The sequence below is a fragment of the Doryrhamphus excisus genome, chromosome 12, assembly GCF_030265055.1.
Source record: "Doryrhamphus excisus isolate RoL2022-K1 chromosome 12, RoL_Dexc_1.0, whole genome shotgun sequence".
NCBI classification, from domain to species: Eukaryota; Metazoa; Chordata; class Actinopteri; order Syngnathiformes; family Syngnathidae; genus Doryrhamphus; species Doryrhamphus excisus.
Genome location: NC_080477.1, coordinates 4,495,240 through 4,639,418, shown reverse-complemented (window position 1 = coordinate 4,639,418; position 144,179 = coordinate 4,495,240). Strand labels below are relative to the sequence as shown.

Sequence of the window (144,179 nt, the reverse complement as noted above, 5' to 3'; positions counted from 1 at the left end):
CATTTCAAAGCTTCATTTTAGCATGCTTTATCCATAACCCTAACCTGCTCTAAAAACCAATTGTGTCCAAGTTTCAGCACCTTATTACTGTTTTATTAAAAGTACTCTTGTTATTTAATGGTTAATTAAATATTAGAATATAATGACAAAATAAAAATATCATATTCTGGATGAATAAATGTTTAAATATATCATGAAGGGCCAAAAAAGAACAAAACATTCAAACCCGTGATAAGTGTATGTAAACTTCTAACTGTATTTTTCAGTAGTTTTTCATAATGTGAAAAAGACTGTATCTTAAGTCCTGCAGGGGCTTCTGCTACACCCAATTAAACATGAAATATTTGTGTTTGTAAATTTATGCCCACTGGAGCAGGCGTTTAGCAGCTCTACCTGGATGATGATCCCTTTGCTCTTGTATTCAGCTTCCAGTCCTCGCGAGAAGAAGTCCACAAATGCCTAAAAAACATCAGAATAAAAGTCATGCATAGAGTATAGCTTGCAGTTTTCCTCTATACTCAGAAAAAATATTTGCGGTACGATGATGGCAAGACAGACATTGTTTGGATAATCTTGGCTGCTTGGCCATGTTTACATGGACAGCAATCGACATGTGATCATCTTTTCGTGACCATAGTTTACTGTGTTTCCAGGCATTGCTTATGGATCGTTCTATTTGTCTTCTTTATTTTTGCTCACGTTCTTCCCCTTCCCGTCTAACTCATTCTCTCCTCGATCTAGAAGTGTGTTTTCTTTTTTCTCATCTTATCTAGGCTGGGAATAAGAGAAGAGATTCTGTCAATAAATGAATGCTGTGCACGCTGCTGTATTATAGCAAAATGATGTGTTCACTTGTTATCGTATGGTAATGCTATCTCTGATCTCTGATTCCCTGCTATTGTTTGGTCACGTTATTGCAACAATGAAGACTTATTACCACATTGGGACCTAATGCTGACAACGTCATAGCACATCTATTATAAGACTTAAAAGCACCATAATGTTTACATTTGTCATGAGGTGTGTGTATGTAGGGTCAGAAGCTCTAAAGTTAAACCAAGATTCACTGGAATTGACCCAGATTGTGCATATCTTGTATATCCCTTAATTGGGTAATACAGTATGTAGACAAAGATGCAGTGATGTTGAGCCTGCATTTCCTTATCAACCATTCTCTGTGGTGCCCGATCAGCATTCAACATTTGGATGTAAAGGTAATAACCTCTTCACCTTGGTTGCAGAATAGACTGTAAGCAGAGGAACAGGGTACATTGCACTGGCAGAGGAGATGTTGAGGATGGCACCCTTCTTCCTGAAATGACACAATGTTATTTCATCTTTTTAACATCTATTTAACCTCATAAAGCAAACAATACAAGAAGCAAAACCAAAACGAGGTGCTCACTGAGGAAGTCAAAACTCACCTTTCCACCATTTGAGGCAAAACAAGGCGCGTCATCTGGCAAAAAAAAAAAAAAGATAAAACACGGAGTCAAACAACCTGAAAACTCCAAATCTCCAATTTCGTTGTATATCTTGTATAATGACAATAAAGGCCATTCCAAAACCCCATCAAATTGTGTGGGCTGTGGACAGCTTTTGGGCCATTTGTAAGTGTGTGTGGGTGGACTGAGAGAGGTAAGAAAAGAGACGAAAGCGGCAATTATAGCTGATGGATCAGTTAGAAGATTCACTGAATTCACTGACATGAATTGTGTTAGTGTTAAGTGATGAGAGAGTGTGTGGGCAACTGTTGCTCTGAGAGCAGCCAAAGATGGAGAAGAGGAACAAGAAGCAAGCTCTCGTAGAACTTCTAGTGTAACAACGTTAAGCTTCGGGTCAGTTACTCCGGTTTTCACAAAACTCACCTGACACACTGATGTTATGTTGACATTCACCATGGTGTCAATGAACTGAAACAAGGACAGCAAGGGGGGCATAACATAAAATGGGTCCATTTGTACACAACTGATAAATTGTGCGAATGTGTACATGCATGAATAATTAAGCGGCTGCTCAAAAATAAATACACCAGACTTGAACTTACAGTATCAAGATTGGGAATGCTGAGGAAGAATTCTGGGTATGAATAGGATACCCCAACATTGTTCACTGTAGCCATGCAAAAAAAGAAAAGTCATTCTCTAGTACAACCTACAGAGGGCAGCAAAGGACTAAAAACAAAAACAAGTATATGTTTGCCTGTGAGTCGACTTATTTAAATGAATCCATAATGTGTGAATACAATGTGATGGGACGGGGGCTTGGCCATACCTAATACACCAATCTCCAGTCCTGCAAGTCCATCTCCAATCTTTGCATAAATATCTGTTGAACTAAAGTCTGCTGCAATGGTCTTTGTCTTCACTCTGCATTTGCTTTCTGAAATAAATACAAGGGATACATTCACACAGGCAGATTATGAATATATATATATACATATGGAAATCAAAGCAAGATACCAGGCATCAGCAGTACCGAGACTACTCACTTCCAAAGTGAACCTATTATAGTCTTTAGACTAAGACAACAGCAAACATTTCCTGGATTATATCCCATTCCATGAATAGTCAGTAGTACACTGTATGAAATATGTCATCTATTTAATTCCTCATTATTCTTAACTGGATGGAATGCAACACCACAGCTACATTTAAGAGCCAGGATAAATGGCACTCACAGGTAGACCGGAAAGCTCTAATGGAAGCCAAAAGCCATTTAAAACATTTCACTCTAATATGTGTTTCTAACCACTGGCAACTACAACAATCATGCACATGTTCAATTAAAACATTCCTGACAGTGCAAATGTTGTCTCTCATTTGGAAATCAAGGTCCTAGAGTCTGGAGGAAGACTGGAGAGGCACAGGACTGAAGCTGCCTGAAGACCGGATTGAAGTTTCCTTAAGTCTGTGGTGATTTGGGGCGCCATATCATCTGCTGTTTTACCAAGTGCAGAGTCAATGCATCTTTTGGAGATGCTGACTTCATATTCCAACATGACCTGGCCCCTGCCCACGGTGCCAAAACCACTAGTACCTGGTTTACTGACAATGGTATGACTGTGCTGGACTGGCCTTCAAATTCACCTGACCTATTGTTGAGGAGGAAGATGAGTAACATCAGACCCAACAACAGAGATGATCCGAAGGCCACTATCAAAGCATCCTGGGCCTCAGTAATAACTCAACAGTTCCACAGTCTGATTGCCTCAATGCCAGACCGAATTAAAGATTTGATTTGTGCAAAAGGCGCTGTATTAAAGTATTAAATATAGTAATTAAACATAGTTTTCAGTGGATTTAAATTTCTGCATGACAGATCCCATTTTTTTTAATTGTCTGTGAAATAGTCAAATTTTGTTGACACATGGATTTATGGTTTTGATGAATTAAATGCTATAAACCAATATAAAAAAATAAATAAAAGGCTTGAAACAATCAAGTTGATGTTTAATAAATCTAGGATATATGAAGTGATTTTTTAAATATTTCTACGTAAGAAAATGAAATTTTAGACAATATTCACATTGTTTGACATGGCTCTGTATTAGGGATGCAACAATACGTGTCGCTGTTCAATACATGGGCCACAGTTCGGTACGCATGTGTATCAAACAATACGTAACACAGCGGCACACTTCGGGTTGCTCCCTTGGCGCAGCCGGGTGCTTGTGCCATTCCTCCTCCTTTGCTGCAGCTGGCTGCTTGCTGCACATCACCATGACTGGCTGTTATATATTTTTTAATAAGTATTTGATCCCGTAGCAAAATGGGATTTGGTGGAGAAACCAGGGTGCCAGGAAAAGCAGGGGTCAGTTTCTTGTGGTTGGTTACCAGGGTACAAGGCTGCCGCTGAGCAACTCGGAAGTTTTACCTCCCTCCACAGATTTTCTAGGAGATTAAGGTCTGAAATGTGGCTCGGCCACTCGAATGTGAATGTGCTTCTTTTTGAGCTACCCCTTTGTTACTTTGGCTGTATGTTTTGGGTCATTGTTATAATAGAAGCACAATCTACGACCCATCCTCAGAGTTCAGACTGAGGCCAGAAGGGTCTCATCCAGGATATCTATGGTACATGACCCCATTTATCAGCATCTCAATGTGGCGACGTCTTCCTGTAGCCTCAGCAGAGAAAAAGCCCCAAAACATATCTCCAAAGTCGAGAGCGGGCACTGCAGGATTGCAATCCATTACAGCAGAGTGTCTTAATAGGTATGGGCCAGTTCCCAGTTTCAAGGTATACAGGTTTCCATCATACCGTTCCTGCAGTATGACAGAAGGTGGAGGTCAGGCATATTAAATTATATGTTTTTTCCCCTCTTCTTTTCAATAAACATTTAAAAATAACACATTTTAGAGTTGTAATTATAATACCATGAAACCAATATTTCTTGCCCAACATTATCATACTGTCAGAATCTCATACAATTCCATGAAATCCTTTACAACCTCCTCCCATGCATTTCTGATATGATCCTTCCCCTTTCTCACAATCACCTTTACCCGCATCGCATGAGGTGAAATGTTGTATAGAGCTGTAGAGTGAGGGTGACGGACAGTTAACTTGTCTTTCTTCCATTTCTGATCCATTCCAACAATAGTCTCTTCCTCACAGAGTTTCTTGCTGGTGGTCTTTGATTACATTCCAGTCAGGTCATTCCTAACCCTAATTTTTGTGCTTGATAGGCACATAAAAAACAGAATAACAGACATTTTGCAGGCTGGCAGAGGATGAAAATACAAATGTATAGCATGACCTAGTAACCTCTAGTTTCACTTTCATTTCTTTTTTTCCCCTTCTGTAACTGTCATTATGTCACTCTTTTACTATGAACCTACCGTAACAATTTTGGACTGTTATATCTTTGTAAGGGGGTAAAAAAGGAAAACAGCAGGTGATCAAATACTTATTTCCCCCGCTATAGGCAGAATGATTGAAAAATATTGAAAAATTGATCAATTACTTACGTATTGTATTTTTTCCTCAGTATCTTCTTTTAATACCAATTATCATTATCAGAATTTGCAAAGCATGTTTCAGATCAGCATCGCCAATACCAGCCTGAAATGTATTCAGTATCAGATAGGAAACAAAATCGTTGCACATCACTACTGTTTACGACCCATTTAGTCATTGACATGACAACCTGCAAGGACGGAATTTGTGCAAGTGTCAGGTGGCTTTAGTCAGCATTCTGGCCAGAGTTAATTTTAAATAACGATAGATGATAGTGATGATAGTTCAATGAATACATAAATTATACCAATACATGGCATTTGCACACAGAGTGTACCAAGGCTATGAAACATATATTAATATAAATCCAAACAGCCACAACTTTCGTCAACTTTGAAACTTTTGCACTTTGAATGAATGTGTATTACTTACCAATTGCTTTGGACACTTCATCCAGCTTTTCTTGAGAACGACTAATGAGCACAATGTCAAAGCCCCTGCATGCCAGCTACAAAGATAAAATTGCAGAATAATTAGGCTTATGTTAATGAAATTCACAGTTTGGAAGTGACACTATAAGTGACACGGTACAGAGTGCATGTGTACCTCTTCAGCATAGGCTTTGCCAATTCCATCTGTTGCACCTGTCACAACTAAGAGAGAAAAAAAGCACACAGGTGACAAAAATGACAGTTTTGTTAATGCTTAAGCTCACATACACTAATCTAAAAACAACATCAGAACTGCGGTAAAAACTGTCATTTTAAATCACACTACTCACATTGATGAAGTCAATTGAGTCAGACAGACATGTTTAGGTCTGCACTCCACTCAGTGCCATTTTCAGTAGGGAAGACTTCCAGTAGGGATACTATTCGGATGCCATAGCTCTGTTTTCTTTCAAATTATTATTATTGTAGCGTTTACAGACATTATACAAATGACCAGAAGCTGGTCAATCAACAATCGTGTCGGTCGTAACCACACCAAAACAATATCAGCAAATGTAGAATGAACAATATCAGCGAACATAGCTGTCTACACATACGAACACACGAGCACTCAGCCTGACGTGTTCATGGCTTCACAGACCGATAACAGAGAACGCTTTTAACATTGGCCATAACTGCAGGGGCGCTACATTATCATGATCTTTGATTTTATATAAGGCTGTAATAATAATGTCATATTTATGCCTTATATAAACGATTTACTATGTCTACTACAGTGGATAATACAAGTGGAATGGTGACTATAGGGGTGTAATTTCATGTCTAGAGGGCTCTAATGCAAAAAAAAAACATTTAGAAGGTTGTAAGCAGGTTTTTCTATACCATAACAATAACAATATACACTACTACAGGAACTCACTTATCACGGTCTTGTCTGGAACAAATGAATCATGATAAATGAAGAATGACAGCCTTAACTTTATTTGAAAAACCACAAAGACAAAGAAAGTACACAACCCAATCGACTATAAATAGAGAGCTCAGCGCTAACCAGTCATCAAATCTCAGTCTAAAATTAGCTATTGGAAGAGAGGAGAATGCGGAAAACAAGCGCTTTGACTCTGTGTCCCTGTGTTACCTACAAGAACACCTTAATAAGCCATATTTATCATGTTGGCCTTGTTGTCTTGTGAAAAAATTCTATGGTCAAGGTCAAGGTTTCAACAATAAGTGGGCTTGAACGCACTTAGCAAAACGACCGCTAGGAGCTGCTAGTGAGCCATTCTGCATACAACAGAGCACTGACTTGAGACCACGATGTGCAGAATATCCTATCTAGACTATTGTTTACTTTTTATAGACCAAGGCTTGCACTACATATATCATTTTGTACATTGTACGCTATGAATATTTTATTCACATATTTGTTTCTACAGTTCCAAAAGCTCTAGATATTTTTACTCATATTGTTGCAGACAAAAATACAGTATAGTGGTATTTATGCAGCATCCTTTTTAATCATCACACAGTCTGGGCTGTACCCATCTCCCTCCTGTGTGGTCTTTTAGAGTACAGATGGTGCTGAGGTGCCATGCATCCTCCTGGGCTGCAGCACGACCAAACATAAGTGAAAGGGGGGTGGGTGAGCGTGAGAGAGAGAAAATGACAAACATCAACACAGGGGATCCTAGGGGCAGCTAAAAATAGCACAGAGAAGAGGAGTGGGAGAGAGTCTGCAGGCACAACAAGGAGAGAAACATAAGATGGGTTATTTTAAGGTGTTCTGAGAATGAACTGTTCTATGGAGCAGTAAGGGGGGGTTGGAATCTTTTCCAGCTGAATGCGTGTTCCCTTCACTCAAATAAAACAAGCCTGCATTTGGAGGCGATGTCTTGTCCAAATTGACTGAAGGTTAGACTTGCAAATATCATTTTAGATTACTATCAAAAGAGAGGTGGGAATAAAATGTTATTTTAGAAACATGTGCATCTAAAAAAAAAAGTGTTTTACGTCAACTGTTTCAGGTGGTCGGGGTCTTGGCTTGCTTTGCAATACTACCAACACCACTAAAATGATGACTAAAATGTTACAAACAGAAAAGATAGTGTTTTCTTTTTGTCTGTGTGTGTTTTTTTTTTCCTGGGCAACCTCATTTCCTTTGTAAATACTTTTGAATTTCAAACCTGCAACCAAAAGGACAATTCACGGAAAGTCATGTCATCAATATTTTTTTTTAAAGAATTGCAACATTGCAATGTGTTCTGACAAAGATTGAGTAGGAAATTGTACAAAACATAAAGCCCTGTATTATTTTCCAAAAACAAAAGCAACATTGTGACTACACAAGCTCTGTGCCCATGCAGAAATGACATCATGTGAGACAAACCCAGTCCTGTCACACCACATCCACAACTACGGCAGACAGTTGTTGTGTTTGTATTTTAACTTCCATCTATTTACTATACGGTTTGTCCTTTCTATGGTCGCGGTATGCTGGAGCCTATCCCAGCTGACTTCGGGTGAGAGGTGGGGTGTATTTTTAATGATTTCACAGCAGTTTATAGTTTATTGGCGTTTATTGGCTCTATATAAATATTGCAACTAAGAAAAACTAGAGATACTATCAAGGACAAGCAGCTTTACTCAAATGGCCAGCTACATGTGTAGGGAGAACAGTTGTCTGATGTATGCATCCAGGTCCAAAGACGAACAAGCACCTTTTGGACTTTTGTCATCGGGTGTGTCAGTGTGGCAAAGGTAACTAGCGCTTATCTAATGAAGGGTGGAAGAAAATACATATATGTCATGATGTATTCCGAGATTAGAGGTGTGTAGGACCTTGTGGAAGGCCATTTGTGGCCCAAATTGTTTTTTGAAATGGCCCTCAGTGCATTCTAAAAATACAATTAAACAAGAAAACGAAAAAATACAGCAAAAATTAAATAAAAGAGCTGTAATTTTATGAGAACAATGTTATATGGGAATACAATTAAGAGAAAAAGTGTTTTTTTTTTTCAAGAATAAGTAATATTATGGAGGAATATTACAAGGGAAAAATAATAATAGTAATAATACTGAGAAACATACAAAAAAAAAGAATAAAGTTGCTACTATGAGGTTTCCACTCAAGTGCAGTGTGAGGCATACCCATACTAGTAAGGAATTATGAGACGTCACCTCTTCACACACCAATCCTACTGGTGTTAAAAGAACTACACAAAGCAATGCAATAGGTGGATAAATACAGACAAGACACTATATATGTATAATGCAGGATATTGCAAAATGCAATGTTGCTGATATGTCCTTCAACAAGTCTTATATACACATATACGGGAATATATATATATATATATATATATATATATATATATATATATATATATATATATATATATATATATATATATACACATACACATATATATATATATATATACATACATATACATATATATACATACATATATACGTACACATATATACATACATATACATATATATACATACATATATACGTACACATATATACATACATATACATATATATACATATAATGTGTCCTAAAAAATGTGCAGTGTGCAGTTCCCCTTTAAAGAGTGGAATAAGGACTGATCAAGTTATTTATTGATGTACAACAAATGTCACAGATGTACAGATTGGGCCAAAAGTAGGCTTACAGTTAATGAAACAGATAAACAATAATAACTGTAAACCTACTTTTGACCCATCCTGCATATGTATTTGTATTGGATGAGATGGACTAGATCACCATCAATGAAAGGTTTGCTTTGATAAGGAGATGCCGAATATAACAATGTCCTTGAGTTATACCATTGCAACTATTCTACACACACACACGCACAAAATAGCTGAAGCGGTGAACCAGAATCCCAAGGATCCGGTGCCTCATGTGAAACTCATTTATGAATGGCTCAAGTACTGTTACATAATGAGGCTGTCCGCTCAATCACATCTACTTGAGTCAGGCGAAGTTTGTGAATGAGAGATGCGAACGAGGCTAACGGGCTCCTTTGCCTCACTGCCTATCCTGAATCGCTCTGCATGCGTAATCCAAAATGTTAAAAAAAGAAAAAGATCTGATGCGTTTTCCATTTTTAGCCTACCACAGAGATGAAAGGAGACTTCAGCTCAAACATGCCGGCTTCTCCGGCAAACTAATGTGACTGCTCTAAATAGATGAATGATTACACTCAAGTCATTTTTATTACTTCGCCAAAAGGTTATGTTTTCATCACAGTTTGGCAGTTAGTATATTTGCAGACTGCTACAAATATTAGTAAGAAATGTCTACAAAAGAGGGGTGTCACATGATCCAGGAAAGAAGTATTTGCATTATAGTACAGGTGGTCTTCGTATTACGTTCCCAAGACATGTCGAGTACCAAAATTAACACACTGCATACAGAACACATGAAGGACATAAAATTCAGTAATAAAAACACCGTATACAAAATTCAATGACACAATCAAAAAAAGAGAACAAAAACACTACGGCGCAACGTTATGTGTAGTTTTTGACATGAAGTTGTATGACACCCACATAAGCACTGAAGTCTGTCAACAGTAAGGATCGACCGATACATCGGTTTTGTTATTTTTCCGCCGGATGATTTACAGACAGGCATCCGTCGGGCAGCTTTGTGTTGCCGGAGGCCACGCAGTCGCGGTACCCCTCCCACACCGCAACGGTGGTGAATCACAACAAGGGTACGTTTTCAACTTTTAATTAGACTCTAACAGTTAGTTGAAACTCAGTTGAAATATTGCCACCTGCTTTGAAATAGGAAACATGAACGCAAAGTGCATTCAATATACGTGCTAGAAAATATTTATTTGAACTTCAATGATAAGAGAAATGTTTTATATATCGTACTAAATTGTGTCAGTGTGATGTGTTTGTGTGTGTGGAGGGGGGGGGGGGTTGTGCGTCTCATTGCGGAGGAGCAGTCATCACATCGATGCTAGATCGGCCACAAATATCAGCCCAAGCAAAATCGGCCATCGCCTAAGGGTTATGGAAAAAAATCGGTATCGGCCCGAAAAAAACCACTCGGTCGATCCCTAGTCAACAGCGATTCACTCCCCACTTCATGTCCTGAGCAGGATTCTTGTTAGATTCCGGTGTTCCAGCTAGTTGAGCTAGTTTAGGAAAGAGTTTGGCTTCTCAAAACAATATGCGTTCAAAAGCATAATACATTTGCATCACTAAATGCAAATGTATTATGCAAAAAAATAGACCACACAAATCACTCGGCGGTTCTTTTCTCTGCTGTCGTATCACTTCAAATTCCCACCTGTCCATTGTTGTGTGTGTGTTTCTTTGCGCGTTCAGATGCGTGGATCGCAATCACTGCAACGCAAGAGCTTTAGTAGTTTTTAAAAAAAGTACGAACCTTTAAATATCCAGGCTGTGACGACAAGGAAGTGTGGCCCTATAAATTCCATCATTTTCATGTCACGGATATTGCTAACTATGACAACTTTGGCTGCTTGCCATTGGCTATAATGTGGGAACCAGAGTGGCGAGGTTGAAGCAGCTTTGTGTACGCAGTGCACACTTTTGCGAGGAGGATTACATTCCTACATGCTCAGGACAGAGGATGAGACGTGTTTTGAAGAGTTCTGCTGTTCCAGTATCAGCTGATTTCTGCCTCTTGTGTTGGCACTGAACACTATGGCACTAGCGTCGAACTCCATCAGACGAATTCGGCATCCGTATATTCCAGTTCATAAAGATACCCCTTTGGCTTCATGCTAAAAGGAATGTCTTCATCACTTGTTTCGTAGTCAGACATGTTTACTTTCACTATCCCAGCAGTAAACACTGTGAAACCAGTGAAGCAATTGTGCATGACAATGGACAGGCGGGAGCACAAAGTGATATGATGACAGAGAAAACAAGTCCAATTTGTTCTAGTAGGCATTTTTGTGATGCAAATGTATTATGCTTTTGAGGTTTGAACTTTTTTGCAAGTGTTTAAATAGAGAAATGTGTGAAAATGGCTGTCTGAGAAATGCATATAAAGTGTATGGTGAGGGGTTTTACAGCCTTTAAACATATATAATTATTGTTAAAAAATTGAGTTGGCTACTTCACGGATTTCACTTATTGCGGACTATTTTCGGAAGACATCCCAATATCTCTCATTATGATGCCATTATTATGCCTTATTATCGTCACTATATTCATGAAAAAAAATCTCAAAATAATTTTGGCAATAACATTTATTGTGTGTGGTATTGACATCACCAGAGGTCACCCAAACCTCCATGAATTTACATTTAACAGATGGATGTCATGATAATCCCCCAGCTCCATAATCCAATCCTATAGTTTACACTCGATGACAAAAAGGTGGTAATAATCTTCCATTTTTGTACTTTTGGCTACATTAATGTTGAAAGAAAATGTAGCAGACACATTGAGTAACATTAACCATGACACAGATTATGTAAGCGAGACCTTACAATTTCTTAATGATGTATTTCAGATTAAAAGTATTTGATGGTAATACCTGTATATTATAAAGTGATTTTCTACTGACTGTGGTGTTCTCTAAATTCACAGAGTACCAGTCTTGTTAGAAAGTTTTGTTTTTCTCCTTAAATACCTCAGCCAAGTATGAAAGCCGGAAGATGAGAGCTATCACCTTCAGCCCTATTGGTTGGTGGGTGTTCACAAATCCATAGAACTTTGTGGCTAGTATTTGAGCATGACCCAAGAACCAAATACATATGGTGCATGTCATAATAAACATTTGAATAACAGCATTTAGTTCCGCTTCTGTTAGCGGGGCTGTGATGTGGCAATTCTCTCTGTAGCTATCGTTCCACAGCTGCAGTTAAAATTTGCATATTCACATGTGACATGAAACCAGGTTCAGACTTGGGGAGAGTATTCATTTAACCATGATAAATATGCTTTCAGTTGCACATGAAGACAACAATGTGAAATTACTGATTAAGCTGTTATTTGCAAAGATTCCTTAGAAGTAGTTGTTGTAGCCTCAGTATTGGATCTCTTTACACTGTGCACCTCTATGCAGATTAGTATAATGTTGAACGACGTTATTTCACAAATATTGGAGGAGGAACTAGTTGGGCTCATAGCACTCTTTTCTGCATTTACTCCATGTTAATTGTTCTGGTTGTTGTTTCATTGGTACAGAAATACAGCGTATCATACTGAGAGGTAACTCTGTTCCCAATATTTTGCCTCTCTCAAATACTACATGAACGAATAATATTTTTGTTGTGTAGGGTAGTGTCAGTCTTCCTATTTTTTCCACACATCCAATTTTCTTCTAAGAATTTAAATGTTTACATAAACATTCATAATTTCAATGTTTTTAAAACAAAACTGTAACGAAGACAAGACACGAGTTCAAAACACTCACCTGCCCACTTGCCGAGTTTATCAGGTGATACCAGCCGCCCGTTACCCAGAACCCACACCTTGATCCCGGCTAGTAGCCGGCATAGGGAGCACACTGACAGCCAGGCCGCGGTCATCGCACCCAGCCAGAAGAGCGGCGTCTCTACGGCCCTAAGCACAACTTCTCCACTGGACGACATCACTACCACGACCACACTTTAGTTTGTGTATTCTGACAATGACAGAACAATATCTTACAAGTATTTGCGTTTAACAAGTGAACAAAGTGCACACATATGGGCCCAGAGTTAAGCCGTCACTTCCGCGTTGATTGACGTCAATAGAGCTTGGCTGCCTGTGATTGGGTGTTTTTTTTTCTTCGGCCATATTTTCGGGAGGCCATTTAAACATTACTGCCATCAACTGTTCATTATGGGTACCGCGCCGTAGTTTGCGCGAATGTTTCTGATATGAATTTATGTATATTTCCAAGAGACTTTGCCTATATTTGTTATTTGTTTTATTTGTTATTTGTTTTTTACTTGTTATTTGTTTTTTAGATCTTTGAATAAATAAAATGCATTATTAATTGTGATCCTTTGAGTTTATTTCATACTACTCAAGCTTGAATAGTTCGAACGGTGGTAGTTATGGATAGTGATGATAGTGATGATTAGAATTAGCGAATATTTATTATTAATAATGACTGGCTAAATGTAGTAAATTATCATTATAATATCTAATTGTGAAAATGAAATCACATCATACAGTGCAAACATTTTGACAGGTTAAAAAAGCTGAAAACATGTATTTGTGCATTTTATTATTTTGTTTCAGTCTAAGTTAGTTTAGATTAAAATACAGTCTATCTGTGTTCTGAACGATACTGTGAGATCACATATTGTAAGTCATCCAATGTGTGTGGGTTTTTTTTTTATTTTTAATTTAGTGTATTTGAATATGGCTGCACGGTGGCGCGTGGTTGGCGCGCAGGCCACACAGCTAGGAGACCCGAGTATGATTCCACCCTCTGGCATCTCTGTGTGTAGTTTGCATGTTCTCGCTGTGCGTGGGCTTTCCCTGGAGACTCCGGTTTTCTTCCCACATTCCAAAAACATGCTAGGTTAATTGGCCACTCCAAATTGTCCATAGGTATGAATGTGAGTGTGAATGGTTGTTTGTCTATATGTGCCCTGTGATTGGCTTAAGACCCATCCAGGGTGTACCTCGGACAGCTGTCCGAGCCCTCGCGACCCTCATGAGGATAAGTGGTAGAAAATGAATGAATGAATGAATTTGAATACATTTGAAAGTTATGGCCAACCTGCTATGTGAGTAATGTTGTCACCTTGGTCCCACAGTGAAAGATTGGGGTAGTATTTCTAATGTCCTTGTCCAGCTTCCTTCTTACACACGTAGAGCCTAACAGCAACAGTAGAAAATGCGGATTATGAGGATTGTGTTTATCTTAATTAAATGGATTAATGATGTCATGTCTTCAGACAGAGTATTTTAGTATTTTTTTTTCTGAAAATTAATAATCTGCGGTGTTATCAGTTGTGGTGTGACTGACCTTACACCAATGGTGCATTCATTATGTGAATACAACTAGACAGTAGCAAATGATTGATTTTGATGCTCATATTGTTATGGATATTTTGTACATATTGATGGTTATTCAGAGGCTGAGAACATGTGACATTTCAGTAATTCTGTGTTTTTGAATTGAGATAAATGCATGTGTAATCAACAATTAAGCAGGATTAAAAAATGAAGACATTAAAGCAAAGATATGAACAACATAACACTGGGAATTCTTTATTCCGTTTATTCATATGCTTCTTTTTCTGCAGGTGGATTTCCTTCACTATTTATTCATTGACTTTTTACGGCTGCTAAAACCCGTAAAATGTCAATGTGTGAGTATACAGACATACACAATACACAATGCAGCCAAGTAGAGCAGACAGCAGCGGTCCATAATGTAAGAGTGAGCGTTATATAAGAGCATTGCTTCTAAAAATAGAAATGCAGCAATGGTAAACAGGAGTCTAAACTGTTTGCCTCTGAGCTTTCAAAGGAAACCTGAATGAAATTTAGATTAAGGCACCATCTCGGCTATAAACAGAACAACGGATGATATGATGATGATGATGATGATGATGATGATAACCACAGGTTCCTGCAGGCAAATGACAGCAACGGTCTTCAGACTTTATACTATAACGACTCTTTTATTTGAATGAATGAAGTCTCCCTATTGAGAGGTTCAGAACAACTTCTTATTGCTTTAAAGATATAAAGATATAACATTATTGAAGGGTGTGTGGTGCAAACAGTACTCCCCCAGATTTAACAGAATATTTCTTAATTCATTTTCTTCACCGTCACCTTGTAGATGAAAAAATAAGACCAGTAAAACACAGCACACAATGTCTGAAGGGGTTCTGAAATCATTTATTTCCATTATGATTTTTAATGAATGATAGTTTTGCTACAAAAAAGATCAGCAGACATGATGAGAGAAAAAGACGACAAGATGTGACTTGTTTTTTTAGAAATAAGTACATGAAGCATATACCTGTAAATCCAACAAAATAAAAACATTTTCCACATTGAAATATTTCCCAACTAATGGTGTATAAAAACAACAGAGAAGCCTCTAAGAAAAAGATCAATTTCAAATCCTTTATGCCTTGTGCTGACTTTCGAAATGTAAAAAAATAACACATTTTACTATTCACTCTTCATTCTTTTATCATCTAATCGATATATTATTTATTTATACATTCTGTATTTGAAGAGGTAGTTATAAATACACTCTGCTTCTTCCTCGTCCTTTTTGGACATGTTGATTTGAGCATCGTGCAAGCGCCATCATATCTTTTGAACAAAGTGACAACAGTAATTGAGGGTACATTCCCAAGAAATACATTCATTACGGTTTAAATCCACACATTGTTGTCAATAAGGCAATTATATGCACAATGATGAGATAATTCATATGTTAAAATGTCAGCATATGTATGACAAACTAGATAAAGGCAAGTGTGCTACACAACTAATACACACATGTACAAGGCTTACTTCATTAGCCATCAAACGCACATTTACTTGCAAAATCCAAACAAAATACATTCAAAAGTAAAATGTAGAAATGATTATGCCTAAAAATATAAAAACATATATATAACATTTTTTCTGATGCTACTACTTTGGGATATTTGTGGAATACTGCTGGAACCTAGTACATGTTTGTGCGTCAAAGCATATTTCACGTGCATGCTGCTCATAAAAGAGCTCAAAGGTCAGGTGCTGTTTTTATTTCTTTTTGATTCATGGCCATGTTGCTTTATTTGAAATGTTTGACTGAATATTTAGAATAGAATATTCCACATTTACATTCTTAAAAGATTTTGGCACTAAACATACTCAAAAGTACAACTCAGCTTTACACGACTGCAAAAAAAAAGGCAGGAGAAATGACATGCTATGGTCACTCATGGGGATTTTTAAATGTATACATCTTTGTCAGATTAAACATGACACTTTAACATCATTAGGGATCATGTTGGAGCCTATCCCAGATGACTTTGGGAGGGACACCGTGGACTGGTTGCCAGCCAATTGTAGTACACATATAGACAAACGAGCACCAAGACCTTCCATATCTTCTGACTGTGTGCAGTAAAACAGCCGTACTGCTTTATTTCATATTGAAATGTGTGAATTCATTTTAACAATCAAAGTCTGAAAAAACAAAATACAGAATCTGCTTGAGACACACTGGTAGGTTTTCCTCACATTTGTTTTTGTAGCATCCCTATTTCATTCTGAGCTCATTCAGTGCCGTCATCTCTGAAGGTGTGTGTGATAACCTGTGTTTTGGACAAAAAAAAAGTAAAATCAGTGGGAATAAAAAAACACTGTAACACATCTTACATACAACAATATTTAAAATGAGTTTAACATTTACTGTATGAAATATAGTAGTCAAAATCGTGTGTGTGTGTCAAGTACATATGTCCTAGTCCAGAATTATTGACATGAACTTAGTGTCGTTCGTGTGTGTCTGTGAATCCACATGGATGAACTAACAGTGCACGTATTCGTACAATGAAGCTCACTTTTTAGTCAAAGTGTGAGGCGTGAAATTGATGCTAAGATCAAATAAAATGGAATTGACGTAATGTTTTTTTTTTGCTGTGATGTCACTACAAATGGACCACATTTGGTATATGATGAGCGTGACACCTGACACACACAAACACACACACACACACGTATGACTTAACATACAGTCTAATGTCTACTTTTTGTTACTGTGGGACCAGTAATGGTGTGAATATCTTATATGCATACTGCTTTAATGCTTAGTAAGATAGTGTGGGGTGGTTTCACTCTTTTAGAGGTGAGAGGATATATAACATATAACAGCGGTGTCCAAAGTGCGGCACAGGGACCAATTGTGATCCGTGGCACATTCTAAAAGTACATAAAAAACACAACAACATGGGGAAAAAAGCATAATGTAAGAAGAACTTCATACTGGATATTGGCATATTGGATTGGCTTTGTCTTGACTTACACACTGTAGATGTGTGTGTTGAGAGACAATATCCAGTAGCAGCCGCAACAACATACTGTAAAATGATGCTCACGCCCTCCACAAATGCTTTTTGGGGTAAGGGCTTCCCATCTTCATGTATGCACAGCAAGCCCAGACCGCAAAAAGATTCGTGACGGACAAGTGCTGGTTCCTCCCAGGTCCATTTCTTTTGTTCACGACTCCTCAGGTCTTCATGGTTATGATTATTATGGTTTTGGAAGGTATGCGTCTGTGTGTAGAACACTGGACCGGCACTGCTTTGCAGCCAGTGTTGTCATTAAAAAGAGGCGTCTTGGACTTTCACGCACAGCTGAAGCTTTCCTGTCATTTCATTGGACAAATCCAATTGTCACTGACCAATAGAAATGCAGCAGAAAAGAGCACCTACATTATAAGCGGAGGATATACAGCTCCTGACAATCATACATACATTGTGACTTCATAGCAACCATGCTTGCCTGTTTGGTATGTGGATGGGGTTTTGGACTGATATCAATACATGCTGAGTTTTAGGCATTTTAGGGGGAACCGGAGGGGGGGGGGTCCAAAACCAAACAAGGGACCCCACCCTCTCTTCCCATTTCTACAGGAGTCGTCCAAGCCTTTTCATGCGTGGACGCATCTCCCAGCCGGTCACGATCCAACCCCCCCTCCAACTACACCCCTCCTTCCCCCATCTGTCTCAAGCTCATCGGAGCCAGACGCCACTGACGCAGCACGCGGCGTGCTCACTTTCAGCAGTCACGACTCAGGTCTCATCGCGCACAAAAGGACAAAACACTGCAAAAAAGGACTCAAATGTTACTGTCGAGCTCTATTTGAGGTGGTGAGCTGCTTTTTATTTGACTCTTTCATTTAGCTTACACATAAAATACCTAAACGAGGGGGGGGGTTTTTTTAAATCACATTTGAATCAGTAAAAAACAATCCAAAATAAATATACTTTCAAGATCTGAGACAAAGGGAATGCATTGGATGTGTGAGTGGTGTATTATACATAGACTATAGCACTTCAGCACCACACTGAAAAGACAGCTCCCCACTAGTACAAAACAATACACAAGCAAAGCTGATATTTCAACGTGTAAAACAACACTTATCATACCGACCCCTTTAAAAACACCCCAGTAGGGTGATTCCCTTCAAGATGCACACACACACACGCATACTCACGCATGACATGGCGTTTCTTTTTGCAAACAATCACATTTACGGTTCCCCTATGTGCACTGGCATGAATCAAAACAGAAAATGAAGCAAAAATCTGGCTTGGAAAAAAAGCATGATGCAAGAGAAAGGTTTGCACTACTCACCGTGCAAGCAGGAGGAGTGTCACCACAAAATAAAAGAGCAAATAAAACTGCTCTCTGCTTTAAAATGCGCTCTCTTGCTTTTCGGTTCTTCCTACTGTGCACACACTGTACTCTTGAATGGTGTGCCTTTTATAGGAGTGATGCCCCCTATCTATTTCTGGATCACGATCCAACCCTGTTTCTATTTTTAGCACGCGCGTGATGAAAAAAAGAAAAGGAAAAAAAAAAAAAAGCTCGCAGAGTTTCCTTGGAGGAATTTCGTGCGTGCAGCCTTTATCACCCCCCCCTTACCCATCGCGCACGTTAAAGCGCGTGCACAGAGGCGTCTCCTCAACACAATACACGCTCGTCTTCCGCAGGTTTGTGTGCATCGTCAGACATTTATTTTGAAAATGACATTCATATTGTCAATGCCTCCATTGTGTCTGCATTGTTCTGTTTCACCAAACGGCGAAGAAGACAAGCCGCTTCCTTCTTCTCCAGGGGGCTGCGTCAATGTTGACGTCAGGCGGAGAATCTCCCACTTTGAAGGTGGAACAAGGAGCATCCGTGCACAGCTTGTGGGGACAACTGTGGCAAACAATGCACAGTATGTCCAATGAAAGGACCCCCCCCCCGCCCCCCATAACCCCTTCTCACAATGCAAACGACAGCTCCATCACATCCACATTTATTCAACATGGGCCACACTTGGTGATCATGAGGACACCGCCTATGCTATCTTCAGGCTGGGTTTCCCCCTCCAGCAGACCCACCTACAGGCTCAGGTGTGATGATGCAGAGCTCCACAAAGAGGTGGAGGGCTGCAGACCCCCCCCCCCGCCCCCCCTCCTCTCCGCACAGGGCAGAATGCTGAAACGCGTAGTAACGGAGCGCCGCTTGGCCGACTGATGATGCTATTTTTAACTCCCATCCTCAACATGCCTGCCGCTGCGGCTTTCTCTGCTCAAGGTGGCCTACTACTGTACACAGAGGCCGTGCATATACCGAATGGTTAACATGCATGCATCGCAATCACAAGCAGGATCAGGAAAGGAGCACCCATACAAAGCATGTGGCAAAATATTACATTTGGAGAGCTGAGGTACAAAAACGTTGGAGCTTCAAGTCTAGTTTTTATGTTGGTGTGAATTGTACTTAAAGGATTCCATGCAACATTTCTTTGTTGAGGTGGTGTTTAAGTGTAAACCTGGTTGAGAATAGATGTAAATATGTTGCTTCATACAAACCTGACGGTTGACTAATATACGCGTGCATGTCAATAAATCATTTCAATAAATCACAACAGCTTTGAAATGTTCCAAATTTTCAAAGATTCCAAAAGTGAAATTAAATTCCAGGCTAGACTCAAAAGATACCCGCCGCTTGTCCTTCCAGATCTCCTTGTAACAACACATAGAATCATAACTAAAAAATGTCATAACATGGAACATTATTAAATGAAACTGTCATTTTGATGGTTATAGCATACAGCCAACACAGTGGATATTGTAAGGCACTTTAATCGGTAAGTGAACTGAGCTAAACTCATCCATTCATTTTCTATACCGCTTATCCTCACGTGGGGCTCACGTGCTGGAGCCTATCCCAGCTGGACTGGTCACCAGCCAATCACAGGGCACATATAGAAAAAACAACCATTCACACTCATATCCATACCTATGGACAATTTGGAATCACCAGTTAATATAACTTTTGAAATGTGGGAAGAAACCGGAGTACCCGGAGAAAACCCACGCATGCACGGCGAGAACCTGCAAACTCCACACAGAGATGACAGAGGGTGGAATCGAACTGGGGTCTCCTAGCTGTGCGGCCTGCACACCAACCACTCGCTCACTGTGCAGCCCTGAACTAAACTGAACACAATAAATTACAATACACAAACAGCAATCCATGGTTTAGTGTGATAATAGAAAACACACAAGCGCACGGGGAGAACATGCAAAACTCCACACGGAGATGCCCAAGTGGAGATTACTCTAGTGTGTGTTGCTGTAAATGTGTTCTACTCTCTGGAGAGTTGAATGGTGGGTGGACAGGAAGTCACGTCAGGGGTTCAGAGTTGAGGGATTACTGTATTCTTACCATATTTTCACATACCTATCAGTCTTGCACCCTCAAAGGTCCAAGAGCTGAGAGTAGTAATGTCACTATGGAACTGTCCGTGGTTTTGAAGTACACTGTATGAAGTTGACTTACAGTACATTAAAGCTGATGTGCTTTGTTACAAAAACAAATAGTTTTTGTGGATTTTATAGATTTTTTTAAATATTGAACCTCAGCCTGCTGCTTGGTCGAGTGGTGAGCACGCAGGCCTCACAGCTAGGAGACTGGAGTTCAACTCCAGCCTCTGCCATCTCTGTGTGGAGTTTCCATGTTCTCCCCGTGCATGCGTGGGTTTTCTCCGGGTACTCCGGTTTCCTCTCACATTCCAAAAACATGCTAGGTTAATTGGTGACTCCAAATTGTCCATAGGTATGAATGTGAGTGTGAATGGTTGTTTGTCTATATGTGCCCTGTGATTGGCTGGCGACCAGTCCAGGGTGTGCCCCGCCTCTCGCCCAAAGACAGCTGGGATAGCACCGCCGCAACCCTCGTGAGGAAAAAGCTGTAGAAAATGAATGAACGAATGAATGAATTTTATAGATTTTTTTAATATTGAACCTCGACCTGCTGCTCGGTCGAGTGGTGAGCACGCAGGCCTTACAGCTAGGAGACTGGAGTTCAATTCCACCCTCGGCCATCTCTGTGTGGAGTTTGCATGTTCTCCCCGTGCATGCATGGGTTTTCTCCGGGTACTCCGGTTTCCTCCCACATTCCAAAAACATGCTAGGTTAATTGGCGACTCCAAATTGTCCATAGGTATGAATGTGAGTGTGAATGGTTGTTTGTCTATATGTGCCCTGTGATTGGCTGGCCACAAGAAACAAAACCCCATTAAACTATAAAAAAACAATTTTTTTTATACTGGCACATTGTTGTATTACAGCATATTTTATAAGCATATTTCTTATGTTTTATGACCTCAGAGGCACAGCCTAATGTTGCAATGGACTGTCCTTGGTGCTGAAGTCTTTTAACACAGCTATGTCTCAGAATACTTACACTGCATTTTTATAGAGGAAAAATGGCCTTTTGTTAATGTGCGTATGCTCAATTTGTTTTTGAGTGTACTGTACAGAAAAACTACAATCTGATTTGATTGATTTTAAAACATATTTTTAAAGAGATACCCTGTTTTTTGATGCAAAGCATTTGGAGTTCTACTCACACAGTGGGAAGTTTCTCCTCCTGGTTGTTATGTAATGTTTTACTGAATGAAGCAATGCACTCGTGTCATGCTCATGTTTTGCCTCAAATCAGGTCCAGCACTGTTTTGCTGCAGCAACTATAAAAAGTCACTATCACTCAATTACGTAATATCTTGCAGCAACATCCGTTACTATACTCAGCAGTGGGGAGCTAAAAATACACGTTCAGATATGAAATGATGCATTGGAACACAACAATGATCATCAAAAAGTTCAGCACTGAAATGAATGCCAAACTTTTCCCAGTGGCCTTAAAGCAAAGTTTGGCCATGTCATCAAGGTCCTTTTCATAAATGTACAAAGGAACAATGGCAAAAAAAAAAAAAAAAGAATTAATGGACCAAATAAGAAGTTATCAAATTGCTTTCTTGCCAATTACTGAGAAAGCAAAACTTCATTTTCATGCCGTGTTGGCTATGCAGCAATCCGTCTCACATCAAACATACTCAATTTGTGTAGGATTTCCCGCTACACAGCATGTGGAACATATGCACCCGTCTATTAAGTGCACATTTAATAAAAGGTAACACAAGTTGAGCACAAGAACAATGTGACTGAGCTACTCCTGCAGTGAATATACTACCAGTCTGAAAACACTCAATGGGTGCAGAGCCTCACACGCTCATTCAATGCAGTGGCTCTGTGCTGTGCCAAGTCACATGCCTATTACATAACATGGCTCCTACTGCTGGGCTCAACGTCCCTGACAAATCCATGCACGCTTTGCTGCACACGAGCTATTTATATACTGCAGCTAAGATAGGGCTGCTCAAAAATATAACTCTCTTCAATTATTCATTGAGAAACATTTCTTAGGAGAGTTGGCACAGAGTTCTGTTGGACAAGAATAGACCAAGGGACTAACAATAAATAATGTACATTAGCAATGCAGGAGTCTGTTTGCCCTCGCTGGCTTCAAATCTGAATGGCAAGGGTGGGGAACATGTCGCTGCATATTTCAACCTGCATGCATGGCAATTGTATTTATAGCCCAGTGTGCATACGCGTCAGCCACTCGCCAACCACACTGTTCTTTTACAGGATTCTAAAAATAGCAGGCCGCGCCGTGCTTGTACCATTTTTAGGCCTTATGATTTAAGGGGGTGGGGGTTAGGGGGTGTAGCATGAAAGAAACAAATGCACTTTCACACTTATGTTGTGAATGACTTCCATCTAAGATGATTCATTCAACTCAAAGCATCACGGTCTGGTTTTGAAAGCTTTTTAAATAGACGGTCCCCTGTCAGGACTTCTTGACTTTATTGTAGCATGAATAGAAGGTGTCCTAAGAGATCGATTGATCAGTATGAGGATTTGACTGCTCTCTGACACAGATTTGACAATTTATAGAATGAATATACATTCAGATGTGATATAGGTGATTCCATGAAGGTAATGAAAAATATTGGTTGCAATCCCGTGTACGCTGCAATGAAATAAAACCCTGCAATAATTTATATGTTCCACTGTTGGATCTTAAGGCGGTTGCAAAAAGCGCTTCAACTGGTTTTAAACATTTTGATCAGGAGTGTATATGAACACACGGTAGATACAAGCTTTTTGTGAGGGCTAAAGTTTCAGGTACCACCAGTGAAAAAACACAAGTAAGTGATTCACTGGCTCAGTCACACCCCTCCAAACACTCCAAATCGCCTGATTTCAAATCAACATTTGCAATAAAAGTGATATAAGTTTCACTTTTTGCAACTATGATGAGTTCAAGGACCGCTGTGAATGCAGCAACCTGTGTATCTACTAGAATGCTGTATGCTTTTAGAGGTTTTTCCTATCATTTTACATTGTGTCTTATTGGTCTAGTTTTCCAGTTTTGCTGTTTTTGTATATTTGTACTGTGTGGACCACACATGGCTCCTTTGAACACCACTGAACTAGGGGCTTGTTGTGGATTAATTGGCCTCTGCGTGTCATTGTGACATATAAGGCTTGTATTCCCCAGAAAGCCAAAGACTGTAAGACTGCAAAAATAGCAATCGTGGTGGCAAGTTGCATCACTCAATAAGTAGGAAACATGTCGTTTTATTCCAAGGTCTTAAGGAGTCTTTCTGGCGTGAGGAATGTGACATCAAAAGTCTATGTAGGATGTGAGAAATGTGCTATGTACTGTATGTTCGGAAATCAGTATGTAAGTGTTGATTAAATAGCTTAAATGAGGTCTGAGGTCGGGCAGCGTCGAGAAGCATCACGCTGTTACAATGGAACTGTCCTTGGTGCTAGAGATGGTGTATTGCAAAAGACCCTTTTGAGAATGTGTGCAGCGAGATAAGATCTCACAAAATTTAAATTTGAAAAGATTTCTCATTTCTCAAAAAATGTCTCCTGGGACGATTATAAATTAAATAATTAATCAACTGGTTAATGAAACAAATTTGATAATTTACTGGCCTTTTGTTTGTTTTTCTCGTCTCCTCACCTCCATTGGGGCAAGAAACGATGAACTATGTGCATTGGTTTCACTTCAGCACATTTGTTTCATAGAACAAGGGAATGAATGGAGTGAGCCCTTTTGTCAGTCATAAGTCTCTTTGTCTCGGTGGATGTAGGCTGGGCCGGTAGCATATACACAAACACAATGCAGATGTATGTAACGCAACAGAAATTAAAAGATTAAAAGATGGTCAAGCAGTGTATATTTTTAAAATCTTTCTTTCATTTTCTGGATATTGAATTTGGTTTTTGAGGGTGTAAACAGGACCAGTCCAGGGTGTGGGATAGGCTCCAGCATACCCTCGCGACCGTAGTGAGGATAAGTGCTATAGAAAATGGATGGATGGATGGAGGGTGTAAACAGGCAACTAGTCCAGGATGTACCACGCCTCTTGCCTGAAGACAGCTTGGATAGGCTCCAGCATACCGATGACCATAGCGAGGATGAGCAGTATAGAAAATGGATGAATTAATGGAGAATGTAAACAAATTACAAGCATTAATATACTGTCCTGTCATTTCCGGACTTGGTGCAATTAGTGGCAGTGATTTCTTTTTTTTTTTTTTTACGAATGCATACACTAGAATTGACTTGAATAGAACATATTGGTGATACGCCTTCCTGTTAAAGGGACAAACTGAGGACATAAAATAGTAGAGCTGATAGTACTGCATGACATTCACAATTTTCAAGGTGCATCCTTGAAAATGTGCTAAAAGTGTCTTGTGGACCTTGGGTTATTTTGAACTATCTTGGACAGTGAAATGTTCCTTCAGCAGGTTTCAGTGACGCAGACTCCTCGGCTTGCAGCCAAGTGCGATGGTTTATTACTGTAAGGGGGCCAAGCTAGTGGAGACAATTAGCTTATTTAAAGAAAACTGCACTTTTTGGGGAATTTTGCCCACAATCCTTTTTTGAAACATGACATATTTCTTTCCCTTTTCTGTGCATTCTAAAGAGAGAAAATGAGTGAGCTTATTCCTCTGGAAGAAGTCCTTTGTCAGGCGGATGTTGTGAATCGCTGCGTTGTCCTGTTAAAAATCCCAGTCATTACCACAAAGATGAGGACCTTCAGTCATAAGGGATGCCCACAAAATCTCTTTATAGCTAACCACCATTTGACGCCCCAGCACAACCTGAGGTTCCATTGTTCCATTGAAGTTGGTTTCCAGTTCCAGGGCAACAGTATCTTTGACAAAAACAATGTAAAATGTCAACCTGACTGGCACGATTCAGGGAGGCTGAAGGTGTCAAACTGCAGAAAGAAAAAATGGGGTCTATACCTCTGATAAATGAAAACTACGATGACCCCAACAAAATAGTTTGGCCAAATGCGGAAGTAGAGGAGCATCTGTTTAATGTGTTTCACTATTTTTGTTCGTCAGAAGACGGCAGCACGGCGGTCGAGTGGTTAGCGCGCAGACCCCAAAGCTAGGAGACCAGGGTTAAATTCCACCCTCAGCCATCTCTGTGTGGAGTTTGGATGTTTTCCCCGTGCATGCGTGGGTTTTCTCCGGGTACTCCGGTTTCCTCCCACATTCCAAAAACATGCTAGGTTAATTGGCCACTCCAAATTGTCCATAGGTATGAATGTGAGTGTGAATGGTTGAACTGGTCATGACTGGGTATGTTTCATCATGTTGACAAATAAAGATTTAAGAAAGCCAAAGGTGGATTTATTTCTTACAATAATTGTAAAATTAAATGGTAATCGTAAAAAAATTTGGAACCAGATAAGGAATATGTTACGTAACCACCCAAAGGAACAAAACGCCCTAGAAATAAAAATAAATCATCAAGTAACAAATAATATTCCAAATGTAGCAGAGGCATTTAATCACTAGTTTATTGATTTTGTGGCTGAAATAGCGAGATGGTCTGAACCTGTGGAAACTAACACCCTTTCAAACAGTTTTCGGTTTACCAAATATCACAGAATCAGCGGTACCACACATTATTAGTTCTCTGAGAGGTAAAGATATTTTTGGTATGGACACGGTGATGCTCAAGGACCTTAGCACATCTGTCACACGGCCCATCTCCAAAATGATGAATCTTTCATTTCACAAAAAAATGTTCCTAAGAATGTGGAAACCCACTCATTCTATGGCCAACTATTGACCCATCAACAGATTGCCCATACCGCTCCTTTGTCTGCCTCACTGCTGTAGCCCCGACGCCGGGGTTGAGGGAGAACTGGGGTGCTATCCCTTGGCGGTCCGTGTCTCCCTGGGCTCTGGGCCTGGTTGTGGGTCTGGGACCCCTGGGTCCCTCGCCTCTTCTGTCCCGGCCGGTGCGGACCTGTGTCGGTGGTCGGACCTAGGGTTACCTGGGGCGGGCCGGGTTCCACTTCCTGGCGGTGTGTGGGGGGGCGGAGGGGTGGCGCCTCCGGCCATGGGCGAGCTCCCTCCCAGTTGGCCCTTGTGCCCACAGGTGTGTGGCCCTCAATGCCCTTCTGCCCTAGAGGGGTATGGTCTCCCGCCGGTCTCGGGGGTGTGGCTCTCCTCCAGCCTGCTGGCGCCCTGTTGCTGGTTGGGATTGCTCCTCCATGGCCCCTTGCTGGTCTCTTTGGGGGCGGGTTTTGGGGAGTCGGCCCTGGCTTTGCCCACACCCATGGGACCGGTGGATCTCGGGAGGTCCCTCTCCTTTTGTCATTCTCAGTGACAATTACACATTCACACACAAGCATATGAGCACACTTACACACACATATACATATGAATATGCACACCAACAGAAGTACACACCTCCATATGGACACTCACAGCACATGGGTGCTTCTCTACACAATCTAATCTGTTGTTATGGGAATTGTTGTTGCTGCTGTTTTTGTCTCTCTCTCTCACTACTGCCCCCCCCCCCCCCCCCCCCCCCAGTTTCTCTTCTTCTTCTTGTCGGTGTTTGTTCTTGCTCCGGTCCAGCTGCTACAAATTCGCATAACAAAAACATCAAATAACAGCAAATAAAATTTCATAGTACAGGAAACTTGTAGCTTACACCTTTCCTGACACAGAGCAAATCTGTTTAGCATGAAAGGGCATTTATATCAACAATACTATCTGCCCCAATGGCTGGACCGGACGCAAAAAAAAAAAAATCCTGTGGGAGAATGTCCGGCCTTCTGTTCGTGCCCTCAAGCTGAAACAGACTTGTTCTGCAGCAGGATAATGATCCTAAACACACCAGAAAGTCCTCTGAATGGCTTAAGACAAACGACTTTGGAGTGGCCTAGTCAAAGTCCTGACCTAAATCCTATACAGATGCTGTGGCAATGACCTTAAAAAGGCTTCACGCTTCATGCTGGAAACCCCTCCAATGGGGCCGCATTACAATTCTGCAAAGATGAGTGAGTTTTTCTCCCTTAATAAAAAGTTTCATTTAAAAAGTGTATTTTGTGTTCAGTTGTGCTGTTAAAACTACAAAGGTTAATTGGCGACTCCAAATTGTCCATAGGTATGAATGTGAGTGTGAATGGTTGTTTGTCTATATGTGCCCTGTGATTGGCTGGCCACCAGTCCAGGGTGTATCCCGCCTCTCGCCTGGAGACAGCTGGGATAGGCTCCAGCACGCCCGCTGATCTGAAAACAATCCAAAAAAAAGGGTACGGGCAAAACCTCTTCATACCACTGTATATACAACTATCACAATATGATTTATCAATAGCTTTTTTAAATAATAACTATTATTATTAAAATATAGGTGCTATAAACTTCAATTCAATGTATTTATATAGCGGCAAACAGCAGCTATCTCATAGCACTTTACATATGGCCACGTTCATAAATGAAAACAAAGAACCAACTGAAACTCCATATGAGCAAGCACTTGGTAAGGGGGAAAAAAAAACTCCCTCTGGGGAAGAAAGCGTGAACAGAACCCAGGCTTTGTGGGGCAGCCTTCTGTCTCGACCGGTTGGGTTGAAATAACAAAACATAGTCGAGGGATAGCTGGTAGACCAAGCCAGAAATAACACTGTAACACCGACACTGTATCAGTGTCTCTGATACATACTCTCACATATCAGGTCTCAGTTCTAGAAAGAAAAGAGGTACGTTTTGAGTTGACTTAAAGACCGAGAGTCGGAAATGAAAACCAAATGAAACCAAGGCGTCTGACTGTACTCTGGTGGGTGAGTGCAAGACAATCTTGGGCAGGAATATAATTTGTATTCTTGTCTGAGGTGTTGGGAACCAAGGACTATGATTTCATTTTTATCTGAATTTGACAGTAAAAAGTTTGGATATATTGGATCTCCACCTGGAGTTTGGACAGCTGATAAGTTTGGTCAGGTTTCATTTATAAGTACAGTTTTATGTCATCGGCATAGCTGTGGAAATTAATGAGGTGCTTTCTACTGATCTTGCCTCAGGGGACATATAAAGGCTGAACAATACAGGTCCTAGTACAGAACCCTGCGGGATGCCATGACTGACCTTCACATGTCTGGATTCTTTATTACTAATGGATACAAACTACAGTTGATCTGACAAATAGGACTGAAAGCATTTAAAGGCAGTTCCTTTTCAGTGAGTCATGTCACCATTTCCATCTTGGAGGAGCTCCTCGCCAGAATGGCGAGAAATCACAGAAGAAGATAAACAAACGGTGCGCAATGGTGGACTGGAGTCTGAGGAAAATACACCATGAACAGATACCCTGTTTATTACCACGGTCAAAGAGAAAGCTGTGCCAAGTAAGAAAAATGTGTATTTTTCGATTCAAATGCTAAACGTTGTGTTGTTCAATCAAGAGACGTATGTTCAGTTAATGTTTACATTGTCGTGCTGCTCAATCTTTTTGGTGAATAAGTCACTACTATATCCATCCATCCATTTTCTATACCGTTTATCCTCACTAGGGTCGCGGGTATACTGGAGCCTATGCCAGCCGTCTTTGGGTGAGCGGCAGGGTAGACCTTGGACTGGTCGCCAGCCAATCACAGGGCACATATGGACAAACAACCATTCACACTCACATTCATACCTATGAACAATTTGGAGTCCCCAATTAACCTAGAAGGCATGTTTTTGGAATGTGGGAGGAAACCGGAGTACCCGGAGAAAGGAGAAAACCCAAACATGCACAGGGAGAACATGTAAACCCCACACAGATGCCCAAATGCCCTCACTGTGTGGCCAACATACTAACCACTAGGCCACCATCTTTGTTTTCACAGTATTGCTGCTTGTAGTCTGGTGAAAATATGCTGCAAAAATCCACATTTTTTGTATACCAATTGTCCTCATTAGGGTCCTAAAATGAAGCCTATGGAATTATTTATGCATTTGATTCACCCTATTTATCACTTTATTGAGATCTTATTATTGTAAGCCATTTACCATATTGTGAGGTAACCTGAGATTCCCAGCCCTACCTCCAATGCTCTACCTCCAACGGCTGCCACGTAAATTAAGTTTGAGGCACCTGGTATAGAAGTTTGTAGAATAAAGGCTGATAGTGCCACCATGTGGTCAGTTGAAAATTGTAAAAACAGGTTTACAAGCAAGTGTTCATTGAGAAGTCCAAGTAGCAAAATAGTTTTTACGTTTGAAGGCTGGGTGCTTTTGATTGTTCCAGGGAGATAGAAATGATGCAAAGCCAACGCTATGAAATCCACATTTGGCCTTTAATACTGTACAGTTCATACAGATTCCACGTGCGAATGTTCTTAGTGGAGGGTCAGAAGAAAATCTTTTGCTGCTGATGATTACCTTTAGAAGCAAATATAGCATTCTAGCATAATTACTGTAATTTCCCTATTTTTTCATGAAATTAGGTTGGAGGAAAATCAGGCTCTAGGTCCCGTATAAATAGGAATGATGACAAAAGTGCAAAAATATAAGTATTTCCGGCCATTTTATGATCCAAAACAATTAGGGCATACGTTTTCCAAACTTATGTGACCTCTGAGTATGTTCTGTACCATTTCAGCAGTCACTTAATTATAACCTTTCCAATTAAAATGTATTAAAATAATTTAAAACACAGCACTCTGTCTTCTGGCCACACAATTCACACATTTCAGTATGTGTGTATTCTCCATGAATCTAGTACAATATTCTGCTTTTCCCTTTATTTTAGATGCCAACTCTTGCACGGATATTAAGATGTCATCACCAACAGTGGCTATTTGAAAGACTTTTCATCCCTTCCATGTTCATAAACAGAATGTAATTATTATAGCATTATACTTGAGTTATATGAGATGCTTTAGTGTTACAAATAACTGTTGGGGCAGATACACGTCATGTATCTTTTACACACGTTTACTGTGGGCTGGTAATGACGTTGTTTTGCCTGGATGTTTGTGTGTTCTGTATCTATTGTGTGCATGACCGTTGGCTCTTTGTTTGCTGGTTTAAGGATGGCGACGTTCCCTCTTGGTGAGCAGGTAACACTGAATGGTTCTCAGTCGGTCTTTGGCAGGTGCAAACTCTGGCTGCAGCTTCAACGTCGACTCGTACCAGTGCATTGCTTTCTCAAACTCCTCCTGCCATCAAGAAACACAAAAACCATTTGTTTGTACAGGCTTTTCACCTCATGCATGGAGGAAAAACAATGACGAGTATGCAAGTTACCATTGCTATGTAGACGTTGGCAAGTGTGAAGTGGTTGACTACAAAGTGTGGAGCAATTTCTACTGCCATGCGAGCAACAGTAAGAGCATCCTCCCACAGCCGAGCATTCTGGAAGATGTTGGCAAGGCTGATAAGGGGCACATCCTGGTACACAGAAAACCAACAATAAGATTTAATTGATTATGTTAGGGGAAAATTGAGCAATCATTTGAGCAAGAAAAATACAATAGAAAAAACGTACTTGAGAAGCCCTTAAAGATGTCTAATATTGACACTCTAATCAATCCTGGGCTATGCTGCTATTTCTCTGCACCACTGTACATACCATCAATTTACTTGAGCTACACAATTATACCCTGACACAACACAAACAGCTCACTCACGGTGCAACCAAAAATAACATAAGTAATACATGTGGAAAACACAATGTAACTGCACACTGACTATGAAGGTATTGCATAAACCCTTATACAATAATGGTAATGGTTTAATTGCATTTGAACATGCATACACGTTACAATAATTCAATTCACTGTTCCACATGTCCAAATCGAGAAGGAAGAAGCAAAACTTATTTATGAATGCTAGAATTGTTTTACTTGTAAATTACTGTGTAAGTGTTCATTTTGATACCAGAATAGTCTGTGCGGTACAGTTATATTGTGTGTTACACATGTTACTTGGTGTGTTATTTGATCGGATTTTACCACAAATCACAAATCTGTCAACATGTGGTGTTGTGTATGCCAAACTGCAAATATGCAGAGATCCATGTAATTATTTTTAATTTATTTCTCAATATGCAACCATTGTGTCCCATTTTGATTCATAAACTTGGTCAGTAAGTGGCACCCAAAATAATTCTTTCACCAATGATAACAGTAAAAACAAGCGACTTTGGAAGAGGTGATAATGCCACTTTAACTGCAGATAAAAGAACAGGGAACACAAACCTTCATGTGATAGGGGGCATAGTTGAGGGCCTGTCGCAGACAGTCGATAGCCCTCTTCCCTTGACCTTTCACTCTCCAGTAAAGTGCAGCCATACTGGACAATACCCATGATGTCTGGTTCTACAGGGGACAGACAAGTGAAAATCATGTCTGGCAATTAGCTAGTCTGCCATGGCCAACAATGTCAGCCCAAAAGTGCCATTAAAAAATAATTATCATGTTACAAAAATACTGAAAAAGACTGAATCAATTTAATTAAAAAACTTTAGAGAAATGGGGCTGCATGGACCACAGAGTGGTTAGCACACAGACCTCACAGCTAGGAGACCCGAGTTCAATCCCACCCTCGGCCATCTCTAGGTGGAGTTTGCATGTTCTCCCCGTGGGTTTTCTCCGGGGACTCCGGTTTCCTCCCACGTTCCAAAAACATGCTAGGTTAACCCTTTCATGCATGACCCATGATAAACTGAGATAAAAAAATGTTACTAAGTGTTTTTATGTGTCTTTAGACATAAAAATAAGAACTGATTTGGTTCTGTTTTTATACACCAAATTTTCAAGAAGTTATGAATATGTCCACATAGGTGGACAGCATGCGTTTGTGGATTTTGACAAAACGAGACAAACAGCAGTGCTTCAATTGACAAAACTCATCAAACTGCAGTGCTTCAACTGACAAACTACACAAAGTATAGTGCATCAACTGACAACCTCACAAGGTTAGGGATAAGCCACAGATGAGGTGGTACAACCCTGCTACAACGCTGCATGCTTATGCTTATGTACTTATGTAGTCGATCAGTACTGAGATACAGTACTAGATCACCGTCTTGTGTGAAAAATTGCCATGCACCCAGGGCACACAGCCACATTGCAACACATGCAGCTGCACTTTGTTTTTCGGGTGCACGCAGGGTCTTGGCATCTTTGGGCATTTTTTATGTTGTTCAGCTGGGGCAAGAGGTTTCCAGGACCAGGCCTGACCTCCCAGGGTACCTTGGATGCAGGTTTGCGCTTCACAGGAATAGGAGGTGGGGAAGTGTCACTTGGTCTCCCCCTTTTGCGGACAGTGCCTGAATTTATCAATGAATGAGCCACAGATGCCTTGAAAGGCAGAAGACCACCCTCCTCCAATCCAGAGAATCTGAGGAGATGCCAGGCATTCACAACGGTTACATCGAGGAAGTGGAAGAACATTCTGATGTACCAGTGTTTGGTCTTGCATCTGTGAGGATACATTGCCACCATTTGGTCCATCAGGTCAAACACTCCCATATAATCGTTGTTGACCTTCACTGCAAATGCCCTGTCCATGGTGATGATCTTCTTATCTTTCTTGGACCATCTCTGTGCAACATCCGTCAGGTGCTTGCCAAGACAGGAAGAGACCAAGTGTCAAGCCAAAGTTTGACAGCAAGATCTTCACCATTGGTGACAACAGAGAGACGTAGCTCCTCTTCCTCCTTCTTTCAGTTCTGTTGCACTCCTGAGTTTTGTTTGTGCCCCCTGAAGCCTGTTGACCCGGCATGTGCCAGTGACATAGATGCCCTCTTCCTTCAAGACAGTAATTAATGGAATGCCACAAAAGTAGTTATCAAAAAACACCTTGTGGTTCTTGAATTGGATGTCATCACAGAGGCGCAAGATGACATCTGCAGCCATTCCCAATTCGTTGACTGCACCTGTGCTGGCTGCACCCCTGTACACTTCAAAGTGGTACATGTATCCTGAAGCCCCTGATCTTGCCCAAATTTTCACACCCCAGTGTTTTGGTTTTTTGGAGATGTATTGCTTGATAGACAATTTGCCTTTGAAGAGCATGATCATCTCATCTATGGCTTGAAACTCCTCAGGATCCACACCAGAGAGCAAATTTGCTGGAAAAGTACCCGTTACTCATCATGAATAATGCACAAAACATACATATTGATATATACAATGCAGCTTACAATCTAATAGCATAAAATGTTGATTTATACAAAAGAAAACTACTTCAGATAAAACACTGTCAAGAATGATATACTGTTCAGGAATTGCATGTAATTGCATGAAGTCCACTTTGGTGGACATCTGAAAAATTGCAATTTCCTCCCAATCTAAAATCAATACTTGGAAATTTTCACAACTATGGTGATTATTAGGTGTTACCTGATGTAGAAATATTTTTTTTACCTGCAGGAGTCTCCTACTCTAGAAAGATTGAGCAGAAATCCCACAGGTGTTAGGCATGTTTTAATTCCTGGCAGCCATCTTCAATGTTGACACAATTATTCTGCAGTTACAATGGTTGACCACACAAGCAGTGTTGGGTGGATTCTCAGGCGTCCACTCTAGAGGCTTATAAGCAACACTGCCATCAAAACCTATTTTCATAATTGAAAATGACATTTTAATAGCTGTCCACTGCAGTGACCGTCATGCGTGAAAGGGTTAATTGGCAATTCCAAATTGTCCATTAGGTATGAATGTCAGTGTGAATGGTTGTTTGTCTATATGTGCCCTGTGATTGGCTGGAGACCAGTCCAGGGTGTACCCTGCCTCTCGCCTGAAGACAGCTGGGATAGGCTCCAGCACCCTCCACGACCCTCGCGAGGATAAGCGGTAGAAAATGAATGAATGAACTTTAAAGAGAATAGAATTACAGTTTGTACTTGCAAGGTTTAGCTTGGATAAAATTAAATACCCCGTATGTGAGAAGTATGGGGTCAGTCCCCACTCAGTGACGGCGTCAAAGTGAGAGTGAAGTGTGGCACTATATGTGCAATGTTATTGACGAGTCCAGGCTGTAGTCTGCCTTTCACCCCAAAGTCAGCTGGGATAGGTTTCGGATACTTATGACCATGAAGAGGATACGCAGTAGAAAATGAATGAATGATGGTTGGATTGGATCTACCAATCATGACGAAATGACGGCGGAAACAACAAACAATTGACTCAACACACATAACACTACTTACAAACATACAGTATGTGTTCCACAAGCACTACATGTAAAGCACCTATTTTTTTAATGTTGTGGCTTTGCCCTCCCTCTGATGCCTGTCATTTGAAAAAAATTAAATTTTTGAAAAATCTGTTGATTCACTATTCTCTCCACCTGATGGACACGTTTGCACTTCACTGGCTGAGAAGAGCGTAGAAGCAGGGAGAAGATACTGAAGGCAGTAACCCGCCCCACCTCATACCGAGTTCCCAGCTGGACTGCTCAATGATGCCACCTGCTGTTCAAATAAAAACATTCCCATACATAAGATACATTCATTCATTCATTCATTTTCTACCGCTTATCCTCGCGAGGGTTGCGGGGGTGCTGGAGCCTATCCCAGCTGTCTTCAGGCGAGAGGCGGGGTACACCCTAGACTGGTCGCCAGCACATAGAGACAAACAATCATTCACACTCACATTCATACCTATGGACAATTTGGAATCACCAATTATTTGTCACCTAACCTAACCTAATTTTTGGAATGGGGGAGTAAATCGGATTTCCCGGAGAAAACCCACGCACGCACGGGGAGAAAATGCAAACTCCACACAGAAGATTCCCGTGTGTGGAATCGAACCCAGGTCTCCTAGCTGTGTGGCCTGCACGCTAACCACTCAAACACCATGCAATATATCATCTCTGGTTGTGGATGTTACCAAACAAAGTGCATTTTAAACCTTAGAAGCACCAAACTGCAAGTCTGAGCACAGATAATCCTTCCTCCTGATTAAATACAGCACGGCTGAACAACACAAAGGAAACTTAATCGGTATTTAAATGTATTGTGATTTGTTTTTAGACTCAAATTCTCACTCACTCACTCTCGGTGCTTACCTTCTCCAATACTTTAGCGATGCGAGTCCCCACCTGCTCAAAAGACTGAGGAGAGAACTTCTCTTTACCAAGGTTTTGTAGGACCTGAAGGCAGTGATTAACATAATATATATTATTATATTTGTTTAATTTGTATTGAGGTATCCAAAACTTTATTTTGTGTAGTGTTTGATCTGTGCTTAGCCGACACTACCTCACGCAGCTGACTCTCTCCTGTGTAGTGGATGGCGGCTCTATTGGCCATGCCTGCGAGGTGGTCGAGGGTGTGCATACTGGCAGCTAGGTTTGCATTGCATAAAGGCTCCACAGCTGGCTCCTGGAGTGGGGTGGCAAAATCTATATGCTCTGTGATGCTAGAGAAAGGAGGCAATGATATGGAAATCATTTGTCAAATCATTGACCAAAACTATAGATACTACTAGGCCAGGCCAGTTGAAAATAAACATTCATAATATTACTTCTATTACAAAATCACAATTTGAGCCAGAGCCTATCACAATTAATGCATGATAAGCATGTTTGTAGAATGTGGCAGGAAAGCCGAGTACCCAGAGTAAACCAACACAAGCACAGACATTACATGACAGATACTTACTCAATGTTCTTGGCTGACACAGCCAACCAGGTGCTTGCTACAGTCGTTAGATCAACCCTTCGTGTCCGCTGACACTCCTCCGGCCCTGGCCAGCCCAGACTTGAGTAGTCCCTCCAGCGGCCTGTCCAGAGCAAAGCAAGACACCAAGATGTCAACTTCAGCTGGTAAGACGACTCCCACGTTTCAGTGTTTGCTCCTTAGCTGCTCTGGTATATGTTCAGCAGGTGCCAGGGCTATTGGGTACCTGCAGGACCTGGTGATGGGATAGTTGGCCCACTGATCTCCAAAACAGAATGGCCAACAGGCAATGGCTCCCCACTCTGGCTATCATCAGAAATGGCCACATTCTCTGTCCCATCCACCTTTGACTTTCTTACTCTCTTTACTTGAAAAGTGATCTGGTAAAGAACAACAAAACATAAGACAGGCCAAACAATTGCATATTCTAAATGCTCTTATTGCTATGTAGAGTCATATATGATGTTACCCATTCTGAACCCTCATCATCCTCGCAGTTTCCAAAGCAGGGACCCCCACCACCACGGGCCCCCATCACGCGGTCATTCTTAAGCACCCGGATTCCACGCAGGTCGCCTCTTTTTCCACCAACATCCAAAGCCCCCTCGAAAGCTCCCATCAGGTCTTCCTTCAGCTGCCACTCCTCTTCACCTTCCAGTCCTCCATCTCCAAGCGGAGGGGTTCTTCCTGAGGAAGTGCGAGCAGCCTGTTGTTTTCCCGCCACCTCACCAGACCCATTTGTGTCCAAGACAACCTCTGTATCAATACAAGAGACCAAAAGATTGTGATCATGGAAAGATGATACTGCCTTTAAGATACAATATGAGATCCTTTATGGGGTTTCTAGACAAGACAATAAATTAGTATTTTTTTTTACAGGAACTTTGATTTTGTATGGAAAAGGCACACCACACAATGTCCGCAACAATAACAGAATGCTGAATCCAGTAGAAAGCCTACAGGAGTGGGCTCCTTCATACGTAGAGCTAACAGATGGTACACAAAGTGGACAGAGTGTTTGCTAAATCACATGTAAAGTAGAAGGGGGAAGGAGGAATAACTGCACAGAACACAGACTATAGTCATGGTATCAGATATATAGAAGAGAACATATAGTAAATACACACATTGTATTTAAATACACACTGTTTTTACGTATGTACATAAAATGACAAAACTGACAAACTAAATACATGATCATCGAATGACAACAAAATAAATATGCAACATTAAATTCAGAATATTAACAACTATTTAAAGAGCAGTGCCGCAAGGCATGATGGGAGATCGAGCTGTGGCTTCTGAACGGCTCACACGTTCATTCTAATTTTGATTTCAGTACCTTTTCAAAGCATTTCAGTTTCACTTCAGCTTTTCAGAATTCACACATTCTATCACCTCGTTACAAATGCACTTGTTTGCCTCTAATCTGTCTGAGGCGGGGCCAAAAACAACTGTGCTGTCACGTGAAACCCAGCAATCAGGAGGAAATGTAATTGTTATATGGCAGAGTTTCAAACTGACAATATATACATTTTTTTGTTCCCACAGTATGCCAGACAAAAAACAAGTGTCGATCATATTCTTACTTTCAAAGAGCAAAGAGTCTTCGATGGATGAGAATGAGGATGCATCCTGCTTTTCTTCACCGCCCTCCCACTCTTCCAGCTGTATAATGAGGTCATCCTGAGGCTCGCAAGAACCCCCCTCTGGAGCAACACAAATGGAAGTATTGGCATTCCAGCCTTGGTTCCCAAAGTGGGGTAAACGTACCCCACTTGTCATAGGGAGTACATATACAAAAATCAAAGACAATTAACACCTAACATCTCAATTACGACTGCGGGTGAAGGCCTCACGGCGCAAGGAGAACAAAGCAGGAAGAAGACCGAGCAGGAAGTTCTTAATTGCTCTGTGTGCATCATATGAATAAATAAGCAAGTTTGATGATCATTTTGTGCATTAAGAGTGTTTAATCATGAAGATGTCATGTATTGGTTGTGAAAAGAATCACTGCATTAGACATTTTACAGTGTTCGCTTGCTACATCGCACTTCACCTTTTGCAGATTTCTTTGCTGATATAACTGCAAATTTGCATGTTTTTTTATACAGTTATGAGCATGCATTGTGTTCTGCATCCTTGTGGTGTGTTAGAGCATTCTATCGGTGCTTTCTTGTATGTGTCTGTTATTGTATTTGTTACTGCTACCAGTAGAGGGTGTTATATACTCACGTGAGAGTGCAGCTGTTTGGTGCATTCTGTGTGGTGAATACTACTGTGAATGGCAAGTGTGGGTGAAAGTGGACTCGTCGCCAGCCAATCACAGGGCACATATAGACAAACAACCATTCACACTCACATTCATACCTATGGACAATTTGGAGTCGCCAATTAACCTAGCATGCTTTTGGAATGTGAGAGGAAACCGGAGTACCCGGAGAAAACCCACGCATGCACGGGGAGAACATGCAAACTCCACACAGAGATGGCCGAGGGTGGGATTGAACTTGGGTATAGAATATAATATAATATATAGAATATTAGTAGAATTTTCTTATAGAATATGTATTTGTGTATTAAAAGTAATATTTGGTTAGAGCTATTTCCATCAGCTTTAAATTATCGTGTGGTAAAATGTCTCCACTTCCTTCATTTCACTCCCACTGATATGAATAAAGAAGTAAGTGTATTGTCTCTGTTAACTTCAAAAGTGTGAAATGCTACTTCTTCCTCACAGCCACTCTTGCAGCTTCAAGTTCGAGAATTTGAGCTTTCTTAGGATAAATTAAGTGAAGTGAAAAAAAAACAGAGACAAATCATGGCTCATTTGGTTCACTGGTGAAAAAGTAACCCATAACATAGAATTTCAAAATGGTAAACGCCTGCTAGATGACAAGGTAACATACAATAGAAAATATGTTAAAGCATTTAACATGTCTTCTTTCAAACAAATAAGCAAACAACTATTCCTTACAAACTAAGTCTTTGTATCATAGTTACTCACGTGAGCAGGACTGTTGATTTGAGAGATTGTAATGGAATGGGTAGAACTGCAGGCAACGCAGAAGAGGTATGCTGGCACGGCACTGTTCACAGCCAGCAAAGGATGAGGAAGAAGCGGAGGAGGAAACGGCTTTGTCCAGGGTGTGGCGAAACAAGGTCAAAGCTCCAGTCACATTGCCCTGTGCCAACTGCAAGCTTACCTGGCTGAGGAGAATGTGAGGCTGAAGAGGGGAACAGGGGAAACCGTTGGAATACACAGCAAGTTTAGTAATGTGTACACACAATATCCCAATGTAAAATTGAAGTCTCCTATAGGCCTCAAAATAATAAAACAATGATCCTAATGATACATTTTTTAAAGTTTGACTGAAATATAATATTATTATGCTGTATTAAATCAATTCTGTGTAAATTGTTAGGTGCAATGCACAGGCATAGGGCTTTTGACATTTTTAGCAGAATGGTTACAACAATCAGGGATTGTTGACTAAAAACTGTGACTTCAGGATTCAAACAAAGTATGTGCCCCTACCTCAGTTGCATTGTGAGCCAAGGCTTCCTCCAGCAGTGTTTGTGCGTGGGTGGTCAATCCATAATGTAGCAGCAGGTTAGCGGCATTGGTGAGGGGCAAATGGCGGTGGGAAGGCGGGGCTGAGATCAACATGTGGCGCAGGCACTGAAGGGCACGGCTACCATTTCCCTGGGCCCGCCAGAATAACGAGGCCTCATTGTGGACCTGCCAGTTGGATATTGTGTCCTATACAAAAAAGACCCTTCTCAGTGTCGCAATAATTGCCTTCAGATAGTTTGAGCTGAGTTATTAGAGGCGGTGATGGGTCATAAGTTAGGTGTGTATGGCATATATACAAGTACAAACGTAAACATAGAAAGGTCAGTGATGATGAATTGTAACTGTGGCCTATTGCACAAAACTAGAATAAGGGATTAAGATGGCATATTGTGGTTATCCTGGTTCAAATTATCCGTGATCCGGTTGCCCAAAAGTGGGACAGTGGAAAGTGCAATGTATTCTGACATTAGTTATCATGGAGATTTATTTGGCAGTGTGACTCCAAACCAGGCAAAGGCAAAGGTCCAGGATCAACTTCATCTCATCCCTTATCTCAATCACCCTTATCTCATGCATCATCAGAAATGGAATCCAACAATTAATCCACTACACATTATCACTATTGTTTGTTGCATTACAAAGTTGTAACCTAAACGTAAAATGAGCAAAGGAGTGTTAGAGCTGGGTAAAACGCTATGCTGACGTGACATACGGTCTGATTTAAATTTGTGACAAAGTCGCAAAAAGCAACATTGCTGAATTTAACACGCCATTAGATAAAATACAGTACAAATAAAATACAGTCACGGGTGAATGCAAGGAAGAAAATACCCTTCTAATAGCGTAGAAAGCAGCAGTGGTGTTCTAGATCCCGCTGTTAATGATAATTAATGACGATGGCTGTGTTTGCGTGAGAGATGCGGAAGAGTATCACAAGAGGATTAGACATTTTGATGAGCCCTATTAGGTATCGTAGAGACAGGGATCTGACCATTTCTGAGCCTGGTGATTTCAAAATATGCACATAAGATGGGTGAATGTACTCGCATACTTTTAGGGTAAACTCCCAAACTACTGATGATTTTTCTCATTTGCAGTACACATTTTTCACTAACCATTTTTAAGCTACAACCGTTTGAAATAGTAATATCAAAAGTGAATAAATAAAAAATAAAACAAATGTGGCCAAATGGGTTAAAACAATGAACATGCTTTAGGCAGTTAACTTTTTACATTGATCAACATTTTCACTCAAATTTTACGTGTTTACTGCAAATGAATATTGGCTCCAAATATCAGTTAACGGCCTCCTTAACTCCTAATAATTGGTATCAGTCCTGAACAACCCAATCGATCGATCTGTAGCTTGAATCCCACTTTTGTGCAATAGGCCCACACAATTCTGGCATAGTATGGGAACCTAGCGTACTTGTTTCAATGCTTCTGCAATTCGAGAACCAATCTCCTCCAATGTCCAACCACCACTGTGTGACTGCAATATCTGTAATCAAACACAATGCCAATTTTGGGTAAACTTTTACACTGCTGAAAAATATAATGCACTTCTAGAATGTTTATTCATAAAATACACACAAAAATTAAAGCATACACATACCTGGGAGGCAAAGGGATCTGGCAGTGATTTTTCTTCCAGAAGCCAGTCTAGTGAAGTAGGCAGGAAGGCAGAATTTTCTTGGTAGACAGGACCACAGACTGGCAGGGCCAGTGCCTGAGGAGGGCTATGCCTCTGATAGAGGAAAGTTGCTTCCGAGCTGAATGTACACAGAGAGAATTCAAATATTCTATACAGTTTACTATTATGTTTAATGAAAAACTTTTGAGGCACAGCAATCTACCCACAAAATATCCCAAAACCGTAAATGTGTTCTTGCCTCTGGCTCTTGGTTTCATGTAAAAGGTGGTATGTTGGTAGCAAGTGCACGGGAGGAACACTTGGGTATTCACTGATGCAGTCTGTCTTCTGTGGCCACAACATCCTCTGCACATCCTACAAATAAATAAATAAAAATAACTCAAATAGAATTTCTTTGTTATACAATATACAATTTAGGCACCTGCCTACTTTTGTTTAAATAATTATTGCGCACTTTCTGTAAATCATATCAACTTAATTTCACTTCTCATCTATAACTGTGTTTGCCTGCTATAGGATATACTGTATTTAACTGAAATTAACTCAAACCAGTGATAAATAAAGAAAAAACTTGAAAATTATCAGGTGTGCCCAAACTTTTTCTTACCACTTAAGACCAGTTGTAAAATTGGTAGATTATGCATTTTGCACATTTGGACCTTAATTAGGTTTTAAGTAGAAAAAGCAAAAGGGGGAGTGAGGCTATGCCTTCAATGATATGCTAACATTTGTAGCTACACTTTGCCAAAATCGCTATTGTTAGTGGACAACACACATAGCTACTGTGTGTGCTTCATGGGTCATGGCTTTCAGTGTCGAAGCAGGAACTGGGTGAAAGATACAGTTTGAGGGTTATCTCCCCAAATGCAGTGCCTAGCTCTGGTAGACAGCAAGCTAAGTGAGAAATTTTAGGGGTGTCACAAGATCTCACAAGGCAAAAAAGGCAAAAAATGTCTCATGAGCACTCAGCCTGGGGTGATAATACATCCAATAAATAATAATAACAAAATAGATCATTTTACTGTCCTCAATATATTTCCATGCATTTTAAAATATTTTTCATTGTACTTATAAGTATAAGTAAAAAGTAATGTTAAAATCTCATTCTCATGAACCCAATATTGTGCATCATCTTGTGAACTGAGTTTCTTGTAACACCCCTCAAATTTCAATTTCTATTTCTTATGAATGAATTCTACAAAAGATTATATATATATATATATATATATATATATTGTGTCCCGTCCAGCCATTGCGGCAGATAGTATTGTTGAACTAAATGCCCTTACATGCTAAACAGATTTGCTCTGTGTCAGAGCAAAGACAGTAGAGAGAGAGAGACAAAAACAGCAGCAACAACAATTCCCATAACAACAACAGTGACAAACATGAGTGCATGAGTTAAATGTCAATGATGGTTAAGGGTCACAATGGAGATGATATCACTGAAATGAAACAGTCAAACTTACCAGTGGCAATAGTAACAATGAAAACATGAACTGTGATAGTGAACAGAATTACAGCCATACAGTTGCAGTAATTCAAATCTCACTGCTTGACATCATTATTACTGTAATAATAGCATACCAATAGCATATAGACATCAGGGATAAGATGGTAGATTGTGTAGAGAAGCACCCATGTGCTGTGAGTGCCCATATGGAGGTGTGTACTTCTGTTGGTGTGCATATTCATATGTATATGTGTGTGTAAGTGTGCTCATATGCGTGAATGTGTGTGTGTGTGAATGTGTAATTGTCACTGAGAATGACAAAAGTAGAGGGCCTGCCTTCTTCCACCCAAAACCCCGCCCCGCGCAGCCAGGTCAAGCCCTCACTGCTAGAGATCCACCGGCCCCGTGGGTGCGGGCAAAGCCAGGGCCGACTCCCCAGGGGTCCCAGACCCACAACCAGGCCCTGAGCCCAGGGAGACACGGCCAAGGGATAGCACCCCAGACCCCCCTCGACCACGGTAAAAGATAATAATAATAATCACAATATGCCCACATTCATTTATTCATTCATTTTCTACCGCTTATCCCAGCTGTCTTTGGGCGAGAGGCGGGGTACACCCTGGACTGGTCGCCTTCCGATCACAGGGCACATACGTATAGACAAACAACCACTCACACTCACATTCATACCGATGGACAATTTGGAATCGCCAATTAACCTAGCATGTTTTTGGAATGTGGGAGGAAACCGGAGTACCCGGAGAGAACGCATGCACAGGGAGAACATAAAAACTCCACACAAAGATGCCAAAGGGTGGGACGAACTCAAGTCTCCTAGCTGTGTGGGTTGTGCAATAACCACTCGACCACCATGCAGCCGTATGTCCACATTGTAAAAAAAAGGGAAAAAGGAATACAAACAACAATCCATTGTAGTTCTCTTACTTGTGTATAATCATGACGGCTGCCCCACAGTGCAGCAACAGGGTCCTGGTTGCCTGACACTGAAGGATGGAGCAGAGGGCTGTGTGTTGTCTGGTTTGAACTGCGATCGGACACAATTGCCACACTAGATGCTACGGATATCTCTTCTCCAAACTACAAAGAAAAAGAAAACAAAGCAAATAAAACCACAATTGAATCACCCCCTCCCTCCTTTTGATACAATTTCATGTCATGAAGGACTTACTTGAACATAATGGACATTTTCAAACAGGTCACCACGGTGATAGCGCACAGGCAAGTCAAAGGGGCATTGGAGGCTACGCTGCTGTTTACCCAGTCGACAGATTTGATGGTTTCCTGGGCCACAAAATTAAAAAATTAACATTCATATGAAAGCAAAGGTCTGTGTCAAAACAGTTTTTGTCCACCAAAAATGGGCTTACTGTAAATTGTGGACGATAAGCAGCTACTATTTTCACATGCTTTGAAACCTGCGACTTAAACAATGCAGCAGCTAATTTATGGCTTAAAGAATTACAGTTCCCATGATGTTTGGAGTGAAGATTCAGGTATTAGTGAAGTGGATGCTAATATACGTTTTGAGGTCTTATGCAGCAATCCTGTGTTGATTTGAAAAATCTTAAGTAAGTTTGGCTGTCAACCAGTCCAGGGTGTACCCCGCCTCACGCCCGAAGACAGCTGAGATAGGCTCCAGCACCCCCACGGCCCGAGTGAGAATAAGCAGTAGAAAATGAATGGATGAAAGTTTGTATATAATTACTACAGCTTCTGCTTGGACTGCGGAAGTTGTTTAACGCAGATGAAAAAAAAGCATCCCACATCTCACTGGAGCTAACCAGTGATGCTGGGAACACCAAGTGCAGGTAGGATTGCAAGGTTTACAGTGTGTAGTTCTGTGTAAAAATCTCATGTTACAACATGGAAACGTGCAGCTTATTGACAAGTGCGGCCTATGTATATATAGTATATGTACATTTTTTTTTGTCTTCAAATTAGATAGGTGTGACTTATATTCAGGTGCGCTCAATAGTCTGGAATTTACAGTACTCATGGAGTATAAAAATAGTATAAATCTTGGTCTCCTATGTTCCATGAATATGTCCTTCCTTTAAATCCAGCTTGAAATTCAAGAGACCCATCCCTGTAACTGTCACACTAATACTGGCATCTTACCAAGCTGGGCTTCTTTGGCCATCTGGGTCTCATGAATAATGTTGTGCAAGATCTGCTCTTCCTGCAAAAGCTTGTGTTTGTCTAGTGCCTCCTGTTGGCGAAGGTAGTGGTCATGCTGCTTCTGATACTCCTTGAGCTCATTCAGGGTTCGTTGCAGGGATCTACACATGAAAAAACAATGTAGAAACAAATTGCAAGGAACAACAACATTATCATCAGCAGCTCTCTTAAAATTCTACATATCAATGAAAAACAGCCGATAGAAAAAGGGGAGGAGAAGATCTGTTTAAAATTGTTCTGAAACAGACACAAGTCAGGCAGTTTTGCAGTCATATGATAATGCAAAAATAAGGTAGAATTTTGCTGTTCATCTACCTCATCCCTGATTGGCATGTGTGTACCTGTGCTGGGCTTCTAGGCGCTGCTCAAGCTTTTGCTGGCAGAGCACGGCATGCTTCCTCCTCAGGGCCAACTCAAAGCCTGGCTGGGCCTGTAATGCTTGCTCATAACACAACACTGAGTGGTTGTATTCCCCAAGCATCTGGAAGGATAGAGAATGTGGAGACATACAAATAATTCATATTGTTTGAATTGGTTTTATTGTTAAAAAACAAACTTTAAATTAAAAAATACAAACAAGGTCAAAGTATATGGAGCTAAAGGGAATTATATCATTTCATTTTATCTGGCCATTTTAGAATATGCCAAGGATGTATCATGTTGCAGAAGCTTTTTAAAACTGACTCAGGGTCTCTCTTTCAAGTCAAATGTAAGACCATTTTACATTCATATTGTCAAAAAAGTATAATGAAGGAAAATTACTTAGTAAGTAATAACGTAAAGTATATAAATTCTGGGTGTAATGACTCGTTTTAATAACAATTAGATTCATGGTTGCCGATACGATTCAAGGACAACACTCCATCCATCCATCCATTCATCCATTTTCCTCCGAGGGTATGTCAGTGGGATTGAGAAGGGCCTCAAAGTATTCCTTCCACCGTCCGACAACATCCCCAGTCGAGGTCCGTAAGCCCCCGTCCCCACTGTAAACACTGTGGACTGGGCGCTTCCGTTTTCTGAGGCGCCGGACAGTTTGCCAGAACCTCTTCAAGGCCGACCAAAAGTCATGCTGCATGGCCTCACCAAATTCCTCCCACACCCAAGTTTTTTCCTCGACAACCGCCAAAGCCCCGTGCCGTTTGGCCTGACGGTACCTGTCAGCTGCTTCAGGAGTCCCACAAGCCATCCACGCTCAATAGGACTCCTTCTTCAGCTTGACGTGTGTCCACCGTCGGGTTCGGGGCCTGCCGCCACAACTGGCACCGACCGCCTTGCGGCCGCAGCTCCAATCAGTTGCCTCAGCAATGGAGGCACGGAATATGGCCCATTTGGACTCAATACCCCGGTCCTCCCCCGGGATGCAGGTTAAGCTCTGCCGGAGGTGAGAGTTGAAGACTCGACGAACGGGAGACTCTGCCAGACGTTCCCAGCACACCCTCACTACTCGTTTGGGTCTCCCAGGTCTGTCCAGCATCCTCCCCCGCCATCTAATCCGACTCATCACCAGGTGGAGATCAGTCGACAGCTTACATGCGGACGCAGGTCTGATGATGCGACTACAAAGTCGATCATAGACCTGCGGCCTAGGGTGTCCTGGTGCCAAGTGCACTTATGGACATCCCTATGTTCCAACATGGTGTTAGTTATGGCCAAACTGCGGTTCGCACAGAAGTCCAGTAACATCACACCACACGGGTTCAGATCAAGGAGGCCGTTCGTCCCAATCACGCCCCTCTGGGTCACACTGTCATTGCCCACATGGGCGTTGAAGTCTCCCAGTAGAACGACGGAGTCACCACCTGGGGTGCTCTCCAGCACCCCCTGATACTCTGAGCTGCTGTTTGGCGCATACGCACAAACGACAGTCAGGACCCTTTCCCCAGCCCAAAGGCATAGGGAAATGACCCGAGCGCCACCTCTCCCCTGCAGCAACTCCAGAGTAGAACAAGGTCCAGCCCCTCTCGAGGAGTTTGGTTCCAGAACCCAAAGTGTGGGTCGAGGTGAGTCCGACTATATCTAGTCGGAATGTCTCAACCTCTCGCACAAGTTCAGGCTCTTTCCCCACCAGAGAAGTGACATTCCATGTGCCAAGAACCAGATTTGGCCGCCGAAGACCAGGTCGCCCAGGCACCCGCCCTTGACCGCCACCCAACACACAATGCACCGGACCCTTATGCTTGCCCCCTTAGGTGGTGGGTCTACGAGGGGCTCTACGATTCAAGGATGACACTGGTTTGTTTAAAACAATATAATCCGAAACATTTATTGCTTCTGCGTACTTAAGCGTATGTTATGACCTGGACATGCCACACTGGATGATGACATCACTAAGCGTCACTGCTACTGGACAGTAAACTACAGTCTAGAGGTGCCCAAAATGCCCTAACTTTGCACATTATCCCCATTAACGCAACTATTCACGGTTTGGCTCTGTTTGATATGTTACGGTTTGATACTTTGCCCAATACAAAAAAAATTACCTTTCCTTTTTAAATTAAAATTTTATTGCAAACATTTTTCTCACCTTAAAAGTACGGCACCATATCACACACACAAAAAAATCACCATGTAATAAGAATATATGTGGGGCATTGTTATCAGCAGAGTAAAAATACTCCCACCTAAAAAAATCTCACAAAATCAAAGCTATAACATACCAACCATCTTCTGGGGTACATTGAGAATTTATGCCAGGAGATGGTTATGGTATATCAAAACATGTCCTCACACTCATTGTCTGGCATACATTCACAGCAGCATAGAGTATCAAACAAAAAAACAGGTCAATAGCAATAAAAGTAGCCATTGCCTGGTCGATCTCTTTTGCACTCTTTGAATTATGTGCCAATGGCTGGTTATCACATTTGGGTGGGTGTGTAAATGCGTCAGTGTAAATGCGTTGTCATGTTTGTTGAATTAATTAAAACTGTGTATTGTTCAATACTGGGGTCACAGTACTGTAGGCAGGAGACCCATTCATTCACTGCACCGTTGTTTACACTCGAGAGCAGCTGTTAACTTTGAGCCAAGCAACCGGAGAGATACGGATGAGGAGAGGCTGCTGAGCAGGAATGACTGGGGGAAAAGCCAGTATCAAGACCGGAGAAACCGTGATTACTGTCTGTCATCATGAGGAACTGGAGGAGATCGAAGGGCTAACACGGCTGCAGAGAGACTACCATGAGTACAGTGTGATTAAGATTTAAGATTATAGTATACTTTTATTTATTTAAAAAAGAGAATGTACTATTTTATTTCAGCTGCTATTTTTCCAAAATATTTTTTTACATTTTAATAAAACAACTTTGCACGCATTTGGCTTTGACTTTTTTTTTAAACCCAGTTTGTAGAGAAAATATTGGGATATATATGGTATATCGATAATCAACCTAAATATACTGCGATATGAGTTTTGGTCCATATCGCCCTGCCCTACATTCAGTGTAAAGCTATTTTTAGATATAGATATATATTAGACACTTACTGTTTTAATACTGTAATGTAACTTCTTTTCAACTTACAGCATAAATGTTGCCCAAAGTGTAGTGGCCAGTAAACAGGTCAGATGTTAGGTCCAGGGCTGCATGAGCTAGAATAGCAGCATCTGCTGAGAAATGGGCGCGGTGCAGGATGTTGGCCATATTAACCAGGGCTATATCCTTCTGCTGCCTGATAACACATACATAAAAGTGAGAGAATATGAGCATGTGTGGGAGCTCTCATCCAAACACCCTGCAGGGACCATTTGATGAGGCTGTCACTACCTTGGTGAGAAGTGCAGAGCACGCACCACACAGTCCATTGCCCTCTGAGGCTCGTTCTTCATGCGCCAATAGAATGAAGCCATGTTGTACAGTACCCATGATGATGAATTCTGCGACGCAAATACATATATTTCGATTGATTCAGCTGGCTTACTGTTTGGACCTCCTTCAAAAAATGCAAATTCTATATATTTAAAAAAATGTACAGATAAGATACAGGGATACAGAGCTTACCTTCAGTAATGCCTGATGAATGTGATGGCCCACCACATCTATACTGCGGCCTAGTTTATGTGACAAGGAGCTAAAAATTGGATCCTCCTTTGACAACAATGGGGAGGTAAGATTTGCCCTCTCTTGAACACCCTACAATATACCATAGTGACAATACAGACAGGAAAAGGAAACATGTTACGCAATCAGGCAGAAAGTCAATAACCATTTCAAACAAATACCACATCCAAAATACATACACATCCAAAATACATACAGTATAAATAAAAGAAAATCTGAAACCGAAACAATAGTTTGTGTTCACAAAATATACATATAATAGCAAGATTTCTATGTTGAGAAATTATTGTGTACTTGGTGGCAGTAGAATCCAATAGAAATGTCTTTGCATGCAGGCAGAGAAGAAAATCCAATTAGAAATTCAACATTCCTTTTTCTTTTGATTAGACAAGAAAAGAAACTAATTTCTTAGGGTTTGGGTTGTCAAAAAATATTTTAGAACCATCTGAAAAGTATTTAACTATTTAAGGATTTCACACAGACCCCTCATGTATACAGGTACTCACCCTGAGATGTTGGAAGGCATGGATACTATAAGGTAGCTGTAACACTCTTGCACAGTCTGGCTTTTCTAGATCTGGAGGCAGAGCTGACAGTGAATCCACATAGTCTTCAGGACTAGAAAAAATAAAAGGGGAAGACAATTACTGAAATGCATGAATAAAATTGTTAATGAAATCAACAACAAAAGGTCACCATGATGACTTACAATTCCAAGATAAACAATAAAAGATAACAAATAACATTGAAATAACATACGCTACTTCAAAGGTGTGATTTTAAGATTGACACTATTGTTTGAACCAACTCAGTCACGATACTACATTGTGTATGACTTAAATGGTGCACTGAGGATAGAATCGACATTTCTTAACACGTTTCTGTGAAAGAGCAAATACTTTCCTTATTAGACTTACCAAATGTCTTTACTCTCTAGGGAGATGTAAGTGCCATCATACAAGTCGAGGTCCCCCAAGGGTACTTTGGCCAGAATGCAGTCTGCATCCTCTTTGTAGTGCCGCTGCTCCAGGCCTGTGTCCCTGTCCTCATTCTCCTCAATGTGAATCTTCTGCGCCACAAGCTGCTTCTGCTCAAAAATAATACAAGACAAGTGTGACGAAAATGGTAGTACAAAAAACAAACACTAATAATACTAATGGTAGCACTTGATGACTTGATTCTGATAAGACTACACGGTTAGTTTTCAACTTTCTAAACTGTAACTACTGAATTTTACAGGGACAACATATTTTACCCAGAGCCAAAACTCCCTTACCTCCAACTTCTTGAGGTAGTTAACGCGGGACTCTTGTCTCATGAAGATCACCACGTCATGCGGATGCTTGAGATTCAAAGGTGAATCAACCTGGAACAGATGTAGTGCGATGTGGAAAGGTTACTCGAACCCTCAATCAGACACCTGGTTAAAGTTTAAGCAGTATACTATACGTAGCTACGTAAAGATCTAGCAAGCTCATTTTAAATCGGTTGGAAAAATAACTCAAAACAGCGAATTGCCACGTAATTGAAAATCATTATGCTTAACTCAATTTACGATTAACTTAAATAGCAATATAAGTGACGCTGACATGGGCCGATATGTTTTGGTCATCTTGACCTCGCTCCCCTATGATATGCGATTCCGTTTCTCCTATTATATTATATTTCTCCTATTCCAAAGATGGAAAATAGGTCAAAAACAATCTATGTGCCACAACACATAGATTATCAAAACCATAACAAAATTACTACTGCCAATGCTAACTGAGATAGCACTAGAAGCTAGCCACCTAATACAAGCGATACACCCTCAATAGCTGTCATACTTGCTGTTGTATTTTTCCGTCCTCCGTGACAACCCAGTGGGTCGTCGCTCCTCCGGAGTCCACTAGCAGTATACAGAAAAGGATGAAAATCTTCCCTCGAAAAAAGGTATTTTCCGAACAGCTGACTCGACACGGAAAGGAGTGCGGACAAATTTCCCTGGTGTCCGCCATTTTTTCTGTCTCCTTAGCGCTGTGGTAACAGTGAGCGCCCTCCGACCACACGATGGCGATCATTTGCTGTCCAAGGAGCAAATAAAACACGTGACATGTATGATTGGAAAGACGGGAAATGCTGTAGACACGAAAACTTCCTCCACTTACTCGAGGTGATATTTTTTAACATGGAATATATATGTTATTGTTTGTTGTAAGTGTCTTGTACAGTTGCGCGCCACTGCTAAACGCTGTACTGGCTAGAATAAATAATTGAAAATCGTGTTTAGTTGTCCTCATGGACTGTGGGGTTACACTTCCGCATAAAGGGGCTTGGTAAGTTTTTCCAAATAGACGTTTTTATTTAATGAACAAGTATAGCTTTACTTGAAGCGGATCTGAGTGTACAAATAAACATTGAACAAACAAAATCTAAAACAGACACCTGACAAACACTCGCTAGTTCTAACATAAGTTGACATAGCAAATTTTTACGCGAGTGTTTTCCTTTTGTTGTGTCGTCTTCTTCAGATGGCTTGCTCTGATAGTCATAAAGCAAGTTTGGAAGAGGACTGTTATCTTGGAGCTGTTGGTGGCCAGCTGTCCAGTTGTGCCTTGGCGATGCTGGAAAAGGAACGGGAATCCATACACAGCCCATCGGAGAGCCCTGGCACCTTAATGAACAGCAGCACCTCCACCAGTCTCCAGTCAGCTGCTCTTGTGCAAGGCTATGATGTGGAGTTTGACCCACCACTTGAGAGTAAATACGAGTGTCCCATTTGTCTCATGGCACTCAGGAATGCCATTCAAACACCCTGTGGACACCGTTTCTGCAAGAGCTGCATTGAGAAGTCTATTCGGTAGGCTATTGTGGCACTTGTGAAAATTGTTGATAAATAACAAAAATGTTAACTTGATGATTATTTCCATTACTGCGATACAGGGATACGGGACAGAGGTGCCCAGTGGATAATGAAATGTTGTTAGAAGACCAGCTCTTTCCTGATAACTTTGCCAAAAGGGAAATTCTTTCCCTCACTGTCCGCTGTCCAAATGCTGGATGTACTGACAAAATGGAGCTTCGACATTTAGAGGTCAGAAATAATGCTTTTTTTTCTTTAGCTCAAAGAAACGCCATTAAGTTGTGTTTATAAAACAGCAATCTGCTTGCTTCGTAGTTCCTCATGTATACAATGAGTTGTCTAAGCTTAAGTAAGATTTCACAGGAGGAACAAAAGAACAGAATACTTTTGAGCAGTGATGTTATTTTATTCTCATCAACACGTTGCATCTGTGGTTTCCATTCTTTTTTCCAGAATCATTTGGCACTGTGTCCATTTGCAACCATCTCCTGCCCACAGTGCCAACAGTCTGTGAGAAAAACCTACATAGAGACACACAAAACCATCGAGTGTCCAAGGAGACCCATGACATGCCCAGACTGTGTTGCAAGCTTTGTATACGAGGAAAAGGAGGTACTACGGACCTCTTGCGAGTTCACTCTTGCTCCATTTTCCACATCACCTAACAGTAGCTCTTCATTCCTCTTCCATTTGGTTTGGTTGATCTTTTAGCTTCATGAGCAGCAGTGTCCCTTTGCTAACATCAAGTGCCAGTACTGTGAGCTGGATCTCATCAGAGATCAGGTAAGTGAATATCTCATCAGGATGTCTGTTCGATTCCCAGCTGTAATGTGGTCAAGTTCACATTCACAAGATTCAGACCCTAAATAAATATGTTCATGCTGTTTAGTAATAACAGCATGAACATGATGAGGTGATGCTTGAAAGTTGGAAAATTGAAAGCTTTTATTTTACAGATGGACTCTCATTGTGATACAGATTGCCCTAAAGCCCCAATTGCCTGCACCTTTAGCCCCTTTGGATGTAAGGAAAGGGTAGGTGATCTGGTGCCAAAGGAGTTTGATTTGTAGGTATGCATTAGTGCCACAACTTCCCGTCTTTTAACAACATATTATATGAAATGCTTTCCAGATGCAGCGCCACAACCTGGCTCAGCACATGCAAGATTTCACACAGATGCACATGCGTTACATGGCAGAGTACTTGAGAAGCCTTACTCTTAACGGTACAGCACCAAAATCCCTTTATACCCTTGGATCTACCGTTTCATCGGAGGATCAAGGAGCTGCAGCGTCCACATCTTGTCGAGGAGCTGCAAGTTGTAGCAGCAGTTGTGCACCATGTCAGCATAGTGAAGAGGTGCTTCGGATCCGGGAAATGGACGGACGATTAGTGAAACAGGACCACCAGCTACGTGAGCTCATCATTTTAAATGATACTCGGGTATATAATTTTGCATTAAAAACAGATGGGTTGGTGACAAATCTATAAGCTTATACTTATAGCTTCATCCTAATCATTCCACAGGCAGGGCAGCTCACTGAGCTTCAGCGAAAGGTATCAACGCTGGAGGAGACCGTGAAGGAGCTGGAGGCACAGCAATGTCATGGCATCTTCATCTGGCGCCTCAGAGCTTTTTCTACCCACCTCCGCAACCAAGAAGCAGGCCTGCCCGTCGTTGAGCACAGCCCAGGATTCTACACCGGCCGGCCAGGCTACAAACTGTGTCTGCGCTTGCACCTACAGACTCCCAACGCCCCGCGCTGCTCCAACTACATCTCCCTCTTTGTTCACACCATGCAAGGAGCTTTTGATGGACAACTTAACTGGCCCTTTCAGGGCACTATCCGTCTGGCCATCCTGGACCAGGGCCCTGATGCGCAGCACCACATGGAGGTGATGGAGACCAAGCCAGACCTTCAAGCCTTCCAGAAGCCTACCATTCCGCGCAACCCCAAAGGTTTTGGCTATGTGACATTTTTGCACCTGCATCAGCTGAGTCAACGAGCATTTGTGAAGGATGACACTCTTCTCATCCGCTGCGAGGTCACACCACGTTTTGACATGTTCCACCGCGAGGGACCCTCGGTGCAGCCGAGAGGACCTGAAGCATCCCGGGACTAAATTGCCGGTCATGCGTAGTTACAAGTGAGCAAATAGGCTAGTATTTATTATCACCAGCTTTTAAATGTCTTTGAATGATTTAAATGCAGTCTTATTTCAATAAGTTTTGAAATATTCTGCCTGTTCGCATATCTTTCAACAAGCTTACATGTTCATGTTGTATGAATAGAAATATGGTCATTGATGCAGGGTTCCTATGCAAGTATGGAATTTGATTTAATATATTTCCAGGTCTGGAAAAGTACAGAAAATGGAAACTCCAGTTTGACAGAATTGTCATGTTTCCAATGTGGCTACCAGTGTTCTTGTGTTGTAAAAGATACAATTATGAATAACTAAAGGAAAAAAAAAAAGATGGATCAGTTTTTGTCAGACACTTGCTAAGGAAGCTTAGATGTTTCCTAGCTATAATCTCCTGGAAATTATATGGTAATATTTTATATATTATTATTTATGTTATATATATATGGACATAATGACATACATATTAACCATTCAGGCCATAATTTGTTTATATGATACTAGGGCTGCAACTGTTGAGTTCCCAGTTAGGCCTGAGATGGACCACATCAATACGAACCAAACAAAGCAAAAATGTTAATCACTGTTTTCCAAAGTCAAAGCTGATGTGTGGATAAACATCTTGTTTTACTTACAACACAAAGATAATGGGTGTGCTTTCATGGACTAAGGAAATTAAAATGATTCACATTTGAGAGGCTGACAAATAAAGGTTGACCATCAATTAAACATTGATTAATTGCTGCAGCTCTAATTCTACACATCTATTTACTGATTGGAAGAAGTTTAGAATTTTGAAAGTGCATAGGAGTCTTGTTGCATTTGCCTATAGACTGACTGTTACAACAATGTAACTGGACTTTTTTTGACATACCTTTTTTCATTATCAGCACAAGCCGACTTCTGAACACAAGCTTTGGAGTGGAGTGACAATCATGTTAGTATGGTCTCTGGTTTATTTTGCCTACTAATTATGACTTGTTTTTGCTGACTGAAATGCTATACTGTTCATTAATTCATTCATTTGCTGCCGCTTATCCTCACAAAGGTCACGGGGGTGCTGGAGCCTATCCCAGCTGTCTTTCGGTGAGAGGCAGGGTACACCCTGGACTGGTTGCTAGCCAATGGAAGGTCATGCTACAGGGTTGTTTTGTTTAAAAATAAAATGGGTTAATTCTAAAATTTTATGTCTTCAATAACTGTCAACTATGATAATTATTTCAATTGGTATGTTTTTTTTGTTTTTTACAATGAAAGGTTCAAAAAGACTGATCATTGAAATGTGAAAAGTTGCTCTTGTAACTGCTGAAATTAAATAAAGATGACTGATCAGTGTGGCATGCAAAGCTTCCGACTAGGCTAAACCAAAACAAGTTACGTCCATGTATTATTCTCATTTAAAATATGATCAGAGTACATAGGCTGGAGTTAAATATTTGGCATATTTAGTCTTTTTCCTAACAAAACCAAGCTGGCATCAAAGTTTTTATACAATTTATTAATTTTTTCCCCCACAAAACTAGCGTTGTCATCTATGACATAAAATGTTACAATCTCAAATCTTCTGTACTGAAAAAAACTGAAAAACTTCAAAACAAACATCATTTTCAATTGCCTGTATTATTCTTAAGAATGTCTAAAAATAGTATGATCAATCAGAATTTTCCCTCCTTGCTAATTCATACCATGCATACTAATTCAGTTTTTGCTCCTCTTTGCTGTCGCCCTCCCGTTTAACTATTTTCCCTTATTTTAAAATGACAGCTATGTACTAATGGTCAGTGTAACAACATTTGCTTATTTGTCTTTTTTCTTGGGTGGATTTTGATGGGCATCATTGCTTGCCTTCCAGCCTGCCAAAAACACGACCATTTTGTGGCCCATTAGGTAACATTAGAGTATGCTGATATTAGCCATTTACCATTAACCACTTACTTGGAGCAGTTGGAGCCTCTTTCCCACATTTCAGTGTGCTGAGAGCAAAGCATTCTGCCATCCAGGACAACACCTCACCGCAGTATCTGACCTACAGATACAAATCCACAGTATGTATGGTATTACAGTACTCTCTTACAGTCGTCTATATGAGATACACATTTTTAAAAAAGGATCCTTTGGGCATACTTGAGCCTCCATGGATGCCAGTCGTTTCTCCTGGTCCTTCACCCCACCGATGATCCTCAGCAAGCTTTGAACCCTGAACAGTAAATAAACATCAAATAATACACATGGTTCATTATAACTTAATTTAGCATTCACATAGCTTTTAATGAAACAATATTGTGTTGCATGATATACCATCAAGCAATACAGGTCAGTTTTCACGTTTTGCTGTGAGATTATCAAAAGTTGACATTTTCTAAAATACTCAATATGACCTGATTCCCCCCTCAGGCATCTCTGCGTGGAGTTGTGGGTGTGTGGGTTTTCTCCGGGTACTCCGGTTTCCTCCCACTTTCCAAAAACGTGCTAGGTTAATTGACGACTCCAAATTGTCCATAGGTATGAATGTGAGCGTGAATGGTTGTTTGTCTATATGTGCCCTGTGATTGGCTGGCGACCAGTACAGGCTAAGTGAGGATAAGTGGTAGAAAATGAATGAATGTTGCACCCCACAACCTTTGTATGGAGTATGCAGCCCTTGGTGGAAAAAGTTTCTCCACACCTGCCTTACAGGAAAGCGATTACACGAGTTATGTAATTAAAGTGACAATGACAACAGAAGGAAAAACTACTTTGAGGATGTGCTCTTGAGTCGCTCCTCGCTGCTGTCCCAATGTTGGCGCTCAAGCTTTGCCAGGTAGTTTTCTTTCTGTACGGTCTCCCATGTTATCAGCCGCTGGTCCAATCCAGCCGGCAGCTCCCGTTCTAGTGTAACATACAAGAAAATCCAACATGTCCACATAGGGATGAATATTGATAGGTTGAGTGTTATTATCAATCATCTCACCAAGATGCTCCTGCTTGGACTCGGGTTGCTTAACAAGGCTGAGGAGGAGCTGAGAGAGGTGGCTGATGATAATGAATGGTGGAGCCAGTGCTGGACGACTGTGGTACTCCACAATCAGGTTATATCTCTGGAACTTCCAGAAAATATCAGTGTTGCCTTGTACAACTTGGAATGTGTAGCTACACGCCGCAAAACAAAAATAGACAGCATATTTTAGAAGCATTAAACATGCCTGCAATTGAGCAGATTTCCATAAATACATAAATCTTGCAGCTTGTGAACTTCTAACCTAAACATGGCAATGAGCAGGTTGAGCAGCAGGACATTGGTGACGAGAAGGAAGATGACCAGAAGCAGGATCACCAGCCAGTTGGCATAAACATTAGGACATGGTGGCTGTCGGCCCATGATAATCTCCTCTGAGTCATTGGTGCAGTTCATTTCAGGCATCCGTGCAGCTGCATTATCACACAAACAAATGGGCTTTATTGCAGATGACTGAATTTAGGGCAGCGCCTGCTGCATAAATGAATACAATAACACCTTAGATGTGACATGGGTGCTAAATAGGGGTGCTACGAGACACCGAACTCACAAGACAAGACCATACACAAGATTGGGATTATTGTCCCACCAATTGATGCTAAACGATACTGTTATCTCCATTTTTTGAGACCAAATACATCGCTTTTATGATAATATATAATGGTAATAAATAAATAGTATATCATAATAATGCAATATTTTCCGTCATCTTTCACTAGAAGTCATGAGATTATGTAATCGGCTAATTTGCATATCATTTGCATATGATGTAACAGATGGTGTAGGAAAAAAGCACAACTTCGTGGAAAAAAGTGAGTAAAAACACCTTAATTATGTTTAGAATTACAAATAATTGGCCATCAAAATTAACTAATTTTAATATTCTATCTTGCCAAGAGCCTACCACCTTTTATCTTGCAGTGAGGACTACTTGTTTAATTTAATTTACACATGGACAGGTAAGTGACGGAGTCTGAATGAGTCGTAATTTATCAAAGATTAAGAAACATTTCCATTCTAGATGCCAGTAAAACAGGGCGTCGCCCACACGCGTAGAGCCCCGGATGGCGACTGTGCACTCACGGCCTATGACTGCGTTCAGGCTGGGCAGGCAACTCAGTAGCACCCTCCACTGCTCAGTGAGAACACAAAATACACAACAATGTCTGCTTTCACTTTTAAGTCCCAAAATACCAGAAAACTCTCCAACGACTCTCCAAGTCGATATTGTGTGCTATTTGCAAATTGAAATCTCGTTCCATTCTAATCTTGCAAGATCCCATGACTCTAGATCTCGTAAAACTCTTAGTGCTTAAAACTATTCACCGTCTATTTCCTCCAGGGGAATCTGGCCAAAAATGTGCAGGTAGGGTCGATACAAGGCTCTGCGAAACACCCAGTCAATCCGCGGGTCATTTGGATGCAGAAGCGCCTGTGTGGCCACCCCATATGCGATAAGCCACACACTCAGGAAAAAGAGGAAAAAGAAGACATCCTTCATCTGGAAAGGAAGAGCAAAGCCAAATCATTAGTTACAGCAAAACGCAATGAGATCCAATAGTTGTAATGAGCCGTGGGTGAAAAATAGACAGTTTCAGCATATCAATTACTTCCTGGTGAGTGTAAATGTAGTATACAGTTTCATTGTTACTAGATTTGAGATTTGGACACCATTCTCTCCACGATGATGATCTTTGGCCCAAGTTGCTTATGAATGGCAAAGATGTGTATCAGCCGCAGTGTGAACACCATGAAGTCTATAGCCAGAACTGTCCTTCCTGCCTCGTAGGTTCCCTCAATCATTCTGCCATCCAGACAAGCAAAATGTATGTTTTTCATTCAAGCCGCAAAGACACTGCAGGGGATTTTAGTCAACAGTGTACGTCTGTGTGTACGTTTATTTACCTGCAGGAAACACCAACGACAAAGAGTGAGATCGCAACCATGTCACACTTGTTCCAGTTGTCCTCCACGTAGAGCTTGAACTTCTTCAAGATGTTCATCTCTTCATCTGAGAAGAAGCTCTGCAATATGACACATTTGTTTTGTTTTTTGTTATTTAAATTGGATAAAATATTGAATGATACCATATAAGATATAGAAGTCGGTACTTATTGTTACTCGTTTTGTCATGTAAATAGAATTTTATACAATGGAGAATCTTCAAGGCCACCATTAACGTTGTTGCCATGAAGTTTTTCATGGAAATGCTTTTACCATAGAAGGATGAACACAATGAGCAGGATTACAATGAATCGTGGAGGGGTTTGAGTGCCCAGTGATCCTAGGTGCTATGCAACAATAGTGCGCCACCTGCTGACTATAGACTGAACTGAACTTGCAGTGGTAATAGTCATTTGTTATACAAAAATAAAGACATACGGGGGACAAGTACAGTATTTTACAGAGTACCATAAATACATTGTGATTTTCTAACCTGACCTTCTCGTTGTATTCTTGGATAGGGATGCCAGACTCTAATTCTTCAACTTATATAACACATTCTAAAGTGAAAAAGTCCTAGCTTTCATATACACTATACACTTGGGGTGTTTTACTAATAAAGCCGACAAAAAGTGTCACTTCATTATCATGAAGTACTGTGCCTATAGTATACTACGACATCTCATAGTATATATTTGAGCGGCGTGTGCGTGCTCTCATGGCATTCAGAGGATGCTGATGATATGTACTATTTTGTACTGGTCAATAGGTGTCGCTAATGTTACATTGATGATTGGTGGTTGATGACGATAGCCACAGAACAGGAAGTAAAAGAAGAAAACTCTCCCAATGCTAACATATTCATTCATTCACGGGGGGTCCTGGAGCCTATCCCAGCTGTCCTCGGGGGAGAGGCGGGGTACACCCTGCCAGCCAATCACAGGGCACATATAGACAAAAAAACATTCACACTCACATTCATACCTATGGACAATTTGGAGTCACCAATTAACCTAGCATGTTTTTGGAATGTGGGAGGAAACCGGAGTACATGCAAACTCCACACAGAGATGCTAACCACTCGGCCCCCTTGCAGCCATGCTAACATATGTGAGTTCATATTTTGTCTTATTATGTCTTATTATGGGCTCTAATAATGTATTAATTAATTAATTAATTAATTAATACTTAAAAACATATTTAGAAAGCTGTAAACAGGTTGTATATACTTTAACTATGATATTATTACATTTATAAATAAGGAATACCACTTCCACTACGGTTGGGTCTGGATCCAATTAACTGTGATAAAAAAGCGATATATCAGTTTAATGTCAGTGGCAATGTTCATTGAAGATGTAAGTAATAGAACAAATAATAAATAATGGTTGCTAAAATGGCATCTCTGTTCCCTCCATGCACAGGTTTTCTCCGGGTACTCCGGTTTCCAAAAACATGCATGTTAGGTTAATTGCAAACGAGTGTGAATGGTTGTTTGTCTATATGTGCTCGGTGAGTGACTGGCGACCAGTCCAGGGTGTACCCCGCCTCTCGCCCGAAGACAGCTGGGATGGGCTCCAGCATGCCCGCGACTCCCGTGAGGATAAGTGGTATAGAAAATGGATGGATGATTGGATGCACGTGTTGCTAAAATGTGATGGGTTGCTGAAAGTATTCCACAAACAACATATATTTTAAAAATATAAATATATTTTACTGAGACTGAACCTAATTTAGAACTTCAGCTCTGGAAAAGATTTAATTAGTGTGACACTGTGATAGAGAAAGAGGATGACTTCAAATTGAGTTCCAATTTCCATGCGGTATGCTTCAAATTCATTTTGTTGTGTATTAAAGAATCTTAAAAACACACACACATATATATATATATATATATATATATATATATATATATATATATATATATATATATATATGTGTGTGTGTGTGTGTGTGTGTGTGTGTGTGTGTGTGAACTAAAGTCACCTGTCGAAGTTCTTCCAGCACCAAGGTGAAAACCCAGAAGTAGAGCATTATCTCTGGGGCTCCAGGGCCGAGAGGAGGTGGTGGGCGAAAGTCCAGCAGGAGCACGTAGGTGAAGAGGAACAAAAAGGCGAAGTACATGATGACATTACCGAGGAACACGGTGACAGGAGCACTCCAGAAACGACGCCAGCGGCGAAGTAAGAAACGCCACCACACTGCTGCACAGCTCTGATCTGCCGGGCCTCCTGGTGGAGAGTCCCTTGGGAAAAATAGATTCATTTTTTTTGTGGTTGTAGTTTGCAGTGGTGCATTGAACCATACCGAGTGGTGTTGTAGCGTATTTAACGAGAAGTCTTAATCAATGTGACAGTACTCTGGGTTCATTTGAGTATTGTTGCAAACTCACAGAGGGTCATCTTCATCTGTTAACAGTAGAACCTTCTCCGTGTCCAAACTGTCCACCTCCATAAACTGTTCTTCATTGTTACGATGATCTAGCTCCTCATCACTGAAGAACACACACAACATCAAAAAAATCATCCAGCATTCAACAGACAAAAATGCAAAAAAGACAAAAAATCTAAAGGGTCTCACCAGAACTTTATAAGATGAGTCCAGATTAAAGGTGGACAGAAGAAAGACACGACAAGTTTGGAGATGGCTGTGTCTGTTGTCATAGCTCCCCACCAAATCTTTGTGAGGAGAGCCTGAAGCATTTGAGAAAGTAAGTAAAACTAATTTAAAAATATGTAATTAAGCAATTAATTGTTATTTTTTGGTGTAAAACCACATGCAGTACATTTTTATTTGCCTAAATCAAGCATTTTCAAGCAAAAACTACATGAACTAAAATACAAATATAAGGTGCATTCAAAGACGCTGAGAATAAAATGTAGTCACGAGGTGTCAGTAATATTACTGTAATATTCAGTGAGACATACAATTGAAGTTGATCGCTGGAACAGCAGGGTTTTATTGAAAGTTTGGGTTATCTGACAACAGGCAGAATAACCCCTAATAAAAATTCCTCATAAAAACACTATTTTGCGGCTGTAACCCTGACATCACTTCCTGTCTGCCACTCACTCCCCTAGGCAACACATTTAGCAACACACAGGCGTATGACTCTTATTTATGTCTAAAAATACTTTATTAAGAGTGGCTAGCACGCAGGCCACACTGCTAAAAGACAGGGATTCGTTTCCCCCCTTGGGCATCTCTCTGTGGAGTTTGCATGTTCTCCCTGTGCATGCGTTCTCTCCGGGTACTCTGCTTTTCTCCCACATTCCAAAAACATGCTAGGTTAATTGGCGACTCCAAACTGTCCATAGGTATGAATGTGAGTGTGAATGGTTGTTTGTCTATATGTGCCCTGTGATTGGCTGGTGACCAGTCCAGGGTGTACCCCGCCTCTCGCCCGAAGACAGCTGGGATAGGCTCCAGCATTCTCGTGACCCTAGTGAGGATAAGCGGACTATTTACTCTTATTATGTCTACTATAGTACAGTAAACCTTGGATATATCGGACTCGGATATATCGGAAATTCACTCACAACGGACAGATAAAAAAAACGATTTTTCTGTAATGCATTTCCAATAAAAATTCATTGCATATATCGGATTTTTTATAACGGATTTCGACTATTTCGGACAAAATCTCCAGTCCCGTTCCAATGCATTTCCATTAAATTTCCCTCGCATATATCGGATGGCCGATATAAAGAGTAACATTGAAGATCTAGAAAAAGCTGCACGAAAAGCGGGAGATGCCAAACGGATTAGAAAGGTCTCATATGACGATGTGGACGATGCACTGATTCTTTGGTTCCGGCAAAATGCTGGTTTACCGGAAATCCGCATTGACTCCGAGATGCTTCGCCAGAAAGCTGAATATTTGGAAAGGAATTTGGCCACGAGGATCCAAAGATCACAACTGGCTGGGTTGACCGCTTCAAAAAACGTTGGGGGATTGCCAAGGACATTTTCCAGTATACGCATATAACGGATTTCGCTTATATCGAACAAAACCAGTGGGAACAATTGAATCCGATATATCCGAGGTTTACTGTAATATGAGTGTAAAGGTTCATGTCTGGACGACCAAATATATTAAACGTGTAATAATATTACACGTTTTCTGTGCTCTAACTATGAACATAATAAATCTATAAATAAGAAATCACTTAATGGGTCACTTCTGGAAGCAATTAATTGAGTAATTAAAAATGAATTTAATTGGGCCATCTCACTTATCTTTCTGCTAACATGTGCATATTTCAGACATAGTAGATTAGTAGATTAATCATGATTTATTAATTTGTAAACCGAGGTTGACCTCTTTCCAATTTTTAATCATTGGCAAATTTCATTTTTTGTGTGATAATTTCCCATCCAAAATTGGGTTTAAATCAGCCATGAGTAGGTTACCCCACAAGAGGGCAGGCTAGAGTAGGCCTTCAAAATGTCTGCCTTGCAGTCTGCTTGCAGTGCCCATGAAAGTATTTTAACCTAGTTAATATGGTAATTTTGCCCATTAATCAAATAATACCACATGGTGTGTGGACCACTACCTTCTTCATAGCTGTGCTAATGCAGCAAAATGCATTAAATGCAAAATGCAACCCACTGACATTTTGTATCAATATTATGTCCAAACATAAAATATTAACTAGATTAATGCTGTCAGTTACCCATTTTGATGGATCACAGTAAAATATATAAAAACGTCCTTCTGACAGCAAACACTAATTTATTCTCAATGACTTTGCCAGACAAGGTTAAATGTCATTTGAATATTACATGCAGGCAACAATAATAACAAAAAGAAATTGATCAACCAAGCTACACCGGAGTTGTATGATAATAAGTAATGCATGTAATTCAAATACAGTTACAAGAGAAAAAACCCCTCATGTGAGTATTTTTTACCTGCACTCCATCATGTGCAAAAAAGGACTTGGCATCAGCTTCAGTTGCCAGGTTGAGGACTGTAGATTTGCTCCAGCACTGCGTTCTCCTTACTAATAATGCATACGCCCTGTCCTCACTGTTGGAGTAGCACTCTCCAAAGACATCTGTCATCATACAAGCTGCACTTGAACAATATCCACTTTATTATTTTGAGGACAGTAAAATGAATGCATCTGCATCTTTTGCATAGGTTCACCTTTTTTCCCCTTCTGATTCCATCCTTTATAGCACTGATGACGTACTCACCAAGGGCAAACTGCTCATACTTGGCCTCCTTCATGCTACGTGCAGACTCGGCCTCAGATTCAAGTCGTGCCATCTCCTTTAGAATTTTACACCCCGCCAGCGCCGCTGCCACCGCCTCTGGGCCCTGTAGGGATAAAAGAAACATGAATCCAGGGTATCAAGTTTACAATCTTATCATACATCACCATTCATTTGACTTGACTCCACATGTTCATATCTATCTGTTAACTGGGAGTTAGAGAAATATGGTTGCGTGGCCTGAGGTCTACAGGCCACCTGGTGTCGACTTCTTTACATTTGAATTGTTGCACATAATGCCATGATTCTTCATCCGGGACTTTATGAATTTATTCCTGGTACATTCCTGGAAACATTCTATTCTTGCTGAAATATGGAAGTGCTATGATTGCCTGGCCTGGCTATCCAGCCTCTCGCACCAAGTCAGCCGGGATAGGCTGAGGAATGAGGAATGAAAACGTGAATGGCAATGTGGTATTGTTATGATTATTTTTGTGTTATTGTGCCTGAGATCATTTGAATCTCAGGCACAATAACACATAATCTAATACATAATCTTCAATATAAGCCGGTTGTTCACGTCTGCTGCTTTGGTGGTGGTCTCATTGAACAATTACTGACACCTATCGACCAATGTAGAATTCAGAAGTTGGTGGTCTTAATGGCTTATAGCCTAGGTTTCCAAAGCGGGGTACACAGATTGCCATGGGGGTACGTGAAGAAAAAAGGCTTGACTACATTAGCGCCGAACACACAGATTTACGTAATGCACTCGAACGCCTCATGTGAACAGTCCCAGACAGTAGTACAGTGCAGAACAAAGGTAACAGTATGAAGTTGTTCATTGTTCTGAGTGTGTTTTTAATTTTGAGAGTGTCATCTTTGGGTGTTGCGGACAGTTTTTTCCGTGGTCCTTGAACATGTCATTTGCGATGCGTGATGTGTCTGACATTGTATATGACTGCACGGACAGATGTGTATTTTCTATTTTCTAGGAAGGATGTATTGCATGCTACTGAACAACACAATAATGACAAGACTATATTGCTCATATAGTCCTAACTGTTGTTAGGACCTGGAATAGCAGTGAGGTGGCAGTGCAAGGTCCCGAATAGAAAAGAACAGCATAAATTAAAGTATTTGTAAAGTGTTATTGATTCCTTATCTGTCCTGCATTAATGATAAAAAAGAGTAACAAGTGAGCTAAAAATAAACCTTAATATAGCGAATGAAACTTAAATGAGCCCATTCTGTTGTTCATTTAGACATTATTGGAAATTTCATTTACCTCCCTAATAAAGTTTCTGTTTTTACACGCTCCTCTCAATTTTCTGGTGATTAGCAGGATCAAGAAAATGCCACTGGGCTCAGAGGAGATAAACCAAGAGCATCTTGGGATGTTTGTCTTAGAAAGATGCATGAACGCTGGAATGGAATGAAGTATCTCACAGGTGCAACCTGACCTTTAGTTGACAATAGAATTGGTGCTGTCATTTCCGTATTAGAGCATCCTCAACAGGAACACACTGAGGTGTGTATATTATATTCTGTCATGACCAAAAGAGAAATAGTCTAAAAGCTGCATTTTTTAATCTACTGCTACAAAATGTGTTAAAAGGCAATGTAGACTAAATTGGTAGTTCAAAGGTTGTACAATTAACACATGATAAATTTTATAAGGAAAGGAAAATATTCCATTTATAAATAAGTAATGCTACTTGTGGAAATTCACGTATCTGGAATGAATTAATCATGAAACACATGGGATTACTGTACTTTACAATGTGCTTGAATCATTTTGATTGCATTTTGAACATACATTCAGTTTTTGAATGTCCCCAGTTTTCGTACAATTTGGTTTTCAATGAAAATGTTTGCCTAAATATTTGCTCTGATGGCACAATATCGCACCTAACAAACTAGTCTGTGTGTCCTGCACCGTATCAGTGTTGATAGGAAGCTCCCTACATGATAGACTCACATTTTTAATTGAGTATGACTGTTAATAACCTGCCATGGGGCCAAAGAAAGCTGCAAGTGCCTCCGATTTGATAAAGAAGGTGAACAACTCGAATTGAATCGAATTGAATTCAGGAAAGAACTCATACGAAGGTACAAAGATGGCGTCCCCTCCCCTTGTCCCTATCTGCCACAAAGAGTCTTTAATGAATTTGTTCATTTGCATTGTTTTCTGCATGTAAAACTACAATTATTCTTCATAAAAATGTATTTTTCTTAATATTTTTGGGTGTTGGGAACAGATTCATTGGATTTACATTATTTCATATGGGAAACATTTGTATCGTTCGTCTGACCTTTTGGGATGAATTAATAAAGACAACCAAGGTACCCCTGTATATTATTATCAGTAATAATCTTATTGCCTGAATGGAAGTTTGAATTAAATTGTACAGTGTCCATTACATTTTTCAGCGTATTACATTTTATGTATGGATGCATAATCAGTATGATATATGAGTCTTCGGTCCACATTATGCATGTACAATAGGAGATACAGTATTTGCATGAAACAAAGATAATTACTATATAGTGAGGCTTACAACATGAGAGATACTTCAAACAGTCAAACTTCAGCCAGTGTGTGGCTGATACAAGCATTAGTGGTAAGGGCTTGATGCACCCTTTGAATGAAATTACCATACCTCCTGCTAATTTAAAAACATGCAGCGAAAGAGCGCACCAGGGTGACTACTTGAGGGATTGCAGTAATTGGTGTGCTCGGTCCAGGGAAGGCCAGTAACAGACTCAAAGCTTACAAAGTAGATGGAATTGATTGATGTCACTGAAACTATTCGTAAAAGCTTTACCCCTGTTTCTCATTAGCAGCATCAAGCCTCGTTCTTACAGATGAACGCTCTGGAGTTCATCTCAGCTCTTGATAAAAATGCAGGTTTCTTCCGGTGTCTACTTTTATTGTGTCAGGTTGTGACACGCACCAGTGACCCCCATCAAATACACTACACGTGCCAGAACACTTCCATCCATCCATCCATCCATCCATCCATTCATCCATCCATCCATCCATTTTCTAGACTGCGTGTTCTCATTAGGGCCACGGCAGGTCGCACCCTCACACATATGGACAAATTAGAGTGTCCAATTAACTTATCATGCATGTTTTATGTTTTGTGCGGCCAACATGCTAACCACCAGGTCACGACTAGAACACTTTATCCGTGAAATTAGCATATTGCTGCCAGACAAATGTATGCTGCTGAATGAGCCACAATATTGTGATGGAAATAAATGGACAAGACTGACCATGGCCCAAAAGTAGTTAGCCATCTGCTGTCGGTTCTGAAGGACGGCCCAGAGGAAAAGATCTCTCCAAGGATGTTGGCATCGCTCTTCCAGTTCAGCCAGATTCTTCTGGCTGTGGAACAGTCGACCCTTTGCTTGCTTTTCCTGTCACACAAAAATAATCCAGGGTCTCGAGGATATAACATAACAGAGAAACATTTTGTTCAATTCTTAATTTACTTAAATCTTGTGTCAAAATACTATTGAGAGGTTTGCCTTTCAGGGATGGATTTACTGAATCCGTAAGCGGTGGTATTGTAGTGTGTTACTCACTGTGGAAATCTTTTGGTAAAAACCTTTGCAGGAGTCATGGAGAAAGTCCTTGAGCACTTTGGCGACCTCATAAAGTGTGAAACGTGGTTTTCGCTCCCCTTGCTCAGTAGGGTAGTGCCCAGGAGGCCCTGGTGTCCTTGCAGTGCCAAGCAGACGTTGTTTCTCCTCATATTTTTTAAGGAGCAAGTTATGGAGGAGACTCTTCTCCGACACCGACCAGTAAAGCTCTTGTAGACGTCCGTAGGTGAGGAACTCTCCCAGGTTAACACCGTTGTCGACAAAAAGACGTACAAAGTCCGGTTTGTCATTGATCAGTGCATCCATCATCACTTCTTGGAGGTTGCATGCCTGCAGACACCATGATTGGGTGACTCATGTTGCAGTGATACTGGTTTCATTTGCCTAATTCCCATCTTTGAGGTGTGACTTCAAGGCAAAAGAGTTTCCCAGTTTCCCAGTGTGGGTCGACATACACAGGCAAACTACACTCTCTTAAACATTTTCATCCTGCCTGCTGGACATTTGCAAATTCTTTTTTTGAAACCTTTAACATTGAAACTGTCACCGGCAATAGTGCATTGGTGGAGGTCTTTCCTCAATCCGTTCCATAATTTCTTTCCACATATTGATATGCTGAAGGTTTCTAATGTTGTTCACTTGTCCACTTTCTCCGATGTGATGTCTGTGAACACAATCCCTCATTGCTCACAATAACGTGATTTAAAGTGTGATTCAAATGTTGTACTACTACTAAAGAGACTATCCATCCATCCATTTTCTATACCGCTTATCCTCACGAGGGTCGCGGGCATGCTGGAGCCTATCCCAACTGCTTAAGAGACTAGTGTGGTGTATTCTAGCTTGATTGCCATATTCAGTTCATTTGGAGCTCTTAATGCATCTAAATATATATCTTCATTTGTCTCTCCATTCATTAAATACAGTAACAATGGGCATATTTCAGACATAGTTGCTAATGGTGATTAATCATGATTAATTAGTTTAATATATATATATATATATATATATATATATATATATATATATACATATATATATATATATATATATATATATACATATATATATATATACATATATACACACACATATATATATATATCGACTCACAGCTAGGAGAGCTGAGAAACCTCCAGTTTCCTCCCACATTGCTAGCTTAACTAAATTGTCCATAGGTATGAATGTGAGTGTGAATGGTTGTTTGTCTCTCACCCGAAGACAGCTGTGATAGGCTCCAGCACCCCCACGACCCTCGTGAGGATAAACGGTAGAAAATGAATGAATAATTAATCATCATTAGCAACTTTGTCCGATATATATATATGTGTGTGTGTGTAATATATATATATATATATATATATATATATATATATATATATATATATATATATATATATATATATATATATATATATATATATATATATATAAGCAGAGCTACTCCTCATTTTTGTCACATTTACTTTCATAGCTTATTCCAAGCCAAACAAAGCCATAACAAAATGCTGGTATTCACAACTCACATTTATTATCCAGCCACTTTTCACATTATTAATTGAAAACCTGAATGAACCTCTTGTATGCCGGGGGAGGAGAGACAATGTGATATCGGTGCGTACAACGCCCGTTTCAAGAGGTACGTATTGTAGGGTATAGAACTTATATCACTCTCAAAAGACGTCCCGCATACGGCAGACATGCTTGTTCCGAATGCTCCAGCGGGGGCGGAGCTGATTGGCCTTTTGAAGCGCCATAGTACCATCCTTTTGATATTGGCTGATATCGATCAGCGTATTTTTCTGTGCGATTAAATGCGATTAATTCGGAGTTGGACAAACTATGGACAAACTGCAAAATGCAACTATGGACAAAATGCAATTAATTGCGATCAAATATTTGTATATATATATATATATATATATTTACTAACAGAAATTACAAGAACATTTTGTCCATCCCTGGTCTCCACAACAGGTATGAGCAGGAAACATTTCATTTGAAATGTAACAGAAAGGTAACTATTGTGTGTATTTAAACTGTAATTGCTTTAAAGGCAGAACAGAATGTGCGTCATTTGGGGTTGCTTTCAAGGGGAGCAAGAACATGGTGACGTTATGGCATGTTGTGCCTGGTAGTAAGATTACTTACAGCGTAAGATACCTGACACCAAACTGACTTTTGCAGGAGAAAGGAGCTGTTTCAAGACCACAGGGTGGACGTATTGTTGATCAGACTACCATACTGCCGTGGCTGATTCATTGTCATTATTGCCTTGACCCAAATAGTCTATGCATACTGATATCAAATACAAGACAGGTTCAATTGGGCAGAATGAATAACCACGTACGTCTCACCTTCCACTCAACATCCCCATTGAAGATGTCACTCTTGGCAATGTCCACACGGTTCCAGGCTACAGCCAGCTTCAATTCGTCAAGAAAGTCTTGGGCTTCCTGACTTTGGCTCTTACAAGCTGACACACACACACACAGACACACACACACGCACACACACAAGCGCAAAATGTCAACTGTGTCATAACCTGCAAATGGCTCACATTTCAAGCTTCTATATCCATTGAAGTGTCAAGTCATAGTGCAGCTGTCCAAAATGTCATGTTTCTGGAGAGTATTTAACAAAAGAATTGCTCTACCTTTGACAAGAGCTTTGAGGATGACTGTGTCCAATTCAGAGCTTTCTTGTTCAGGGTCATGGACAGTGAGGAGATGCCCATGGTCCAGTATCTTTTGGATCTGGTGGATGACACACAGTACTGTATTATAGAATATATTTTTATTTACCTACATGGGATCCTGCAGAATATCAACAGTGGAGCGAACACCGTTAGTTGGCAGCATATCACCTCAACTGTCTGTGGTTTGATTGCTGTGATCCCAGAATTGCACAATTAGATGCATGACAATGTCAATGCCAGTGTCTGGTGTGACTTCTTAAATACTTGTCAGACAGCGATATTGCTCTCAACACAAAAGGGCGGAAGAAGCAAGTGTCGGGAAAACATTCACACTTCTATCCCACCAGTTTGCAATTCACCATTTACACAACCTCTGCTACAGCTCTGATAGTACCTCCGAAGAAGGGATATTTGTCATCTGTTTTCACACCCCTTCCTCCAAAATAGGATCTGTTTATCTTCCCATAATTAGGCCATCACATAGAAATTTTGATAGAAGGAATCCCATTTTAGCTGCTCCCTTTCCCGGTGTGCCCTATTTAGTTGGCACTGATCAAGCCTTGTGACATGCATGACTGTATGCCCGCCTCCATGCTGTACACATCACCCTCACCAGCTTGACCCAGTTTCTGATGTCCGTGCTGTGGTAGGCATTCGGAAAGGTGTCCAGCAGCAGCCCGTGAACACTGTCTGTATCCCAGCAGCCCTTGTTGATGAGTGTGACAAGGATGTCAGCCACACCTCCTGAGCCTGCTAAAATCAGCCACGGCGTTGAATTGCCAATGCCTTTACACATACGCTGCAGAAAAGGACAGATTGCTGGTGTCAAACTTACAAACTCTTCATTAAAAAAACAAAAGGGCTAAATTGGCTAAAAACCTATACAGACAATTACAGAGAACATTGCTGGCTTTATTCTACATAATCTTCTCATTGACGTCTGTATTTATGCAAATAACTTGGTGGCATTTTCTGGCCAAAGAGATTATGCTGCAAGAAGAGAAACAAATAATGTGTTTCTCAGTCTAGCTTCATGAGGGGCAGAACCAAAACCTAATTCTCAGCTACTTAGCCACGGTTCAGAGACAGAATGGGCACACTAAAGTGGCCAGCAATCATTGTTCAGAGTTACGTTTCAGAAATGTGAATTAACTAAGGCAACCTTCAGGATCCGAGGTTCTCCATGGACCAGCAGACATAGGACAGGGATCTCAAAACTTCCGGTACCTTCAAAACAGCATATATGCACATTGAAATGATGACGTTTCTCTTGCAAGACCTGGCAACACTGACACACCTACTTCGAGCTAGATGATGATTGATATTGGCTATCGGCTATTGGATATCTTCAATATCTCATATGAGCAGTCGATTCCAGGCTCTTATTGCAGTAGCAGCCAACATGTTAAAAAAAGTAGCAAGGAGTAGTTGCACTCAGCTGCAGGTATTACAGCTGACTGCAAACCTTGTGATGCACAAATTCCCCGTGGTGGCTCAGAACCGCAGAAGATTAATGTGATCAACCTCATACACAGGAAACTCCCACAGTAATTGGCTATAACAGAAAATAGAGCCAGTGGTGAATAATATTGGGTTTAAATGATCAATGAAGCACCTCGAACACAGCAGTATAATGGCAAGCTGCCACTACATTGGAGATAAGGCCATATCGTAAAAGAGTAAACTGGTGTGTTTTTCTCATACCGGAACCATACTGGTTCTGATGATGGTCCCTGTTTGAGTAACATCACTTTTCTAATATTCCACACTACAACCTAATTTGGCAGGCAGTGCATTTGGTACCTGGCCCTTCACTCAGGGTCTTGGATGGAACATGGTGTTGCTGTATAGGACCATCGTGGTGAAGAGAGAGCTGAGCTGGGAGCTGATACCCGGATAAGCGTCCTCCCCACCCACCCCCCACCTCCAGCTTTACCTCCATAGCCTGTGCGCTGAAGAGAGATGTGTTTGAGCAGCTTCACTCTCATTTCGCTGGTAGCTCCAGGCCTGCTTGGATCCTCCTCCACCAGTACAAAGTGAGAGTGGTTGTTGTCCAGGGAATAAACCGACCCATGGGGTAAGTCCTGTGGCTTGTACACTGCTGGCTCACACAACTTAAGGAGAGCAATACAATACAGATGGCACAACACAGCATGTTAGTCATTGTAGACATTGCTCTCGGCTTGAAATGAGAAGAGTTTTATTGTAGAGTTGACGGACACCTTGTCACTGAGTAAAGCCTCTCTGTTGTGGATCATGTTCCATGGTGCGATGCCAATGGCCACTACACGAACTTTTGCAGACGTGCTAGCCAAAGAGTGATCTCGTACAGCCTGGCCCAGGTGCTTGGTGATGCCAAATCGAAGACCATTAGTCAAAATCCACGCCCCTGGAAAATAAGGATGTACCCACATTTGCATGCCCAAATTAGCTTTATTTGTCTTTGTGTGGCATCTAGGGTTGTAACTAATGATTCTTTTCTTAGTCCATTAATGTGAATGTTTTCCAGTGAGGCCCACATAACATTTCCCTCCTCTGATTGGGGGGCCAGGGTCAATTTGTTTGTTCACATTCTATGACTGGGAAAAAGTGAGGTTGTAGTAACTGTGATCAGTAAATTTCAATAGGATTTCAATAGGATTTCAATAGGATTTCAATAGGATTTCAATAGGATTTCAATAGGATTTCAATAGGATTTCAATAGGATTTTTGACAATAGGAAGTACGGCCATTTTGATCCCCTAATGGCACATTTCCTGGTAGACAGGAAGTGACGATGAGGGTTCATAATTGTGTTTTAGCTTGTTGTTGGTAATGGCCATAACAGCAGCGTGCCTTATTATCATGATTATTATTATAAAAGTGAAGTCAATAGCGCTTGAAGTCTGGTGCTTGTCTCACCAAACAATTATTGACCTCTAGTGACCAGTGTACAGTACTACATTCACAATTTGGATTGTCTTCTTAATGTCCTATATTTGTCCATCCATTCTTTTTCTGTGCTGCTTATTCTCACTAGTGTCGTGGGGGTATGCTGGAGCCTATCCCAGCTGACTTTGGGGGAGAGGAGGGGTACACACTAGACAGGTCGCCAGTGGCTTATATTTGTACTTTAGTTCATTTATGTATTGATTTTGCAATTTTTAAGCTTGAAAGTTATTCATTTGGGCAAAAAAGTGTGTGCAATTTGCTTAAATCCACATATTTTTTGACTCCTAATAGGCTGTATTCAACCATGAAACAGCATGATTTATTCAGCTGCAAAATTCAAACCATGATTTGGCGAGGGACAACCATACATCAATACATACCCATACGCCCGCAAATACAAAGCTTGATTTTGTACTGGAGCTCACCATATACTATATGTAGGTCTTCCTTTAATCCTTGTATTGTCAATGTGAAGAGTATACTGATGAAATACCTTTATAATCTGATTAGCTGTGAAAAACGTGTGTCTACACAAGTTAAAGCTAGTTTAGGCTCCTTCGTTCATACCTGTGCTCTGTGCCGCTTTCACAAGACCTTTTCTGAGAGTGTCCCGAAGCCAAGGCTTCATCTGAGCCAATTCATCTCCTCCCACTAGTGCAACTACTAGGTGTGGAGCAGCAAGACCCCACTCCTCTGTTAGCGTCTGGAAGATGTGTGCTGGGTCAGTGTTGCTCTGCACCCTTAAAAACTGGAATGAAAGTATGCAGATACTATCATTCCAGGTACTATTACTATGTGTTTTCAATATTTATCTTGCCTACCTTTCCTTTGGTTTTGGTGGCACCAATGAATTCAATGTCACCCACTCTTCCAGTTAGCCACTGACTCTCCTTTGACTTGATTCTCTTGGACGAGTCTGTGGTTACGTTCTCTTTGGTTTCATCCACTGTGGAGCAGCATGAACAGCCCTGGAAGACGCTGAAAGGAAAGCCAATGCAAGACATTTGTCACACACTAATATACATGCACAACAATAGTAGTATTTATAACCCGCAAAGGCATGCCGGTTAACTTCCTGGGGAAGTGTGCTCATGGGCTTTCCAGCATGCCTTGCGGGTTGCATACTAGCAGTGTTACTACAGCTATACAACCGTCCCTCGCCACTCTACAGTTCAAATTTTGCGGTTTCACATTATCATGGCTTTATGAAAACATTAATAGAAAAATCATGTTGTTTTGTGGTAGATTTTTTTTTAATTATGCATATTGAAGAACATTGTATGTGGTTTATGCCAAAATTAAGTATTATTAAGTATAAAAATGACAGAAACACTGTGAATCATACATGGTATTCAACATTAGTCACTAGGTGTCAGTAATGTTCGGTGAGACACACAATCGCCAAAACAACAGGCTTTTATTGCAGGTTTGAATTATCCCACAACAGGCACAATAATCTAAACCACGAGCTAATGTACCGTAACCCACGGCACTCAACTCCTCCAGGGAACACATTAATACAGTAAACCTTGGATATATTGGACTTGGATATATCGGAAATTCGCTCACAACGGACAGATAAAAAAGAACCGATTTTTCTGTAATGCATTTCCAATAAAAATTCATTGCATATATTGGATTTTTTATAATGGATTTCGCCTATTTCGGACAAAATCTCCAGTTCCGTTCCAATGCATTTCCATTAAATTTTCCTCGCATATATCAGATGGCCGCATCGTGGCGCTCCGATTCATTACATTGGAAACATAGTCAAGGAAGTGCCTTTTTATAATGGATAAAATCCGATTTACGCATATACCGGATATAAATCCGATATATGCGTAAAACGGACATTTTCCGATATACGCATATAACGGATTTCGCTTATATAGGACAAAACCAGTGGGAACAATTGAATCCGATATATCCGAGGTTTACTGTAGCAACACACAGCGTGTCTTATTTATGTCTTCAATGGCATATTTTCCACTTATTATGTCTGCTATATTGGGTGATAGGAGTGTAAAAGGTGCCTTTGGGGTGTTATTTGATGGGCTCTCATGACAAAAGTATTCCATTCTACTTCACGGAAATTCACTTATCATGGTTGGGTCTGCAACCAATTAACTGTAATAAATGAGGGATTGCGGGAAAAAAATGGGAATATCAAGGGATCCAATGTATTTAATTATCTTGTCCGAAATGAGTCTTTATCAATAAATGTACAGTATATCCACTGTTGGATATACCCACTGGATCATTTTCCAAATGTTCAAAATGTTTCAATAATGTCTACAAAAAAATAAAATGTCTTTTGCAACTTCATTGAGTCATTGACGGCCAGAAAACAAAAACAAAACAAAAAACTGGCTTGGACAGCCAACACACACACACACACACACACACAATTACACACCGGTGCTCCTCTGACCAGTCCAGTACGTTCCCACATCGCAGGCATTGTGTCTGTGATTGCAGCCCCTGCCAACATGCAAACATGCCAATATTATATCCCTCAATAGCAATAATGACTCACCGCCCCTTTTCACATCATAAAAGCTTCTTAGAGACACTTGTGGTAATGCAAAGTTGGCAGAATTTCCATCCTCGCTTCCTATGCAAAGTGACTCTTGTCTTATGTTTGAACTGGAAATGCAAAAAGTCACTGTCTACTGGATGCCAACAGCGTCTGACTCTAATCCTTCTGATCAATTCACAAAGATTTGTTTGCTCTTCTTCAAAGTAATTTTATGAAGTGATGTCTTGTTTCAAGTGAATAGCGAGAGTCGGAGTAGCTCTGCTTGTTTCATTTTATAGAAAAAGATGTGAAATGATCAGTTTGTCTGAGTGTTATTTACATGAAAACTTATAGAAATTGATTAAAACACTCATATCTGAGGACCTTGAATTCATAATCGTGTATGAATGAGCTCACACTTGACATAAAAGCTGGGAGAGAAATTGGGTTTCGTCATTTGTTGTGAAGTACGAGTGCAGGCCTGTTGTGGAAGCGGATATTTGACTGCAGGTTGGTCTGGTCATCTGGTCATAGTCTGGTCGGATAAAGACCATTAGGCAGGCAAATGAACTGATTTGCATGCAATGGGGAAATCAGCGCCCAACTGTGAGAAGCACATGCACAAACAAAATAATCCCAATGGTCCTTTTCTGCAAGAGGTTTCCATGTAAATAATGCATTAAATACAGTACAGTAAACAACATACTCAACAATTCAGAACATGATATACAGTACTTAATACTCCCTCCATCCATTTTCTAGGCCTCTTATTACGAGTTGCGGCGGTATGCCGGAGCCTATCCCAGCTGGGTACACTGGACTGGTCGCCAGCCAATCAAAGGGCAGACAATCACAATTTAGTGTCAGCAATTAACCTAACATGCAAGTTTTTGGAATGTTGGAGGAAAAACCTACGCATGCACGGGGAGAACATGAGATTCAAACCCAGTTTTCCCGATCTCCTGATTCTGTGGCCAACATGCTAACCACTCCTCCACCGTGCTGCATACATATTTCCATATATCTCCCAAGTAATCTTGACAATTGGACGAGGAGACAGAAATAACAGCAGGTCCTAGGCCGTTCTAGATTACTCACCAGAACATTGTCTCGTTTGTCCTGCATCACTGAGCGATCCTCTCCTCTTGGACCTCTAAGACCTGACAAGGCTGACAAGTGTACCTCACAAGTGGCATCAATCTGTTTAACCAATCACAGTCTCTACAACAATACCAACAAGGCCAATCATTTGCATAAACTACTGAGCCACTGCTCATCACATCACATTCACCACTAATGCACAGCCTAAACTCTTTACCATATTTGAAAATCAGATCAAATAAACTTAACTTTACCCATGAAGCAGACATGCCTCATGTTTCCGAGACTTTTCCCAGGTGATTTTCTGATAAACCTATTGGCCAATTAAAAATGTGAAGGTGGCATCGCGTATTTACTGGCTGTGAGCTTTCAAATGGCTTGTCACGCATTCTGATCACAAGTTGCATTCAGGACACCGCGTCCTAGCATATATACTGTACAGTGTGTGTTTATGAGACGAACACCAAAAACATCACTTTTGGACATGCATAATTAATACCAAATGTGTTTATTAGTGTCAAACATTACTCATGCGTGTACGGATATGCAATAAATGTGTTATTTTGTCACCCTTATTAAATAGAAAGTCAATTTACACTAATTGATTCCAAATTCCAGCTTCTTCTAAAAGTTTTATAGTGTTACTCGACTTTGCACAGGTGATAATCAGATGTTTTATTTACCAAGTGGTTAGGACGCAGGCCACGCAGCTAGGAGACCCAAGTTCAATTCCACCCTTGGGAATCTCTGTGTGGAGTTTGCATGTTCTCCCCGGGCATGTGTGGGTTTTTCCTCCCACATTCCAAAAACATGCTAGGTTAATTGGCGACTCCAAATTGTCCATAGGTATGAATGTGAGTGTGAATGGTTGTTTGTCTATATGTGCCCTGTGATTGGCTAGCTGCCCGAAGACAGCTGGGATAGGCTCCAGCACGCCACAACCCTCATGAGGATAAGCGGTACAAAATTAATGGACTGCCACAATATATTTATAAGAGGGCATAGAAACACTTCTGGTTTGTGCCGCTAACTATTTAGTTGATAAACGGTGATTTATTTTTAAAATGTCTGCTTTTAACATACAGCCATGTGTGTTGGATTCCGAAATCGATCCGGAAGTATAGACTGTATAGGCCAAAGTTTCTCAAGAAAAGAGGTTACTTTAAGACGTCTTTCAATGGTAAATAGCTTTAGCATTTTAGTGAGATTACCAGTGTGTAAAAAACTCGGGTAGAGCGATTAGCAACCCCCCTTTGTTAGAGTAAAATGTAAATACAATTATTATAGTGCTAGTTAATGTTAGAATAAAATGTAAATACAATTATTATAGTGATAGTTATCACCCTTACATCCGTTTGCTTAGACAATAGACAAAGTGTCTTGAGTGTTTTAAAAGCAGGAACATTCCATGACTCTGACCAGCAACTCCTAGCGCTGACATCCTTCCTCTATGCTATAATGCTACATAGACAAGCACTTTTGCTCCATGACTTACACAAAATAAACACAGTTTGTACACTGATAAACTGTTACTTACGACTTGATCTTCAGACTCATCCACACGGCCAAGTAACATTGGAAAGGCGTAGGGCTACAGAAAGTTTGTCGGCTAGTCCAGCTGCATAGTGGCCTAAGTTCCAAAAACAGTCCAGTGTGAAATGCCGTTGACAGATTAAAATATATTTCTTTGGCTGGTAGGGAATCAGGAACCCCAACCACTTCTGCCTGATGGTTTAGCAATTGTAAAGAAATTTGGCTTTTCCCTTTTGAGGCATTGCTAGCAAATAAACAGCGAAGCAGCGCTTGGGGGAGGGCAGAAAGTTTATATATAAGGAAGTCAGCCCTTCTGTGATGTCACAAAGGGGCAGTTTTACCACGCCTTTTCAAACCGAGCGTTTTGAGCCATCCCAAACTTCTTTCAGGCCTCACTCCCAAATACACAAACCTCATTATCTGAAACTATGGCATCGTTTAGCACGAGAATACAACATTCTAACTACATTAATGGGACAGAAAAGGTGGAAAAAGCAATAATATAAATGAATAAATCCTAACATTATAATAAAAATAACGAATTATAATAATAAAGTTATAACACAATGAGAACATATACATATATATATATATATATATATATATATAATTTTGAAGCATAAAATATGCTTGAAATAGCAAAGACATTTTAAAGTTGTGATATTGGAAACAAAACAGAATGAAGTTAAAAATGTGTTCATTATTATGAAAGTAGTCAATGGGAATATAGTCACAATGTGGAAAAGAAAGTTGAAAGCTGAATAATGTGTAAAATTGAGAAGCAAAACCAACATAAATGGAAAAACTACAGCAGAGGAGAAAAAGATCATAATAATAATAGACTTTATCTCCTGTAACAAAGCTGAAATGTATTTTCCTTACATGCTTGTTAGCATATCTACATGGGTTGATTTACAAATTGTAAAAGAGTGTTTTTTTTATAAATATGTAGCATGAAACCTTTTGAGCCATGGATGGTGGAAGAGAAGAGGACATGAAACAACCCTTAAAGTTTGTCCTTTTGTTATTGCATCGTAAATATCCATTCGCCATTTCCTATACTAGTACTCATCAGCCTCCCCGCTGACGTCAGGCGGGAGGCGGGACACACCCTGGACTGGTCGCCACGCCAGCCAATCACAGGAAACATCACTTATAATGGCCCGCATGATACAGCCAATCAGCAGCCTGTGTTTACTACGCACCGGGTCGCCTTTAGTCTTTACTCCTGCCTGTGGCAGAGACCCAAAGTAGACCACTCAATACTATACTCAACTCCAACTACCAGAGGAAAAAGACTACTGCAAGGATGAGCGGCAGCGTGTGCAGGTGTCTGTTTGGCCCGGTGGATCACGAGCAGCTGCAGCGAGATTTGAAGCTGAAACTCCGTGAAATCTCCGTGGAGGACAGCCGTCGCTGGAACTTTAACTTCCAGACCGACACGCCGCTGCCTGGCATGTTTGAGTGGGAGCCTGTAGACTGCACAGCCGATTTCTACCTGGAGTCCTCCCAGATGGCGGACTCTGGCACAAAGATCCAAACGGATGACAGCGGCAACAGCAGCAGCAACCAGGAGAACTGCCCCGGTTTCTCCAACAAGCGTCCCGCTGAAGTGACGCCGGTCCGGAGGAAGATGAGCCTCAAGCCCCGAGATAATGCCCCCATCACAGGTTGGGAGAAGAGTCAGTGGTTGAAGTGGGATGGAATTCAGTAAGTAATTAAAACTTGTTATAACTTTTTTGCACTTTTATTTCTTTGCAGACTTTTTTGTCAAGAGGAGGAGGACCACGGAGAGCAAACGCAGCAACTTTGTCACAAGTTCCACTGAAGCATCTTTGTGCAAAACAATAAGATGATCAATGTGTACCAATCTGTCGGGGGGGGGGGGGGGGGGGGGGGGGGGTATCGGTTGTACTGAAACATTTCAATATATATTTTTATAATATATTTTTTTATTTAAATTGTGCGTACTTTGATTGCAGTATTAAGGTAAATGAAGAGTTTTTGTCTTTAAATTTGAATAAAATAAGATTAACATAGGAATACATTTTGTTTTCATGTTCAACTGAATGCTGGAAAAATAAGTTAAAAAGAGGCTTTGTATTGTTATTTTGTTATTAGTTGCTAGTAGGCATCATCATATCAGCTTTTTGCTCTATTTTTCTTTTGGATACATGATGACGCGGCCCTTCTCTTTGTAGCAATACTGCTTCCAATGACCAGATCTTGATGTAAATGCTGCTGCTATTATTGTATTTATTGTTTAATGTGTGTTTAATGTATCTGAAATTTTTGACTGAGCAACTTTTTTTAAATTAATGTTTTTATTTATTTTTTTGTCCATGTTATTGTTGATGAGCAGTTTCAGTTTCAACTGTATTTTCACATCTGAAATGAATGAAAGTTTATAGTTAATCGTTAAGTTAATAAACTATCCATGAAAATACCCAACTATCAGTGTTTGGTTGATTAATGGAGGGAAGGAAGAAGCTGCAAATGCATTCATTCAAATTCACACATTCACACACATTCCACTCTGTGTCTCACACATTAATATCACAAGCACCATGCCACAAGAATAAACAAACCTCTCTTCAGGCCTCGATACAGGCATGGCGGTGTGAAGGGGAGTGGAGTGCCGTGTCTCTGGAGGCCCACTATTCATCTAAAAACAAATGTGTAACAACACCACCCATAAACTGGACCCTGGGGTGCAAGGATAGAAGAGCAACACAGCCAGCCGAGCTTTTCTATCAGATTGCATATTATTTTCTTTATTGAGCTCCTCTCCAAAAACCTTGGAATGAAAACCTTGAAAAAAAGAGTCATTCTTCGGTTGATGTCCAGCAAAAACAGGACAGGCAAAGAACAACCACCCACCCAGAGGCAGAAAACACATTTGGGCAGCAAGTGAGTGAAGAAGACATTATTATTTAAAGATTGCATTTCCGTTCCACTGAATTGGTTGACATGTGTGCCCCCTCCCAAAAAAGGTTTCAATGTCCAATAAAATCAACAGTAGCATTTAACATTTGTTAACAATGGAAAATGGTTATGAATACATATAAATGATGAATACATGAGGTTATTTTTTATTATATTTATATTATTTTTTTATTTTTACTGTGTCTTTATAAAATGTGTCTTGAGTTAAGTTATTTTTTAAATTCAATACTGCTTCTTGCCTCAAGTCTTTGCTTTGCGTTTGATCATCAACACACAAAGGTGGTGTCCGTGTTGATCTCGCTGCCACTTTTATTTTCTACAATCAAGTAACCTTAAATGTTCACATTTTTGCATACATTTTTGGTGTTAACTGAAAAACACGCTAACCAGGGTGTACACTAACCAAGTTTCCTTTAGATTTCCTAATTCTGTGTCAAAAACTCACTCCTGTTACTTTCAGTCCAGTTACTTAAATGAGTCACCTTGCAAGAAACCCAGACAAAAATGAAAAACACACTAACCAGGGTGTACACTAACCAAGGTTCCATCATATTTGCTAATTCTATGACAAAAACTCACTCCTGTTACTTTCAGTCCAGTTACTTAAATGAGTCACCTTCCAAGAAACCTAGCTCAAAATTAAAAACACACTAACCAGGGTGTACACTAACCAAGGTTCCATCGTATTTGATAATTCTGTGCCAAAAACTCACTCCTGTTACTTTCAGTACAGTTACTTAAATGAGTCACCTTCCAAGAAACCTAGATCAAAATGAAAAACACACTAACCAGGGTGTACACTAACCAAGGTTCCTTTGTATTTGATATTTCTGTGCCAAAACTCACTCCTGTTACTTCCAGTCCAGTTACTTAAATGAGCAACCTTGCAAGAAACCCAGACAAAAATGAAATAAAGGTGCCTGACATTGGCCAACAAACATTTTGAGTCTTTCAATAATTGCATTATAAAATATCTGTCATAAAAAAACATTGAATCAGAAGCATTAGATGAAAAATAGATTAAAAAGATGCAACTACCACATTAGCCCATTGAAAAGGCCACGTCCCATTGATCAGAACGCATGCACACAATGTTGGGTTTTCAGCTGTAAAGAATTCAAGAGGCCATCTGGCCAGTGAAGAGGACAATGACAGAGTGTGCCATCTATTTCACCTGCAAATCAGCTTTTGCAACTATTCAACCCCCACGTCTTTTCTTTACTTTGCCCTTTTCACTTGCTTCCTTTTCATAGTCAAAGCCTCTTTTATCATTGACATGTGCCCCAACCTATTCCAATAATGTTTACTCTCCTGCCAGCTCATGTTTACTTGTAGGTTGCTGTCCCAGAGGGAGCCTACTGTTGGTTATATTCAACAAATAAACATAATAGTTGCATTTTCACATGAATTTATATACAGTACTTATCAGATCATGTACCTTTATTTGATGCAGGATTTCTTATGGGTCCCGAAGGTTTTCTTCCACAGACCATCTTAATTAAATTTGCTTCAAGTACTCAGCAAAGTGTGCTGTTCATCACCGGTGTACACAACCTTCTTTAACAGCTCATCAGTGATGCTGGAAACACACAATTCTAATACTCACAAACTGGAATTTTATATTCCTAACCTAATAGCAACACACTCAAATAGGACGACAAACCCAAACGTGTTTTGTAGGTAAAAATCCAGAATTAAAGTACAATTAAAGATTGTTGCTATTAATATTACTGTCAAAAACCCCAACTTTGTATTGACAAAAACATCCTTTACACTCTTTACGGCTACTGCAGCGATTACTGATTTCCTGTCCCAATACCCAAAGTAGCATTAAGTACTAATGTTTTAACCCCCATCCTCCTGAGTCAGCACAAAGACAAGCCACACTCAGCACACTTTATAAGGGGGTAGGGCCCATTGTTTTGGAGACTAGAGGCAGATGGTCACTCGGGCCTATTCTCCACATGAGCACTTGTGTAAAGGAATGCTTGGACAGCTCATGGATGACCAGTGAAGAGAAGGTCACGATCTGCTGCCCACAGGTCACTCGTATATGGAGCACGGTGCTCAGCATAGTCCAAGTGTTTGCATCCTCCCCCACAGCCAACCACTACAGCTTTCCAGTGACAAAGAAACGTCTGCTGCCAACATGAGTGATGCATGACTCCGAAGGCAGGTCATTTGAATGCTGCTCATCAAACTGAAAGGGGAAAGAACAATTGAGTGACGGCTGAGTGGAGTAATAGGACTACAACGTTCCTGAGGATGGAAGAAAGTCTTCCACATGGGATGCTCATGGAAGAGCGGCGTATATTAGAAATGCTTTACGTTGTCACAACACAGAGCACAGCTGTAGTGGTGACAAAGCTTCTGTGCTAATGAGCGAAGCCTATCAGTCAAGCTGTCTATCCACCTGACATGCATGCTTAATTCATGCAAAATGGTGAAGGAAAAAAAACAAACCTTGGCTTTTGTTATTAATTTGTTCCAAAGCGCTGGATGAAAACCTAAAACGCACATAAACCAAGGACATTTTTCCCATGAGAAATAATGTAAAGCCAATACATTTGTTGCAGACACCCCCAAAATACATGTTATAGAGAATAATCATAGTTTTAAATGCAGAAAACAAAATTGATGAATGGATGGAAGGTATTGATGTGAACTTTCCATCCTGGCAAGAAGCATACAGTATCGGCCAAACGTACTTGATGTTTGTGTAAACCAAGTCCAATGTATTCTCCCCTCTGGTAGCAAAATCCACATGCTGGTAAAATTTTGGAAGCACCGTCTTCATGTTGGCCTGGTTAAAGTCTCCAGCAACAATAAACACGCAGTCCGGGTGTGTGGATTGCATGTCACTGATGGCAAGGTAGATGGGACATAGAAACAGCATATACATTATTTGGTTAAGGCATGTTAAATACTGGCTGCACGGCGGGCAAGCGGTTAGTGCGCAGGCCTCAAGCTAGGAGATTGGAGTTCAATTCCACCCTCGGCCATCTGTGTGGAGTTTGCATGTTCTCCCCGTACATGTGTGGGTTTTCTCCGGGTAATCCAATTTCCTCCCACATTCCAAAAGGTCAGGGGTCGGCAACCTTTCCTATGAAAAGAGCCATTTGACTAAAGAACATAATTCAAAAACAATATCTTATTAACTTTCAAAAGTTTATACCTGATGCCTGAAGAAATGTGCAGCGACGTGCTCACATACTGAGTGAATTGCGCATCTCCCATGATTGACTGCCAGATTTAGAGGGAATTTTGGGGTATCAAAGTAGTTCAGAGGAGAAAAAAACGGAGTTGATCGAGTACTTTTGCTTGTATGCATAATGTACATAAATATCTGTTTAAATGTAAACTATGTTTACATTTGTTGACAAACATGTTTCATCTGGCCCAGCAAGTTCGGGTGTTAAATACTTGAGCATTGCGAAGGGAGCCACAACAAAGAAGCTGAAGAGCTACATGCGGCTCTGGAGCCATGGGTTGCTGAACACCTGTGCTAGGTTAATTGGCGACTCCAAATTGTCCATAGGTATGAATGTGAGTGTGAATGGTTGCTTGTCTATATGTGCCCTGTGATTGGCTGGCCACCAGTCCAGGGTGTACCCCGCCTCTCCCCCGAAGACAGCTGGGATAGGCTCCAGCACCCCCGCGATAAGCGGTAGAAAATGAATGAATGAATGTTAAATACCATGGAGAGATTGGATAGTTGTTAATAGATTTATTGTTCATTAATACATCAATACAAATAATGTGGAATTAATATTGTCATTTACGGCATGTTAATGTCATAAACATTTTAATACTGGAATTAAAAATGCCTTTTAAGTGCATTCAAAAAGGAGATAAAAGTACAAGTGGTCTTTAATCCTATGCTGGTGTAATAATCATTAAACACATTAATTAGGCATTAAGATAGGTATTAGTTGTGTTATTCGACAATAAGAAAAAAAAAACCCTTATGCATATTATTATCATGCTTGTTTATAACCTACGGAATGGTATCACCATGCCTTGCTCCCCCCCCCAAAAGGACAAAACTTGCTTGTTTGTGTTGTTACCATAGTGGACAGTGCATTGATCAGAAGACAAATAAACGTGTGTTTTTTGTCAGGAACATGTGTGGAATATCGTATGGTAACGTTGATGCTTAGATGGATAGAGACAGTAGCAATAGAATTCAGTTGCTTTCCTCTGATGTGGCAGACAAAGTGATGGGAGGATGGGGGTAGGCAGAAGAACATGGTGACAAAGACAGTTGCTCATAGCTTGGCAGGCTATCCTGGCCGGGTATGACATTGGTGGTCTGTCCAGGCCGTGGCATCAGTCTACCTCCACCTTCACCCTCGCCGCCATCCCTCCGGTCCAGCAGAAGAGTGAGGGAGTTGGCAATGCGGTTCAGCATCAGATCCATGTGTGTAATCTATGAAAAGTTAATTGAAGTTATAAATAACACTTTAAAATACAACTTCTATACTGCAAAGTCAGCTTTGTAGTAGAACTGAAATGAATGGCTGTAATTATCCACAATGGATCCCACGAGTTGTGGATTTAAAAATGCAAAGAGATGAACTTACAATTGAAGTGGAGTTCTTCTACTGAGGAAGTTGGCAAGTCAATTTCAATAAAAAGAAAATGGCATTATTCTGAGTCTTGAATTATAAATACAGTGTGTGCATGTTCCAAATAAGTGCAACATTCATTTCTACCGATAGCAGCAGACATGGTGGAAAAATCACTGTCAATAAACTGTCCGATACTATGGGACATCTGTCACGGTCGGGCATGGTCGTGTAGTGTAGTGACCCCAGGATGAGGACCCAATTGCAGGTAAAAATGTGTTTAATGCGGATGCTATGCAGCAGAACAACTCACTAGCACGCCCCCCCCCCCCCCCCAAAAAACGACAACGATCTCACATTGGAGAAGCACACACCTGAACTAAATAGACAGGACAAATTAGGGACAGGTGTGGGTGATGAGGACAACCAAGGCAGACAAGGCAAAACAGGAAGTCAAATACAAAATAAGAGTGTCAAAAATGGAAACTAAAGCCCAGAGAGGGAACACAGACTGCCAGGTGGACCCTACACGGGACGTGATAACATCCCTAATTAGAGTCCATTTTGAATGCTAATTTTAATACTGTGATTTTTGTAATGTTTTACTTTAAAATAATATTTATCATAAGACATGTCTGACAGCCTTATGCAGCCATGATAAGAGCCACATCTGGCTCCCAAGCCATAGGTTACCTGACACTGGTCAAACTAATCAAATGTGTCCCTGCATGGCCCACCCACGTCCTCACTTCCTTGGTTACATTGACAGATATGTTGACGTGTGACGACAATCTCTCATTATCTGTCATCCTCTGTCAACTAAAATCAACACTTTAGAACAAGTTGTTGTATAGGAGTAACACTGAAGGTTAAAAAAATATCTAAAAAATATAAAACAATAATACGATAGGATACGATATTACTTTTGTTTTACTGTTTGTTTACTGTTTTACTAAACACAATAAAAAGGGTTACAATTATCAATCACACTATTGGTGCTTGAAATCTTTGACAAAATACTGTATCTATTTTTTTAACCATAGTTTGACATTGATATACACCAGAATGCAAACTCTATTAGTTAAAATAGTAGCCTATTCTCTGCACGCAAACATTTAGTGCAGTTGTATTTAATCTAGAGCTGTCAAAGTTAATGCAAAAAAGAAACAAACAAGTATTTTTATTGGGAAAGTTAAGTGGTGCTTTGAGTGTGAGTGCCCCAACAATTTTTTTTGATGCAAGCATTGAAATGCATTGAACTGTGAGCTAAAGTTGGAGTTATAGCTGCTATTGACGGGCTGTCAATGTGATGACCGTGGCTGAAATGCAGTGCTGTACTAGCATTTGCATCAAACTAGCTAAGGAAACATTTTCAACACCTCAATAAAAACATACGTACATTGTAGCGATATTACATTATAGCCACATTTGTTTACAATTCCTAACGACGCCACCGGGCACAAGTGGTTGGAGTTCCTGATTCCCTACCAGCAAAAGAAATGTATTTTAATCTGTCAACGGCATTTCACACTGGACTGTTTTGAGAACATGGGTCGGTATGCAGCTGGACTAGCCAACAAATTGCTGAAGCCCTACACCTTTCCAACATTACTTGGCCGTGTGGAAGACTCTGAAGGGCAAGCAATAAGTTACATATATAACTTATTGTTATATATATAACAATAAGTATATATAACATATAACAGTTTATCAGCGTCCTAACTGTGTTTATTTTGTGTAAGTCATGGAGCCAAAGCGCTTGTCTGTGTAGCATTATAGCATAGAGGAAGTGGGTTTGCTAATAGTTTTTTACACACTGCTAGTCCCACAAAACACATTCAACATTACCGACGCTGTAGAAAACGTAACGCTAAAATGCTAAAACTACTTATTATTGAGCGGCGTCTTGAAGTAACCTCTTTTCTTGAGAAACTTTGGACTTTCCACTTCTGGATCGGATTCGGGATGTTAAAAGCCGAAATTTTGAAAAGGTAAATCGCTGTTCATCAACACATATAAAGTTGGCAGCACAAACCTGAAGTCTTTCTTTGCACTTAGTGACCAACCACAGCAGAGTGGGCGTGCCTGGGGGCGGGCCGTTAGTGGAATACATTAAAACAGACCACCAAAGAAATACAGCTGAATAGGTGCAGATTCTGGAAGAACTAGAATGCTTTCTGTGAGGGTTATTGTGTGTAGCTGCTCCAAAATGACCACAATAGGTCCCCTTAAAAATAAAAAACCTTTATCCAGCAGAAAACATGTCTCACTCACCAGGTTGATAAACTGTATAAATACATGATAATACATGTAAAATATGCTGTATACATGTAGTTAAAAAGACCATCATTTTTACATGCTCATACTGTAAAGCTTCATCCCTTATGTTTTTTTCACAAGTGCTGTTATTTCACATTCAAGGTGGTCCTTGAATGCAGAATAGTTGCTATGAGACCACAGAATCAATAGCTTGGACTACCTAGTCAATCCGACCACAAAAATCCAGTCAGGTGAACTAAAGTTCATATATTATCTACGGGTGCTTCCATCAGGGTTTTATGCCGCCAATGCCGACACCGATCATCCATGAGTGAGATGGGCCAAAAGCAATCACATGGATCAACTGTACATTTTTGGTAAGGGAGTGATCGACACGATGGCATCCATTGTTGTAGCCTGTGTCAAGCTCAACACAGGACACGTCGTGTTGTTGGCAACCCTTCATGACAGCAGACACGTGGTATTTGCAGCTGACCGTTTTTTGTGATGGCTTTGAAAGGTTTTTTTTACAGAAATTGTCCGATATTGATCACTGGTCAATCATTCCGAGAATCCCTAATGTTAACATAAATCGGAAATTACAACAGGCAAGCAATGTGGATTATGTAGACTAGCCTCTAGTGGTACAGTAACCTCATGACCAGGCTATACATCAATATTACATTATCATTCATTCATGGTGATTACCTAAACATTTTTACTTGTTTATTAAGTGTCTGAGGCATATTTTAGAGCTTGGACCTGAATTGTTTCGCAAGTGGACAATGGCAATTGAATTAACCACCACCCGAGTGTTCATTTTGACAGAATGACATCATAAGATACTGTAAAATGTGTGGATGTAAAGCAAAAATTTGCCAAAAAATGACATAAATTCACCTTGTCCTCCATCCTGCTGAGACGGCATCCAATGGAGTTGTTTCCCTTGTCTCTAGCACGATCTACAAACAGAAACAGTACTTATAAGTATATATGATACACGTGTGCATCGGCTGTAGTCGTTGAAAACGGTTATGTAATCAATTACCTGCTCCTGTCTGGAACACAGTAATCTTCCCTAGTGACTGGTCCAGTCTGAGAGACATAATCAGACATTCAATACTGATCAATCGGTGTCCCAACATTTCCTAAATGATGCAATTTTATTCCGCAAAAGGAAATTTTGTCACAGTCGAGAAAAGACCACATGCAGACAAGGAGAGATGTCAGAGTGATGGCGTACACAGCAGGATTCAAAACCACAGCCTGAATCCTTACGGATTGAGCCACTGTCCCAATTTTCCTATCTACTCCAACATTGTCCTTATCTGTTCTGGTGAAATGATCAAGTGTTCATCTGCGCAGTTTACCTTCTCTGTAGTTCCTTGATTCGCACCATGAGGTTGAGGTGACCCTGGGAGTATTGCTCAATCACATCTCGAACATCATATGGTTTACGAGCTTGCTATTAAGAAAAAGAACATCGGGCCTCCTTTAGAAATTATTCTTTAGAAAAGGCCTGCAAACACACTTTTTAAGAATGCAGCATTCACCGCACTACATTTCCTTGGAAATACTCAAAAAAACGCTTTGCATTACAGTAATACAATACAGTTTATTATAGTGCTATTAGTAGAACTAAATAAGGCCAGCAACCTTGTTGACAGAGATGTGCATGCAGCACGACAGCATTAAATGTTCTGGTCCAGCTCTGATAACGCTGGCCAGTCCACCCCCACTTAAAAGCCACCAGACCTTCCCGCCTACGGTCAGTGATTCAGCAGCGCCGTCTTCTTCAACATTTCACCATCCTAACTAAGTTTGTTTTTGTTATAAACAAAGCTCATTCCCTTATGTGGGGAACTAAGGAGTGAAAAAAGTGCAAAACCTCAACACTTTCACATTATCAGAGAAGCATAAAGACATAAAGGTAAAAATTGTGGGCTTCTTAAACTGTGGTACATGCATGCCATGCTATTTAGCTGTATAATGACGTATTCATAAATTGTCCTTTTAGTGTAAATTGCATGTGTGTTCTGCTGTAAAATGCTTATTTTCTGGAAAAAAAGTAAAAAAAAAACATTTTTTGACCAAAAATCTGCAAAAGAATAAATGGCTATTTCAAGTGTTTGCCGAAATTAAACATTTTCAAGCATTAAAATTGGCCAAATAAACCAAAATACAAATATAAAACATACAAAAGACGCATTCAAATCTGTTGATGTGTAGTATTCTACACTGGTCACTAGGTGTCAGTAATATTACTATAATGTTCGGTGAGACAAGTGCCAGACATGATCGCCAGAACAACAGCCGTTTTTTTGCAGATTTGAATAAAGATAATGTTTGGTTACAAACTGAATCTCAACTATGAACCCCTGACGTCACTTCCTGTCCGCCTCTCTCTCTGCTCACCTAGGGAACACATTTCTCAAGTCTTATTTAAGACTTATTTACTCTTATTGTATCTACTATATTGTAAAAGTGACTCTGGGGGTGTTATTTCATGTCGCGAGGGCTCTAATAATGTTGACAACTGTATTTAGAAGGTCTCTATTAATTAAACACAAATATCCCATTCATAAACTGTGGTGAGACCAGCGGTGTTGTTTGGTCTAGAGACAGTGCCACTGAGGAAAAGACACGAAGCAGAACTGGAGGTAGCAGAGATGAGGGTGCTGAGGTTGTCACTGGGAGTGACCAGGATGGATAGGATCAGGAACGAGTACATCAGAGGGACATTACATGTTAGAGGCCTTGGAGATAAAGTCAGAGAAGCCAGACTGAGATGATTGGGACATGTCCAGAGGAGATATAGTGAATATATTGGTAGAAGGATGCTGTTTAGAGCTGCCAGGTAGGAGGCGTAGAGGAAGACCAAAGAGGAGATTTATGGATGTAGTGAAGGAGGACATGAGGGTAGTTGGTGTGAGAGAGACAGATGCAGAAGACAGGGTTGGATGGAGGAGATTGATTTGCTGTGGGGACCCCTATGGAAAAGCCGAAAGAGAAGAAGATTCTATTCATATCACTATGGCCCAGTTTGGAACAAATTAACCATGATAAATGAGAGACTAGGGTATTATCAGAAAAATATTTTAAAATAGCAAATATTTGTTGTTGTAGTTGTATTCCAGCACTCTTACTGATTTTTCCCATCTCTGCTGACTAGTCAAGGTGATCAACACGTCTGAACGCACTTCTACACTACTGGAAACAACGTCAGACATGCTCATATTATGTACAGTGGTGTGAAAAAGTGTTTGTCAAGCTTCAGAACTGTCAATGTCACCCTTTTCCTCGATAAATAAACAAATCCCCCTTTTTCTTCACAACACAAAATGTCATACTGACCTGAAACTTGGTTTTGGCCACATAATAGCGCATTCTCTGGATCACACGAATGGCCCGTCTGTGAGACTCAGTTAGTCTGTTGAAAGGTTTTGACATGAAAAATAGTATGATTCATTCACTGTATTCATGTTGAAGAACCATGTTAACCACACTTCAAATCAAATAATTTGCTAAGAAGGGAGTTTTGACAGCAATCTGCAAATCTTAAGTGCTTATTATGATTATCTACTTCACTTGGGGTAAGAATTTGTGTGACATCAGGTTTATAATCCATTGATTGATAGTTCAATAGAAACGGATCCGTGATCTATGACCTTTTGTTTATTACAATTTATTATTAAGATAAGGCACTCTACCATGAAACAAACCACAATCATGAAGCAATGAATAGGTTGCAGGCGATATATATTTTTACATAAACGTGCTGATGGTCAACCAAATAAATGGTTTTCCTGGGGAAATTATCATCATTCTCAAGCTATGTTGATTGCTTTTTTCCCCCCATTTTTTCATAGTCAAACACAGGTAAAGTGTACAAATTGAATACGTAAAAATGACCTGCAGTCAGCGTAAAGGAATATTTCTTGGAATACGGTGACATCCTCGCTGAAATGACCCTCAAAAGATGGTTGCACATTTAACCACAGTTATCATTATGGACTACTGCCACCTCTCCGGGGCAAACGAGTAAGTGGCGGGAAGAGCAGTGTGTATTCTATATTGATATTTGTCCATCAGCTGGCAATGCTATCAGCCAGGTGTAGCTATAGAACGTAGAAATTGGCTTATATCGTGAAGGCTGTGCTCTGTGAAATAGAAATCCATTATCCACCACCAAGAGTAAATGGAGAACACAGTTTTCATTCCACTTGAGCAAGGCTGATGTTGAAGACTGAAGAAATGATTCCTTATCTTGATCGGGGTAAAAGTGTGTAAATCCTAATCCAGCACCAGGGCTTTTTGGTTGGAACTCTGCTTTTATCTGACGTTTTTCTTTGTGCAAGAGGAAGCTTAAAAGACTTACACCAAAAAAAACATCTACCAACAAGCCTTTCTATATTTTAGAAATGAACATAGGAAATCACACATATTCCATACAAAAACTTCTACATAGCGCAGACAGATTATGAAAAACATTCCTTCCTTCCTTGCAAGCTGGAAAAAGAAAGTGAAAGCGCACCCTGCAGAGCACATAACTTCATAACACCAAACACTGATTTTGGTGGTAATGTGAATAATGTACAACTATACTAATTGTAAAACTATAAAAAATTAAAAATCCAAATTATTGGACCAATATGAGGAATTATGATGTGATACTAATAAATCCAATCAAAATATATCTGATAACTAATAATTAAAAAAAAAACAGATAGACGAGATTACTTTTATAGTGCTGGTGAGCAAATCAAGCGCTCGCTTTTCTCCTGCCTGTTGTAACTTCCCCTGAGCTCACTTGTAAACAAACATTTGTTGTTCCAGACGAGGGCATTTCCAAATGCTTCATGACGAGGGTTTAAAAACACCTATTGAGCTTCAACACCTCAAACCTATCTGTCACCTGAAACACCAGCATCGCTACGACGCTCAGGGCTTGTTCCTATCGCCGCAGCATTTGAAAACAACAGGAAAGTTGCCCTTGGGGCTAAAATGATTTGTGGAAAGTCATCCGTGTCATAAAATTGATTCAGTTAAAATTGATTTCGGTTTGAGACGATCCTTCTCGGACAGATTAATGACACACTAACAAGGTTCGGTTGCACGGTGGTTTGTCTATATGTGCCCTGTGATTGGCTGGCGACCAGTCCAGGGTGTACCCCCGCCGAATGAATGAATGAATAACCAAGGTTCCATTGTTGTTCAAAAGCCAAGTATCCGTAGCATGTTGTATTGAATGTGTCCCAACAACAAGCTCATCATTACAACACAATTTAGAAAGGAAGTCCTAAGGGGTAAAAATTCTAGCCCGGTTTGTTTCACTTCACGTAATCTCTTCCAGCCCAGTTACTTTATCGTTATTTGTCAATGTGCTTCAGTCATCAAGCAGACGTCATCAAGCACTTTCCTTAACAGTCATTTCACAACGATATGCTGGGTAAATTATATGCGTTAATTACAGATACTGAATTCATTTACGAGACACTTCATTGGGAAAACGAGCAGAATCAAACACACAAGAGCCGATCAAACATTCTGCCTATACAAAGATAGTGCTCAATTTCAATAGAAATTGTGGATGTAGTTTGCAGTGGTGTTGAACTGCCTTGCATTATGGTATTTCTTCATAATATAGTTTATATAATATAGTTTATAAATATAGTTTATATATTATTATGTATAATATTATGTATTATTTATATATAACTATTTATAAATATAGTTTTTTATAATATACGTAGTTTCATTACCACTCTTATGTAGTTAAGACCACAACATTAACCACTCTTGAAAACAAGATATTGAAAAAAATCTTGTAGTAGGCAGTGGAAGTGTATGTCAATCAAAACGGAGTCTCTCTGTAAAGATATATACAGTCGTCCCTCGCTACATCGCAGTTTGAACATTGCACCCTCACTCTATCCTGTTTTTTCCAAAATCATTGAAGAAATTGCAGTCGCTAGTCATCAGTAGTTACATTGATGAAGACATGGTGAAGAGTGAAAAAAAAGTTATTCTCCCATTCCATGTGGAAGTGGTAATTTGTTGACATCTTACTTTTTCCTTCTTACCCACTCTGTTGATTCATTCTTAAGTTTAGAATAAGTTATTTTAGAGAGGCCAACTAGTTAGCTCGGTAGTGCTCTTATGTCCCTACAGTGATCCTGTAGCCTGCGCAATGTGGTGTAAACAAAGAATAATGGGAATGTAAGTTGACTTATTTCATGTCTACAGTGCTCTAATAATGGTAAAAACTATATTTAGTCCTAAACAGGTTTCTATGCTCTAACTATTAAAATATTCAGTTTTTAAATAGAAAACCCTACTTTGAGGAAATTCACTTATCACAGTCAGGTCTGGAACAAATGAACTGTGAACGTGAACTGTTGACAGCTTTGGCTTGGCCCGGGACAGTGTCCCCCCACCATACGCACACACACCAGTTCTGGGCCCCCCTCCTGCCTGGGACAAGATACCAGTTTGTCCCCCCCGGCTGTATATACATATATATTTTTAAGTACACACCATGTCTACTTTAACCTGTTAATTTAATGCCCTCATTTAAAAAACAGCATCATGGCAATGAAAGAATGGGTGAGAATCAACTCACTGTGATGTAGAGAGACAGGCGTTCGGAGCACTGTCTCGCTCTGACTCCTGCTCCAGGTCATCTGCAAAACTACATTTCCTTGGCAGGCCAGTGGGACAATGGACATCCTGAAGGCCAGGACTTCTTTTCTCTGGAGATACACATACCATCTTGTTTACAGGACTTTTATATTCATGTGAAGTGAATAAAATCAAGGATATTTTCAAAAACTGCAATTTTCCCCACTCTGGTGATTAAAAGAAACAAAGAAACAAAAAAACAAAAAACCCAGAAATGTAAGAAGTGTTCAAAAAAAAGTCTGTCCACATAACAACACATTCATTGGCTGCCATGTGTATTTTGGCCAATTAGAAGTCTGAAAAAGCTACCACAACTGACTTGGCCATGCATTGTAAAGCATCGTAAAGGGTGTACTTCTGCCTCTCACCTGAAGTCAGCCTTTAATTTGCTCAAAAATTTGGTGCGCCTTACGTGTGTACTGAGTTCCAAAATCAACACTCCACTTGATTGACTGTTGGACCATTTCCCGCCGACACAGGGACATGGTAGTACATAGGCTGGCAGGGTTCATGATGTAATACATACAGTACATAGGCTTGCCATCATTCCAGGAGGATTAATAAAAGAACAACCGCTGGACATTGGAGTAAACAAGGAGTTCAAAGTGAAGTTCAGAGCGATGGATGAAGTAGGCAGTGCACAAACTGCTAACTAGCCTGCTAACAGCACAAAGTGATGAGGCAGCATATATGTACGTACGTGCGGCTGTAAAGTCGGCAGTGGAAGTGTATGTCAATCAAAACGGAGTCTCTCTGCGCCGGGCGAGTTACGCCGCCATTTGTAAATGGATTGCGGATGCTTGGGTTAAGGTATCTGCTTTAACTGACAATGATGAGAGGGAACCCGGCATGTTTGATGGCTAAATTGCCCAGCTGTTCAATTCAGACACAGAAGAGAAGGACTTGGATTGGTGGGAGAAGATTAATTGAAAATACGGTGAGTGTATTGTTAAATAGTAAAATAAAGTTTAACTAAACTCACTGTTTAGCTTCTGTTGCCTTTTTTTTGTAGACCGCATGCACCTTAAAATACGGTGCGCCTTATGTATGTGTTAAGTCCAGAAATAGAGACTGTGCCTTATAGTCCGATGTACCTCATGGTGTGGAAAATCCAGTGGTTCCTTTTTGTTCCCTTTCAGAGTATATCAAGAGTGATAAAGAAGATGATGATTGGGTCATCAAAATTGCACCCTCGAATACTCCTTAATATGTAGGATAGTATGTAAGGCTATAATAACAGCCCTGTCACATCAGCCCAGTTTCATCTGTAATTGTCTTATCAGCCTAATAGAAATGTGAGTGTGCACCACATTAGTAAGTTCCAGTCATCTGCTACTGCAAGTTCTCTTCTGTGATTCCTACAGTGGCTGTCTTTTCATGCAGACAAAATTGAGCTCACGCCGCAATTACTTGGCCTGTAGCAATTTGCATCTGGAAAAAGCAGAAACCTCAATTTACTTTGGCTGCTAATGTTGTGAAAGGAACATGCATGATCAAGAGAATGTGTAGACTTGAGTATGTGTGAATTTTGGATTTTATTCATCCTGTGGTTAAAAAAAATAACAAACATGAATGGCATTTGCTCAATCAATTACCACATGTCTGACCTACTGTACCTTGGTTCAAACACTTGCAAATCAAAACATGGAAACTGACTGGTTGTTGGAGAGTTGCCAGTTTGCTTCCCTAGCACTGTTGAGGTTTCCTTAAGCAAAACGAGTGTGTGGGTTGTGTGTGAAAATTGGATTCCCTGTTTCATGTACAATGGGAGTGTTGTTGGCACATATGCCTCACAGCCAGGAGGTTATGGTTGCAATATCAGCTCAGGCCTCTCTGAGTGGAGTCTGTATGTTCTCACCGCACTTATGTGGGTACTCTAATCTCCTCCTACAGTCCAAAAGCATGCATTGCAGTGCAATCTTCATTTTCGGATTTTGACTTTCTAGCTCAATGTAAAGGCATGTAGCCAAAAAACCAATGAAAATATGTTTTATAGAGGTGTAAGGGTACATGAATTTGTAATTGGATTTTGCTGGACTGAACCTTCAGGTTGGTACAGAGGTATACCAATTTCCCCTACAGTACACATTAAAAGTGACAAGAAGTGTTTTTTGCATCAGCCATCAACTGAGCAAACTCATACAGTGCAGCCCCTGGGGGTCGTGGGGAACTGTCGGGGGGGCTTTCATTTCAATGCAGACCTACCAACATGTACAATTTATAGTACTCAACATGCAATTTGATTCTTGACTATGCTTGTATGCTATCCATTTTGTGCTTTAAGTTTTTAAAACTTACATTTTTAAGTTTTTTTGGACATGTGGAACTGTGAACTGATTATGTGATGCACTCAATTGTATTCTGATGCATGTTCAAATGAAATAAAACCATTAACATTACCATAAGTTTAGTCTGTACAGTACAGATTAATGAAAAAATATTATCAGTTTCTCTAGCATTTCAAATCAGGGGGGTCACAAAAAATTTCTGTCCCTTACAGGGGGCATGACAAAAAATAATTGAGAAGCACTGCCTTAGTGTAACAAAGGTAACCAAAAACCATAAAGCTAAGGTACTGTACACGCCAGACACATGATACACGCCATGATTTTCCTTACATCCTCAATGTTTCCCAAGATTTATAATGACTATCTCCATTTTCTGCCAAAACTGCTCCCCACATCACACATACATCATCACACCTCCTCCATTCCCAATGTGTTGGGACGAGCTGCTGAGGCCATGAACATTACTTTTTTATTTTTTGTCATTTTGTGTTAATGAAATAAGTATTGACGACCTTGGATTAATGTAATGTTTTGAGCAGATAATTGACAATAAATCCATCCATCCATTTTCTATGTTGTTTATCCTCACTAGGGTCATGGGTACGCTGGAGCCTATTTTCTATTGGAATGTTCTGTACCAAATTCACCATTATTGGATTTGGAATTATATTGATTTCAGTGTAAAATGTATTCTGATGAAATTATGAGCTTTGTGGAAAAGGTCAACCTTGATCATAAACAACTTTTAAATATCGGTTGTCAGAGAAAGCCATTAAGTTATGATTACATCCACTTCAACATATCACACCATACTGGGATCCGTGTAAAAACAAACAGTAAATCCATGCTGGGTCTATCTAACGACAGTCGAGGGACAGTCTGACTAAAAGTGCACAAGAAGGTGACGCAGTATAGCGGATCACTTCAACTATGAGCCCCCACCCCCTCCTGGCCCCAACAATGAGGTATGCTGCACCTGTTTTGAACACTTCAAGGTCTTCAGGTAAGGAACTTTACTAAAAATAAAATAATCATCACTTGGATATTTATACAGAATCAAAGGTCTCCCTCTTTGATTATAGTGACATCTTGTAATGTCATGCCGTCCCATCGACCAACTTTTGTGCTCATCATCGTTTGTGTAATCTAAATGTTGGTTCCTCCCTTCAGTCTAGTCAGTCAGAAATATTCACCTTTTGTTATTCATCTACAAAGCACTATTTGTAAGCACATGAATACACACATACTAGGTACTACACCTGCTGGTGGTGAGTTCAACTGCAGTGAAGACAAAGATGTCAAAGATGACTGCTGATGTGCAGAACGAGTAAAAAACAACCACAATCAATGATGGAAAATGACGGCAAAGCAAAGCAAGGGCAAAAACAATATTAGTCACAATCACTTTACCAAGAATGAAAATGTGTTTACAAGGAAAACATAAGGATGACAGCATAAGGTGTGAATTCATTGAGACCTTTAACAACAAGAAGAGAGAGAGAGATGGTGACTGTAATGAGGACATGTGAAAGACTGGGACCTCATGGAAATCTACCAGAAACCTGACAAAAAGTCTCACCAAAAACCCAAAATGTGTGCATGGACAAAAAAAGTGGCATATGCACACGTTCACACAATTTGTGGTTCATAGATTCCACCTTGAGGAGAAGTGTGTGCTCGCTGTGTTTTTCATCTATCTGTTAGTTCGGATGCTCCACTGGTGGGTAATTGTGTTTATGTTACTTAGGACTGCCACCATGACGATTATTCTATTTGCAGTCACCATATGTTGACGAGTCCATACAATACATGGAGGGGTGCACTTACCATTAGGCAAACACAAGCAATAGCTTTCATGTGCTTAAATGTACATACAAATTAGTAATCTATCAAGAGCACTTCAACTGCTCCCCTCTCATATCTCATGTAATGGACTATCCCATGTTACTGTGATGTGCAGATTGATTCTGGAAGACGGGAGAGGAGCAAACTCGTGGGCGCTAGGGATGTGCAATACCAGTGGTTTTGTAAAATTCAGGATGGTATTTGGGCTTTGTAGATGAAGACCATGGACACTAGCAACAGCTGGCCATGTCCTTCAACAGTGTGACAAGGCACTAAACCATGGAGACAAATATCAAGACAGGAGACGAAGATAGAAAATGAATCATCAAAAAAGCCAGTTGCTTGGGAGACATTCATTACCAGCTGCAGCAAGCCATGAAACAATGAAAGATGTCCTCCTCCATGTCCAAATGTGCTTCACTTTTTTCCCTTTGCAGAACTGAGCTTTTGAACAATTTGTCAGTGTGAGACCCATTATCACATTCATCGTTTGAAGTTGGAACTTTTCTCTTTGCATTGCCCATGCCCACAAATACATTTGTGCAATTTTGACTGAAATGGACATTTTATTAAATCTAAAATGATGTGCAAGCTTTTAGCCCTAAAATTAATTTAGTAATTTACACTCCAACCAAATGGCTACCTCCATGAGGACGTTACATTTTTGGTTTATGTGTTGTACTCACATCTAAGAATGAATGAACACCGACAAACTGACAAATCTGCTGCTGGCTTCAAAATAAAACAAGAGATGAGACGAGTTCTGACAATAATGAGAGGTACAATTGAATCAGTACAACCTAAAAAGATGACTTCTAGAGAAATGTCTAACTATTCATGCTATAGAACATGACATATAGTATGTATGTTAGTGCAGAATTATAAATAATAAAGTAATCCCTTGTTTATCGTGAGTGACGGTTCCAGACCCAACCGTGATAAGTGAATTAAGTGAGGCAGGATTCCTTGTTTGTAAATTGAATATTTTGATATTTAAAGCATAGAAAACTCATTTACAACCCTCTAATACAGTTTTAAACATTGTTATAGTCCCCTATAGTCTTCTGAATGCCTACTATTTGTATTATTTTAGTTCATTTAGCTATTTTTATGCTTGAAAATGCTTAATTTAGGAAAAAAAATATGTAACATTACCGTCTTCTTCTTTCTCTTTGGGCTTTTCCCTTCAGGGGACACCACAGCAAATCAATCGCCTCCATCCAACCCTGTCTTCTGCATCTGTCTCTCTCACACCAACAACCTTCATGTCCTCCTTCACTACATCCATACACCTCCTCTTTGGTCTTCCTCTACGCCTCCTACCTGGCAGCTCTAAACGCAGCATCCTTCTACCAATATATTCACTATCGCTCCTCTGGACATGTCCCAACCATCTCAGTCTGGCCTCTCTGACTTTATCTCCAAGGCCTCTAACATGTAATGTCCCTCTGATGTACTCATTCCTGATCCTATCTATCCTGGTCACTCTCAATGAGAACCTCAGCATCCTCATCTCTGCTACCTCCAGTTCTGCTTCCTGTGTTTCCCTCAGTGGCACTGTCTCTAGACCAAACAACATACATACATAGCTGGTCTCAGCACAGTCTTGTATACCTTTCCTTTCATGACCTTAAATATGCATATTGACTAATTTGACAAATAATGGGTCGTATTCAACCACGAAACAGTATGATTCATTAAGTAATATAATTGTAAAAAATCGTGATAGAGTGAAGCTGCTAAATCGTGAGGGAGGACTGTAGAAGTAAAATCAAGTGGATTATTCATTCATTCATTCATTCATTCATTCATTTTCTACCGCTTTTGCTCACAAAACATTGTGCAATAGCAAACGATACACTGCTGATCAAACTTTTACGACCCGTTGAAAATGTTCAAGAATGTACATTTTGCACTGCTGGATCTTAAGGAGGTTCTAAGTATAGCTTCAAAATGCAAAAAGGGAGTGAAACTATAAAATGTTTGGGGTCAACTATTCATTAAACAATCATGAATCTGAAATAGGCTGTTCATCAGCTGAGCAAATGTTTAAGGCCACCGTTCAAAAACAGCCAAAAGCCCTGTAAAATACAATAAAATGTTCAAAAAGTAATGTGTTCAATAGAATGTCTTACTGCATCCAACCTCAGTGGCAATGGTGCACTGTGAGATGCCTTCTTTATGCAGCTCAACAATCCAACCGCGTTCAAACATAGAAAGTTATTTTACCTTCACCATCCATAGGTCATGACAGTGTGACTACCTGACAGAAACTGACACTGAATCCACCTTTTTTTAAGATTTTGGCTTTTAAAGGCTGCGGTCATACACTTTTGATCAGCTGATTATTGAGACTATTTCACTGTCATGGTTTCTTATTCAAAGTTTTTCTTTTTTGGTCTCACTCCAATTTCTTCCTTTTGCATTTTTAAGCTCTACTTAGAACTTCCTTAAGCTCCAACAGTGGAAACATTTTCAACTAGTCTTAAAACTGTGATCAGGTGTGTATTTTCCTGACCAAATGAATGACTATTATATCAATATAATGTAATATCTTATTATAATAGATTGCACCCTGAGCTTTATTCATTCATTCATTCATTTTCTACCGCTTATCCTCATGAGGGCCATGGGCATGCTGGAGCCTATCCCAGCTGTCTTTGGGCGAGAGGCAGGGTACGCCTTGGACTGGTTGCCAGCCAATCACAGGGCACATATAGACAAACAACCATTCACACTCACATTCATACTTATGGACAACTTTGAGTCACCAATTAACCTAGCATGTTTTTGGAATGTGGCAGGAAACCGGAGTACCCGGAGAAAACCTACGCATGCACGGGGAGAACATGCAAACTCCGCACAGAGATGGCTGAGGGTGGAATCGAAGTTGGGCCTCCTCGCTGCTAACCAGTCGGTCGCCGTGCAGCGACCGACTGACAAGATCAGAGACTAAATATTTCCTGCTTCTTTGAACATTAATGGCCTGAAGCATTGATGGTGGCAGTTTTTCTAATGCACAATGCATTTTATATTTATAATACAATGAAAGAAAAATCACACAGGCTCAGTGAAAGAATATTAATAAGAAACATACAACGTGACATGAAGACATAAATACGCTAATTCAATCAATCATATTGACTTTTGTTACACCAAAAAGCCTGCTGAAAACAACATAGCCTTTTCTCCACCACAGGTGTTTTCAATCCAGCCTATTTTCTGTCCAGGCATTGATGTGCTCATGGATCTGTGCACTTATTTGATCAGGCTACAGTATTACCAATATGAGTCTTGTGAAGTAGGACTCATGGCAGCGCATGACGAGAGAGAAGCCTTGGTTGAAATGATGATGTTTTGTTGGATTCCGATGCTATTTGCAAGTCAGTGCTAAAAAGCAAATTATTCTGTTGTTTTCTGCTCACAACAGAACAACATAACTCGAGCTACATACGGATTGCAGGAAAAGTTGAGGAAAAAAAAACCTCAGTCTTGAATGGTAATTACTTTCTTTCTTGTAAATGGAAGTGGACATGGTCAGGGAGAGCAGAGCACATTACACAGTCCCCCTCATCTGACACTAAAAGAATGCATGCATAATTTCATTTGCTTCATATCGTCATTCTCATCATGACTTTATTATACTATGCAGCAGTGCGCACTCAGTGGGGTTTTGTAGGTTCCCCTTTGCTATTTCACATTTTCATGCTCGTCCGTTTGTAATGATGACAATTGGTCACATTGTTCTTTTAACACTATGATTACTATCTGTCTTACCTATGTCCACAGCACTGAATACATCGCAGCTCAGATCCATCCTGCTGTCTATAACAGAGTCACAGGTAACGCTAGGAGATGCGAGGAAATTTGGATTCATATCCTTGTTGTTGGTCTTCAGCTTCTTTCTCATCTTCACCTGTCCAAGAAATACAAACATCTCAACAAAATGTCTCAGGAGAATAGCCTCCTCACTTGTGATCCCATCTTGTGTTTCAATTGTCTATTTATAAACTATGACACACTAAGATGGCATTTTTATCTCCTACAATTTAGATTCGCCCTGTGATTGGCTGACGACCAGTCCAGGGTGTACCCGAGCCTGAACCTGGACTGGTCGCCAGCCAATCACAGGGCACATATAGACAAACAACCATTCACACTCACATTCATACCTATGGACAATTTGGAGCCACCAATTAACCTAGCATGTTTTTGGAATGTGGGAGGAAACCGGAGTCCCAGGATAAAACCCACGCATGCCCAGAGAGAACATGCAAACTCCACACAGAGATGCCTGAGGGTGGAATTGAACTTGGGTCTCCTAGCTGTGTGGCCGGCATGCTAACCACTTATCCGCCATGGAGCCTGGGCCATTATTTTATTTTTTTATTCAAAAAATAATGTAGCATTAGAAACCCCTCAGTTTTTGCATGTTTAACGTGAGCAGCGACTTGTCCCACTTTCTTCAACGGTCCTTGAATGCACATTTGTGTCTTATACTGTATTTCCCCCTTCTTTCATCTCATATTTGGTCCTATTCATCGGGATCTGTATTGGCAGCATAAAACCTGATCGGAACATCGCTAGTACAAATGTTTTACTGATGTGTCAAAAATCTTTCCCAGTGACTAGCTAGTGCATTGCTAATGCTAGCGCTGCTCATGCTATTTCCATCTATTCTTGTGTTGGTCATGGCTACAATGACACAAGCCCCCAAATAGCTTTCCTCTGCTATTCCTGACGATAACTAACAGCAAAACATTCGTTAGTTGGTAAATACATATGCCAAGGTAGCACTGTGTAAATGACAATAAAAAACACAGACAGTGCTCCACCTCCTCACTTCTCTCTGGCAGTCCATGTGCTACTTTGGTCGTGTTGTGAGAGCCATCTGACAGGGCTTTGAAGCTCAACTTACCATTCAATATACCCTTTATTTGTTCATTTCTCTATTTCTGCTTGTGACTCCACACCACAACTTTAAACAACATTTTTAAACAACATATACAAGCATTTTTATACTACTTTAAACAAGTTAACATTACCACAAACTCTCTGTAAACCACATAATAAATGCGGTGGTGAGATACATTATTTCATTATTATATTATTGAAATAATGCTTATTATTCAAATGTGCTTCTAGTTCTCCCTGACGTTTTTAAAATCTAAATAAACCTAAATTAACAATGTTTTCAACGTCTCTAAAAACCTTTGACGGAATACAGATCATTGTCAGAGAAATCATTGTAAAGGAGTACCCACCGATGTCTTCGGCTTTGGGTTCGATTGTGAGTTCGAGGTGCTAGTTCTCTTTTTCAAAAACATTTTAAATGTGGCAGAATCGCTGTTGGTCACTGCATAACACCTCCATGATGTCTGGGGAGAGGGCAGATGAGAAATATGAGGGTTGCACAGGACACATTTTACGTACAATTCCTGTTGCGCAGGGAGCTCAGGGAGCACACTCTGTGACAAATAAATACGGCAGCATCTCATCTGTTTGTACCTGAATGAGACGTGCGGCAGCAGGGATTTGTCTGTTGAAATGTTTCTGTCTTTGTTTCTGCTGCACTTTCAGTGCAAAGCCTGAGCCTAAAATTCCCTGTGAAGAAAATCATATCTCATTAAGGTCCAACAGCATACTTGTAGGCGGCAGCTGTGCCAAAAATAGTAAAGCCTTGGCAAAAATGGTTAGTATATATAATACTTTGCGGATCGCCGGTAAATTAACAGATGAAGGTTGATATTTGCTCAAGAACAACGACAAAGCTGTGTACTATTTCAATCAAAGAAGAGTCAGCCATGTGTGTAATGACAGAAACAAGCAGAAAAAAGGACCGGAAGAGCATGAAGCATTTGAATTCTTGGTTCTATCATTGACAAACCCGATTTATTAACCATTGTGCCACTTGGGATCACATATGTCAGACCTGCCAACCTTAAAGACATTTTAATGAGTTTCCCCCCTAGTAACTGCAAGTAACTGAAAGTATATTGAAAGTATAAAGTAAAGTATATTGATTGGCAAAGCTTTGTGTTATTATGAGTTATGAGTTAAGATCAAAAAAGATTTTAATATGAATTTATATTAAAATTACAATGAAAAAATATAACAACAGTATTGTTGTTTTGAAATGTTTATTGTCCCACAAATAGACACTTAACAATATTATAGTCTATATTTTTTCAACCAAATAAACCCCTTTTATGCTATATAATAACAATACATTATAATAATGCAATTCTTCCTTTCATATGTCAGCTTCCATTCTGTTAAGTTGTGGAATTGCATTTTCTTATTGGCAATTTGTATTCACGTTTGCAACATTTCAATGTATTCAAATAAACTCCCTGTGTAGGCACACCACTTTGTGCTACTATGTTTCTATTTACTTTGTTGACTGTCTGTGTGTAGTTTTTCCCCAAATGGGAAAAGTGTGTCAGGTGGATGTTTATGTGAGCAAGTTCATATTTTTTATGTTGCCACAACTTATTAAAAAAAAACAAAAAACAGCATCCAGGCTCATTTGTGTTGGTGGGCTCACCTTATTCATTATTAATATTCCCACACAGGGCCTGTGTGGCTGTGTGGCTTTTCAATCATCTTTTTTCCTCCTGTTTTCTACTACCTTGTATTGCTTCTCATGAGGCTCCCCTCTTTTGCTGTGTGTATGCTAGAGGCCTGCTCTTGCATAGAGACAAAGCGACTATATGAATGGCAAGAGGTCTCGCTCTGTCTCACAACATTTGAAGTCTTTCTGTGAAACTTCTAAGTGCTGAACAATGCACACAGTGAAGCCTCTTCCTGCCTGTTTGGAGAAAAGTGATGAGGAAAACAAACATCCATGCAGACAGATAGATAGATCTTCAAGAGGAATTTGCAATTAATGAACAAGTTTATTTTCATTTATCATGATTAATTTATTTAGTCACATTTTATTCTTTCAACACCTCATGATATGCGATCTTGAGACACCTATACTGATGAGCATCAACATTCCAGCCATTTCCCATTTTGCTGTATTTTTAAAATTTATTTTTACTTACATTTTTCTACAATGTGCTCTTGGGGTAATAAAAAAAACAATCTACAGGGCCCATGTGGTGCCTGGGACACAATTTGGACACCCCTGCTTTTATAGATCATCATCAGGGTTGAGGGTGTGACATGTCAACTTTGTGAGCAACAACAACTTTTGACCATTAGCTTATTAGCTTCTTTCATGGCAAGCAAACAATTACAATTAAATAAATAATGGGAGTGTTATTGCAGCTTGAACTAATCAATGTGTTATTCCAGTCATTTTTATTGTTGAGAAATTTTGATCCACAATCAAAGGAGAAGGCATTCGCAGACACAAATACAATCATATACACACTGACCAATCACACAGCCTTTATGATCCAATGTTACATTTTTTTAGGTGGACTAAGCAAGCTAAGCAAGAGGGATTGGAGGAGCGAGCGTGTGTAAAATGAGTACCAGGAGAGCAGCAAGACGTACAATTGTATTCGAGGATCATAATTTGTGCCGTGTATGCAAAATGCTTACATGTTGGCAGGTCTGCAAAGTGAAATAATCCAATAAAGAATAGTATGTTTAAAATTGTTACCCTTGGGTTCCCTCGGTTTTGTTTCTTTTACAATTCATATCATTTTGCAATTAAATACTTACAAAACTAACAATATCAAATTGAAAATGTATATCTAATAATACTGAAAGAGTTAAAAAGCAGATATTTGAGGCTTAGTAATGTAGTACCTGCTTCCACTTACCGCGGGAAGTGCAAAGAAGGAAATGGCAAAGACTGAGAAGAATGACGCGATGGTCTTTCCAAGCCACGACTGAGGGATGATGTCTCCATACCCGATGGTTGTTACTGTTATCTTAGACAAACACATGAGATTGGATGCTATTTTATAAATGACATGTTGAACAGTAGAATAGCCAAGCCAATGAAAACATCTATGCCGTGTTGCTGAGGACTTGTATAACATCACACATGATCACGACTGAACAGGATTCAACGGGAGGCAGTGGCTCAGGAGGTAGAGCGGGTCATCCACAAACCAGGTTTCCTCGCTCCCTCCACCCAGGCACTGTTATGTCTCTGGGCAAGACACTTCACCCACCTTGCCAGCAATGCTGCCCACAATGTTGTATCAATGTGAATGAATGTTTGATGTGCGAAGGTGCAACTGTGGCTAGAGATGTGTAGATTACCACCGCCAGTGTGTGATTGAGGAGTGAATGGATTATGGGTTCACTTCAAAAAACCCACTTGGGCAAATACAGAGATTCTTACCACTCCCCACCACATGGCATCAGCATAGTTTCCAAAGGTGTCGCTATCTTGTTCTGCCAGGTAGACAATGTAGGAAGCAAAGATCAGGCTCAGAAAGCCGATGTACAGGGTTGTGATCAGCTCCTAAAATTCACACAAAACATAAAAAAAACAAAAGGATAATAAAACATATTGATACATATGTTTATCTCAAATTGTTCTGATCATTCTTAACTGTGCATCTTCCTGGAAGTGTCTGCCATGCAACTTTGCCATTTTTTTGTTGTTAAGGCGTTATATACGCCGGCTGCAGTGGTTAGCTTGTTGGCCTCAGCATGTAGTCCTTGGGTTTGAATCTTAGGCCATCTCTGTGTGGAGTTTGCATTTTATCATTGTGTGTGTGTGTGTTTATATTGCGTGGGTATCACCATATATTACAGCTTTCTCCAAGGACCTGATTTACTAAGATTGCTAATAAGGAGCGGTAAATTGCATGAGCAAACTAAAAATTTGCACATACCATTAGTGGCCATGGTGATTCTACTATGATTGGTGGCATTACTTATACTGTATTACATTAGTTATACAGCTGCATTTCCAGGTGAAATCCACCCTATTGTGGAAAGGAACATGACAGGGATAAACGACTCATTATTAATGATTAATGATTAATTATTAATGATCCAGACACAAGACACAAGAAAATTAAGATATGCCTTTATTCGTCCCTCAGTGGGGAAATTTGTAAAAATGCAATGCTGCAAGGAGTTTTTCCATATGAAATATGGCAAGACTCCTTTTTGTGACTTGGGCCAAATCAGCCAGTCCAGCAGCTACAAAATTGCATTGCTGGATAGACAATGGGCTCTAATTTCGTGGCGCACCCCAAGCAATGGTAAGCGCAGCCAATTTGATAGACTGGGCTACGCCCAGATGGGCATGGCAGTGCATTCACATTTTGAGCTTAGAGCAGTGACAATTTCGTGACAAAACAGCGCCAAAGGTGCGCTGAAAGCTCGCCAGCTCCAACCGTGTTTATTCTTGGCGCAGATGAAGCGCACCCAGTGATAAATTGGCTGACCGGCACAGAGTATACACACGTCCCATCACATCTGGTGTCAGATCAAAAGACGTCACACAAATGAGTCAACAGACTTTGTGGAAACAGAGAAAGTGACCCATGAGACACCTAATAATTAAGAACAACTCAAAACAACAAATAATATAAAGTTGGTTGTTAAAATCTGGTTGTAGGATCTATTTTTTTCCAGTTTATTTTTTTCTCAAGGAGGATGAGGAGGAGATACCATGAATATGCCATCAAAGGTTCTCCTATTTGGTGATGTAGAAAATGAAATGCTGGTGTAAAACAAGCAAGATGCCTGGATTAGCCTGATGCTGTAACTGTCAGAAACAGATGACCCACAAAGTGGCATATTTGGTGAATGACGCGAATTGTGGCCTCTGATGCACGGTCTAGTCCTATATGTTCATTTGAGAGGCGTTCATTTGATTGGTTAAGATTACACTTGGCTGTGTTAAACCCTCTCACGCCTTCTCTCCTCCCTCTTTGCCACTTGCCCCGATGGCAGGGATGGAGGCGTGGGTGTGCCACTCTGCGCCAAAAAATTGCAAAGTGCGCTGGCCACACGTCGTTTCGAAATTAGAGCCCAAAATGTCTCTACTATTTTTATTTCACACAGTCCAAATACATCCACAGTCCAAGTATGTCGACTATTTGACAGACGCAATCCTCTGTGCACCAGCTTTGTGCATGCTATCAAGGTTGCAAATGCTTTTATACGCAGACTTTGGGTAGATCAGCCCCTAAATCATCATAGCTGTGAGTGGTGGTTGTCTATATATGTGCCCTGTGATTTGCTGGCAGTCCAGGGTGTGAAGTCAGCTTGGATTGGCTCCTGCTCCGCCTTGACAACATAACAATCGCTTAATCATAGACTGATTGCTTGGCCGTTTACAGTTCACGGCTGCTAAAAATGAACTAGATCAGAAAATCAATACCAATCACTCACAGTTGAACTCCAGCAAATAACTCTTGATAAAGTTGATATTCTTGTAAATGCAATGAGGAGTTGTGTATGTTTAGCTGAGGAAGACCAAAAACAGATATCTGCTGTTACCACTTTTTGGCTTTTGAGGAAAAACTTGACGTGAAGTGACCGTTCTCTTTGCTTTCACCTCATCTGTTATTAATGCTGCATGCAACCACTGACAGTACTCATTTCACTGGGTTGGACCCCATTAAAAGGATGTTGTATTCTTACACACAACTTGGCCCAGAAATTTCACCACATGGTTTTACTGCATGTCACAAAGGACACAAAGAGGCCATTGCACACATTTTTTCCTGGCAAAGGTCTTGCTTTTTTCCCCCTCTAAAATAAGTAAAATAGTTGTCTGCCTCTGTGTCTTTCTTTTTGTATTTCTTCCCAATATTTCCTGGACACTTCTGGACATTAAATTATTCTGATTGGCTGTAAGCGTCAGTAGCTCCCCAAGATCCTACCTCTGCTTTCATCTTCAAATACGTGTTATTGTATCCAAGCATATTTTCCTGGAATCATTACCCAAAGTTTAGTAAATCTGGCAGCCACATTTAAGAGGCATTGCTACCCATCTGCTCCTGAGCCAGCAAGGAGCAACTGTGCAAATTGTGTTTACAAGCCAGAGGCATGAGAATGCTATTTAGTGTGGATTTAAATTAGGTTATACCATTAAGACTGGATAGAGATTGGAGTAAATGAAACTGAACTGAATTCTAAACTCCCAGATGTTAACACAGAAGGCTGTTCACCAAAGCATCATAGTGGAAAAAAGAAATATAGAGGTTACAATGCAGCATATCCACATGGTAAAACCCAATGTGACCTCCAGCACATGTTGTTCAATTAATACAGCTGCCCATACTTCCTACCAAGCAAAATAAGTCAATTGAAGCACAGTGACGGGACAAGAACCAAACCACTCTTGTCACTGAGGAGGAATGCCAGTGGAGGATCCCACCCAGCCAAAAGGCTAAGATCAAATGGCGCAGACCAAATAGGAGGCCCGAAGCTGTTGAAAAGAGTGGGTGGGAAAGAATCAACATTGACCGTACAAAAATCCTCGAACAACAATTGGGCACAGCAGAGAAAAAGTTGGACAAATTGAGAGACATAAACTACCAGTATGGAGAAAAGCAATAAAGCAACACCAACAACAGCCAAATCCAGCAAGACATCGAAAGACTGATCAGAGAGAGAAGGCAGCTGAGAAAGCAGTGGGAGAAGGCCTCTGATGCAGCCAGAGAAGGTCTGACACTCCTCCTGAGAGACATCAAATCTCGGTAGGTGAGCTTACAAAGAGCAAAGAACCTGAGGAAACTGCCGAAGAGAAAAAAATAAAGTTTTCAACTCAGGGGCATGAGTTGTCATAAGGAGGAGAAGGTAGGTATTAGAATTGAATATCCATTTTTATATGACATTTAGGATTTTATATATTTTTACGCTATTAGATAAATATTGATTGTGAGCTAAACTACGGATTCGTTGGATTTAGGTTGATAATTTAGGTTGAATCAAAGAGCATTAGCATCAAATTGCTACTCGAGATTAAACACAGTTGAAACTTAGGCACAACCACATACCAGTGGTCTCTCCGGTCTTCTCTCATTGCAGTCATTTGAGTAGTCACGACAATGATAATGACTAGAGTCTTTACATTGATATTCAAGTGGTGTCTACTAAATTTACCAATTATTTACTTTGTACAACCATCCGGTATCACATAATGCAAATCATAAGCTCTACTTCTTCCTACTGTGATGTATACCATTAAATTATAGTTATGTGACATACTGTAGGTATGAAACTAGTCAATTTCCCATCAGAATTTGAAAGACATGCACTTTTAGCATCATAATTGTCATAAGAATCATCATACTCACACATGTTCAGTCGTGTACTGAGACATGTGATGGTTATTTCTAACAATATATTCTCAAATAAGCCAAATTCGACTGCACACATCCCACTTGATCTCCTGGTTCTTGAATCCAAGGCGGTCACACAATATCAAATTGCTTCCATTATCCATAATCTTTCTCCCGGTTGTCCTGAGCATACTTAAGTCATACTTAAGGCACTTAAGGGTTGAAGGTGTCTCTTCTTGGTCTGCAACTTCACAGTCCATTCCTGTGCAGGGCTCTGGTGATTGTCTTCTGAGAGACTACGATTCCTGATGTGGCCAAGTCATTCACCAGCGGCAAGAGCCAGTTGTTCTGAGGTCACTGGTGACACTGTCACTAGTTTTTTGTCCAGGGACTTTGAAACCTTCCGCTTCTTACCACTGCCAGGCTTGTTCTGTATTGTGTGGTTGTCTTTGAATGTCTGGATTTTACTTCTCACTCCCATTCTTGACACTTGGAAACACTTGGATAGCATTGCACATCGTTCTCCTGCTATGTGTGCATCAATAGCTCAGCTCAAATACCCATAATGAGTCTTTTAATTGTTGAGTGAAATCGCCTGATCAGCTTTAAGGACATCACCTGTTAAGTTAAAGCACATCATTTGCACAAAATTGGTTTGTGCAATTATTTAATAAATGGTCATTTCTTCAAGGGGGCTAATAATGTCATTTTAGTTTTTTCTTCAATAATTCTGTTTTGCTGTACAAATATAAATAGTTTGCGCCTTCCAAAGAAAACTTGTATGTGCAGAAATGCTATGTTGAAAGTTCCTTGCTCTGTTAAAAAAGTACTTATATCTTGAAGAAACTTCATGAAATTTCATAGTGAGGCGAATTTTGTCCTCAACTGTATCTACAGTATATATAGTATCTCAGACAAATGACACCACAGAGGCCCCCATATCCTCACAGTATGTCATCCAACATGCTACAGGTTTCAAGTGTGGTATGTCTAGTGAATTAATGATGACAGAAATGATAATAAGAAACTCAAAGGATCTGAAAAAAGATTAAACTGATTGTGTACCTGTCGATGCATGTAAACAACAGAGCCCAGGAGACGCCATGTTCCCCCCTGGCGGTCAACATGGAGCATACGTAGGATCTGCAGGAAGCGAATCCCCCTGAAATATAATCACAGTTTATAAACGGACACATATATCTTATGTGCATGCTCATGTAGGTGTAAACAAAGAAGGATAAAATGTATACTCATGCAACACAAACAGGTTAATTATGATGAATGTGCATATTGTTCCAGCACTAACAATTCAGCAAATACTGAAGCATGTCTGCTGCACAGTCTGGAGATCTGGTTCAAATCTCAGTTTGAACATCTCTGTGCACTGTTTGCATGTTTTTTCGTGTGCCTGTGTAAGTGTTGTCCAGGTATGTTGCTTTCTTGTTATTTGTCGATATGTGTCATGTGACTGGCCTGTGACCACTCCAGGGTGTACCCTGCCTCTCACCGAATTCAGCTTGGATTCCCACCAGCTGACATGTGACCCTAATGGATGGATGGATAGACATTATATTGGCTTACCTTACTGCAGAGGTGGCAAACACCTGTCCTGTGGCGCCAAGTGTTAGCACCAGTATTGAGGAAACCACAACAATCAAATCTGTTAAAAAATAATGAAAATTTTTATATGAATATGAAGTTAACAGAAAGAACACAAGCAAACAACTGCTGCATGTACAGTATGTGCCCTGCAACCGAGAAAAGTATGGAAAGAATGCATGGCAACACATCTGTTAAAATAGAATATTAACTGTTAACGATTTGAACACTTCAATACATTTACAAGAGCTTCAAATTGTGACTATTGAGGAAAAGTAGAGGAAACAAAGTTCAGTGGTAGCTGTGTGTGGTTCAAACCTATTACAGATATTGGTTTCCTGGCAAATCGCAGTCGGCCCCAGAAGCCAACATATTTACTGCGGCAACCTGCAGACCAAAGGCGGACAATGTACTCCACGCCAAAGAAAACCACAAGGAATATTTCCTGGGAAGAGAGCACAGAGAGGAGCTAAATGAATTCAGTGTGTCCCCTAGGTTTACAGCATTTTTGGGAGGGGGATTATATTTTTTTTAGGGAGGAAGGGAAGGGGGTCAATTTTGACAAACACCAACACACGCAGCAGAGACGAGTCAAGTGTATCAATTATCATTATCACCCCTGTGGATTCATACTCACGCTCAATACAGCTGGGAAGAAATTTATTTGGCCACTCCTGGCAGCTCTTTATTTTTGGGGTCAGACAGGAGCCCTTGAGCACAAGGACTAAGGAATGTTACCAAATAGTAAAGCAGTGGGCTTCCTAAATTTACTTGGATGCACAAAAACAGAATGTTTAAGCAGTTATTTATTTCTAAAAGATACTGTAGAATGTGAACCTTGTGAACAAAGGGAATAGCAAATGTGCTGATGTTTTATAGGAAACAGACTTAACTGAGCAAGATTGAAATGTACATCACCACAATGACTATCACAAAGACAGCGAAGGACGACAACAATAATGATTCCCATCAGCCGTCATGTGCGACATTCAATTGAAACGGCAGAAGCAAGGTATGCCATAATTCTATTGGCTAAACACCCAAGTGCATGTATAAATAAATCACTGCTCTCCACTCAAGTAACCTTGAAGAAGCACAGATAAGCAGCCTTGATGTGTGTATATACACTATGTACTTTGGTATGTTTTAGGGAGAGAACTCAGTGTGGCTGATGGGACTAAAAGGCATTGCTTTAAGTAAGTTAGATACAAAAAAGCTCCAAAACATCTTCCCTACCGGCATGTGATCTTAAGTAAGGCTGGATATGAAAAAAACAAACCAAGCTTTACCATTTTGCGCAATTTGTATATTACTAATTACTTTTACAACAGATAGCAATAATTAAAATAATCAGCCAAGAATGCATTTGATTGCATCTTTCTCTCTTCTCTACTGGAGTGTCCAGATGACAAATTATGAATATGAACTAAGCCACACAATTACACCAACATGTGGATGTTAATGAACTGCTTTAAATGAGGAGGCAATTACTTCCACCTGTCCCCCACTATTTGATAACTCAGTGAAGCTGTCTAAATGTAAATCAGTGGACCTGGTTTTGAATCGCCCAATGTTCCAAATTGGGTATTCAGGCCAACAATGTTTCCCTTATTTTATTTGTGGGAATAATTTTCATGAGGGGATTATTAAATATGTCTCGCCACAGTCAAGGATTTAATCATTAGAGGATACATCTGCTGTAAATTGTATCAACACTATGTGAAACTGATCTCCTGAATCTAATCTGTGTGGCTGTATCATTTCATTCATTCACTGAGGATTTACTTCAATGATCTTTCACAATCTCAGATGTCGTTTTGCAAGTATTCAGCACAGGTTACAGCTGATGGAGTTGGTTGGGCCAGGTCTTGGGGGTCGGCACCACAGGTGGACCATACTGTCTGTGTTGGATCTCAGAGACAAGTTTCATGTCAGGGATGGCAGTTCTGTGTTGTGCATAGCTGATGTTGGGTTCCTGCTTACAGAGTATGTCAAAACGTTTGTCCGCTATTACGAGTAAAACCGGAGAAGGATTTGATGATGATTGAGGCGATTGAGAGTGCAGAACCATGCAAGGGGGACCTTGGGTCTCTGACACTGTGACATCGTTACTGTGGGGCTACAGGCTGGCTGGTCACTCTACGGCCACCCACCCCATGGGCCATCTAGACATTTCAGGTATCAGGTCCGGCTGCACGGCGGACGAGTGGTTAGCGCGTAGAACTCGCAGCTAAGAGACCCGAGTGCAATCCCACCCTTGGCCATATCTGTGTGGAGTCTGCATGTTCTCCTCGTGCATGCGTGGGTTTTCTCCGGGTACTCCGTTTTTTTTCCCACATTCCAAAAACATGGTAGGTTAATTGGCGACTCCAAATTGTCCATAGGTATGAATGTGAGTGTGAATGGTTGTTTGTCTATATGTGCCCTGTGATTGGCTGGCGACCAGTCCAGGGTGTACCCCGCCTCTTGCCCGAAGACAGCTGGGATAGGCTCCAGCACCCCCACGACCCTCGTGAGGCTAAGCGGTAGAAAATGAATGAATGAACTTATGGCCACCCCTGAGTAATGCTGGCATCGTCAGCAATAGATTGCACAGTTTCTGTAAGGTTTTCTGTATGTGCAGCCCACTTCAGGGGTGAAAACAATGCAGAAGCAATACAAAAAAGCAGTCTTAGACCTTTTAACTAACAACAGACTTACAGACTGGCTGTAAAAGCCAGCTATTTTCCAAAGTCAACCAGACAAATTTAATCATAATAATAAAAAAATAATAATACATGTAGCAACTTCTGATCAATCCATGGCCATAATCCATTTTCAGTTCAACCATTCCCAGCTCTGGTTGATATGGTATGCCCTGCCCACTCCGAGTACAGTACAAATAGTGGTGTACTCGCTAATCAGAGACATAACGGTGTGAGGCGCCTGTGTATGAGGCGATTGCAGGGATAGGGATGTGAAGTTTAACACGCAAAGTCACTTCTATCTACTACTATCTACTACTACTATCCTGTTGTATTTGCATATTTGACTGTGAGATAGTGTAGTTATGTAGTTACAGTAGTAACATGATGCTCCACTTGATTCTGGACAAAAGGCACATGTGAAAAAATGCCACATAGCTTTTCATTTATGGAACAGATATATAGCTAAATCAAAAGTTCTAATACCTTCTTGGTCATCCATGTAGGAACAAGGAAAGTGTCAATGATTTGGGACCCCATAAAAAATATTTTGTTGTAAAGCCCCTATCAGTCATGAGTTCATCATCATCGCAATACCTCACAATAATTCCATTTACCATGTTCAGACACTTACCCAACTGGGATAAAATTCACAATGTATATGCATGGTCAGAAACTGTAATTCATTCATTCATTCATTTTCTACCGCTTTTTCCTTACGAGGGTCGCGGGGGGTGTTGGAGCCTATCCCAGCTGTCTTTGGGCGAGAGGCGGGGTAGAAACTGTAACATCAAACCAAATTCAACTCCAAATTGCCAATTTTGGTAGTGTAAAAACGGAGAACAATGGTGTTTAATGGAGGTCTTTATTCAGTTTTCCTGGATAAAACCTCCTCCAAAGTGATGGCCTGCACTAAGGTAAGTAGTTTGGTGATAGTCTTAATTAGTAACAGCATTAGTAATAATAATACTCGTATTTAGGGACGTGCCGATCAGGGTTTTATCCTTTAAAGCGCCACCCCAGTGAGCCATTTTTTGTGGCATGTCTTGTAGGGTGCAAAACCTATCACTCTTATAAACTTATATCACTCTCACGAAGACAGGAAGTGTCAAATACGGCAGACATGGTTGTTCACTGGGGCGCAGCTGATCGGCCGAGGGGATCGGCGTTATAAAGCAAGTATCCACCGATATTGATACTGTGCTTTTTCACTGATACCGACCAATAATCAGTGGTCAATCAAGAGCACTCCTACTTGTAGTTCATTTACTTGCTTAGAATTGAGATCACAATTGGCCCTCCAACCATGTCTCCAGATGAGCCTTCCACAATGCACCACAGACAACTCCCTGCATGTCACCACTGCTCCCCACCTGCCTACTTGAGGAAATCAGGCCTGTGACTCTGACACCTAGTGCCGCCAAGTGAGATGACAGCAGGGGAGAGAGTCAACCAAGCCCAGGCAGCAATCCAGACCATGCCAACCTCTGGGTTCCGAGTAGAAAATAATCTAATTGCAATTTTTTTTCATCAATATTGCCAATTTGCCATTAGTTCTCAGTCCAGAGTAAAGCAAAATATACACATTTTTTTTAATAAAATCTAAAAACAAAAACATTTTGGATATTTTTGGACATTATAACATTAAGTCAGTAACAGAAGCACACAACACCAGGGCTCGACAATAACGATGTACCGATGGCCCGGGGCAAGTTAAAACAAAATTCGGGCAAGTAAATCTAATCAGTGATATTCCCGTCAGGCAAGTGCACTTTGGCATGCCATACTGCCAAGAGTTTTTTTTAAAAGCGGTTCTTGTTGGGTGTTGGTAAAACACGGACTGCGTTATTCCGGTGGTTGCTTTGCAAAGCAATCCTTGCAAATCTTGAAATGGACCAATCAGAATCGTTTATATAGACCGCGGTCCGTAATCCACAGTCTGCGTTTTACCCACACACGTTCTTCGCGATCAACCAATCAGCGATCGTTTGACTACGAAAACATCCATAATGGCGTCGCTGCCAACATCATCTAATTCTGAAGGAAACAGCATGAACCAGTGCCTCCTAAACAAGTATTTTATTAGCCGCAGCAAATCAAATGATGGCACAGGTGAGTGAATCACATTGCTAGGACAATTTGAAGTGGTCAAGTGCTGATTTTGCACAAGCTACAAAATCTAACGCTTCCATTTCTCTGTGTATTTTTCTCACCTTTGCTTCACAAATTATTGTTTGACCATTGAGCTTTTTTTTCCTGGATTAAAAACACTTTACTAGTACACAAATGTGTCTATTCAATAATGTTTCATTGTGGTGCACAACTTATAAATATCACTGCTTACTACGACTACGATGTGTAAGGTATTATGGTAGTACTCTCATTTCATCTTTATTTGAGATTCTCATGTGATGCCACAAAAAATTACATGATATCATTATGGCAGTCTTTTCATTTTACATGGGGCAAGTTCGGGCAAGTAGTTCTCACCTTAAGGATTCCCTATGGGCAAGTCATTTTGGTTTTTAATGTAGAGCCCTGCAACACTGTCATGTCTTTGGGTCAAAGACATTAATAATTCATAAGTTTCATAAGTTAGTTAAAATGAAAAGTAATAAATAGCTAAAAGTTCTAATAAATATTGTTAAAAACGCTAAGGTTAAAAAGTTTACAGAGTGAGACATCATCTCTAGAAAGTATCGTCTAGCAACATACAGCACAAACACACTAAAGTAAAAATGAGTATGGCACTGTCATCTAGAAAGATTCTTCTGAATAGTTCTCACAGATTTTTTGCCAGGAAAACCAGCATGTCAAGTTGTTGTTTTTTTTAAAGACCAGCAGGTGTAGGTCACTATATTTCCTTCAGCACTAAAAAGATCCTCCGAGGGAGCACTTGTAGCAGAAACTCAGAGGTACTTGCAGGCCATCTTGCGAAGTCATGGAAAATTGATCTTGTGCACCTTACATCAGGCCAAAGGGTCATCTTCTTCTTCAATGGTAGGGGTCATGAGGTGACTGTTTAACTCTGCCTCGGCGGCATCTTCAAGATAGATGCATGGGAGAAACAGGAGAGGCCGTAGCAGTCTTGAAGAAGCTACAAAGAGACTTCCTTACCTTTTGCCAGAGGGCTGTGCACTGTAAGGTTCCAAAGTGGTGTTTGTGATACCTGGTTAAATACGCCTTTCTGATTGTAATATTTTGGTTTTCATTCAAGTCTTAATAGTAGGAATGTTGCCTGTGGTGATGTACTGAGTTTTTAATGTGGGGTCCAGGAAAGCTGGTGCTGGAAGCATTGTACTTATCATTGATGTATGCCAAGACCTTGGTTTTACTTGATCTAGTCAGTTCAGCGTCCTCTTAATCTTCAGCCAAGACTGATGTGGGCGGAAGGTGAGGAGCTGATTTTGGAGTGGAAATGCTCACATATTTCTCTCCAGAGAGAGCATCTGTAAAGTCCAGGAGAGGATGCAGTGCCTTGTGAACAGACTCCAACAACTCAATATGTTGCCAGGTCGGGATGAGGGAGCGTGCATGTCGGTCACTTGATATACAGTTTTGAGCTGTTCTAACACCCTGGCAAACATCATTTCTTTAGATCCCCATCTTGTTTGACATTCAGTGATGAAGTTTGAGCTCCCTCTGTGCTGCAGTCAGTGTCAGTGTTACCCTCTCCTTCCAACAGGAAATTCCCCACCACCTTCTTGCTTTAATACAAAATGATAGAAGAGTATAATTTATACAATTTGACTTGTGTAACTCCAACTCTTTAATTCTCTCACACACACCGTCTCTCTCTGCTCACACATAATCATGCATACACTCGCACACCCACATACGTACATGTCACAATACTCATTTACGTACAAGACCCCAAGATACTGGAGTCTGGTCCATTCATTTAACTGTGTTCTCATCATCACATGCATCATTGTGCAGATGAAAAGCCCCTCTCTCAGGCCAGTTGCAATATTTTCCTCCTTGTGGGAAGTACAATCCTTGACGGCAGCGAGCTTCATCAATTTGACGTACCAAGACTCAGGTATGGCTCAGCTGTTCAACTTGACCACAAGTCAATTGTTGGAAAAATACCACTGTTTTCAGCACTGCTGCAACTTTCTGTGTATTTTTATGTATTTTTATATACATTTTTTATTTTTATATGTAGCTCAGGTATGTCAACCTAGCTAAAATGTATGCGTGAGGGCATTCTGTAGCTTTTTTCCACTAGGCTTAGTCGATGCTACACTAATAGGGATCATATACTGTATATTATTTTGCTATGAATTCCATTATTGCCCGAGTTATTTCCATGTGCTGTTTTCAATGATGTTCATAAGGAGTAATAATTTAAACCTGTTTGGTCAGTCGTCCCTGTCGGCTTTGTGTATACTTAGCCATGTACGATAGTTGCATGGCTAAAAGTTCATAGTGTTACCTCGTAAGGTAGCAACAGTAGCAAGGCAGATTCTGCACAGTACCTGATGTTGCGCAACATCTTTTTTTATAGCCGAAACAAATCCACACAACTGACGTACTGCCCCTCTTTGCGGCCTTTGTGCAAGAGGTTCACTTAATTTCACTCCCTGGCTGCTCTGCTCTACTTTCATGACGTATATGTAGGCCCAACACACGCAGATCACAGATCAATCACATTCATTGCAAATTAATTAATGCTTTATTGCAAATTTGATTAATCATTCAACTCGCTTGAAAGGTTACCGGTGCTAAGGAAAACATCCTGCATAGTGCCAGTGCCTTTAACGCCATGCAGCCCGTTCTGATGAGTGAGACACCCGGCTCAGCATGGGTGTCAGCTTATCCATTGCCTCCTGGAGTACTGATTACATGTCTCACAGACCCCACTGTGTGGCTGGGGGCTCCCTGTCTTATACCATGGTCAGTAGTATAGGGGATTCGCAGAGGACTGTCGACTGTCCATTTCTGTTCACTCTGTATACCTCTGATATCAGATCCAGGTCCCCCACCTGCAGAAGTTCTCTGTTGACTCTGTGGCGGAATTTACCGTGTGGATCAATAAAGTCTGTCTAAGTCTAAACTGGTATATAGTCGTCCATCGTCACATCGCATTTCAATGTTTGTGTTTTTGCATTTAATTTAATATATGTGTGTGAATGAGAGGGACCCAAGTGGAAGAGTGAGGTTACAGGGGCAAGAGATACAGATGGTGGATAAATTTAAGTACCTGGGGTCAACAGTTCAGAACAATAGGGATTGCGAAAAGGAGGTGAAGAAGCGTGTGCAGGCAGGATGGAACGGGTGGAGAAAAGCGTCAGGCATGATGTGTTATGGAAGAGTTTCAGCTAAAATGAAAGGAAATATACAAATATAAGAAATATACAAGTATACAAAGGAAATGTTAAGAACTGAAGGTGTCCATTGTTGTGATGTTCAGGGCGTTCGTGAAAGCATTTCACGTCTCGTAAGGACGTGTTGCGATGACGTGTTTGTTTTAGAGCTGAGATACATACATGGTGTTTGAATTGCACTGCCTTGGATCTGTTCAGCTAAAAATAAAGAAGCAACAAACTCTGACTCTGTGGGGAATTACACCGTGCCGCCATCTGTTGTCATAACGCAGAGCGGTGGCTTGCAATGATGCGCCTGCGTTAATTACGCTAAACAATTTAACATCATTTTGAAAAATATGTATTTTACTTATTTTCTTCAAATGAACTTGATACTCCTGAAACTTACAGAGGATGAGATGCTTCTTCAAGTTGAGAGAACACTGGTGGAACCGAAGCAGGACTTCCAGACAGCACATGGGTTGGCTCAAAGTGAGAGAGCAGCCGCCTAACCCAGTGTCTTCCACTGCTGACAAGGCCGAGTCACCGCGTCCGATGAATTCACTTATTTTCCCTGTTATTGGCATAGCCTTCTGTCATGCACATCCACGCGAGTGTTGTCCATGGTTTTGGCTGCCGTTTGTCAGCTGCCATTTGAATGATGATCACACCGTGAGCCTCGAAAAGGCACTCCGTAGTGTTTGTTCTTCAAATACTGGAGTAAATTGAAGCTTTTTAAAATACTAGCCCATATTTTCTGTTTTTTGTCCTGTCCAGCCATTGAGGAAGATGGATTTGCTCTACCAGGGAAAAGTGTTCGCTACAACTTTCCTGTTATAGTTGTATATATACATATATATATATATATGTACACACTACTGCTCAAAGTTTGGGATCACTTGCAAATCTCTTTGTTTTACAAAGAAAAACACAATTTCATGCATTTCACAGAAATTTTTTTCCATTTCTCAATTTTTTTTATCAATTTCACAAACAATTAAAATTAATCAATTGATTTTTAAAGAATGAGCTACATTTTTGCTTAGAGGCCTACTATCAACAACTGTCAGTCCTCTGCATCAATCTCCTGGTATGGCTGCTAATCCAAGTTAATAATTTTATAAGGCTAGTAGATTATTAGAAAACCCATCTAAACATCTAAACTAAAACTAAAATCTCTTACCATGCTGTTATCTGCTCCCTTCACAACCCTCCCTTTACAAATTTCCCCACTGAGGGACGAATAAAGGCATATCTTAATCTTAATCTTCAGAGAGCAGCACAAACTGGGTCTAACAAGGACATAAAAAGGAGTGGGACACCCTGATGCACAACTGTGCAAGAAGACAAATATCTGAGAGTGTATAGTTTAAAACAAAGACGCCTCACAGGTCGTCACCTGGCAGCTGCACTAAATAGTACCGATCACACACCAGTGTCAGTATCAACAGTGAAGCGGCGACTTTGGGATGCTGGACTTCAAGAAAAAGCCATATCTCAGACTGGCCAAAACCATAAAACAATTTCCAAGTAATCCCAAACCTTTGAGGGGTAGTGTGTGTGTGTGTCTATATATATAAATTTGGAATGGCTGGACCGGACATGAGGGGATAAAAAAGAAGAAAAAGGAAACACAGGGGACAAGAGAGAGACAATACAAAGACAGGCAAGAACAACAGCAACAACAACAATTGCAATGGCAATGACAGAACAACAAAAACAAACAGGACTAAATCAGCAAATGTCTATAATGGTTATAAAATGCCATAATGGTGAAATTACTGAAATGAAATAGTCAAACATATTAGTGGTAATAGTATGAATTAGGGATAAGCGAGTATACTACTATCCGTATCTGTATCTGGTCAGCCATCTAAATTATCTTTATCGTATCTGTGCTCGGAATGGGCAGGGCATAACCGGGAAGTGGGCTTAGTTTAGCTGGAAATGTGTGGGGCTTACATCTGTACATTATTTAAAGTCTGAAATTGACATGGATTGATCAGAAGTTGCTACATGTATTATTATGACGCTATATGTGTACTGCGTATGTGTGTAAGTGATCTGTAGGACATATTATTTAATTATCTTTTTAATGGTTAGCGTGAAGTTGATGAGTCATGCAAACATGCAACAGGGAAATAATCTGTCAGCCTTCTTCACTGTATTTTTCTCAAAAAAACCAAATTAGACTAAAGACGAATATACGGCAGTGACAAGCCGTATCTTTTGAAACGTACGTGGTGTACGAAAGAAGTTTAAGATTACAATATACATACTACAGCATTTTGAGAGGTGTAATATTTGATCACAGCCATACAGGAAGAGTGTTCGATGCAGTGCGATAAGTCAATCGATTACTGTTACAACTGTCTGTGTACTGCCAACTGAATATTAACAAAATGATTATATTGGAAACAGCACACCTGTTTTATGATGACTTCATGGAATAACACAAAAATACATTTAAAGGAAAATAGCACTCATGCTACCGCTGATGCATGAGTGACCGATGCCACACAAGCCTGTATACACATTCATACCTATGGGCAATTTCAAGTCGATTATGGCAACATGAAAAGAAATAAATTATTCCAAAAAATAATTGATCTCAATGAAAAACATTAAAATGTTTTAAGTCGACCAGTTTCACAGAACTAATTGTGTTCAACTTTGAATAACTTGTACTTGATAGTTTATTCTAGATAAAGACATTGCAGTCTTTCTCTAGTTGTACATTAAATTGATATGGTTAACATCGCTTATCAATCATTTGTTGTTTGGAAAGAGAAGGCAACCGAATCTAAACTTCCTAATGAATCCCAATCCAATATTAACCAAATGAAAGTCAACCAAAGGTGACTGAGCAGATGCAGTTTTATCAGGATACAGCAGAGAAAAATGGTGCAGCCTGCATTGGCAATGAAAACAGCAATGTTATGGGCAAAATATGCTTTCCCTCAGAGATATCTCAAAAGTGCAATCAATCTGCATCTACCTTCTACGTCTGACTCAAAAGACTGATCAAGATCAGTAAGTCAGCGCTTCTAACACAATTGTGACACTCGTACTGTATGTGGAAGAACATCGCTACAGCTGTTTTGTTTGTCTGAAATTTTCGATTAGTACTGCATTATTTCAATTAGCAGTCAATGTCCCTTCCTTTTTGAAGTGATGCATCACTTCCATAAGAGTTACTCAAACAAAGCAACTATCACAATCCATAAGACTCACCATCCAGTAGAGAGTCCGATGTGTCAGGGCCTCGTACTCTCTGATGGTCGAGAGGACACTGAGAATCACGCAAGCGAGAACTATGAGAAACCTGGAAGGAGGAGGGAAAACAGTTCTTATTTCTTATTTTATGCAGAAAATAGACCATACGTATATATAATGTTTCTATCACTTTCGATAATGCTGACTAACTGCATGCTGCATAAATATGTTCTCACAGATCAAATAATTACATTTTATGGACCAAATTCTTTTGTCTTCTGATATTTTCACCTTAAATATCAGAAATCCGTCTTTAAAACAGACTGCAACAGACTTTATAAATACCAGCAAATGCACATAAATGCATTGCTGAATAGAACTATGCACCGAGTAAATTGCCAGTCAAGGTCATACATATTTCAACTGCAATAACAACACTGTCTATAAATCAAAATCATATTTTCAACATTTTATTTTCTTATGATAAAACTGTAAATAGCAAAAAGTAAATTCATATGCAATAGTCTTGATAATGCTTACATTAGGATCTGACAAAAGCCTTTAATACAATCAATCGTGACATCCTAATAACTAAATTAGAAAGGTACGGAATAAAAGGATTAGTTCTGAACTGGGTCAAAAGCTACTTAGCTGACAGGAAGCAATACGTACAGCTAGGAGAATACATATCTGCAAGTTCATATATTACGTGCAGAGTTCCCCAGGGGTCAATACTGGGGCCAAAACTGTTCAACTTGTACATCAATGATATCTCCAAAGTAACAAAAGACTTAAAGCTGGTATTATTTGCGGATGATACCACTGCATTTTGTTCTGGAGGGAGTACGGATGAAATCATTAGAAAGGTCAGAGAAGAAATGGTCACACTAAAAAGATGGTTTGATGATAATAGATTGTCCTTGAACCTAAGTAAAACCAAAATCATACTGTTTGGTAACAGCAGAAAGGACACGCACCAGCAAATACAAATAGACAGCGTGGACATTGAAAGGGTGAATGAAAATAAATTTCTGGGCATCACAATAGATGAAAATATGAGCTGGAAACCTCATATTACAAATATACAACATAAGGTGGCCAGAAATATTTCAGTACTGAACAAAGCAAAACTTGTTCTTAATTAGAAATCACTCCACACTCTTGATTGCTCTCTGGTTCTACCATATCTTACTTATTGTGTAGAAATATGGGCTAATAACTATAAAAGCAATCTTCACTCGCTAAATGTACTGCAAAAAAGGTCAGTAAGGATAATTCATAATGCCGCCTACAGAGAACATACTAACTCCTTATTTCTAAAATCACAAATACTTCAACTTGCTGATATAGTTCATCTTCAAACAGCTAAAATAATGCATATGGCTTAAAATAACAATTTATTTAAAAATGTCATCCAATACTTCTCTACAAGAGAGGAGAAATATGATCTCAGGGAAGAAGTACATTTGAAACACTTCTATGCTAGGACTACGTTATGCTAGCCATAGCATTTCAGTATGTGGAATCAAACTATGGAATGGATTGAGTAAGGACCTCAAACAATGCACAACGATGAGCCAATTCAAGAAACAATACAAGCAGTTGATGTTTGCTAAATACAAGGATGAAGAGTCTTGAACCAGTCATGATGTGCTATATATATCACTATATTGACAGTTACTATGGTACCCATTATGTCATTGTATGGTCATATCGCCTTGTACTTACGAGACAAAAAAATTTAAAAACTAAAAAACAAACAAAAAAAACTTAAACTGTATTATGGAAAGCAGGAAGTGATCAAATGTAACAGTTACTGATTGTAAAAGTACCAGATGGAGGGGTAGAGTTTAATAAGCTTTGCTTCTTCCTACTCCTTTTGGACATGTGGAACTGTGAACTGATTATGTGATGCACTCAATTGTAATCTGATGCATGTTCAAATGAAATTAAACCATTACCATTACCAACTTGGATTCTGCAGCAGGACAGTGATCCAAAACACACCAGCAAGTCCACCTCTGAATGGCTTAAGAAAAAACAAATCAAGACTTTGGGGTGGCCTAGTCAAAGTCCTGACCAGAACTTTTAAGACGCTGTGGCATAACTGCGGTTCAAACTGGCAAACCCTCCAATGCCTCTGAATTACAACAGTTCTGCAAGGATGAGTGGGCCAAAATTCCTCCACAGCACTGTGAGAGGCTCATTGCAAATGTTTGATTGCAGCTGTTGCCGCTAAGGGTGGCCCAACCAGTTATTAGATTTCAGGAGGAATCAATTTTTCACACAGGGCCATACAGGTTTGGATTTTTTTCTCCTCTAATAATAAAAAGGTTTCATTTAAACACTGCATTGTCATTAAACTAATATTTAAATTTATTTGATGATCTGAAACATTTAAGTCTTACAAACATGAAAAAACAAAACAAATAAGAAATCAGGAAGGGGGCAAACACCTTCTCACACCACTGTATGTTCCTAGGATTTGTGCCCAGCATACGGAATAATATTACAGTATCTGACTGGACAGTTATTGTATGCCATAATCTTCCAGTGATGCCAGAAAATCATTACTGCACCATTGCCTCTCTGTCAGAAATCTCCTTTGATCCTCTTACAGAAAATGAAATAAAAGGGCAGAGAGGTAACTCATCAATTTGGGACTCACACTGTGAACATCTTAAGTAAAATCACAAGCCATGCTGAAACACCCAACAGTGCAATGACATGGTCACTGTTACAGAAACATACTATAATTGAACCAAAATTGGATGATTGGGGAAGATAATGACTCAAGCAGCAAATAACGTCTTGTTAAATCCAGTTCATATTGGGGATTGTGGATCTAAAATGTATTATCCTGGTTACAGTGCTCAGTACTGCTGACGTATACGACGTATATTGCCATGCAGTGTGTTTACTATTTTTCATTCAGCAGACTTTATAACTCTCTTCTTCCTGGTGAGCACACATGATGAAGGTCTAGTTTGGTGGCCAGAAACTAGACCTGCGTGAAGTTGGCGCCCCACCTCACACAAAACTCAAAAGCAGTGGTGTGCAGTCTCTGCCAGCAAAGCCTATACACTAACAGAAGCACAGCGACAGACACAAATATGATAATAATACAGACCAAAGATGCCAGTGTTTTTGGCTATGACTGTACATTTACAACTTCATTCATTCATTCATTTTCTACCGCTTATCCTCACGAGGGTCACGGGGGTGCTGGAGCCTATCCCAGCTGTCTTCAGTCAAGAGGCGGGGTACACCCTGGACTGGTCGCCAGCCAATCACAGGGCAAATATAGACAAACAACCATTCACACTCACATTCATACCTATGGACAATTTGGAGTGGCCAATTAACTTAATTAATTAACATGTTTTTGGAATGTGGGAGGAAACCGGAGTACCCGGAGAAAACCCATGCATGCACGGGGAGAACATGCACACAGAGAATATTGTGGCGCTGGAGGGTCTTTTAAAGACAGTTTTTTTTTCACAAGTAAAAGAATTAACTAGCTTTTTACACCATGCACATCACAGCCCATCACACCATCACACCAGCCCATCACATTTCACTGGGTGACCGCTAGGCATAACAGTTTAAGTCATGGTGTGACAACAAGAAATCCCCAAAACATCACATAGCAGCGCAACAGACGAATAAAAGCACTCTCACTTGTTGAGCAGAACAATAATGGACAACTATGCAACTTTAACTACGAACTGACGAACTATTTACATCGACGGTGCCGCAAAGCACACTGGGAACCAGGAAGTGCTCCCAGCGACGCTACAATATAGTTTAGTTTGTGGGTCTGAAAACCAGGAATGCTGCTGAATGCTTCATATTTAAAAGTGCCTACCGTTGGAATTAGGGAGCTGTTGATGTAGTTGGAGGCTAATATGTACAGCTGTTACCAACACCGCTTTAATGTCAACATTGGCAATTCAGTCCCATGGTGTTTGGAGGAGTTTCATTCAGCGAACGCCGGGCTGAGGTTAAATGCGTGTCGTGTTATGTGTGTGTGCTCTCTCTGAGCACACACATACACACAGAACAAATTGTAGCAGCCATGTCTGCTATCAGAGGTCTTTAGTGTGCACGACATGAACTTTAATGATGAGAGAAATGTTTTATAGTATATCGCACTAAAATTAAACACATTCACATATAGCTGAAAAAACAATACACAACTTCTGATCAATCCACGTCAATTTCAGATTTCAAATAATGCACAGTTTTAAGCTCCACCCATGTGTGATTAAACCAGCCCCACTTACACTTTATTTATTAACAAAGAGGCACACTTGCTGTGGTGGGCATGCATTAAGTGCTAAAAAAACAACCTAAATTTATTAAATGAATGAGTTACTGGAAATAACACATATTTTTTGACAGCCCTAGTTATAAGACAAATATTGACGATGCATATTATGACATAGTGTAAAAGTTTGTAGTTGTCTGAACCCTTAATCATACAGCTGTCCCATTTATGTTTGTTAGATTTGGTTGAGCGCCAGTTTGTTGTGTCTTTACACACAAAGTGAACAAACTTTAAATGAAATGGAAGCAAAGACATTTTAAGTGTCAACATGTAAAATATGTAGTGGGAATAAATCAGTAATTGATATAGAGGGGTAGGATTAAATAAGCTCAGCTGTTTCTTCTTTTCAGACATGAACTGGCAATAGTTATGAGGGACATCATGTTCCTGAGTTCAACCCATCAATCATGTCTGAAACAAATAAACCATACCCATACAAGATACTACAGAGCACCAATAAGTGTATTCCTTTTTTCGCATTAAAGTAAATATTATAGTATAGTATAGTTTTATTAGGAGAGAAGAACACCAAACTTGTTGGTATGGTTTCTTTGAATATCGCTTCACTGTACATCTTGTATGTATCTTCTTAATTGTACATCTTTTAGGGACTAGATGAGTGTCAGTAATCATCAACCAGTTACCACACTCTTCCCTATATGGATTGATCCATTTGATGCATTATGCATATTAGTGGATTGGTTTCAAATGAGTGTATTAGAAGGTATGCCTTATGAGAGAATAAGTTCAGACTTCAGACTGTCAGCCAGAGTTAGGAGTTAAATGTTTACTGTATTTGTGTTTAAAGTGGTGAATACAATTCATGAATTTATTTTACCAAAGCCAGTAACTATGCTTTTTGACCACATTTGAATTAAATGTGCAAGTGCAAGCATGAACAAACAATGGTATTCTGAAGGTCATGGAGCCAGTCTTGGTTTCTCAAATGCCCTCAAAACATAGTGCCACAATGAACTTTGGACCTTACAACAGTTTTGTAAAATTTCAGATTTTTGATGTCTGAAAGACACTTTTGCATATTTAAAGGGGATCTGTTATACTTCTTCCCCTTTTCTGACCTATAAATTCAGTAATTCGTAAGTGAGCCTCGAAGGAAGTTTAGGATGGCTCAAAATGCATGATTTCAAAAGGCATCGTAAAACTGCCCCTTTGTGATGTCACAGAGGGGCAGACTTCCGTGTATGGGCATGTCTGTAAGCCAAATAACGGCTCTGCCCTCCCCACAGGTCCGTTTCCTCCCCCAAAGTCTGCTTCTCTGTTTACCTGCAAGCAAAGCCACATTTGTTTACAATTCCTAACGATGCCACCATCAGGTGGTTGGAGTTCCTGATTCTCTACCAGCAAAAGAAATGCATTTTAATCTGTCAACGGCATTTCACACTGGGCTGTTTCATGAACATGGACCCCCATGCAGCTGGACTAGCCTACGCCTTTCCAACGTTACTTGGTTGTGTGGACTGAGCAAGCAGTAAACAGTGTTTATTTTGTGTAAGTCCGGGGATATACAGGGAGCGGGGTTTCTAATGACCGTTTTCAACCACAATTAGTTGTCATATGGTCAGACTACCAATGCAGTAAAAAAAACAAAAAAAAAACACTAAAATGCTAAAGCTACTTACCATTGAGAGACATCTTGGAGAAGCCTATTTTCTGGAGAAACTTCTGTACTTTCTCTACTTCCGGATTGGATTTGAGATCCAACATATATGGCTGTATGTTAAAAGCCACCATTTAAAAATAATGAATAAAGTTTAGTTCGATTCTCCACTCGGCCATCTTTGTGTAGAGTTTGCATGTTCTCCCCGTGCATGTGTGAGATTTCTCCGGGTACTCCAGCTTCCTCCCACATTCCAGAAACATGCATGCTAGGTTAATTGGCGAATCAAAATTGTCCATAGGTATGAATGTGAGTGGTTGTTTGTCTATATGTTCCCTGCGATTGGCTGGCGACCAGTCCAGGGTGTACCCCACCTGTCGCTCAAAGACAACGGTGATAGGCTCCTGCATGCCCTCGATCCTAGCGAGGATAAACCGCATAGAAAATGGATGGATGGAAATCGCCGTTTATTATCAACTCCTATACTGTTTATCAACTCCTATAAAGTTAGAGGCACAAAGTGTTTCTATGCACACGGGAGTGTGACCGACCACAGCGGAGTGGACATGGCTGGATGTGGGCCGTGGGTGGAATACATTAAAACAGACAGTTTTTTGCGGGAGCCACGAAATCCAAAGAAATACTGTCTGGATAGGTGCAGATTCTGGAAGAACTAGAACGCTTTGTATGCTGGTTACCGTGGGTAGCTGCTCTATAGGAGTCCACAACTCAGTACAAAGTGCTGAAAAATTTGCATCAAATATTTTGTTAACACACCTTGTGGTAAGATTATCCAAGCATTGGCACTATTTGCAGACTACCTTACACCAACAGAGTATAGACTGAACTTCCCCATGAGGGATTATAATAAACTGTTAATAATAAACCTCAGTTAGAATACACCCCAATTAGCATATTTCTTGTTTTTTGGCAAAGCATTTCCTGGTTAGCGAACAATATGATGCGTGTCTTTTCTTATTATTAGCTGATTGCGTGAGCCCATCTGTGTTCGAAATCTCTCCACCATGACCCATTAGATTTCCTGCCCATCTGGAAAACTTGGTGAAATTAGGAGTTTAAATGGTTCCCCTCACTCCTGACAAGGAAAGATGAAGGACCCCCCCCCCCCCCTCCTCAGCCCATTCCATCAGGCAAAGCTCCACCAGTTCAGCCTCCACAGTCGGCACTGTTATTCTTAACAATGTCAATGCTATTGTCTAGGGCAGGGGTCAGCAACCCACGGCTCCAGAGCTGCATGTGGCTCTTCAGCCTCTTTGTTGTGGCTCCCTTTGCATTCATTCATTCGTTCATTCATTTTCTACCGCTTTTCCTCACGAGGGTCGCGGAGGTGCTGGAGCCTATCCCAGCTGTCTTTGGGCGAGAGGCAGGGTACACCCTGGACTGGTGGCCAGCCAATCACAGGGCACATATAGACAAACAACCATTCTCACTCACATTCATACCTATGGACAATTTGGAGTGGCCAATTAACCTAGCATGTTTTTGGAATGTGGGAGGAAACCGGAGTACCCGGAGAAAACCCACGCATGCATGGGGAGAACATGCAAACTCCACACAGAGATGGCCGAGGGTGGGATTGAACTCGGGTCTCCTCGCTGTGAGGTCTGCGCACTAAACACTCGCCCGCCGTGCAGCCGCTTTGCAATGCTTGAAAATTTTTAAACATCCGAGTGGGGAAAATGCATGTCTTTGTAATCCAACTTTGTGTGAGACCATGAATGCATCCTGGCCGAGTTCTCACTGGTGATTGGATGAGCAGACAGGATGCTATTCAGTTCTCTCTCACACAGGTAAACATGAAGGAAAATAAGTAATACTTTCCCAGAGCTATTTGACTAATTCTAAAAAATAAATTTGAGATAATTTTTAAAAACTGCTGCATGGGAACCTGTAAGTTTATCTCCAATACTAGCAAGAGTACTACAACTCGTCTTCTTATCTGAACTACTTTGATAGCCCCAAATTCCCTCCAATGTTGTTTTAAACATACTATGTTTTGCGGCTCCAGGCTATTTTTCTTTAGTGGGCAAGGGGGTAAAATGGCTCTTTTCATAGTAAAGGTTGCCGACCCCTGGTCTAGGGCATTAAGGGCCTCTGCGTTGCTAAACCTCATATCAACCAGAGGCCCAGGGAAGGAGTGTTATCACTGAAAACAATAACTACTGTCAAACCACATCGATTAGTTAAGAGACAGACATTTAGACTGTCATAAATTATGTTTATGTTTTTAACTGAGACATGGCTCGACAAAAAACACAGCTAATGCTGTCCTGACTAGTCCTAGTAGTCCTCCTCTGGGTTTGTCTCTGAAATACACAAACCCAGAGGGGTGGAGAGCCTCATTAATGACAGCACAGGGACAAGGTTTAAGGCGAGGATTAAGTTTGAAAACGTGCCATGTTCTAATGTTGATGATCTGTCAAGCTCTTACACATCAAATGTTTGGGATACCATTGTTTGATGAGTTACTAGATTTAGTCTGTGCTGAGCAGTTTGCTACTACAACTCACTGTGTCTCAGACCACATGGCTAAGACTTGCGGGGTCCCCCAGGGGTTAATCCTGAGACCACTATTGTTCCATCTGTACATGCTTCCTTTAGGCCAGTTGATACGCAGCTATGCAGATGATACTCAGACATACGTGTCACTAAAAACAGGTGAACATGGTCCTGACTTAGCCAGATTTAGAGAGAATAACCATGCCTTTGTCTCCAGCAGGCTGGACTACTTTAATGACCTTCTTACCAGGTTCTCTAAACGAGTCCTGACTGGAACCAAATATGACTATATCGGGCTCTGACAAGCTAAGGTAGTGGTCTCCTGCAGGCGCCCAGAGTAAGGACTAAACACGATGAGGCTGTGTTTCCATTTTAAGCTGCCAAAATCTGAACAGTCTTCCAGAAGATGTGTGACAATCCTCAACTTTGGCGGTGGTCAAATCTATGCTCTCTGACCTCCCCCAAGCTCTGCTTCTCTGTTTACAAAGAAAGCACGGACAAAGGTTATGCTAGTTAGTGATTCCCAGCAAGCGAAAAATATTTTCAACTGTCAACGGCATTTCACACAGGACTGTTTTTGTGAACATCAAGGTGAAATATCCACCAAACTGTTGCTGAAACCGGAAGAAGCACGCTCTTGCCAGGAAAGGTAAATTAATGTCGGACACGCCCACCCAGGTGGAGAGAACCACAGTGCTCACAGATATCTGGAACATGTAATGACCACATTTCCACTGCCAATGTTTTGCCAAGATTGTCTGTATTAGTAAACGTGGCGACCTCACATCTGGCTTCTGAGCTCCACTTGCACTCGCGGTTCCTCTGACAAAGTGTGTCCGACAATGAGTGCTTGTCCTTGGGCAGGCAAGGTTGGAGGCAGCGCCCGCATGTCCGGCTTCTCCTCTTATTGTATCTTATTTATGTATTTTGCCAGGACAACAATGATTTTCAAACTAATGCTCCTCCTTGGCACTACCACTAGCCATGACTCCCAGAAGGCAAAGGCTGGGCTGTACTATAGTTGTTTACACAGTAGACACATGAATGTATCATAAAGCAGTTGAACATCCTGTCAATGTGTTCAGTGTTGGTACACCAATGTAAGGTTCTGTATAGAGGAAAATGTGGTTACGAATACATGTCCATGATTGGAACTACATGCAACATTACAAATATGAATATTCATCTTACAATGGGAATCACTCACACAAAAATGTTATGTGCTTACATCTAGCACCAAATAAATTGTGTAGAGTGTCTACATCAAGAGTGTGACATTTTCGTGGCAGATGGGCATTAAAAGAATCTGAATCAGGCAGGAAAATGAAATAGATAAATCAAGCATCAGAGATATGCATTTTGTTTCTTTACTTATTTTGCCAAATCACATGTTTTGTGTTTAGGGAGACTGAATTTATTTCCCATGGTAATCACACTATAACCTGCCTTTAACCTGCACTGACAAGCTACTGTTCACTTCCTCCCCTCCAACACTGCATGCTCAATGGGTCTCCAGAATACAACACAAACACACACACGCACACATGCAGCTTCCAGTACGCACACACAGTTCCAGGTTTAGCTGCCCATTATCAGTACACACCGCACAGTATCACAGCACAGATGGGGGTGAGTGAGAGGATAACATCCTACATTCCTAACTCCTTCCATAGTTGGATCATGGCTGTCAAAGCTTCCAAATGTGTGTGATACACTGGAACAAAGTCAGAGTAAGAGTTCACTTAGCAGTTGGCACACACGGGGTTATACAGACACTTCTCACTCACAAAAACATTTGATAAAACAACTGCTTCGAAGCTACCTGACTAGTGTGTCATATTCATGACAAAAAAGAAAAGAAAAAAATGAAATTCACCACACACGGGAATTAAACAAGACACCTTTGAAACTACTGCAAGAAAGGAGAGCATAAACACATTTGGTGCATGTTTACATAAGTCTGAATGTTTTTTGTTTGTAGATTGCCAGAAGACGTCAGGGTGGGCACTGCAGTTTGAGAAAAATAAAGGATTTGTTCAAATCATTTAGGGCTGCACGGGTCTTCTTAGGCCACACAGCTAGGAGACCCGAGTTCGATTCCACCCTCGAAAAGTTAGCATGTTTCTCTGGGTACTCTGGCTTCCACCCACAATCCAAAAACATGCTAGGTTAATTGGCAACTCCAAATTTTCCATAGGTATGAATGTGAGTGTGAATGGTTGTCTATATGTGGCCTGTGATTGGCTGGCGACCAGTCCAGGGTGTATACCATCTCAGTTATCTTACAATCAAACATTGTTCGTAACAAACTAATCTGCTTGCCATTCCATGGAATTGACTGGCCAAACAAAACATACCAAGAGCTAGTGATTCAGTCGCTGTGCATTTTTTGTTAAGTGTGGCTGCAAAATAACCCACCATATGGCCAAAGAAAGTTGAGACCAGCACTTTGAAAAAAAAGATGGGGAACACAATTGAATTCAAGAAAGAGCTTGTAGCAAAGAAGATATCTCTGGCCTCCCCTCCTACTTCTTCACTCTTTGCCATCTTTGCCAGCAACAACAATCAATAATTATATAAAAAAAACGTTTTTCCTTCAATGTCCCATGTTTGTGCGATCTGATGATAACTGGATTGTACTTGGCACCAGTAACAACCTTCATATGGGCTGTGTCTTGGCACACAGACAATGCTATACTGTTATATTTTGTATTTTCATTTTTAATAGATGTGTCTGCACCAACTTCACCACAACAAATTCCTAGTATGTGTATGATCATACACATAACAATGAAACTATTTCTGATTCTGATTTCGGATTCTGATGCCAATGCCATTGTCCATCCATCCATTTTCTATGCTGTTATTCCTAATGAGGGTCGTGGTGGTATACTAGAGCCTATCCAAGCTGACTTCAGGCTTCAAGAGTACAACCTGGCCTGGTGACAATGCATTGCATTAATGTTAATTATTAGTACCCACATTTCAGCCTTTTTGCAAAAATTTCTCGTTTAATTTTAATTTTACAATGTGTCGTGGGTACAAAAAAAGTGCCACAAATGGCCTGTGTCACACCTTGGGTACCCCTGTTGTACACTGAGCAGCTGAACAAAAACATTACAAAAAACATGACATTACTGGTGACAAAGGTAATTAGTGGAACATACAGGGCTTGTCTGTGCTGCCGGTGGTGGTCACAATGAGCACATTGCCTATTGTTTTTTGTTTATGAAATATTGTTTGCTGATTTTGGCTCTTTCTTTTTGAATCATCCTGCATGATAATAACACCACTTTAACCTGAAGTAATTGTATTATTAGGCCCGTGGACCAAAAATGACCCCCGGGCCGCATTGTGGACACCATTGCTTTGTACCCTTGAGTTTTCAGTTGATGATGACAGTTAAAATATGGTAACACTCACACAATGAAGTGATAAATGAAGCACTTCCAGCCGGATGGCCTTTCCAAAAAGTTATAGACGCGTCCTTGGATGTAGGCATGGGTGAGGACGGGGCGAACTCCACTGCTGTACACCGACATCCGTCCCGACATGCGGGGATGAAGTAAGTAAGGCTGGAGATGAATTTGGGATGCCTCGGTGGTTCTTTTGTGCTTATCTTCATCGGGCATTTTGTTCATCTGAGAGAACGAGTTGTCTCTGAATATCCCTTGAGAGTCGAACTCGCCGAAGTCGCTCCCTGATAGCTCCCAGTCCTGTGATCTCTTTCCCCTGGCCACATCTGGAGACCTCCGTGTGCTCCCTTGATACGGAGCAAAATTCGACATGTTGTGTCTTCGCTGTGTTCTCCCGCCGCTTCGTTAACTTTTCACCGTTTGTTTTTCGGTCAGTGCTTCAAGAAGACCCACACCCTTTTCAGCGAAACCAAATAGCCAAGTTCTTAACCCTTTCGACTCACTCGGTTTGTTTACCACGTATGCATTCCTGAGAGACCCCACTACCACGAAAGTGCTGTCACTTTCCCAAAGCATCGTTATGCAGACTGCATTGGCACAGCATTCCATTTGTAGCTAATTATATCATAGCAAATAAATGTGTTGCAAATGTCACGCATAAATAAACAATGACTAATCATCTAGGCTTTCGTTGGCTGCTTTTTTTCACAGACACCAACAACATGTGACGTCATACGGACACTGATTTACAGTTATGTCAACAGAGCAGAATACCACATACATCTTTTTTTCTTGTGGCTAACATATTAAATTAAGTTGTAATGTAATTATAAGTAATTATTTTAACAGACCAGTTTCTACGATTGTAAATCATCTCTGCAAGACCACTTTATAATGATATTAACATCACCAGACAAGCTCAGTTTACTCCAAAGCAGCTGATACATTTGGAAATATGATACTTTTGTTTTTCTGCTCTTATGAAACATGCTGATTGTCCTACTTCAGAATTGGGAATTGTATTCTGAGGTTTTTTTGCCTGGTCACCCTCTGGAATGTCTAACTTTTTATACCTCACTGCTGTGCCCCGCCCTGCTGTTACTCATGTTTTAATTGTGTATTAACGAATGAATGTTGTATTTTAATGTATCTTTTACTCTGTTGTTACTTGCTTTTATTCAACTCCATTCTTCTGTAACATGCCTTTGAGTATTTTGAAAAGCGCTATACACATAAAATGTATTATTATTATTATACAGTATGACTGTGGGAAAATGACAAGAATTTGTATTCTGTTCCATTGGATTGAAACTAATTGCAAATAGAGCAAAATGTAAAAGGCAAATGCAGGAGACAAAAAACAAACAAACATTGTCTGTAATTTATTGCTGACCTCCTCATGGTAAAGGTTAAAAGGCATTTCCCCTCAGTTGACAGCTTTTGGGGGACCGGGGGTCAGATCAAACACACTACTACTAAGGGAGATAATAATAACAACAACATAACAACAAAAACAAGTGTCCCAAGGTATGCTGGTAAGCACCCCCAACAACAAGTGTGACGCCGGCTCCTAGCATGCCTTGTGACACATTTTAAAACTTTTGTTGAAATGTGATTTTGGAATAAATACTTGATGTGGCCCTGCCCCACACAGGCTACTACAAACATCACAGTCTACAATGCCATTTCATTCATACAGCTGCTCTGTACATGATAGAGAGCAGATGAGAAATTAAACACGCATCCATTGTAGAAACAGAAATAACATGCTTTCACTTAATTAAGGTAAACCTAAAAGGACAGTGTATATAAACCCGTTTAATATTAAAGGCATTGTAGCTACTCAACAAAAACACATAGAGATGCTGATGTTCTTTTGAAACTTGATTTCAAACCCGCCGACAACAGTATTAAATTCCAACACCCTATATATTGTAGGTCTCAACCACACTTACTCCTTATTAACCAATTAGTCTCATTCCAAGGTGGATTCATGAACACCCCTAATGTGATGATAAAGGAAATACTGAGCAAGGCCTCATGTTGTTGCTGTGGTTGAATGCAGTAAGACCTCAATTTTATACTCCTTAAAAGATCCTGAGTTATGGGACAAAAAAGTCAAGTGGTACACCAAAGAAATGTCACCTTCACTAAGCCAGAGGATCTGACAGGCTTGTCCGTGAAGACACAGAAAGATCCTCGACCCAAATTAAGACCCTTATTGATGCTGACTGCAGCGCAATAACCATAAGACAGCATCTGTGAGAGAAGGGCTTAAAAGTGAAGCATCAGGTTTTGCAGTGGGATTGATTGAGATGTTGAGATATCATGGGTCCTACTGAGACGGAGCCATCATGGCAAAGACTAGGGCTCTCAGTCGAGTAATCATGTTCATCAATTCATCCATTTGCTATGAGAGAGTAATCAAGTCAAGTAATTTTAACAGTGTGTCTTGAGGTTTTAGACTTGGACGTAGACTTCCTTTATTGTCATTGCACAAAAACACAGCAGTGAAATGTTGTTGCTTGGCTCCTGTATTACACCGGAGACTAAAAAGAAAGAATGAAAAACAAAAAGAAAGAAACTTATATTAAGAGCTAAAAAATGAGTGCAGTCAAGAATAAATAGATGATACCGAATGTAAACAAAATAATGTACAGAGTAAACACAGTAAATTGCTCAAATAATTTAAGCACAGATGTATTTCCAGATGGAAATACTCACTGAGAAATGTGTTGTCTATAAGGTCCGTGGGGTGGGTGTGTGTGTGTGTGTGTGCGTGTGCATGTGGGCAGGTAGTGAGCCTTATTTGCCTTTCAGCAGTCTGATGGCCAGGGGGAAGTAGCTGTTTCTAAACCTGGTTGTTCTGCAGCAGATGCTGCAGAGCCTTCTGCCCGACGCCAGGCGAGAAAACAGTCCATGCTGGGGGTGTGTGGGGTCAGAGAAAATCCGTTGGGCTCTTGATAAGCAGCGGTCCCAATGATCTTCTCCGCTGTCCTCTCCACTCTCTGCAGTAACATCCAGTGCGAGGCCCTGCAGCTCCCAGACCAGACAGAGATGCAGCTGGTCAGCAGGCTCTCGATGGTCCCTCTGTAGAAAGTGGTAAGGATAGGAGGGGAGAGGGAGGCTCTTCTCATCCACCGCAGGAAGTGCAGTCGCTGCTGTGCCTTGTTCGCCAGAGTGGTGGTGTGGAGTGACCAGCCGAGGTTGTCTGTGATATGCACCCTGAGTACTGTGTTGTGCTCACAACTTCTACGGCTCTGTTGTTGGTGCAGAGCGGAGTGTGGCTGGGTCTGGATCTCCTGAAGCCGACGATGATCCCCTCTGTTTTGTCAACATTCAGGACCAGGTTGTTCGCCCTGCACCAATCCACAAAGTGTTACACTTCCTCCCTGTAAGTTAGTCCATTGTGGTCCTGAATGAGGCCCACAACTGTTGTGTCATCCGTGTACTTCAGGATATGGTTGCTGCTGTACCTGGGGCAACAGTCATGGGTAATGGTAAACATTCGGTGCATGTTGTTGCAGGCAGCCATAGTTCCCTCAGGCCACACTCTCACCTTCTTCACAGCAGGCTTTCCTCTGGTGAGCAGGGGCTGGTATGGAGGAATTAGCATAACAGAGAGATGGTCTGAGGAGCCGAGGTGGGGGGGCGGGGGACTACTCTGAATGCTTTCTTGATTTGTTTGTGTAAACCAAGTCCAGTGTATTCTCCCAAATAGTAGCGAAATCCACATGCTGGAAAAAAATTGGAAGCACCGTCTTCATGTTGGCCTGGTTAAAGTCTCCAATAACAATAAACACCTGATGGCAAAGTAGAGAACACTCAGGGCTTGCTTACAGTTAGCGTTAGGTGAAATGCAAACAGCAACAATGGTGAATTCCCAGGGCAGGTAGAAAGGTCTGTATCTCACAATTATAAACTCTTTGTCCACACGGCAGTGACTGGAGACCAGGGTAGCTTTGTTACACTAGCTGTTATGAGTGTAGATGCAAACACCACCTGTGAGAGCATGGCTCCTGTCAGACCTGAATGCTGTAAGCCCGTCCAGGCTAATGGCAGAATCCGGGACAAATGAGCCATGTTTCGATAAGAATGCAGCAGTTTCTTGTCTCCCGTTTGGTGCTTAAGTCCAATTTCAGGTAGTCAAATTTGCTATCCAGGGAGCGTACGTTGGCGAGCAGGACTGATGGAAACGGCGGTCAGAACAGGTTGGCTTTTAGCTTAGACAACCGCACTTCTGCTTCCTATCACACCGCCTTCGAGGTGCTGTTGCTGGAGGGAGACCCAGCTTTGTTTTGAGCAATCAGCTGCATATATTTTTCTCACTTCTACATCTCACCTGTCAATGTTTTGCTAAGACTGTCTTAATAAATAATAAATGACTTTATAAACGTGCGCCCTCACGTACAATTATTTGTACAAAATACTGTTTATGCTGTACATTGTTCATATTTGATGCCATCTATTTATTCTCCACATTATTATTTATTATTTATTATTACACGGGAGCCAGGCAAAGACATTTCATTGGCAATTTCACTGCTGTGTTATTGTGCAATGACAATAAAGAAAGTCTATGTCTATGTCTATGTCTATGTCTATGTCTATGTCTATGTCTAGTATGTCTATGTCTATGTCTATGTACAGCTTCTGAGCTCCACGGCACCAGACAAAGTGTGTCCAACAATGAGTGTTCCTCCTCAGGCAGGCGAGGGGGAGGCAGCGCCCTCACATCCGCCTTCTCCTGAGCTCCACCACACCAGCAGTGCCTACGTTACTTCTCTTTGAGTTCATACACGGTAAGTCAGGAGTCTCCAGCCAGTTGTTCATGAGCAGCCAGCAGCTCCTAAACACTTTTCAATTAGTTCTCCAAAGGGTTTATTCATCAACTCCTATACAGACAAAATTAGAAAGTGGGGTTCGACAGTAGTCCGGAAGTACTCTGGAGCGCTTGGGAGTGTGATCAATCACAAAGGAGTGGGCTGAGATTTTCAGAAATCCAAGGAAATACAGGTGGAATAGGTACATATTCTGGAAGACCAAGAAAGCTTTCTGTGAGGGTTATTGTGTGGAGCTGCTCTATTTGAGTCCACATCTCAATACAAAGGGGCCGAAAATGAGCAAATAGGTCCACTTTAAACAAAATGTACGAACCACGAATTTCCCCAGAGTACCAATCTTTGTGAAGATTAAAATGTGACAAGATTTCTCATAAAAAAAACTCTCTCTTGGTCACTTGGCCTGGAATGATAATAAATAAATTAAGTAATTACACAAGAAATAAAAATAAATAAATATTTTTATCGCAGCACTCTAGACATACGTAACACCCCTATACTCAAATCTACACTTGTATTACCCAATGTAGTCAACATAATAAGAGTAAATAAGTCATTTAAGACAAAGACTCATGCCCGTATGTGTTGCTCTAAATATCTTCCCATGGAGGATGGACTGGTGGTGACATCGGGGGTTTAGAATTGAGTTTGAGCTTGGCATGGTTTACTCCCACAACATTATCCCATGTTTTTATTAGGGATTCATATTAGAGATCATTGTGACTGTTGTGAGATAATTACAACCTGTCATAAAAGCCTGTTGTTCTGGCGATCAAGTTTGGTGCTCGTATCTCACTGAACATTAATCACATTACTGACACCTAGAGACCAATGCAGAATACTACATATCACATCTTGAATCTTTTCCGTCTTTTGAATGAGTTATACTTCTATTTTAATTCATTTAGCCATATTTAAGATGAAAAATGCTTAACTAAAAACTTTCTGGGTTTATGTGGTGAGGGGACGACTGTAATTACATTGCATCATCAATAAAGCATCCTTCCTCCCCCAAATACATGTGTGTGTGTGTGTCTGTGTGTCTGGTTGTGGGATAGGTTGTTACAATGCAATCTCGGGGGACATTTGCAGCTTATTTTGACAAGGTCACTCTACACTGTTTCCTTTTCGAGACAAAGGCTAAGCTTATCCACTAAGGAAAGAAAAACAACTCTACTGCAGCAGATTTTAATAAGTCCAAAGGCATCCACGGGATGACAGGTGTTGTTACCAAGAAGAAATTAAAGTCATGGTGCTTGATGTTATGACACTGCCCTATTTATTAAAGCACCTTTACCTATTATCAGTGCAGTGCTCTTCAAGGTCATCAGCACCTTCATTCATTCATTCATTTTCTACCGCTTATCCTCACAAGGGTCGTGGGCATGCTGGAGCCTGGGATAGGCTGTCTTTGGCCGAGAGGCGGGGTACACCCCGGACTGGTTGCCAGCCAATCACAGGGCACATATAGACAAACATCCTAGCATGCATGTTTTTGCAATCAGCACTTTATTATTATTTTTTTTAATAATGTAGTTCAGGACTGGCTCTTCACATACACATAGGGTATGTGTATAGCTATCAACTGACTCTGTTAGTATATCACAGAACCGTTACTGTCTTCACACCTACTGTATAAGTTAGAGCAAAACAGCAAGATTAGAACAAGAGAAAATATGTTTTTTTGGTGTGTTTTTTTTTGGTAGGGGGCAGGACCAGGGGGGCAGCTTACTGTCAGGACCACTGCTGCAGGTGTAATACCTGCACTAAATGATGAGCATGCACTTAGGATGTACTCACCAGGTCACTGCTCATATACTTCGACCCACAAAAGACCAACTGTGATTGGTCATGGGCACACAACTACTCTTGCAACATAACCAAGTCTTAGAATGACTGTCATGCGATTGGTCCTTTCTAGGTCTCCTTGATTACAACCACATTAAATAATGGAAATAACAGTGATAGTCAACAATGTCGTAACCCAAGCATGCTTTACATTCAAGCATGTGAAACTTGTCATTTAATGAACGCAATCACCATTGGCCACAATTGGCTACCCTCAAAGGTCCACCTGTAACTATGAAAACATATTGATATATTATCACCTCCTGATATTATGACACATTAATCATATTCACTTTGTATTAGTTTACCAACAAACATGCATTGAAACAAGTCAAGGCAGCAAGCGCAAATTTGACTGAACTACTGTTGAATTAAACTATAACATTATAACTATAAACTATAACTATATTAACTATAACAACTGCAACAACTATAAGACGATAAGTTTTCTGTCAAAACTGACTGAGCTAGTACCAGGTTGCAAGAAAGACTAAGGGTCTTCTTGATTAACACAGATATTATTATTTGCTTAATTTTGTATACATTTTATATAAATTCATAAAAAAATATTTAACAGAATATTGAAAATTAAAAAAAAAGTTCTAACTGGTGCCACAAAACCACCAGGACACAAGTTTGCAGTTCATATATCTTATATATATTTGCATATATTTGCATATCCAGTTTATTTCTGTTCTGGATACTGTTGGCATTAAATGATGATTGAGAGTAGGTGGTTCTAAATGAAATACAGAAAAAGGAAACATAATATCTCTCTTAAATAATTAGTAACACAAAATATGGCCTTCCTAGAAAGGAACTTGCATAGAACGATGTTCAAACACGCATGGCAATCATCAGTACTTGGCGGCAGCCAGCTCACAGACTGGTTGCTGTGAATTGTTTAGAGACAATAGAAACGTGTGGCTGGAGATGAGGAAGTCAGGTGGCTGCATGTTCTATTGAGGGTTTCACCACTATTGGGCCCCCTTGTGGAGCGGAGGGGAAATACTGAGGGAACCTTAAGGTTCATTCATTCGTTCATTCATTCATT

At 40.4% G+C, this 144,179-nt stretch overlaps 6 protein-coding genes and 1 long non-coding RNA gene across 10 annotated transcripts in view; 2 read left to right on the top strand and 5 right to left on the bottom strand.

The window, feature by feature from the left end:
• Positions 1-13,167, bottom strand: part of hsd17b12b (hydroxysteroid (17-beta) dehydrogenase 12b) — a 14,854-nt gene extending 1,687 nt beyond the window's left edge. Inside the window, exons 1-9 of the mRNA XM_058089404.1 lie at positions 12,833-13,167; positions 5,566-5,612; positions 5,392-5,467; positions 2,275-2,382; positions 2,048-2,112; positions 1,869-1,913; positions 1,425-1,459; positions 1,231-1,312; positions 394-459 (exon numbers count right to left, since the gene is read on the bottom strand). Coding sequence (XP_057945387.1) covers positions 394-459; positions 1,231-1,312; positions 1,425-1,459; positions 1,869-1,913; positions 2,048-2,112; positions 2,275-2,382; positions 5,392-5,467; positions 5,566-5,612; positions 12,833-13,010 — 702 coding nt within the window. The 5' untranslated portion in view covers positions 13,011-13,167. The remainder of the gene's footprint in view (positions 1-393; positions 460-1,230; positions 1,313-1,424; positions 1,460-1,868; positions 1,914-2,047; positions 2,113-2,274; positions 2,383-5,391; positions 5,468-5,565; positions 5,613-12,832) is intronic.
• Positions 13,168-15,247: 2,080 nt separating this feature from the next.
• LOC131139517 (uncharacterized) lies at positions 15,248-19,055 on the bottom strand. Its single transcript, XR_009132254.1, has 2 exons — positions 18,733-19,055; positions 15,248-16,688 (listed from the first exon to the last, which is right to left on the bottom strand). It is a non-coding gene; the product is annotated as an uncharacterized LOC131139517 (long non-coding RNA).
• A 10,864-nt stretch (positions 19,056-29,919) lies between these two features.
• Positions 29,920-51,451, bottom strand: ttc17 (tetratricopeptide repeat domain 17). The gene is made up of 25 exons (XM_058088982.1): positions 51,227-51,451; positions 50,677-50,766; positions 50,318-50,487; positions 49,907-50,018; positions 49,341-49,472; positions 49,107-49,216; positions 48,864-49,011; positions 45,681-45,820; positions 45,280-45,440; positions 44,330-44,442; positions 44,086-44,238; positions 41,926-42,041; positions 41,649-41,805; positions 41,463-41,534; positions 39,995-40,219; positions 39,464-39,683; positions 38,046-38,165; positions 36,926-37,212; positions 36,683-36,836; positions 36,439-36,559; positions 36,037-36,196; positions 35,844-35,927; positions 32,024-32,143; positions 31,071-31,214; positions 29,920-30,982 (listed from the first exon to the last, which is right to left on the bottom strand). The coding sequence occupies exons 1-25, from the start codon at positions 51,395-51,397 to the stop codon at positions 30,851-30,853; spliced, it is 3,612 nt and encodes a 1,203-aa protein (XP_057944965.1). The 5' UTR covers positions 51,398-51,451; the 3' UTR covers positions 29,920-30,850.
• Positions 51,408-54,639, top strand: traf6 (TNF receptor-associated factor 6). 2 transcript variants are annotated; one of them, XM_058088987.1, is made up of 8 exons: positions 51,408-51,552; positions 51,911-52,239; positions 52,323-52,473; positions 52,696-52,854; positions 52,954-53,025; positions 53,199-53,276; positions 53,374-53,685; positions 53,770-54,639. In XM_058088987.1, exons 1-8 carry the CDS (start codon positions 51,493-51,495, stop codon positions 54,364-54,366), a joined length of 1,758 nt encoding a protein of 585 aa, XP_057944970.1. In that variant the 5' UTR covers positions 51,408-51,492; the 3' UTR covers positions 54,367-54,639. The 2 variants fall into 2 exon arrangements, with proteins under 2 accessions (XP_057944970.1, XP_057944971.1); XM_058088988.1 differs by lacking the exon at positions 51,408-51,552 and adding an exon at positions 51,559-51,715.
• A 980-nt stretch (positions 54,640-55,619) lies between these two features.
• Positions 55,620-80,016, bottom strand: trpm5 (transient receptor potential cation channel, subfamily M, member 5). 3 transcript variants are annotated; one of them, XM_058088983.1, is made up of 26 exons: positions 77,404-77,485; positions 76,204-76,268; positions 74,609-74,765; positions 74,355-74,535; positions 73,079-73,245; positions 72,793-72,970; positions 72,019-72,083; positions 71,470-71,655; positions 70,815-70,914; positions 70,516-70,634; positions 68,141-68,488; positions 67,829-67,972; positions 64,529-64,652; positions 64,241-64,386; positions 61,907-62,019; positions 61,719-61,820; positions 61,313-61,571; positions 59,288-59,406; positions 59,054-59,186; positions 58,709-58,883; positions 57,627-57,795; positions 57,338-57,516; positions 57,123-57,255; positions 56,512-56,584; positions 56,323-56,413; positions 55,620-56,240 (listed from the first exon to the last, which is right to left on the bottom strand). In XM_058088983.1, the coding sequence occupies exons 1-26, from the start codon at positions 77,428-77,430 to the stop codon at positions 56,185-56,187; spliced, it is 3,609 nt and encodes a 1,202-aa protein (XP_057944966.1). In that variant the 5' UTR covers positions 77,431-77,485; the 3' UTR covers positions 55,620-56,184. The 3 variants fall into 3 exon arrangements, with proteins under 3 accessions (XP_057944966.1, XP_057944967.1, XP_057944968.1); XM_058088984.1 differs by lacking the exons at positions 76,204-76,268; positions 77,404-77,485 and adding an exon at positions 79,900-80,016; XM_058088985.1 differs by lacking the exon at positions 76,204-76,268 and having other exon boundaries at positions 77,404-77,484.
• Positions 80,017-80,158: 142 nt separating this feature from the next.
• LOC131139392 (cyclin-dependent kinase inhibitor 1B-like) lies at positions 80,159-80,823 on the top strand. Its single transcript, XM_058088989.1, has 2 exons — positions 80,159-80,609; positions 80,701-80,823. The coding sequence occupies exons 1-2, from the start codon at positions 80,249-80,251 to the stop codon at positions 80,793-80,795; spliced, it is 456 nt and encodes a 151-aa protein (XP_057944972.1). The 5' UTR covers positions 80,159-80,248; the 3' UTR covers positions 80,796-80,823.
• A 4,654-nt stretch (positions 80,824-85,477) lies between these two features.
• Positions 85,478-137,050, bottom strand: kcnq1.1 (potassium voltage-gated channel, KQT-like subfamily, member 1.1). The gene is made up of 16 exons (XM_058088786.1): positions 136,444-137,050; positions 124,571-124,661; positions 113,662-113,788; positions 113,326-113,404; positions 112,810-112,906; positions 107,835-107,957; positions 107,305-107,415; positions 105,035-105,130; positions 104,791-104,904; positions 103,304-103,442; positions 95,335-95,464; positions 92,067-92,142; positions 90,083-90,177; positions 89,761-89,807; positions 89,613-89,674; positions 85,478-86,314 (listed from the first exon to the last, which is right to left on the bottom strand). The coding sequence occupies exons 1-16, from the start codon at positions 136,806-136,808 to the stop codon at positions 86,072-86,074; spliced, it is 1,995 nt and encodes a 664-aa protein (XP_057944769.1). The 5' UTR covers positions 136,809-137,050; the 3' UTR covers positions 85,478-86,071.
• Positions 137,051-144,179: the final 7,129 nt, after the last annotated feature.

Bases quoted from the DNA above. Each gene is read 5' to 3' on its own strand.
- ttc17 (XM_058088982.1), bottom strand. From the start codon at position 51,397: ATGGCGGACACCAGGGAAATTTGTCCGCACTCCTTTCCGTGTCGAGTC. The intron at 35,928-36,036 runs GTAGTGTCGGCT...CACTGCCTTCAG, and splicing joins GAGAGAGTCAGCTGCGTGAG to GTCCTACAAAACCTTGGTAA. The intron at 30,983-31,070 runs GTAACTTGCATA...TCTTGATGGCAG, and splicing joins CCAACGTCTACATAGCAATG to GAGGAGTTTGAGAAAGCAAT.
- traf6 (XM_058088987.1), top strand. From the start codon at position 51,493: ATGTATGATTGGAAAGACGGGAAATGCTGTAGACACGAAAACTTCCTC. The intron at 52,240-52,322 runs GTAGGCTATTGT...ACTGCGATACAG, and splicing joins TGCATTGAGAAGTCTATTCG to GGATACGGGACAGAGGTGCC. The intron at 53,277-53,373 runs GTAGGTGATCTG...AATGCTTTCCAG, and splicing joins CCTTTGGATGTAAGGAAAGG to ATGCAGCGCCACAACCTGGC.
- trpm5 (XM_058088983.1), bottom strand. From the start codon at position 77,430: ATGCAGGACAAACGAGACAATGTTCTG. The intron at 74,536-74,608 runs GTAGGCAAGATA...CTTTCATTCCAG, and splicing joins CCACCAAAACCAAAGGAAAG to TTTTTAAGGGTGCAGAGCAA. The intron at 56,414-56,511 runs GTATGCCCAAAG...TTGTATCTGTAG, and splicing joins TGGCATCCATGGAGGCTCAA to GTCAGATACTGCGGTGAGGT.
- LOC131139392 (XM_058088989.1), top strand. From the start codon at position 80,249: ATGAGCGGCAGCGTGTGCAGGTGTCTGTTTGGCCCGGTGGATCACGAG. The intron at 80,610-80,700 runs GTTGGGAGAAGA...ATTTCTTTGCAG, and splicing joins AGATAATGCCCCCATCACAG to ACTTTTTTGTCAAGAGGAGG.
- kcnq1.1 (XM_058088786.1), bottom strand. From the start codon at position 136,808: ATGTCGAATTTTGCTCCGTATCAAGGGAGCACACGGAGGTCTCCAGAT. The intron at 104,905-105,034 runs GTACAAACAGAT...CCCTCTCCCCAG, and splicing joins CTGCCGCACGTCTCATTCAG to ACATCATGGAGGTGTTATGC. The intron at 92,143-95,334 runs GTGAGTTGATTC...ACCTTTCAACAG, and splicing joins GCCTGTCTCTCTACATCACA to ACTAACTGAGTCTCACAGAC.